The sequence below is a fragment of the Phyllostomus hastatus genome, unplaced genomic scaffold (genome assembly GCF_019186645.2).
Source record: "Phyllostomus hastatus isolate PE091 unplaced genomic scaffold, TTU_PhHast_1.1 phas_scaffold_501, whole genome shotgun sequence".
NCBI classification, from domain to species: domain Eukaryota; kingdom Metazoa; phylum Chordata; class Mammalia; order Chiroptera; family Phyllostomidae; genus Phyllostomus; species Phyllostomus hastatus.
In genome coordinates, this window is record NW_025334033.1 from 33,238,111 (window position 1) to 33,382,289 (window position 144,179).

The window sequence follows — 144,179 nt, forward strand, 5'->3', positions numbered from 1 at the left end:
TTATGAGCAGTTGGAAGCCTGACTCTACTCACTGTGCCCCCTCTACTCACTGTCCCACCCTGAAGGCAGTCACTGTCCTGATTTCCAGTATTGCAAGTTACTTTTGGCCTTTTTAAACCTTGCATATGTGGAATCATGCAGTCCCTCTCTATTTTGCCTGATTTCATTTACTCAACATTATGTTTGTAAGTTGTATTTATGTTCTTGCCAAACAGCACATGCTTTCATCATTGTATCATGTTCCAGTATACGAATGCAGCACAATTTCATTCTGAATAAACCCTGGGCATTTTGGTTGACTTCTCCATCCCCACGTCACTTAGTCTCAAGCGCAAAGGCACTTCTCACGTAAGACTGGCCCTAGTTCATATAAGTTAAGGAAGCTTATTTAAAGACTTGGCAGGGGGTGGGGGGTTGTGGTAATAGAAGTATCCCACATTGTGGTAACAGAAATATCTCACAACACAGGAAATGTCTTGAAATTGGTTAGCAGGCATCCTTGTGCCCAAAGACCATGGGGAAAACACTGTCAGAGGGAATTCTTTTCTGGCTTTTTCTTTCTGTGGGTCCTGTTCTGCTTTCATGTTCCTGGAGGCCACCCTTTTAGAGTGTTTTTTCACTTTTTTGTTCCCTTGAGACCCCCCAGCTGTACTCCCTGGGTTGCCAGAAGGAAAAGAAAGTCCCTTAAAATGAACTAACAATCAAATAAACAAACAACAAAACTCTATGCCCAAACCCTCACTGCTCAAAGATGAAAACGCATTACAGCACAGAACAATTAGCTCCACATTCTCTCCGTCACCCTTACTGGACTAGGCTGGGACTTCCCTTTTATACAACTAGAGGCCCCTTTAAAGCATTTTAAGAAAAGAAGAAAGAGAAGGAGAAGACAAGAATAAAAGCAGTTTCCCCCCAAAGGATACATTGTCTACAGTGTCCTTGGTGCAGCAATGGCTGCGGTTTTAAAAAGTCTTATGCTCTAGCCATCCTGCTCTGAACTCCCACTCTTTTGTTCTCCTTCACTGAGAAAACTGATTTTTGTCTTCAAGAATATTAGCAAAACACCCTTAACATGGCTGGCCTCTGAGGACCTCCCCTCGCAGCCCTCAGATGCCAGCTCCCCCTCCGCCCTCAGCTGTGGTGTGTACTGAGAGGCGTGGTCCTGAATGGTTACAATAGGAGGGGGTGGGTGCAGCAGGGCATGGCTCCCTGGGCATTATTTTGTGCAGACCTGTATTTATGAGCTAGGTTCTGATGGCGGTTGGGTGACCCAAGCTGCTGCTGCTCTCCTTTCAAGGTGATTGTGCTGCTCTGTCTCAGAGGGTGGAGTCTGTTTATTTCAACAAGTTTCCTTTGCACCTTGGCCACAAGTATGTTTCCGAGTTCAGCCTTCTTCATGCTGACATTGGTCTAGATTCCTTTTAGGCACTGTCAAGTAATGGATACAATTTCTAATGCGGTTGAAAGTTATGTATTTTAAGAAGCTTGTATGGATTGCTTAGTGGAAAGTTGTGAGAAACTGTATTAGAGATTTTTTACTCTGTTACACAATAACCTAGAAATTGCAGACTAGAAAATTTGATTAATGAGGGAAATGATAAAGAGTTTGGCTTCTGAGGCATGGGGTACATTTCAGCTGTTGGGAGCTTTCAGTACTTTGGATATTGTATTCTTCATGAGAAGTGGTGGCCACAGATAGGAAAGTGAAAAGGTGCCAAAGAGACACTTTGTTGACTTTGTTCTCCATTCCCCAGTATACCAGATGGGCAATAAAGCTCAGAGGAGAGAGCCTCTTTACCCCAGCCTGGTGATCCTCCAAGAGGGCCAAGGTCAAGGGCCAGGTTGCAAGAATTTCACCAGGCCCTGGACTTAAACCTTAAAAAAAACTCTTTCTTTTTTTTTTTTTTTTTACCTGTGGTGAGAACACTTAACATGAGGTCTATACTCTTAGAAAATGTTTAAGTGCACAATACAGTACTGTTAACTGTAAGTACAAAGTTGTACAGCAGATTGCTGGAACTTACTCATCTTGCTTAGCTGACACTTCGTGCCTGTTGACGAGTGATTCCCCAACCCTGCTTCCCTAGCCTCTGGCAACCACCATTCCACTTCTTGATTCCATGTGTTTTATCGCCACCATGTTCATTGCAGAACTATTCACAAGAGCCAAACAATGGAACCAGCCTAAAAGTCCATCTGTGGATGTATGGATAAAGAAAAATATGGTCTATATATACAATGGAATATTCTTCAGCCTTAAAAGAAGTAGTAAATTCTATACTCTGCAACAACATAGATGAACCGTCAGAACATTGTGCTAAATGAAATAAACCAGTCACATCAGGGCAAACGTTGCATTACCCCACTTACGTAAGTTATTTACAATAGTCAAATACGTGGACATCAACCATTTAAATCTATTTTAGGAAATGGGGAGAAGGCCTGTTTCCCTTTACTTCCAGACCACTACCCGATCCCCATTGACAATGTCTTCTTTATGCCAAACATGCTACTCTGCTGAACAGATGGGGCTGAGAAGTTTGACTAGGACCAGGTGCTATAGGTGTGTGCATAGGTGGGTGTGGTTGGTTGGCACACACTTACACAAAACAGCTTGTAGGGGACAGTGGGCATCTGGAATAATATTGAAGAACACATGGCCCGTCTTCAAAAAATCTCATATTCACATAAAGTACTTTCCTAGCAAAACTTAATACTTGAAAAAAATTTGCAGTATATTTTTGGAGAATCAACATAACACACATAATTTTAAAATTGGAGTTCTAATTTGTTACTCCAAATGGACAACTTTGCACCCAAGGGAGGAAGTTGAACAGCCCACTGGGGCACGTGTGGGTTAGCGAGCACTTCTTTGCTGTTTGGAGAGGGAAGCCGAATAGTTAGGAGTGAAGGCCCCAAACCAACACATGGGGGTTCAAGTCCAAGCTCTCCCACTTACCAGTCATGTGACCTTTGGCAAATTACATACACCTGGTTTTTAAAATGAGGGATGATAGTAATGCTATCTCATAGGGCTGCTTTTAGATTAAACAAGTTAATAAAAATGAAGTATTTACAGTAGCACAGGGCACACTGTGAGCCCTAAAGGAACAGTAGCAATCATTACTTGCCCTAAGAAACACTGGTGTGAATTATACTCAAGGAATATAAATCTTTTAAAGTTATTCAAGCTGAAGCCCTTTTGTAACCCTTTTCCTCCGCACATCCACAACGCAAACATTCTAGCAGTGTGCATTTAATTATACACGGACCACCTGCCATTGCAAAGGTCAACAAGAGCTTAACTGAGAGGAATCTCAGTAAGGTGCTGCCTCAAGCACTTCACACATTATTTTCTAGCATAATTCTCACAATCACCCTATTTGTAGGTACAATTACTTCTGCTTTGTGACAAATTAAGGCTGATTGAGGTTAAATTAATTTGTTTAAGCTTGTATCTAATAAGTGGTTGACCTGGACTGGGAACCTGGTTTTTCTGACTCGGAAGTCCATGTTGAGACAGATATTCAGATCAGCAATACCTAAAGAATGATTTTTTTCCTTATTTGCTGGGTATGCCATGCAAAAAAATTCCCAGTTTAATTCTGAGTAGCTTAGAGTCGGCAATTTCTTGTGTTCATTGCTTGGAAAAGACGTAATAGGTAGTGTTGGCTGTGGTCCTGGTTTCAACTTGGTTATGGAAGCGCTGTTGTTTTTTTGAGCTAAATCAGTTTGAGCATTTGATATTCTGAGACTGAAGAGAATTTCCCCCTTCACTGTTTATTCTCTGCAGAGATTTATATTGAGCTTTCTTGCTTCCTGCCATTTCTAAAACATTTGCTTTTCTAAAACAAAGAACATATCCCAAAATGAAAGGTACAGACTTAAGTGGCACTCATTCATTCAAAGCATGACAGAGACAGAAACTGCCACTTGGTTTATTTTGCGGCCAGTGCCCATCCCACTTTTCCAGAAACAGCAGTTAGATTGGAAGCAGTGGTTGGGGTTCTAAGCCATGATGTCCTCCTTTCCCTTTGCTAAGAGGCGGACACAGGACCCAGCAAAACAAGACCCTGTCTTTCTGGAATCAGAGCTTGAACAGAGACAAAAAGGTGAGAAAGGGCAGGAGCTTTTGTGTGGTGGGGTGGGGTGGGGTGGTGGTTGAGGGGAGCTCAGAGAAGATAGACTTCATCACTTCCTGCTCCTCAATTCCCAGCACTGCCCTGGTTCCCACTGTTTTGAACTGGCCCATACAATTCTAGTACCTTTCTTCTGTGCCTTTAGGTCAGCCAGAGTCAGGTTTGGATTTTTGGTAACCTGGCCTGCAGGGGCCCTCGTGGTCTGGCCCTATCTATCTGCTAGTGTCATCTGGCCACCTCTCCTCTCCCCTCTCTCCTGCTGTGCGCCAGCTGCACTGACTCTCTGTAGTTCCTTGGACAGAGCCAGCTCATTCCTGCTTCCAGGCCTTTCCCCTGGTTCTTCAGCCTGAGTGTTACCTCCTCAAAGAGGCAATTGCTGACCACCCCAAAACTCTCTGTCATATTAGCCTGTTTAATTTCTGCTATCTGTCGCTATTTAAAATTATCTCGAGCTTCCTCTCTTCTGCCTTCCCCTCCCTCTTCCTTTCACTTACATTTCCCTATTAGAATATCAGCTCTCAGAAGGTAGAGAACTTGTCTATTTTGTTCACTGGTACTCCTAGTAGTTAAAACTATTTAACATTTAATAGGTGCTCATCAAATACTTACTGAATGAATGAATGTGGTGTATGAGGTACACCCTAAGTAGCAATCACAACATCCTGTAACCAAGTGGTTAACAGCAGGAGTCCTGGAGTGAGACCATCTGGGTTCAAGTCTCCTCTATACCCCTCACCTGCTGTGTGACCTTGGGCAAGTTATTTTAACCTTTTTGTGTTTCAATTTTCTCATTTCTGAAAATTCATAAGTCAAATGAGGATTAAGTCAAATGATTCACTCAAAGCCCTTCGTACATTGCACGGAAAACAATAAGATTCAACATATGGCTACTGGTATTCTTAGAGAATTTCTCAGTGGTAAGATGCTTTTGTCACTCAGAGCTTGTGAAGTGCACAACTGACTTAATAGTGGTTCTTCTGAAGAAAACCAAATACAACATTAAATGTACACAAAAAACCCTAATTTACAATAGTGTACACTTTCCCCCACGAATCCATGCCACTTTCCTCTTCACAGGGACACCTTACGAATGGGGTCTAAAATGCCTATCAAGTCCGGCCACAGGCAGCTGCAGGTGCTGCAATGGTGACACACCTGCTCACGATTGGACCTTGTTAGCAGACTTGCGATCCTGAAGAGTAATTTAAACGTGTCAGAGAATGCTGTGGTTTGTGTAGGTTTTTTGTTTGCTTGTGTTTCCTTTTTGGCTACTTCGTATTGCTGTAATTAATGGAATTATAAATATAAATAAAGAGCCCTGGCTGGTGTAGCTCAGTGGATTGAGGGTGGGCCTGAGAATCAAAGGGTCGCCCCCAGTCAGGGCACATGTCTGGGTTGTGGGTCAGGTCCCCAGTACAGGGTGCGTGAGAGGCAACCATATATTGATGTTTCTCTCCCTCTCTTTCTCCTTCCCTTCACCCCTCTCTAAAAAATAAAGTCTCTTAAAAACAAATAAATAAATAGATAAATAGATAAATAAAATTCCTGGGAGGTGGCCGGAAGCATTTGACAGATTTGGATATCTGAATGGTAATTCTTCACATGTCACCTGGTACCAACAAATAGAAATCTGTGATCTTCAGAATTTTGGCAATTTTTACTGCCTTCAATTGTATTATCCAGTGTATGAGCATTAATTTTGTGCATACACAGACACATTTTTTCTTTTCCATCTTGGATTATATGGACTCTTTTGAAAGACCTTTTAAGTGACAATCATGATGTGAATTTAAATCAATCAGCTACCAATGAAAATACATCACGGAAGTAACACACTGATGAACTACTTCTTCCCCAGCCCTGCATCCTATGAACTTCCCGAATGTGCAGGCAATAACACTGTCTGACTGCGTGCCCCCCACCCCCTCAGTCCTTACCTCTACATCCTCATCCTTATCATTGGCTGCAGGTTGGAGTCACCGGGGAACTTAAAAATCCCACATTCTCAGGCTGCATCCCAGACCAATTAAATTAGTAGCCTGGTGCCAGCATTTTTAAAGTTCTCCAGGTGATTTCAATATGCAGGGGAGGTTGAGAACCATCACTTTGCTTTTGGCATATGTAAGATGTATCTTTTGACACATGTAAGATGTATCTTCATTGCAGGGATGATAAATAGTGAAAAAAATCAAAACACAAAACAACTTTTGCATCTGTGAAGTGAGAAAATAGGGTATTATTATTATAGTTATTATTAATCTAGCCCCCAGGAAGATTCAGAACATGAAAAATATCATATTGGGTCAGACCCATTTTGTAGAAGAATGATGCTCCTTTAGTTGTCCTCTTTTAGAGTGTCTTTGAAAAAGTTTCTACTAGGAATGTGCCTCAGTGACTATTGTTTCCTTTAGTTACTGCCAAACACCTGCAAGAAGCTTACAGATGAAGCCTGAGACACACTTCTAAAGGAAAAGAAGTGTGTGTGAGATGCATTTCAATATCATTGTTACCGAGCCTGCTCCTGTGTCTTGTTCTCTCTTGTTTCCTTTGAGCCCCTGATTTGACATCCCCATTGCCCTTGGACTGGCCCTCAGTGCTTCCTCTGTTCCACTGAGATTCTCTCTCTGTCTGTTCCCAAGGCATGGAGAGCAGATGTGCAGATTCTCTTAACATCAAGTGTCCCCTCAACTTGGTGGTCGACAGTGAATGAGCTTACACACAATATGTGTATGTAGGTGGTAACTGCACTGCATCGTAATTCTGGGTCTTAGCTGAAATCTTGAAGACAGGGAATTTAATAGTGGCAAATAGTGGCATGAAGTTTTGTGAGATCTTCAGAAGTTTCTAAGATTGATTTTTTTCCTGATAGATATTTATAATTTTTTCTGCAGATATATCAGGTCTGAGTGCACCACTATATCTAGAGAGTTAAGATTTGCATGTTCTGCCAACCCTGAGGTATTGCCAACCATGAAACCAACCTCTGAGAGACTGCAATTAACCCTCAACTGCTCATCGTTTGAAGCCTGCCCAACCAGTGAGACTGGAGACATTTCTTCAGATCTGACAGTCACACAGCCCACCAGTCAATTAGGAAAATATATTGAGTGGAGTGGTCTTTTCACAGGTCACATGTGCAAATTAGCATTACAGAAGGAACCACTAGGGTCCTCATTTACCTCAGAGGACTTGTTCATTATAAACTCATTAACTGGTAGGTTGAAAATACAGTCCAAAAACAGAGTGCAGAGTAGTTTATACTTAATACCTCAATCTTCCCTTAAGAGTAGTTTGTTAAATGGCAGCATAACAATGAATCAATACATTCAATAAATCTACAGTACCATAAGTGGGTTTAGACAGGATAAAGGCAGGTCCAGGGAACTAAAGAAGAAAACAGATAACTTATACAGGCAAGGGTAACAAAGAAGAGTTTATAATGTGAAATATAAGTTGGAGAGAAGACATAAAACAGATACGCTGACTGCATGAAGTAATTTACAGTGATGTGAGCCTCCTTCAGAAGATCAGATGAATATTTACATTCTTTTCTGATTTATTAAAGTGTTAAATATTTTATATTTAACACTTTAACATCTGGAAAATGATATGATTAAGGATATAGTTTTCCTTTCCAAATAGTTAACCAATTCTCAAATAATATTTTTCAGCACTTTTGAATAATTTTCATTTCCTCCCTTATGATTCTTTATTCAACATCTGCTGAAATCTCTATTTCTAAGTTATCTTGTTGTTAATTTTAGTAATATGTACACCATGTTGATTATTGTGGCTTTGAAATAGTTTAATGTGTCCTACAAGTCAAGTTACTACATTTTCTCAGAATCTCCCTGCCAACATTCTTTCATTAATGTTTGCAGAAGAATTTAAAGAACATTTTGTCAAGTTCCCCAATACACCTTGTCTCCCGAGATGATGGTGAGCATCATCATCGATGCTCAGCTGGGATCTTAGTAGTAAAGAAGGGAGGGGATGGAACTGGTACCACCGACAGGTTGCATGCACATAAAATACCATGGTACTCATTAGGGGCCGGGCACTGTTCGGAGTGTTTCACACGTGCTATTTGATTTAACCCTCAAAACAGTTCTATTTTCTCTCCAATTTAGAGATGTGGAAACTGTGCCTGAGTTTTCATTGCTTGCCCCAGGGCACAAGCTGTCACCTCTGGGAGCCAGGACCAGAATTCAGCCACGGCCTGAAACTGTGCTCTCAGTCACTACACTACTCTTCTCAGGGCTGCCGATATGCAGAGTGTAGAGGCTGCAATAATTACACTTGCATTTAACATGTCTTTCACCTTTATTGTGCAAATCACTTTTACCTGCTTCATCTCTTTTGTGTCCCTTTCTCGTGCAGAACATAAACACATGATTGAACACAGTGCCCTTAGTAGAGAATTTTAGCCATGGTTGAGAAACACTGGTTTATATCTTCATGAAGTTCTTCTCTTCAAGGTGGTTTCTTTAGCTTTATGGTTTTCTTTTTCATGCATCAAAAATCATGGTCATACATCAAAAGGTGGATTGTAAGTGGATAAACAGGTAATTAAAATTTAACATTCAGCCATGCTTATTAGTGAAATTATTTTTATCTTCATTAAATATTAGAGAATTTTAGAAAAAAACATTGGGAAAGAAAGTAAAATTATGAACCACAATATGATGATCCCTTTTAGATTTCATGGCATTTATTTCTACCTGGTGGGAGAAGAAAAAAAATATAGGGACAAGATTCATAACCACAGGGAGTATATAAGAGCTATTTTGAATTATCAGGTTTTCTACCTTGCCCAACACAATGGCCCTCAGGAAAGGGGACGGTTCAGGCCCCTGTCAGAAAAGTATAGAATGAAATGAAGAGACAATCATCGCCAGAGGGAAGTGGAAGTGAGGCAAAATCCTTGCACTGACAAGGGAAGGTGGGCAGGGAAAGAAAAGGTAGGGTCAGGAGGTCAGCTGGCAGGTCCTTAGCACCCCTGCCCCTCTGCTTTGGGCTTTACCCCAGAGGACAGGTTTGGTAGAATAGGAACAGGCTAAGAGGTGTGGTGTGAGGGAGGCTGTAAGGAGAGTCCTTGTCATGTTCAACATGGCCCTTCGCCCTGTGAAAGTGTACAGTTCAGTGATTTATTTTTTACTATAGTCACAAGGTTATGCACCCATCCCCACTTTCTAATTCTGTGATATCTAATTCTATACCTGCAGCTTTTCTTAGCACAGCTGTGGCAGAGTGGAGCAGATAACAAATTCAAAGGGCCAGACTGGTGTTATTGTGTATTTAATTAGGTGCTTCCATTGTTCACTCTCATTCAATACCACACATTCTGTGTAATCAAAAAGCTGGTTCTTCAGATAAAAGCAAGATTTAGGTAGACTCAGTTTTGTGTGATGTATGTCAGACCTGAGCTTCCTCAAGGAACTCAGTGGAAGTAACTGGCACATACATTTGAAGAATATATTCAGATGTTTTTAGCATAGTCATATAAATTATAAGGTAGTATGAATTTCTGTAATTACTATAGTTTCCTTGATTCATAATCAGAAATACTGATTTAACAGCAAGCCCTGCTTTCTTATCAGTATGTTGAATAGATGGGCAAAAAAAGATTAATGCACACATTAAAGGCAGAGAAAAATGATCTCATTTCCAGAAAATAGGATGATTTCTCATAAATCACTTAATCACTCCTTTGAGAAAATACCAGGAGTCAGAAGTTCTGTTATCCTTAGGGCCATGAGAATAGTAAAAAACAGCCAAAGTGTTCCATTTGGAAGTGAACAGAAGAGAGAAAAAAGAGGAGAGATGAGACCAACAGAGGAAGAAGAAAAAAGCACTAGGGTGTGCGGGGGGGTGATGGGGAGAGAGGAGTGAGCAGAAACCTGGGTGGAGGTAGGGCAGCAGCTTCTTCCAGCGGTCTAGTGCTCCACTCTGAGGTACGGTAATAACCTAGACCACACACCGCATTTTGCCGTGTATAATGCGCAGCGTTTGCCCACTTTTTTTAGAGAAAAATGAGGATGCACATTATACACTGGTAGTACCTGAAATATCTTGTATCTGTTCTTGCGTTTTATAATTATTCATTACATAAAATTTCTTGTACCATAATATGTTCAAAATTCCTTTACAATACAAAAAGCAAGTATCTCAATATAAATAAATAAATAAATAAATTGAATTAAAAAATTAAAATGAAAGAAATTTTTTCCTGAAAGTTTGGGCCAAAAACATGGGTGTGCATTATACATGGGAGCACATAGGTGATGTTTTTCTTTTAATAATAAACGAAGGCAGCTTATTTTAAGAGGGTATTAACAATGTAAAGAAGATCAATAACGTTGTGATTGTTTAAAAGCAATCATATTGTTCAGTCATCTGAATTTACAAACCATAATCATATTATTTAGCCATACAAACATTCAAAGAAATGTTCAAGGAATGAGGTTTGAAAGTTCTATTTTGTAGTACAAGTTTGTGGCTTCTTTAGGAGCAGGTTTGTTAAAGTTAGTCCCCAGTGGTTGTAGGCAGACCCCACCTGCCTCTCAACTATGTTTCATACTAAGTTAAGACCGAGGAGTTATGTACTTCCAGGGCAAGGGGTGAATAACACGCACTTAATTCACGAGCTCGGCGGGGGGGCCTTCCATTTACACTTCACTGAAGGGATGTCACTTTGACAAAGGCGACCTGTCATTCCCAAATAGGCAGGAAAACAAGATATTTTAAAGAGACGTATGATGTTCTCTCATAAAAATCCTTTATTGGCACACCAGAAAGATCCATTTTTTTTCTAGTACAGCAGCTGTATGCATCTATAATGGCGATTCTGTGTAAACTACATGTTACAAGTCACTGGAAATCTAATTAGCAAGATGAATCTCATAAAGAACAGGAGTAACTATGAGTCTACAGCGGCCCAGCCATCGAGTCTCGTTGGAGTAAATCAAATATCAAACTAGTGTTGCCCTGCAACAGAGTTTTTCTGTAGCCGAGAAAAACCAGGACAGACGTAAACGGGATAGCACCCATTCAATAAATTAGGTACACATAACTGGGAAAATGGGAACGGATAGGAGTAATCTAAATCAAGGAAACACAAAAGTAAATCATTAGCTATTTACATGTTACTTTTTGCCAAACTTTAATTTGTTAGTTTTTGCATCCTACTTCTTCTGTTTGTTATTCTTGTTTCATGCCTCCCTGCCATGGAGAATTACTTGGCTTATTGGCAAATATTTAGACCACAATTTAGAACCTCTTTCCAGGTCCTACATTTTCTAAAATGTCATGTCAAACTAAAGAGTCTGAAGGGTAACTTCCACGTAAGTCTATCACTATATAGAAGTAGTAAGCATTATTGTTTGCTACCATTCATAGCAATGACCTATAATATCATTTTCTCCCAAACATTATTTGAACTACACCAGAAAGCTGGGCTGTAAATGGCAGCAGAGTGGATGGATTTTCCATCTGTAGCAGGCACAGAGAGTATACGTGGAGACAAGTGTGTTTATCCTGAGAATGTGAATGCTGTGGACTGCAACCTAAGATCTCCCATTACTAAGGATGGGTCCGCCTTCCTCTGGCCACCGTTGTTTTTCCACATTCATTTTTAAGGCTTAGTATTGTGTCAGCGGTAACCAATAAGAATGCTGACATCATTTCTACTAATGAAGAGCTCTGTGATGAATGCCAGCAGGTACCATAATTAAAATAGCACAGCTGAAAAGACATGGAGTTGCTATGTTTCTGGTGTTATGGCCAGAATAGGTGGATTTTTTAGCATCATTCTAGGGGATTTAAAAGATCTTGCCAATGAACTTCTCTCTCTCACTCGTTTATTTCCTTTCTAGTTCATAACAATTTGTTACTCTTTTATTTTGGGTTTGTTCTCCTAGGAGAATATAAGCTCCAGGAGGACAGAGACTGCACCAGTGTCCAGAGGAGTGGCTGGTCTACAGCAGGCTCTCAATTAAAAACTTTTCTTAAATACATGAACCAAATTAGTAAGTCCCCTTGTCTGTTTATGTCTAGAGACTTTCCAATTTCACTCAATGACCAGGGTTTCTGGCCTGTCCTAATGACCCAGCTATCCTAATGACCTGCCCACTGTGAACTTTGGGCAGCTACGTTTAGCTGTATTTTTGTGCTTCAATGGATGGTAACACTTTTTAATGCTACGCTCACTGTGTCTGCCTCCCAGAGACCCACTATGCAGAGCTAACCCTGCATGAGAGGTAACATGGTGAGAGCATTCTAGGAGGTAAACTGCAGGCTCCAAATTTACCTCATTCTTCCTTACCTCTCTCCCTACAACCTCTGACACAAAGCTTAAGAAAAAAATTGTCAGGAGAATTTTTTTCTTGGCAGTGCCAGTTCCATTTGTCACTAATAACATGATCAGAAAGGAAACGAAGTATTACTCACTGACATAAAAATCATGTTAAATAAAGGCAAAATCTGAGAGTGGAAACAAGTGACACGGTGGGCTGGCTAGGTCCTTTGTTGGTTGGAGCTGCAGAAGATGGAAGCGTATGCAGGCATTACAGCAATGGAGAGGTTGGAAGGGAAAGGGGCAGAGCTGCAGGGTGTGAAGACCGTAGAGGACCAGCTTTTTTCTTCTTCTCCCCCTCCTTCTAGCTCTCTGGCATCCCACCAAGCTCTGGCCGAGCCTCTTGCTGTTGCTTCTCAGGCGGAGGTAAGAACAGGCAGCTGGTGCCTCCGCAGCACACCCTTAGGCTATGGATGCTCTGCTGGAGTAGAAGTCAGGGACTGGAAGCCCGGTGTGAAGCGTGACCTGGGGGAAGAGACTGTGAGTCCTGGAGGCACCGCAGGCTCACCCCCCACCTTGCATCCTCCTCCCCTGGGCACAGTGGGTGTGTTCCTACTTCAAAAGGGAGTTGCTCACTTTTCTTTAACATCTATTCCAGAACCCGTTAAAGAGAATTCTAGTAGAATTCTGCCCGTGCTCAGAACCTGGCCATCATGGTGGGCTCTCAAACCCTGGAGATACTGATGATATGGTTCTCATTTTAAGATTCTGTGGACCTTGTGTTCCTTATGACTGAAGACCCAGGCATCGATCTGTAAGTAGCAAAGCCTGTTGGCCAGATCGTGGTGATCTCTGCCAGACCCACGGTTAGAGAACAGAGGAGCAGACAACACTTCCTTTATCACTTGTCCACTAGTTATTCCAGTTAAGATAAAGCTTTTATTTGGGGATTGCATACTGATTGCCAGGCATGAAGAAACATGGGCACTTACACTATTTCACTGAATTCTGTCCAACCTCATACCTCAATGGACAAGAACCATTTCACGTAGTACTGTTATCTCTCCTGTTTTTGTCCCCATCTCCCCCAGCCCAAGAGTCTTTGTCTATACACTGGCTGGTGCAGCTCAGTGGATTGAGTGGTTGCCTGTGAACCAAAAGGTCGTGGGTTTGATTCCCAGTCAGGGCACATGCCTGGGTTGTGGGCCAGCTCCCCAGTAGGGGGCTTGTGAGAGGCAACCACACATTGATGTTTCTCTCCCTCTCTTTCGCTTTCCCTTCTCCTCTGTCTAAAAATAAATAAATAAAATCTTAAAAAAAGATACTCGGAGCAGCTAAAAATGTGGAAAACTTGAATGTGGTTTTTCTAAGGTTCACTTCTATGGTATTTTATGGTTTTCTTTCTTCCATTGTAGAGGCTGAACTTGATAGATAAGATTTCAGCCTCCCTGAAAACCCCAAGTAGTTGCCAAAGAGAGGAGGGCAGAGGCATCTGGGTTGCTCTCACTTTTACTATATGTATTGAAAAGAACAATGGATTTTAAAAATAGCTCCCTGGACTGTGGTTCTGAATAGAGCAAAAATCACCTGCAGTGTTTTCATTCTCAAGCCTTAAGTATCTTAAGGTAGCCATTTGCTGAGTGAGATTCACAGCTGACAAGGAGGGCTGCAGCTCAAGAAAGAAACGAAAGCCCAAGTTTCAACAGGGGCTGGCAGGACACAGACCTCCCTGCAGGGCTCTGGTCGTCTCTCCCACTGACCTCCCACCCCCGTTTACTTCTTTCTATGGCATCTTGGCCCTTCCTTGCCTGTGTGAGGCCCCTGATGCCTGAGAAGCTTTGCTCTGGCTGTTCCCTCTGCTTGGAAAGCTGCACATAGCTCGCTCCCTCACCCTTTGAAGTGTAGCTCCTCTGTGACTGCAATAAGGCCTAGCCACACTGACCACCCTGTTTAAGACAGCAACACCCTTCCCCCCCCCCCCCCCCCCCCCCCGCAGCACTCTCAACCCCCTTACCCTACTCTCGGTAAGGGTTGCCTCTCACAAGGAAAGGTTTCCTCCCTTTCACTTATTTATTGCCTTCTAACACACTATATAATTAGCGTGGCATTTGTGCCCGTTTGTTGTCTGATTCCTACAACTACAGAGTCAGGGCTCTAGCGGGGCAAGATTTTTATGTTTTGTTTTTGCTGATAAACAATACTTATAAGAGTGCCTTACATAATAAGGGCGATAAATAGATATTTGTTAAATGAATGAATGAGATGAACCTGCTGTTTTTCGATTCACAATAAATCAGAAGCAGCTAACTATTGGACAGGGACTGTTTTCTGTACCCACAGAATTGAATAAGAGTGCAGAGAAGATGCTTGAAATTTCTGATAATGGCGCTAATTTCCGTCTTACACCTTCCCTTCTTAGGCACTCAAGGAATGGCGCAAGTCCCTTGTTCTTGTGCGGGCTAGTTCAAGAGTTTCGTATCTACTAGAGATGAAACCAGGGCTTAGGGGGACAATCATTAGGAAACCATGAACAGAATTCCAATTTCCCACTGGCTGTTAACTAGGCTGTGTCCAAGTACAACCGAGGGGCTTAGGCTGGTTCGGAAACATGTTGGTTGTCAATGTTGATCCTTTCCCCTCCTCCTCTCCTGCCTGTCTTGGTCTGGACCTTGAACAGTGAGCTTCCCTCTCTCAGTGATGGATTTGCCCATCCACAGGCAGCCTCTGAAGCCACGCCTACACTTGGGGGCGCAGTGCTTACCTGCACGTTCCTGTTCAGGCTGACTGCCGGGAAGAACATGCCCTCCACATTCTCAAATGCTATGGGCCCTTGCTGTTCGTCGTTGATAAAAAATGTCAAGGTTTTTCTATTTAAGTCGAGGAGGACCCCGATTGTGGCCCCTTTTGTGATCCCTCCCTCAGTTCTGTGGGAAAAAAAAAAACAATTTGGTTTCACTCATTTGTCATTATTTTAGAAGCTCCCCATTTGCATGGTTAAACCAGTGTTTCTCAACTTGTTTGAAACTAGCATTTCCTCTATCCCAAGAGCCTTTTAAAACAGTCCCCTCCTCCCTAAACGCTCCTCCTCACCTGACATTTTAACACACAGATATACTGTGTACCTGTTTATGTGCCATATGCATATCTGTACTGTATATGTAAAAAGAATAGAACATTTTTGCTTACTCCCTCCAAACCAATTGTCACTACCTTGGGGGAGGCATGCCCCACGTTGAGAATGTATAGGTTTAACCACGCTGCTCTGCTGTTGCTGAGAGTGAACTCATTCATACAGGGTCACCCCTACTGAGACACAGCTCAGAAAGATCAGGAAAGAAAGTAGCCTTTGGGCTGTCAGAGTTCTGCCCATTGCTATGTTGCAACACTTTGCACAAGGGGTATGCATTAAAAATCACTTAATCGAAAGTGATTTAATTTAAAAACCAAAATAAAGAAAATTTAAGCCAAACTTAAACATATGCATGACAGGTTGGATTCGGGGCCTTAGGCTACCCATTAAAGAGAAACACTCATTCCAGAAAGATGGTGATTTTTGACATGTTGAGTTTGAATTGAGAAGTTGAAGGCTCTGTAAAATGACATCAAAGAAGGGGATTCTCCCGTATAACATAATTATACTGCAGGAGATGCGCTGATTTTAAAGAATCTGTATTCAAAAGTCATTTTGCACTGAATTGTGTTTTATGTTTCAGTTGATGGTTTCACAAAAGCAATTGAGGATCGATGAACAGATTTGTCATTTCCCCCTCTTTGAGATCTAGCAATATTGAATTTCATCCTCATCTCAGCAGAGCACAGACATTTAAGAATGCCGTTCTTTTCCTCAGGCATGCAAAATACAGCCTATACATAGTTGTTCAAAGACAGGTTTATATGTGAAAATTGTGTCTTGTTAATTCACACCGACAACACAAATGACATATAGTTTGCATGCAAGCAGATGTGTTCATCTTTAAGGATGTGTTTCTCTGCATTGTGTGGCATTTGTGTCATTGTTCACTCCACACTCCAAAATAAAGAAGCTAAAGGGGAAAAGTAAGCATGATCCATGGGTGATGGAGTCAGATATCCAGTTACAGAGGGTTCCAAAAATGTAGATCAGTGAAGATAACTGCTCCATCTAGTAAAGTCTGATGTCAGGTTGAGATGGTGTGTGTGCTCACTTAGAGTGACAGTGAGTAACACACACCAGCATGGAGGTGTATGGAAAACATCCACGGGAACAGGAAGCAGAGGCCCTAGGAGGCCTGCAGGCTAGAGAAGGGGCAGCAGTGAGCATATAGAAAAGGTTGAAACAATGGAGCCCATTATCCTACCACGGTCTTCCCCACTTTCCTTTTGATCTGATGGGTTTTTTTTTCAGAGACACTAAGAAGAAGGTATCCTGAGGAAATCATTGAGAATAAGGAGGACCAGGGTCCATGAAAGACCCTTATCTAGCTAGGAAATTTGTGAAAGATACATTTGAGGAAGAAAACACAAACCAAATGAAAAAGGAAGTCTTGAGAAACTATTATAGCATGGGTTAATTTATAACTGGTAACATTTTGGTGGTAGAGGGAAACCTAAGGAGATCACTATGTTCTTTTTCTCCAGCAAACCAGGTGCTCTGAGTCTGCATAATTATGAGAGTTCTTCAAGTACAAAGCTATCCAAATTGGCATCCATAAGATTTAGTTTATTAAATGGCTTCTATTCTGAGCAGTGGTATTGAAAATAATCATAAGAAGAAGAACAATGGCTTCTGTTTCCAGGTGCCTCTGATGTGAGGCATTTTTGCACATTCCATTTAATTGGGAACACTCCTGCATGGAAAAATATTATTATCCTAATTTGGTGGATTTAAAAATCGAGGTTTAGTAAAACTAAATTAGATTGTCCAAAACTGCTTTTCTGTATGTTATAAGGCTACATTTTAGAATCCTGAAATGTTTTCCTGTAATGGATAAGCATGTGGATTATGAGTTTCCAGCCAGGGGTGGACGGTTACAGTGAAGTGCCTAGGAAAGAGCTCATGTCTCTGCTATTATGCAAAGAACAAATAAACAAAAATAAAACCCCCATTAGGATGGACTCAGTTAACACCAGTAGAACTCCTGTGCCACTTAATGAAGACCGCCTGCTCAGCTTCCCTAATGTTGTCTATTTGATGGGCCTTTGAACTTGGTTGGGCTCTCATTCTTTACCAGAAGCCAACGTGAAGAAGGCTTGGTTTGGGGGCTGCAGGGTACCTGTTGGTGTGCGAGTTGTTGTGCATGAACCAGCTCCGGTTATTGTCCACATACATTGCCCAAGCTTTGTCGTCCTTTCCTAACATCACATCCTTCATCACGTCGATGCGAGCCACACCAAAGGCAGGGTCGGGGTGGTTATCGTAGCGATCCACAGTTAACTCCCAGTAGTGGACACCCTTGGAGAAGCCGGTCTTCCCCAGCACCACTCGGTCATCGTAGCTACTGCAGGTCACAGTCAGGTTGTCATTGGAGAAGATGATGTCAGAGTGTGCCGAGCCAGGGTCAAAGGCAAACCAGGCCACTGGGAACAACAGAAGGCAGTGGGGTTACTAAGACGGACCCAAAGAACCCAACACCATAACAGACTCCTGGGCGGCTGAGGAGTGCTGTGTCCCATTTTCATGCTGCCATGCAAGAGGGAGGCGTCCAGGGCCAGAAGGGGCCGTGAGTGAGCAGACAGGGCCACATCCTGGGAGCTGGTACTCTCTGCACCCAGAAGCAGGCGGAGGACACACGACCGATTCAGCAGGGGTTACCTGGCTCAGACTGCACTCCCAACTGGGTGATCCGGGAGTGAAGTGGCATCAAGTTTGGAAGGTGCAAGTCCCTTCACCCGGTGACTGGCAGAACAGTACACCGGAGACATAAAGGGAGAGGGACGCGCTAAGGTGCCTGTGTAACCCTGAGGCGGGGAGGCTAGGATCTAGAGTCCTAGATGAAGGAGGGATAAAACACACTGTGAAACCAGGAAATATTCCTTCCGCAGAAGCGCTAAAATCTAGTTGTTTTGAAAATGTCCTCAGTGCTAGTGAAAGGTCAAAAAAGCTGCGAATCTATCTGCAATATAAATGTATTTTCATGAGTGATTGCGACTTTGGACATAAAGGTAGGTTGCTTCCTTCATAACATAGAAATGCAGTTTGCATGTTACTCCTAACACTAACATGTAAAACATTTTGCTGGAGCAGTAGGTATTTTGGACATTAGGGGCAGACAGAACGATGTCTTTGTATACATTGTTCTGCCCCGAGCTCTAAACGCCGCCTACCAATAACACTCTGGAGAGATGTCACTGCTGATTTACGGAACCTGTGAGTCACCTCACATGCACTTCAGTCTTTCTATTTGTAACAGAATAAGGTTATTTCATACCTGCCAACAGCTTTTTAATGTCAACTGTTGTCATTCCAAGTGAAAGGCATGGGAGAGAGAAATAGGAAGCAAAATTGACATTGATAAGAAAATACGGCTCTTTTAATAGGCTAGTACCAAAAAAGGGCTCCATTTAAAACACTGCAAACGCTGCAGCAGTTGGTCTGACTGTCCCTTTACCCACACTCAGAGCTCATAAGAAAACCAGTTAACAAGTCATCTTCTTTGAGGTATACAATTAAAATACTGGTATCTTTTCCATTTTTCTAAGTATTTGAGAAGATGTTATAATTGGATTTGAATGACAATTAGACAATTTTATTGACATAAAATAAGCTACTGCCATTTATTTTGTGAAGGAAATTGAGCATACCGATCACATAAGTAAAAGATAACAATTACAGTAGGTATACTTGCCTAATTGCGTGTAAGGTGCAGACTGAGGCTCAAAATTGCATCCTATAAAGAGATACTACACATCAAAGCTATGAAACAATGATCAGGTGGATAAACACTGTTTGCATAAACAGAGTCACCAGAGGCCTGATTCATGAAAAACCAAAGCCCTTTTTATGTTAGTTTACTTTGTTGATTAAAATTTTCTTCTCTGCTTATTTGAAATAAAAAGTACATATTTTTTCCATTTAATAAATCCTCTTCTAGTTGATTCTAAATTGTGCAGCTTAAATTTTCATCATCTCCTCAAATCTACCTTTTCCACTAAGGTTTCCACATTAAGAAGGCTTACTGTTTAGAAATGAGAGAAATTCATCCAATTGGAATTGGAAGAAACACTAGATCTTGATAAAACTCCACTCTACGTTGCTGTTCCATGCACTTCTGACTCAGGTTAGGCCTCTGTTGTGACTTGGGCCCAAGGTAAATTTTATATATACATAACTAAATGTGAAATGTAATCTATATGGTAATAAATACATCTAATTATTATTAATAATGACATGAATTAAATATAATAAAAAATTACCCCATCTCCTTCTTAGATTGTTTCACTACATCAATCCTTCTCATCTAAGGGAGAGGAGGGGTGGGGCACAGTGGGGGTGTGAGTAATCTCAGAGAGATATTAGAATCACCTGTGGAACTTTTCCAACCACTCCCTTTCCTTAAATTTTGGGTACTTTACTTGCCCCATGAGCAGGTGCATTGCGGGTGGAGGAAGCAGCCTTGTCTTAAAATGTTCAAAGATGTGAGAACTACGGTTTCAATTGGTGTCAGGGACCGCTCCAGAGAATGTGCTTTTGATGAGCACTAGGGTAGCTCTTAGAAAGGATCATTTAATTTTTTTTCAACTCCCTAAGACCCTAATATGCTAATTTCTAAAACAATTGAAGGATAATACACTGAATTAAAGAAATTTCAGAAGAATTAAGAAAGCAACTTAGAAAGGACTAATGTTTGAGTTAAAAGCACACTTTAAAGATTCTGGCCTTACTTTTGGTTACTTTATTTTACTGTGGAACAAATTCCACACGGAAGAATCATTTTCTCCTGAGAACACATGGAGTTCTAAAACTGAATCTCATATCCAGCTTTGGTAGTAAATTTGTAGAATCTCAATAGGGCTTTTAAAATGTTTAAATGAATCATGCCTTCTGCATGTCTTTTTCAAAACATGTTTTCTGAAATCTTTTTACACTACTTTAAACACACCATCATACATTCAGGATTCAATGATACAGCTAGAACAGTGCTGTCAAACACTGCCATCAAATATCCCCAAACCCACATTTCATTTTATTCTTGAGACAGTATACATTACAAAGACTCTTACAATATTTCAGTACATTAGACACAAGGGAAAAGAATTCCATAACAAAGCATGTCTGAAAGCCAGTAGTGCACAGAAAAACAATAAGAAACATAAAAGCACAAAGAAAAATGTCATTTTAAAGAGAGCTTGAAGTCCCTGCATCCTTTTTGCACTGTCATGCTGTGGTCTTCTTCATTCCAGGATGTGGGATGAGCAAAAGGAATAAAAAATACAAAACAAATGAAACCCTTGGAAATGTGAAACGTGCATCACGTGTACCCATGATTACAATATAGTCCTGAAGAGATCAAGTAGGTCTGCATGGTAGGCACTGCAGGATCTATTCGCTAGACAGCTCACTGCATGGCAACCCAAGTCTAGCTTCCCTGCAATTGGCTTAGAGCCCTGTCACAAGCCGCTTGGCTGTGGAAACTCAGATCTTTGGGCCTTAAGCTAGTTAAGGGTTTTTAATTTAGCTAGCGGTGGTGCCTCCCTTTTGCTTGGGAAAAAAAACCCCAGCCTTGAGCCCAACTGTCCTACCAGTGAGCACAGTCTTTTGCAGAATTTGTTTTTTCACTTTCTGCCCTCTAGTTTGCCTGCTTTGTATGATACATTCTGCTATTGGCATGTTTTGACTTTTATTTTTTCAATAAAGATCTCTTGAGTCTATGTTTAATCAGACCACTCCAGGCTGGATGCACTGATCCAGTCCCCCAGACACAGCTGGTTTCCTGGATACAGCAGGGTTGCAAACCTCCAAATTAAGGCTTCCACTCAGCCAGCGCCTGAGCCGTGCTGTGCCACTGCATGTGATGACAGAGCAGGCTATCCATGGCGGTACCAGCTTGTGCAAAAAGAACAACTTCACTCATCGCTTTCCAATGCCATTGTACATTGACCACAACTCGATGGTCAGTCCTCACAGCACACAAACAAGAACACCACAAAGCTCCATCACCCAAATGCCCCTCATATCGAAGCAGGCCACAAACAGAGAGACTAGCTCATTGGCCATCTCCACGCACATGAATGGCAAAAACAAAACAGGTATTTCAGAGATGCCTTCAAGGCACAGAGACCAAGAGGAAAGATCAGACGAGCTCAGCTCACCCGGTGCATTGAGAGACTGTAAGGAGGAATGCAAGCTCAGCTGGTGGGGTGAGGATCGGAAATCAAAGTAGGATCTCCCGGGGAAGCTGGGCTGTAGATTAAGGGTGGAGGAGAAGGGACTCATTCTACGGAGCGGCAATCTTTCCGAAGGCACTGGAAAAGGGAGTGTCTGTTCTTCTGAATCTGTGTCTAAATGTAAGATCAATGCAAACTAGAGATCAGAAATCTGCCACTTGCTCCTGCACAGTTCCCCAAGACCTGCCTTCCCAATGCATCTGCACAAAGCCCCATCCAGCCCGCAGTTGCCACAGGCATTTACTAATCCGAAATGGCTTGGGCTGGGAGGGAGTTCTGGGCAGGTCAGAACCCAAGATCAGACTGAGGACACCCAAACATCACAGACGTTGTCATTCTCCCTCAATTTTTTGTGGTAGGGAAAGTTTCCTTTTAATGAAATACTTTTAGAGTTGAATTTAGACACTTAAAGGTACATTTTACCTCCTGATGACCAAGAGATTAATCATACTTCACCCCCTTCAGATACTTTCGAAGTTGCTACCCTTGAAGAGGTTTTCTACTTAGAAGGTGATGATTTTTACCAACTCTTTGCTGTTTCATAGTTTCTCCTTTCTTTCTTCACACACACACACACACACACACACACACACACACACACACACACATTTTTTCCATTTTGAAATGGAAGAGATGACTTTTCTATACCAGCACAATTGAGATGTGCTCTTTGGATAGGAGAGGAAAATGGGGCTGAACAAGTAATTGAGGAAGGAGCCTTGCCTTTGTTTCTGAACTAGGATCAGACCCTGGGGACGCTGCATCTCTGCTTCTCTCACAGTGAACAGACTGTGGGCAGCTGTGAGGTACATTGATGGTAAAAAAGTCTTCATTTTCAGATAACCAGGTCTGGTGTGAAGACCACTATTCTACCAGAGAAAGGACTTATCAGTTACTTGATCTGGTTTTAGAAGTTTGTGAGGTGGTTTCTCTAAATTGCTAAAATCACTCCCTTCTCTTTTGTTATTCAATAACTGGTTCTTTGCGGTAGGGCGGTGTGGTCAGAGACAGATGTTTTACCAACTGGGGCCTTCTCAGAACTTGGTGTGGTCATCATAACTCAGGAACTACAGATGACGTGAGGGTAATGGTCCAAAACCAGCAAGGAACTTGCTTCTTGTGGAAAAAAATTTTTATTTTGGTTGGCAGAGGTGTTCCTGAGAATATTTTTCTGTTTTGAGTCTGTTAGCATGTTTCTCCCTGTTAAACACACCCCTTGCCCTGTGAAGACACTATCATGGGCATGTTCAAGCAAAACTAACTGCCATGTATGTGAGTGGAACATGATCCTACTTGAAGGTCTCAGAACAAGGGTGTTGGTGGGTTTTAATTTAATATTGCCAGGAGTCAGTCTTATTTTCATTGCTGAACTTAGAATATTAAAGTTAACTTTTTAGGCTTTAGACTTATCCTTGAGGGGATTTTTTTTTTTAAACAAGAAAAGTATAAACCAGATCTCAGAGAAAGAAATTGCTTTTTATGGAGTTAAAGCATTGTGGTCCCAGTAATAATGTACTTCAATTTTCTTCTACCTAAACTTCATATGGTTTGGATGACTTGACATATGTGATCATTTCTTTGTTCAGTAGTAGTAAATCAGAAATAATTCCTGTTATAATTATCTCAAGAGGAAATTAGTCTCTTAGTTTAATGGACACATTTGAAAAACAACAACACAGCACCACAAACTGATGTGGGCTTCTTTTAGGGAGGGAAAGCATTTACTGTGATATTTATGTCAGTAAAATATTTTTTATTAACAAAAATTCGCTTGCAAATGTATTTTTCACCAGATGGTAACAATCAGTTCATTATATTGAAAATACAGGTTGCTTTAAAAATTAAGAGAAAGGACATATATAGTAAAATTGATTTCAGAGTATATCAAAACGCCCAGTAGTCATCTGAAAACCAGTGAAGAGATATGCACTGAAGCCAGACCTTGGGGAGTGTATGTGAGCCTGTCACGGATTGTACTTACCTTTCCTACTCTCGGCACCAGGAAGAAAAACTTAGAGCTGGTGATGACACCACTCTGTGGGGCGGGGGCCAAGTGTAGTGATGGTCACTCATAGGATTAATAACTTGACTCTAAAATAATACTGTTTTTCTATCTTTTCAATGTGGATTCATTGTTTATTGATGACCCAGTGTTTCTGAACTCCTCTCACTCTTGAAGTATGCCTTCTATTCAGGTAAGATTATTTAATATGCACACCCATATCTGTCTTTGTGTTTTTACCACTTACAGCCTCCCACACCCTATAGCTGGGCTCTTACCCCATTATCTCTAAGCAGCACCTAATAATAGAATTTTCCACCTTGTCATGAAGACTTCCCAAATGAATTACAAGAGAGATCACATTCACCTGCCAGACTACAAAAGCAGTGCCCGTCTGTACGAGCACACAGTGCAAATGTTTGGTCAGTTGCCTGTAAGCCCTCCATGCCATTTGATATCACGTCAGACTGCAGGAGTCTGAGAGGGAAGACACGTCTTGGTAACATCTGAGGAGCAATCATCAAACTTCTTCTTGAAGTCCCCTGGGCTGAGAAACTCATCACCTCAGGACAGCCCCTGTCAGGGTGCAGTTATTGCTTATATCGGTCTTGATATGCCTCATTGGGAGCTCCATTCGTCACTTGTAGCACTACTATATGGGATCACACACTAGGTGTTCAAGTATTTGAGGGTAGTCACCAATCTCCTTCAAATCTTCCCTTTTTGGTGATAAATAAAATTTATTTCCAGTCTTCCTTCTATGGTAAGGATTTCAAATCTTTAATCTCATCATGCCCTTCTAGACATGTTCAAAGACATGAACCAAAGACAATAAGACAATATTGGGAACAGTATTGCCACTCCCTAGTTTAGCCAAATCTCACAGCTCATACTGAGCCTACACATAGCCACGCACATGAGCATTTTGTTTTGTACCATGGAATGTGGGAAGTATGTGTATCGCACCTCCTCCCCTACCCTTCAAAGCACAAATACTGAGACCTGGAGAGTGTGTCTCAGCCATTAATATTCTATCAGTCAAGACAGATAGGAATGGGATTATCTTTTTTTCCCAGAATACATGAAACAAAAACATGTTTTAGTTCATAGCTAACATGCAGGATGATTATCATTAGTTTTTAATAAATAGAGCACTAGAGAAAGTCAAGTGTCTCCTCAAAAGGTTTTACGTTCTTGTCATGCTTCATCTCAAGCAGTGATCCTGTCTGCTGGAGCTTTGCTAAGTAGAGTCAGTTTCACAGGAAAGAACAGTGGAACATGGTGTGCCAGGAGTACTGCTGTGGCTGCCCTGTAACTCTGTAACTCTGGGATGGGACTGTGTTCAAAATGGGAATGGGTCAAGACACACTTTCCATCAACTCTGTCATTGACCATCATTTTCCTCTTGCTCTCATCTGGATTGGTTTCCCTTCTCACCTGGGATTGCTGAATTCTGGATTTGAGGCCTCTGCTTGCAAGAAGCAATCAAGAATTATCAAAGCAAAGCCTGGCTGGTGGACCACATTTATTATTTATTGACTTTTGGGTCTGAGGTGAAAATAAGACCAGGTGTACTATTTGGCTAACTGCATACTTCTTTTATTCATTAGCTAACTTTTATTGAACACCTACCACGTGCCGGACATTGTATTAGAACTGAGCAGCCAGGAAACATGAACTGACAGGTGAGCTGATAATCAGAAAAACAGAAATTTAGAGAAAATCTGTGTTTTATATTATTGACTGATTTTTACTCTTCTGGGAGTTGGATTTCTTGACCGATTCCAAAATATACAAAGTACTAAAGATTTCTATGGGTGTTACAGAATATTTTGGAAATGTAAAGTACGGTATTTGAGGGGCTATTTTTGGAATTGCAAGGGGAAAGGCAAGCTGACAGGGGTTCCTTCTGGCAGCATGTGCCAATCCAACCTCTTTTGTGCCCTGGCAGAACCTTGGTCATCTTCCTGTCTGGTGGTGAACAGCTTCATAATTTCAGCAGCCCTTGGGCACTGGTCTGGCAGGATGGTTGCATTTCAGTGCACAGCAAATCAAGCAAGACATGTTGCTAAGGACTGCATAGGCAGCATTGAAGGTGAGCTTCAGTTCAATGACAAGCCAGCTGGGAAAGAATTGGCTTTTGTTGGGGAGATTTTTAAAAGAGACCAAGAACTGAATGAAGGAGGCCCAGTTTCTTTCAATAATCTAAGTATCCAAAGTCACAATTATGTCCAACTGGTACATAATTTATAGTGGAAAGTGGTATTTTAAGCTTTCTTAAGTGTGGCATTAATTGCAGTTGAGAAATGAGAAACAAATCTGCTTTGATACCTTTTATAAGACAGTTGTGCACTTGGTTGCCAAGTCCTCTGCTCCAATTTAGAATACCATGGCATTCTTTGTAAGGAACTGCCATCAGAAGAACCAAAAATTCCTGGATTTCAAATAGATAAAAAAGATTCCAAAGGACTAACTTGCTCCCCAGAGTATCAACTACAAAGCACATTCCCAGAACCAAAAATAGGGTCTGGATCCAATTCAGTCCAATGGAAAAATTCAGGGAATTCCCTGGGATATCATGTGTGTGGTCAAAATTAAAAGGAACAAAGTATCTGTCTTTTCTGGCCCCTGACACCTATCATCATGCCTCTTACCTTGGATTTTATAAAATCTATCCAAATTTGTCCAGGTATGATTTACTTCCCACGAGGATTTTGTCCTGAAGATGCATGCTCTTCTAATTAAATTAGTTTGGGGGAGGGTTTAATGCTCTGAGTCTGGGAGAGCAAAGCAGAAGCACAGGAAAAATATCTGCAGGGAACCATCCTTTTCTTGATGGGATCCCTTATCCGCTATTTCCCACTAGTGTTGAAATTTCAGGGTCACAGGCGGACCTTGAAGGCCTACGAAGACCCTCCAAGGAGGCAGGCTCAGTCTGCACCTGTTCATGGTATTTTCTGAAGTAGTTAAGAGCTTTCAGTAATGATTTTGAAGAGAGAAGTCACAGGAGAATCAGAGTACCAGTCACAAAAAACTTAGAGGTCACCTGCTATAAGACTATAAATAAAACAAAACGAAAGCCAAAAACACCCACAACAACAATGAACTCAAATCCTGAGAGGTTAAGGGACACATTGGAGCCACATGGCCAGCTCCGGTGGGACAGGAGAGGGACTCAGGCAGGATCGATTCCTGCTGTATGAAGTTTGGAGGGTGACAAGGTAACTATGCCATTGCTGCTCTTTTGTGTTTTGGAAAGGTACAAACGAGGGTAAAATTTATGCTGCAGACCCTGGGCACATGGTGACCAAGGTTCGTGTAGATGGCTTAGTATCCTTCTACAAACTCTGCACCGTATTGAAGATGAATCTTTCTTCTCTAAATAGAGCAACTGCATGGACTGTGGGGGTTAGGGACTCAAAGGCAAACACATCAGCCTCCTCTTAGGGACTTGGGCTGTTGGGGCTGGGCGGGCTGAGGCATTCCCTGTTGTCTCTGAGATCAGATGAGGTTCTCCACTCCTTCCCCACAAGGTTACAACTTCTGGGGGTGTGGGTCTTGGCACATCAGGGTTTAAGACTGTGATACTTACACTGGCCCCAAATAGATCTGCCTATAAGAGATCTGACAAGAGATGTAGGACAGCTGCATTGGAGCCAGTCTGGGGCTAGATTTTGTCTGCACCACTGAGCAGCCTCTGCGTTACTTTCTTTGAAGTATGGGAGAAGCAGCTATCACACTGGAAGGGCAGTGTGATGCTGAGTCTCATGGGGGGAAAGGCATTTCAATCTTTATGAATACTGCTTTCTCTGTCCTCTTTTAGAGAACAGTTTCTGAGATGTAATATCAGAAATCCCAACCCTTTTATTGCCACTAGATAAAACAACCCTGGGAAGTGTTGGGGAGATGGCTCCTGTGGACATTCAACTAAGAAGATGGTTAAAAACACTCTTGTTTTCAGTGCGCTGAGCACTTATTTGCTGAAGTGCTGAAATTTACAGCTTTATCTATAGCCTTGAAGATCTGGCTCCAACATTCCTTTTCCTTTCCAGGCAGCAACCCATCTCTGTGGACCAAGAGAGCCCAAGCGTACCAAACAGGGAGACGGGCCTGTCTAGGTAAGCGCTCCCATGGGGTGGGGGTGGGGGTGGGGACTGGAAGAAGCCAAGACTGAGAAAAGGACAGGACCTGAGGAGGAGCTCGGACATTATACTGGAAAAGACAGCTACTCCCACACATCTGTTTAAAAGCACGGATGTTATTGTTCTCAACAAAACTTGCACATGACTCTTTGAAAGTGTTAATGCCATATATCTGGCTGGGGTTTCTGGATCAACACAGGAGGCAGCTACACAATGCTGCTTCGTTTTGACAAGATGTTTCAAAACCTGGCAGACAGACTTAGAGTTGTTTTCTCTCTTTCCTTCCCTTTAGTTGAGTGCAAACAGCACTGTTCTGCTATCAGCACCAAAGTGCACAGCACTGGGCACTGGAGGCTGAAAGGCTGGTCTGACACGTTACGTAACCTCTCAGAGACTCAAAGCCCCCATGTGTAGAGTGGTGCATTATTAATGGTAACACTTTCCTCATGGAGTGTGTGGTAGCTTGAACAACAGTGTACTCAAAAATGCCCACATCATAATCCTGGGAACCTGTGACTGTGTCACCTTCTATAGTAAAAGGGACTTTATGAATGTGATTAAGTTGGGGGTCTTGATTTGGGGAGATTATCCTGAACTATCCAGGTGGGTCCAAGGTAAACACAAGGGTCCCTATATTAGGGAAACCAGACGGTCAGAATCAGAGATTGGAAGATCTGACATTGAAGATCTGGCAATGCTGCTGGCATTGAAGGTGGAGGAAGGAACCATGGGCCAGGAAGTACAGGTGGCTTCTAGAAGCCGGGAAGGGAAAGAGATTGGATTCTTCCCTAGAACCACCTGAAGGAATGCAGCCTTGCTGATACCTCATTTTAAGCTCAGGGAAACTCATTTAGGATTCTTACCTCCAGAGCTGTAAGGTTGTAAATTTGTGCTATTTTAAACTGCTAGGTTTGAGGCAATTTTTTAAAGTAGTAATGGGAAGATAATACATAGGGTAAATCTGAAGTGTTGCCGTAACAGAACAGGGCTTTAGACATTAGCAATGGATACAGAGATAGAGTCTAACGTCCATATAGCTATCATTTTTCATGGAAGATTTTAATGGACAATGAAGAAAGTTCTTATAAGCGTGACACAAAATGAACTAGGGTTTATCATCATAGTTTTGGGGGGGTGGGGTTGAGGGGCTTATTTCATACTATGATTCTATAAAGCCTTCTGAATTATACCTAATACCTCATTACCAAAGGTTTCAGATAATATACCAACTTTTAAATGTGTTAGATAGAAATCTTTCTAAAATGCATAATATAACTTCTTAATCAGAACATATGCCATAGAATGTTCTCTTTTGATTTTTTTTCTATGCTCAATTTTTCCAGTTACCTTTCCTGCTCATTGCTACAGACAGCCTCAATTCACTTCTATACCAAATCCTTCTTCTCTCTCCCAATGTGATGCTTATAGTGCTCTTTGTGAATGGGTTAATGAGGTCAGTGAAGCTGTGTGTAAACTAAGAGTAAGTGAGAACTGGGTGAGACCCAGGGCTCTGTTCTGAGGGTAACCCAGGAGCTTCTATGCCTAAACTTTCTTTTTTCCCAATCAGAGGTCATTATGGCTTACTTTTTTATTGTAATTGTGGGGCAGATATTTTCCCTTTGGAGAGCTCAGGAGGTACTATATGCTTTAGGTGCTCTGAGTCAGGCACCGTGAAATTCAGGAAGGAGGAGGAGTAAACCCACACTCTCTAGAGCAGGGGCCATGCCCTGTGGTCCTGGGGTCCAGCCCAGTGCCTGACAACATCGAGGTGCTCAATTAATATTTTTGAATGAACACTGTCCTTTCCATAGTCACCTTAATGCAGACTTTGAAGTTTTGCCTTGCATACAGTTATTCCCTTTGTTTGGATTTCCCTCTGTCCCTCTCTCTTCTCTGGGAAGTCTTCTCTCCCCATTAGACCATGTCCATTTTGTCTGCAATATGTTGTAATGTCTTTCATGTAGCTCTTAGGTGTAAAACAGACAGAATATTATTCCCATGAAAATATACATTAAAAACCCTCTTTTAACTCTAAATAAGTCAGGCAGAGAAAGACAAATACCATATGATTACACTTATATGTTGAATGTAAAAAAAACACAGAAACAAACAAAAAACCAGACTCATAGATACAAAGAACACACTGATGGCTGCCAGAGGGGTGGGGGGTTGGGGGACTAGGTGAAAAATGTGAAGACATTAGGAAGTACAGATTGGTAGTTACAAAACAGTCATGGGGATGTAAAGTACAGCATAGCGAGTGTAGTAAAAAATATTGTAATAACTATGTACAGTGCCAGGTCGGAACTTGAAATATCAGGAAGATCATTTTGCAAAGGACATGACTGTCTGACCACTATGCTGTACACCTGAAACTAATACAAAATAATATTAAATGTTCACTGTAATTGAAAAATAATATAAAAATGCAAATGAAAATGTTAATCAGATATAAAAATATCAAAAATAAAAGCTATTTGTAAAACCTTCCGCCCCAAGCCCCTCTTTTAGAAACACTTTTACTTTTATTATTTTTTGAAACATTTTTACTTTTAGAAGAGGTGACTCATAGGTCAAAATTAAACTCTAGTAGAATGAAAGTGATAAAAAAATGGAATGGTTCATACATTTCTGGTAGAAAATCTTTTGGAAGGCGATTTGAAAACACAGATCAAGGACCTTAAAAATGTTCATACTCCTTGGTCCACTAATGCCACTTCTAAGAATTTGTCTGAGGAAAATGACCGTTCCACACAGAGATTTGTGTTACAGAGTGTTTATTGCGTAGAGGGTGCAACCCCGCGTGCTCTGACCCCCTGACCGTTGCAGCCCCCTCTGCTGGGCGGGCTGCAGGGAGCAATTCCCTGGCTCAGCGGGAGACCTCTTTTCAGCCATTAACAGTCTCTGCAAGTCATGAGAGTCTGGGAACATTACCTTTGGTCTATTTCATTTTCTCTTCAGATTAAAGAAAAAGAAAAAGGTACAGTCTATTTAGCTAGATAGAGGGAAAATAGGGAAAAATAAACAGAAAAACTTTCTATTCTCTTCTCAGACTTTTTATTTGGAGTAGTCTCTCAGACACAGAATGGGACTTTTAAGTATTGAGGTCTTGTTACATAATGTTTTTAATGAAGACTCTTTTGCCGATGGTTTCAAAGACTGTAACACAGACGTGGTGGCTATTTAATGAATTACTTTAAAGATATATATGACCAGGGTTGTGGGCTGTATTTTTAAACTTTGTTAACATTCCTTATTGCTTACAGTTATATTTCTTCTTAAGTCAAGGTACTTTGGTTTAGACTACAATAGACCTTATTTGCATGGCTGTTATAGGTACATCCCCAAGAACTTTGCTTTCAAGGAACTAACCAAACATGTATTTTCCTTTCCTCTTTTCTTTTAACAACACATTCTTTATAATTTACATTGAATTAAATTATTTTTCATTGTTTTCCCGACCATTTCTCCTATACAAATTGTCTTCTTGCTGGTCCCCTTTCCCTCTTTTGCACTGTTTGTCATAACCTGCAAATGCAACTGTGTGTGTCTATTTCTTTAAGGCCCGTCTCTCTTCCCAGGCAGCAGGGGCGATGTCTGCTTCACACGCTGCACCCACAGCCCGGTACACAGTGGGCACTTATCAAACACTGCCCGACAAATAGGTAAACAGACAAATTTGTTTTGAAAAAAATGATGAGACTTCATAACAGTGTGGACATTTGATTTTCTCTGCTAATGTTACCTTTAGGTCAGCAGAAGGTTTTATGACAGTTCAAAGAGTGTAAGTGGTAAGTGATTTAAGTCTCAGACTGAATGCATGTAAATACAAGTTCAGCTTGCTGTCACCTATGAATTGTATCCTTCTGAGATGCAGACTTTTTGTTTTGAACTTTGGAAAGAGATTAACTCCTGCTAAGAAGAATGCAAAAGACTTTGTTACAGTAGAAAGTCAAAACCAACCACCACATTACCCCCGATAGCAGCAAAAAAAAAAAAAAAATCTCCAAATTAAACCTTTCCAGGAACTATAGAAAATAATATTAATAAAGCATATGTTTAGTTAGTATATCAACACTCCATCAATGGCATTTTTCTCATTGGCTTCTAAAAAACAAAAACAAGATATAATTCTTTAATTCTATAGGTTTTCTGTATTGTTACAGATTGAATAAATCTTTTTTTTTTTTTTTCAAAAACGAGCTATTCATTATATTTTATCTTGCTTTCTAAATCTTGTCTCACTGTTTAAATGAATTAGGATGAGGGAGAAACAAATAGAACAAACCAAAGTTTATGGAGAAAGTATGTGTGTGAACTTTATTTCATCATGAGAAAATCACTTCTGTGCAGTAACAGAGAATACTGATATCTACACGATGATGAGGTTTTCTTTGTATTTAGATACATACCTTATATTTGTACACAATATATAAAATTCATGGAGGAAATTGTTTTCTACAGTACAGTTTCTTTGTTGGAAGAGGACTTGTTCCATTAGTTTCTTTTAGGAAACGACCCCCAGTTCTGTGACTGTGGTACCAAGGATCGCAGTTCCAATTTTGTAATTTATTAGACACCATAATCTTATGAACGTTAAGTGAAAGCTAGAAACTACATCCTCCTGCAGGATGAAAAGAGAGACGTGAGTGCTCAGGCTGCTATGCTAATAACTGATGTTAGCAGAATAGTATGATTTCCACGTATGAATAGAAATAGTTTTCCATAAGTCTGATGACACGTATTAGTAACATTGCTGCGAATGGTCTCCCTGCTCTGATGGCATGCACCTTACTCTTCAGTCCAACACCCTGTACACACAGGGGAAACCAGGCCATCACCACGAAGGCCTTCTGCACCGTGTCTGAGAACCCCTGGAGGGCTTCAGCAGTTGGCATGGTACTTTGGGACAGGAGGCGACTGCTCTCACCCCAGAGAGAAGTTGCTAAAACGATCATTCTGGGGGAGGCTCTAGCTACCACATCCCTGTAACCCAAATGGAAACAGACCGTGTGGGCATTTTCCTTTCAGGAAATCCTTCTCTTTGAACAGCAGCCCTCATGGACTTACGACTGCTCCCCACGCATGGTTTTCACAGCCAGGGGCCTGTCAACCTTGCTGTGGGATTGGGAGTTGTGCTTGTTTTTAACCATGTGAACCTTTTTAGGGGTGACTGGCACAGGCTGAGGCTCCTGGGAAGTGGGGGAAGAAACACCACCCTAGTTCTGTTAGCTAACGCCTTGAATTTGACCCAAATCAGCATAATTACTTCTGCAGAGGGAAGTTATGGAGAATGCCAGTGGTATTGGGGGTGACTTCTATAATTAAAATCATACCCAGAAGTTCTGAAAATGCTTTGGCACCAACCAAAAATACTTCTTCATAATTTTAATTTCATGTGTCACAATTGCTTTTAAAATGAAAATGTTAAAAGCATCAGAGGTGATACCTGGTCATTACGTTCGAGCCTCTCTTCTGAGATGGATGGCTAGCCTTTGATGATCACAATATTTACAGTATAGCCAAGAAGCAAAAGTTCTCTAGAGATTGACCTTTCATGGTGGCCCGAGGCAGCCTAACCAAGCCTAGAGGGACTGGCAAAGATGCAAAAGGTGAGGTAATGTGGAGTTGCTGGTCTCTTCCCATCTGGTACCCATAGGGAGCCTCAGTCCTGGTGCTGCCAGCCTGGGCTTTGGGTGTGAAATGGAAGCAGTCCGTGCTGGTTAAGCCAGGAGTAGCCGACAGGCCCTTCGGAACACCTCTAGCACCCTACACCCCTTAGAAACATGGTCAGTCAGACAAACCCGCAGCTGGAAAGAACCTCGGCCCCACCCTCAGGAACAAACAAGCACTAGAAGGCAATTTAGAATCATCTGGACAAATAACGTGTATCATGGAGAATGGGAGCCTGCCCTAGAGCCTACGTACATTGGTCTCACACACTGGGGGGCATTCAGGCCTTCGTTTTTCAGCTTCTTCAACTGCAGCTTATTTAGAGTGTTACCAAAGGGAGCCGACGGCCCAAGCCATTTGAACTGCCGCTGTGGACTCTTTGGTTTGACACATCCACATACCAGGGGCTCTCTAGCGGCGGGAGAGGAACAGTGGCCTGTGCCAGCGTGCAGAGCAAGTCATGGAAACACTTCAGAGTGTGGGCAGTGGTGGGGTTACCTCCGGCTCGCCAGCCACGTTAGACGCCTCGCAGCTCTCGCTCTGAGGGGTACTGCTGAAGGGCCTTACCCTCAGACGTTTGGAGGACCAGGGTCTTGCTGTACTGGCTGACTCCTGTTTTGTTGAAGGCCTTGATGCGAGCGTTGTATGTGCTGTTGAAGTGAAGACCATCCACGGTGCACATTGTCTCCTTTCCGACATATACTTCCTGAGGGTCAACAAATAACAGGCCACCATTTAACAGGGACCCTTGTGAGGAGTTAGGGAGGTAGTGTTGCCCAGTGGTTAGGAGCAAGTGCTTTGGTATCAGCCTGATCTGGACTTGAATCCTGTGAGATATTCGGGCCATTTAATTGACCCCTTTTAGCCTCAGTTTCCTCATCTGTAAGGTCGGTATAGTAATACCCACCTTATGAGGTTGGTGTGAAGATTATACAAGGTCATATGAGAAAAATGACTAGAATTTGTATTGTATTTAGTGCCTTGTATTTAGCATGGGCATGGCAGCTTAATGAATGGGAGTTATTAGCAGCTAGGGCTTAAAAGAATTAAAACTGGGTGTTCTAGGCAGCATTATACTTATTAACATGGCATTTATACAGTGTGTTATACCTACAAGCTCTTTATCAGTGTGATTTGTAAAAAAACAGGCTTGAAAACATGAGGGTAGTCTCTATGCTGTGTTATAAGTCCACTAACGACTTCTGGAACTGTTACAAAGACTATACACTCAAAGCCATAGGACTATAGGTTTTCATCACAGTTCAGAGGAAGGGGAAGCAAACAGGGAAGGGAGGAAGAATGACATTTCAAAGGCTTAAAATAAATCCTAGCATAATGCATCTTTAGCATAGGTTAGGCATTTACCTCCCTCTTTAGCTGTTCGTTTTGCAACATTATGCTGATGTAATGAGTAAAAATAATTCATGTTCAAAGCACAGCCTTAAAACAACAACTCTCCAGCAGGACACTAAGAAGATGGGAATCTGGGATGGCAGCATGCTAAGAATTTTGTGTGAATTATCTAAATGACTCTTAACAATCTGTGAGATACATGTCATTATCATCCCCACTTTACAGCTGAGGATGTGAAGGCTCAGTGAGATGAGAAATGGGCACAGTCCCACAGTGAGGTGGTGGAGTTTGGAGCTGAATGCAGGCATTCTGACTCCAGAGCTTGCAGTGCTGCACATACTTTCTCTTAAGAAGGGTCATTTCTATTCAGAGACTCCTTCATCCACCTTTGATATGGTACAAGGGCAGGCAGGCCCTGCCAGGGTGGCCTGCCCCAGGAGAGGTGGTATAGGTGGGCCTGAGACTCCATGGCGGGTCCTCTGAGTTGTCACTGGTTTTGGTCAACAAGGAGTAGGCACTCGGCTTACCCGGAACTGACCACCGTTGCCATCATCCAGCTCCAGAATGTATCCTTCAGCGGGCACCGTGGACAGAGGCGGCTGCTTCCAGGACAGTGTAGCGCTGTTGTTGTGGGTGCAGCACTCCTCCAGCTGTAGGATGGGAGTTGCTGGGACTGGAGAGGAAGCTAAAAGGAAATTAGTGTAACTCTGGCTTCTGTTGAGCTGCAAACATTTCAGTATCCTGGAATGATAAACATCCCTCTGATAAACACGTGACTGAGTAGCTAGCCCCCAAGTGCTAGTCTCTAGGGGTGGAACTGCTTCCTGAGCTGCTGCCTTTTCCCAAGTCCAAGGTGGTACTACCTGCCCACCTTAATTAAAAAGGAGACAAGTGCTCTGTTCTCACTCCATAGAGCATCAAAGACATCATCCCTAAGGAAATGTTTTACATGGGGGATAGATTTCCAGTCCAGGCCAGTAAAGCCTATTTAACCCATACCATGGCTGATAAATTTATCACAGAATTTATTCTGAGCCCTAAACCTCAAGTTTATAAACTTGGAATTGTCCATTCTGAGAAATATCTCTGAAACCAGTATATTTCTAAGGTTCTATCTTTTTTTTTAAACCAGTGATTATACTCAAGGCCTTGTGTGTATAAATAGCTAAGAGGGTGTATTTTTGAAAATTTGGTATCGTTGACACAAACAGTGATTTCTCAGTTCTGAAACTTCTGAGGAACTTGACATCATTCTTTCAAGGCAGCTATATTTTGTCAACAGCACTAGCTCAAGTCCATTCTTTCTGCAGGTATAGAACAGTCAACTGTGAGCCTACAGAGGAGTATGCAAGCAGATAGGGCCTGGCAGGGGAGGGTCAACGTGTCCTCGTGGCCTTGTGAGAATCTGTCAAGTGTCACTAGTCACAATATAACCCTATCTCCATTTTGTGCTGAGTCTTCTGTGTTACTTAAAACTGCAGATTAGTTGAGCCTTCAGACACACAGAGAAATGTTAGGTAATGAAGAATCCAAGTTCCTAACATATAAGCTTAATGTACATATCTGGGAACAATGTTTTTACCAACTGCTTAAATTTCTTTTCAGCACCAAAATGTGCATTTATTTTTGTAGCATGTTAGCAATAGGAGAGAACAGTTTGGATGGCATCCAAGGACATTTAGATGAACAAATGCTAATTGTGGAACACCTGGTATGCTGTACCAAAACTGGACTCCGAATGTCATGCATTGAATTAAAACTCTGCTCCTTGCCAGTCACCCCAACCAAGAAGATGGTTAATTTCACAGCAGTTTAGGAAACAGGGTCTCTGGTAGATAACTGAGAAAACAAAAGCAGTGACTGTACTACGAGAGATGTGAAGGTGAAGCGGGTCAGTTATACTTAAGAAAAGAATGTGATATATTATAAGAAAACCATGCCCAAGTCACTAGATCAAACATCATTAAATTAAAATGATGACCAGTTATTTGAGGTGGTCAGTTTAGGAAGAGACATCATGTTTCAAGTGCCAGTGACATAGAGTTCAGGTGGAATCTTATCAGAGAACAATGGCTGCTGTAGCCTCAGAAGTCCCAGAACATCTGGATGTGGAGGAAAGGAGGTGCAGCCACTGCCTTGTTCAACAGAAAGGCTGCCAGGACTGGATAGAGGAAGGAAGAGTGAGAAGACGTAACTTCCTCTGATGATTCCAATGATCATCTACACACAAACAGGTATCACCTAGGAGTTGTAATTACAGGGTTAACACTGGGTTATTATACATGCTAGGAACTTACTTTGTCATTTAAACATTTTTCCTTATAAAAAGAATACCTTGTAATATATTAACTATGGAGTAAATATGACAAGTTTCAGCAAACCATTCTTCAAAGGGCTTCTAATGACACGGGATGATTCTCCCTTGGGATATTTTTTCTTAACTGGCCTTGTTAGTTAGAGCTACCATAAATCAACAATTCCCAGGACTCTGCTTCATTAGTTCCCCTATTAGTCTTTATTGTCCCTTTGTTCATGTTTCAGGAAGGTCTATATTTCATCAACTTTAAAATCAAAGAATAAGATCACAGTAAGAAACCAGTAAGATTGTTTCAATTTGAATCATACACATGCTTGCAATGTCTGGGATAAGAAACTCAAATTTCCCTGTATAGACATAGGTATAATTAAAAGGTTAATTTAAATACATGGTGTCATTTATAATTAAAACATGTGAACTTCATTTATAAGTCCTCAGTGGATACACTTTAAAAGACTAAAAGGATAAAAAAAGTCTAACCACTCACTAATCTTCAGATCTTAATATTGTCCCAGGTTTAAACAAATAAGCAAATATGAAAAGGAAGAGAGAGAGGGAGAGGGGGGAGAGAGAGAGACACTGAATGAAGGAACCTAGACATATTTGCATGTCTAAATCTCTTTCTCAATGTACTCAGAATTATTGTTTCTTTTTCATTATTTACCCCAAAGTGATATTGCATATAAAAGGCAAATACAATACCATTAAGGCTGACATTTTAGAAAGACACATTTTATAGTGGGTATTATATTACCCCATTTTACTTTATTAGGTATAAAATAAATGGTCTATAAGAATCCAAAGTATTTCCAAATTAATTTACCTTTTGTGTTTTGGAAATGGAGAGCATCACAATTCCTGGGCTGAACTACAAGAAAAAATGTTTTATTTTACTGAAACGCCTGTCACTGACACTGCCATAGCTATGTTAATCGTGACATTGCTATGATCATTCCTAGACATCATTGTCTTTTCCTAAAGAACCAATTTCTCCTAGCTGACTGGAATTCTAGTATGTGGCGTTCTTTTAGCGCATAAAAATCAAGCTTTGGGGTAAAAGAAACTTTGAAGAAGCTGCTCTTAGACAGGAAGGAGCAGCTGTTCTCAACAACTTCCTTGAAGGGGCCTGGGGGAGCTATGGCTCAAAATTAAATTTTGCAACAGTGTCTTTTAATACAAAAGTTTTCAAATGTTTTAACTTTTTAAAGGCTATTCTGGTTCAAATTATATCTCAGATTTTCGGTATTCATTTGATCTTCCCCCTAATCCTTCAGGTAGTGAACAGTCACAGCCACCCAGGCTTCCTGTGTGATAGGTGGCGGGACATGTAAGGAAGGGAAGTTGACCATTCACTCTTGACATGAAAAAGTAATGAGAGCTGATGCCTTTGAGCACTTCCTGAGTGCATGACAGTGTGATGAAGAGTTTTACAGGCATTCACTCACTTAGTTTTCATAACAATCCCACAATAGCTGGAACTGTTATTATCTCAATGTTGTAGATGAGGAGACTGAAACACAGGAAAGTTTCATGGCTAGTCAGTGGCAGAATGGGCTTTAAAGTCAAGCTTACACTGCATTATACTGGCTCTGTAGTCTGCTGTTTAGTAATAGTGCACTCAAGGGGCATCCCCACAGCTAATACCAAGGGGAGTGTTTGTTTTTGGTTTCTATATGGGAACGATAAAGCTTCCCAAGTATTGATGGTATAGATTAATGAAATATTTCACCATAGGAGCTATGGTGGTTGGGAATTCGATTTTCCTGAGTTGCCTTCTCTGAAGATTCCTTTGTGAACTGTCATTCCTGTTTATGATCACTGAACATACAAATGGCATGTGGGGAATGTTTAGACTTTGGAGGGATAATAAATTATTTCTGGTAAGCTGTCATTAGTACACTGTTAAGGATAGCAGGTTTTGAGTGCATTCCTTTTAGACCCCTAGACCATGAACAGATTATATGCATGAACAGATTACATGCAAGTCATTGTGTGTGCTCATCTCCTTCACAGCCAAACCTCTGGGCGCACTTTCTCCATGATTTATAGGACAGTCTGTTCAGATCACCCTGTCCTTGCCCTTGACCTTGGTGCATACTCAGAGCTCTCACATTGAATATGAATTAATAGAGAGAAATGTGTCTTAAGTGAATAGAGGCACTTAAGGGGATTAACAGCCATTGGTCTATGTGCTAAACAGGCTTGGCAGAGTGTCAAGTCGCTGTTTCATCCCGGTGCAGAATGAATACGCTGGTGTTTCCTCTCAGCACCATGACTGGGAATCCTGGGACACACTGTGTATTCAGACAATTCTGAGATATTTTTCTGAGAGGGGGTATGTATCTGAAATTTATTATGAGCCAAGCAGCAGAGCCTTTGATGGGCTAGGAAAAGAATCTTAAAATTTTCTTCCCATAACCTCGGAAAAAAGTTGACAGTACCAACTTAGAATTAAGGAAAACCTATAAATAAAGAAATAACAAACAAACAAATAAACAAACAAACAAGTAAATAAATGAATAATAAAAACAAACAATAAAGTTTAATCTGTTGTTCATTATAATAGTCTGAGAGCTCAAATACCATGCCCAATAGTCTAGAAAGAGGGTAAGATGATTTTCTAACCAAAATGCAACCAGAAAACATATCATTACGATTTAGGGATGTTTGAACAAAGAAGCTGCCAGCATTATTCACTAAGATTTCAATTGCTTGGGGTGATATGAAATCAGAAAGAACAGATTAGTTAAATCCTTAGTTAATAGAATAATTTTAGGCAGTGCATTCTTGTTGAATAGCAGCTGGCCTAATTGGAAACATGTAAAAATCAACAATTGACTATCTTCTTTGATATCAAGAAAAAAAAGTGCAGTTTTCAGTTTGGATCATAACTTTAAATGCATATTTTGAGTAATTTTGAAACTATTTTAACCTTCTACTATAATTCACAATTAGAAGACAATTGGAACAGTTAGAAAACATACTGAATTACACATATTGTTAGTTTCACAATGGTACGTAAATTTTGGTTATTTATAAATGGATTTTGGGGTACAGTTTCTTGAGATATGTTTACTGATAAGTAACATGCAGTAATATGTTTACTGATAATAAACATGCAAAAGTGCAGTTTATTAAACTATGGATACCCTAAAAAAAGTCTAATGCTACACCGGTACAGTTATGTATGTGACTACAGTTATCAGAGAAGCCAGAGGAAGTCTTCACTGTAGCCAGTCAAGTGCCAGGGCCTTTTCCTTGCATTGTGAGGATGTGACAGATAAAAATTATTCAGATTCTACAGAGGACTGGGCTCCCACTGAACTAATTAAACTTAATGAGCACAAAACAAAGCATATAAATTACCTATGTAGAGGGATACTACTCTCAGAAGTAAATTAAATTAAGATGAAGTGTTAAAAAGAAAAGAAAAAGGGAATAATCCTGTCTCATAACAAATGGCCTATTTTATTACCTTCATAAATAACTGTTCTGGATAGTTTTGCATTCCAGGTGAATTTCTGCTGTGCATCCACGTGTTGGCCTTTAGCGTGCTTGACATTCTCTGCTGTGTGTGCTGACTAATGGACTACACACACAGCTGTGTCCATGCTTCTTTCTGTCTGCAGCCTAACTAGTCAAGAGGCAATGCTTTAGGAATATGGTCTGGGATGCACAGCACATGAACCTGCAGTTTCCATGCCAGATAAAGGGCTTGTTCACTCCAACACAATTGTTCCCATCATACCAAGTGGCCTGGATTCCACGGTGGGCAGATGGACATGACGCAGAATGACAGCAGATGGGGGAGGAGTGGGGTCTGCCAGCTGATGGACACATTTCAAAGACTGGAGGCTTTTAGCCTCTATCTGCCCTCCTCTCCTGCCCCATCACCAAGGCTAATTGGGTTTGCTCATTTTTTTCCTCTTCCATCAAAAGCCCTTACATTGCCCTTTTTTCTTTTGTGATGTATTTTCTCTTTTGAGCTGCTGGGGACATAACCTTTCAATGATTTTACCTCATTGAAAGAATTGGGTACAGAGAGATATGGATGGAAGGGAATTTACCTGGGGCTCTATATACTACTCGGATGGGTGCATTTCACAGGCTACTGTGTAGGTCTTAGAGAAAAAAATTTAAACGGCAAGAAAGAAATGCTGCAACAAACAACTAAACTTCTTAAATTTAAGAGAGGAATTCAGTGATTCCTTGAAGAAGCCACTTAGTAAGGCGCTAACTTTACAGCACAAACTGGAAGTTGAAGTGTGGGCTCTGGAGCCACGCTCCCTGGGTTTGAATCCCAGGCCTGGCACTCATTAGCGGTGTGAGCTTGGGCAAGTAACTCAGGCTTCCTGTGCTTCAGTTTCCTCAGCTGATGACCAGGGCCGTGAGAACAAAAAGAGTTAATCCATGTAAAGGGCTTAGGAGAGTGTCTGATTTGGTAAGCAGTCAATACATGCTAAACATTTTGTTACTTTGTTAGCAAAGTACTTTTGTTTACCATCTATACACTACTTACTTCAAACATGAATTAAGGCATCATTCCAAAGCAAAACATACTAAACAAAAACTGAGAAAACTGAAAATAAAAGAGGGCAAAGATCCGTAAGATGGTGAGAAAAGGACATGCGCCAGGTGCAGGGTGAGTTGAAGGGCGTGCCAGGAGCCATCAGGAGACAGCCCTGAAACTTGTGTGTGATGTGGTTCTGTCTGCCTGATAAAGGAAGCATGTAGACTTTTCTTGTGAAACAAACTTTTTGAAGCATTTACTTCTCAGCCATTTATTATGTGGATGCTTAAATTGGGAGAAGTAAAGAGCAAATCAATTTCTCAAAAAACATTAGAAAATGACTAAGTTCTAGAGATCTGTGGCTGCCAGGGACTGGGGAGGCCCAAGGCGCCGGGTGAGGGCGTGACTCTGAGGGGTAGCCTGAGGGGGATCTCTGTGGTGGTGCCATTGTTCCATACCTCGATTGCAGTGGGGGTTACACACCTGACAAATGGCACAGAACCAGACACACACAATGTGCCAATGTCATTTCCTGGTTTTGACATTATATGATAGCTATGCAAGAGGTAACCATCGACAGGTATTGGATACAGGGTACATGGGACCTCTCCTTACTATGGTTGCAACTTCCTGTGAATGTATAATTATTTCAATATGAAAAGTAAAAAAAACCCCATCAGATACATTTTTCAAATAGATATTACTTATAGCACCATTAAAATATCATGGCATGATTGGCTTGAGTTTTTATTTTGATTGGAGAGAGTTAATTACTTTGAGATAAATTTAAGAAATTTCTTTCTTTAAGATAATTTTAACTATTTTTATCTTTCCTCAGCCACCCCAAAATCTCAGAGATCTTGCCATATCCTTTAGTCACATAAATCAAAAAGTTAGTGTTTATTTTTTAACTTGCATTTCTTTCTGCATCCAGGCTTGGATTTTCCTGCCCAGGAATGGCAAGCGGCTGAGCCCCTCAAGTTCTCACGAATCCGTGTTCAACCGTGTGCTCACTGTCTCTATCCACATGGAAGCAGTCATTTTGATTCTGAAGTCTTTGATTTATATCAATATTTCTGGGTTACTTTCTGTAACAGGATTATATTTAGGTACAGTAGTGCTTGCTCTCTTTTCCTATCTTCTTTTTTGGTCAGCTATTCTCTGATGCTGAGCCTCTGAAATCTCAAAGATTCTCAAAGTGACAAGCACTGAGTTTATCTGAATTTATCTGACTTTCTGAGAGGTACATTACACAGCTGCAGGGCACGATAAGACAGGAGCCACCTCTCAGGTGATTTATGAATCTGGCAGCTGCCTTTTGTTTGCCTATATCCTGCTTCAAGCACTAGGCTCCACTGGGCTGGTGCTCTGACTGGCGGTGCGGAGGAACCTGGGCACTCACCTTTCATCTGCACGAAGTCGAGCTGGTGAATGGACTGCAACAGAGGGCTGTTGTCCAGACTCAAGTCGAAGTCCGTGGTCATCCTGGGAGTGAGCGTGCCTTTCCCCCACTGGTCCTCAGTCAGGTGCACTCTCCTTATGAGGGCGTCAGAAATCTAATCACATCAAAGACCACAGCCTAAGAAACATGCCACCACAGTGAACACAGAGCACTGTTCCTCGACTCTGCTGGAGTGTTACTGCCAACCTTCCTTGGGACTTACGCCTTCCTGTCTCCGTGCAGGTGGGAGGAACCTGTTAGGATGAGGGTGACCCAAACTGGACACTTTTGTGTGTCAGAGGAGGTGACATAAACAATTAACAGCTGTTAATTGCTCTAATAGACAAACCTGGACATATGATCATGCTACTTATGACTGATCAGTTAAAACCCAATTGTGTAAGAGGCTGCATATGATGATCTGTAAAATGGAATTTCTTACACTATAAGCCATCATCTTCCTATTTCCCTCTATTGTTTGGCAGGGAACATTTTCATTTCTTACATTTAGTCTCTGCCACTCTTGGCCAGTTTGGTAGAGAGTTGCAAGGGATCTACATATTCCTTAATAAAAGATCCCTTAATCATTGGGATTGAAACAAGTAAAATTCAGCTGACATCACAGCATCTTACTAAAACAATGAACACTGAAGAAATCATGAGTTATCTGAGGAATGAAAAACTTCACTCTTTTTGGGAAAGCACCAATTTACTGGCAGTAGGAGGTGTCCAGAAGGGAGAAACCTGGCATAGTTAGACATTTCTAGCCAGCTAAACTGTCCAGGAGATATTAGTGGGAAAGGACACAATTCTTAGGCAATAACTCTGCTTTGGGGGAACTTACATGGAATCATGTTTTCAAGATTAAACACAAGAACAGAAACAAACAAACAAAAGGAGGCCCATGCACTTCTCAATCTTGTAGCACGAGGTGGCAGAGGCTTCCAGGAAGTCAGTGAGTGGAGGTTCGCAGGCACCCGCAAACACCCAGCAGTGTGAAGGTAGGTTCTCTTATGGAGGGACCCATGTCCAGCCAGGGCCACTGGGAGTCTGGCCTTGGTGGACTCAGTCTCTTGGGACACTGAGAATCTAAAGTGGAACCTAATTGTACTTACCTGCAGAAAGCCGCTAGGATCGTTTTCCTTAATCACCTCCAGGCAGTACTCCATGAGACCCGTGGTCTGGCGCAGTTTCACCGTGCAGTGAGAGATCTGATCTCGAACCACCTGGGAGTGATGGCAGAACAGAATGGTGCAAAATGGCAGAGAGCAGGAAAGAAGCAAACTGGGACTTTGGAAAGCTTCTTCAAACCAGAACCTAAGAGCACCACGGAAGGAGACTAAATTGATGAGGCTACTTTGTGGCAGTGTCTGCTGTGGCAATGGCCCCAGAGGACAGGTTAGATAATAGCTCTGACAGGAACTTGTAACAACAGGATCCATCAGAAAGGCTTGCAGACTGAAATCATCTGCTTACCTTGGCACCTGGCCCCCTTGCTCCCCTCTTCTGGGAAGCTGACGATCCTGAGTGGCTCTACGTGGGAGGTCGTGGAGAGTCTGTATAGCTGCTGAGCCATCTGAGGTTCGGCTGCAAGTTCTGCTCTCTGACACAGTGGCCCCCTGTCTCCCACCCACTGCCTGTCCCTTCTACACAGCAGACATCACTGTCAGAACCCAGTTCCTTTCTCATTCTGATCCTTTTTCTTCAGGTGGGTGGTGGGGTTGGGCTAGAGGTGGAACTTGCTGAAAGACAATGAGCTAATGACAACTAAGCCAGAGAAAGATAGATGCAGAATTGTTTTAACAATAACCCACTCAGAATCAACTCATTCTGGAAACCAGTCTTAAAGGCTGCTCTATTTGCCCAACTGTGAGTCAGCATTAACCCAGAAAGGCATTCTGCCTTTGGGAAGTTGTCTTTGCCCAGAGTCAAACGCATGACAGCCCCCGAAAAGCTTCTTTCTTTAGAGATGCTCGTCTTCTGTGTCCTCTGCTCAGTGACCCAAATCCTAAAGTGGTTTCTGAAGCACAGAACTGAATAAGAGTTTTCTAGGAACCTCAATCACTTACATCCTAGATGTTTTATGCTATTTTGCAAAAGCCTCAGAAACATCTGACATTACAGATTTTATAGCCAATAACTAAAATGAGTTTTAATAATAATTCTTTAACAACTTTTCCTTGTTCCTTCTTTTCATTTTTACTATTAATTTATTTTGCTTTGAAGATTATTATATACTTTCCAAAACAATTGGAAAATAGATGGCGGGGAGAAGCAAATTATCTCACCTCTCTGATACAAATTTTTAAAGCATTTGGTATTTCTTTTTAGTTTTTTTTCCCTGAGTTAGATTTATTTATAGTTGCAATCATAGCATGTGGTAATTTTACCCCCTTCCCACTTATCACTCTATCATAAGGCTTTTTTCATGTTGCAACCATCAGTAAATTCTATTGGCTATATAAATATCTCATTGAGTAGAGTATCGTAATATATTTGACCATTTCTGTTCCCCTATTTTTGGACATTTAAGTTCTTCCTACTTTTTGACAATTCTTTCATTCATCATTACTGATTTTTGCTTATTTATTTTAATAAAATACACATAACATAAAATTTACCATTTTAACTATTTTTACTTGGACAATTCTATGGCAGTAAATACATTCACAGTGTTGTGAAACCATCACCACCATCCATCTCCAGAACTTTTTCATCTTTTCAAATGGAAAATTTGTACCCATTAAACAACTCTCTTCTCCCTTCTCCCCAGACCCAGGCAAACATCATTCCACTTTCTGGCTGGATTTGATTGCTCTAAGACCCTCATATAAGTGGAGTCATATAATATTTGTCCTTCTGTGACTGGCCTATTTCACTTAGCAAATGTCTTCAAGGTTTATCTATGTAACTTGTATCAGAATTTCCTTCTTTTTAAGACTGAAGAATATTACATTGAAAATATGTACCACATTTTGTTTATCCATTCATCCGACAATGGACACTTGGGTTGCTTCCACCTTTTGGGTATCATGAATAGAGCTGTTATGAACAGGGGTGTACAATATCTGTGTGAGCCCCCATTTCACTTCTTTTGGGTATAGACCCTGCAGTGGAACTGCTGGATCATATGTAATTCTTTTTTAATTTTTTGAGAAATTATCACACTGTTTTCCACAGTAGCTGCATCATTCTACATTCCCACTGGCAATGTACAAGGGTTCTAATTTCTCCACATCCTCACCAACACTGATTATTTTGTTTCTTTTTTAAAAAAATTACAGACATCCTAATGGGTGTTGAGAGCTATCTCATTGTGGTTTTAATTTGCATTTCCCTAGACAAGGGATGTTGAGCTTCTTTACATGTGCTATTGGTCATTTGCATATTTCCCTTGAAAAAATGGCTATTCAAGTCCTTTGACTATTTTTTATTGGGTTGTTTATTTTTCTGTTGTCTTTTGAGATACAAAATTTATAGATTTTCATAAAGTCCAATTTGTCTACTTTTTCTTTTGCTGTCTGTTCCTTTGGTGTCATATCCAAGAAATTATTTTCAAATCCAGTGCTGTGGAGTGTTTTCTGTAGTCTTTGATCCATTTTGAGTTAATTTTTATATATGGTGTTAGGTCCAACTTCACTCTTTTGCATGTGGATAGCTAGTTTTCTCAGCATCATTTGTTGAAAAAATGACCTTTCCCCATTGAATGATCTTTGAACCCTTGTCAAAAGTGACTTGACTGAATATGTGAGAGTTTATTTCTGGGCTCTCTATTCAATTCCTGTGGTGTGTGTATCTTTAATACTGGCTTTAAGCCAGTACTATACTGTTTTGATTATTGTAGCTTTATAGTGAGTTTTGTAATGAAGAACTATGAGAACTCCAATTTTGTTCTTCTGTTTTAAGATTATTTTGGCTATTTGGAGTCTCCTGATTTTTTTGACAGATGATTTGCTATTGCTTTTACACTTTCAATATAATTAAAATAAAAATAAAAGTGGGATTTAACATCTTTAGTGGAATTAATGAAAGAAACCAACTTTCATGTGAAGATTTTTGTTTTGTGATTTTGGTGGGGAGGGTGGAGGAATAAAAATAAATCAATTTAAGATTGATTTATTTTCTTCTGGCATCTACTATGTTTCTGTCAAACCAACACCACCGTCTGTCGGTCTGTGATAAAGGAACACAAATTATTTTATTTTTTAATCAGAAAAGAAACAGGAAGGTTAAGTTTCTACTTCTTGGGCAGAAAAAACCCACCCACTAGTAAAACATTTAAAAGTGCCAAGACAAATGACCTATATCTAATATGCCACTATTCTCTGCTATATAAGGCTTACCTACATTGCTCCCATAAGGTGTTTCTGTATTTTGGTAGCCAGCACAACAACACTGCCAGATAGCAGAAACCTCGGCAGTCATTATTCACTACCCTAATGGCATCTGCCAGGAATATGCCTGGCACTAAAAGTCCAAATAACAAGCACATACCTGATCAAAGCACAGTAACACAAAGTGAGTCTGCTCCTGAGGCAAAATAGACTAAATTGTTGTGTTCACTTTCCAGAGCATTCGGCTCAATGATAATTTTACGGCCTAAATGTGCTGAAATAAATACAATACTTATGCCTCATGAAATTTTTTTTTTTTTTTTTTTTTAAAGATTTTATTTATTTATTTTGAGAGAGGGAAGGGAGAGAGAAAGAGATAGAGGGAGAAACATCAATGTGCGGTTGCTGGGGGCCGTGGCCTGCAACCCAGGCATGTGCCCTGACTGGGAATCGAACCTGCGATGCTTTGGTTCGCAGCCCGCGCTCAATCCACTGAGCTACGCCAGCCAGGGCTGCCTCATGAAATTTTAAGTCTGCTTTTATAAATTTCTTTCTCAAGCAAGGTTTATTTGGTGCCCAAGGAGCTATCTGAGTGTTGGGACTCCCTGGCTACTCTTAAGAAGCTTCACTGCTGCTCCGCCAAAGATTTGGTGAGTGTCAGTGGGGTTTGCTGTGGCTCCTGCATGCCACGGGTCAAACTTCTTCTGCGGACTCAGTCTCCCTGAGTTCCTGGCTCTCAATTCTCATTGTTACAATAATAGATTCTGGTCTATCTTTTTACATTTTAAACCAATCATTTCACGATAATCACCATAGCCTGTGATAAAATCACTGCTAAAATTACGCTACGGAGTCCCCAGAAGTAGCATTTTTGGGTGCACTGTAATTGACTTCTAGTTTCTGAATTAACTTAGAAAGATTCCCCATCTTATGAAAATCAACTATATAGTTAGAACTTTTAAAAGTATAAATATTTTTTTCTCTGAGTGTCTCTATCAGCCCTCTTACTTGCTCCCTTCCTCGCTGTTACTTCTACACCTTTTATCATTATTTATTTCTACATTGTAATTTGTATGAAAAACAATTCCCAGGAAGCGCCATGTCTCTTTTTCTTTGAGTTTCATGTTTCTGTGCTGTAGCTCTGATGCTCCAGAGAAACCCCTGGCACCACCTCACAGCTGGTTGGACTCAAGAGCCCCCTTTCTTAGGAAACGTGTGAGTTGCAGGAATGACACAAACAGGGGCGGTAGCACAGCCTTCCTGCTTTCATCTGCATTAAAGTCTAAGCCAGCCCTCCTGGGATAATGAATTAATCTGTGGTCCGTAGTTTCAGAGAAGACTTTCACCATTTTATCAGCAGTCAACATCTGTTCTGGATGGCAAGTGCCTAGTAATCATTTGAACTGTTTTATTTTGTTAAGTGGCGAGTTTATAAAGGAGAACCCGAGAATGGACTGGTATCCCGTTGAATGCTCAGACTTTTGTCAGCAGCATAGAGCAGGCCACAATGGCTTCTACAACACAAATCCAAAATTTTGTGCTGCCTACCCCAAACTACATTTTCTCATTCCATCTCTAACAAATCCATCCCTTTCCTCCACTCATATCATGTGACACATCCAGCAGCAAGCACTAAGGTTAAATAAGGGTAATTTTATTATTCTATCTGATTATTTTACCTTGATACCCTTCCTCTACTTCCATTCATCTCTTCATCTTATAGGTGGCTCTTTAAATTTTTCTTTATTTCTTTTATTCAATAAATATTTTTTTAATAGCATTCTCTCTCATCATGGCATCTGGAGGGATACTTCTAATGACTTTTTACTCTAAGCAAACACTAACATTCCCTTTTTCCTATTTCCAGAAATTCTTCTAAAGGTGCCCAACCTGCGGCCTACAGGCCACACGTAGCCTAGGATGGCTATGAATGCAGACAAATGCAAAATTGTAAATTTACTTAAAACATTGAGTTTATTTTTGTGATTACATGTCATAACCTATTTAATATGTGGCCCAAGACAACTCCTCTTCTTCCAGTGTGGCCCAGAGATGCCAAAAGGTGGGACACCCCTGATACTATCCCATCATAGTTTAAAATAATTTCCCCTAAGTATAAGGTAATCTTTTTTTCCTATTTGAGGAACAAATCCTTTAAAGATGCAAGTTTGAATTTATTCTTCACAGGTCCTTTCAGTGTGTGTGTGTGGGGTGGGGGGCGTGTTTCTATGTCTTCCATCCTGTTTTGAAGCCAGATGACCAATTAATGCTTGAAATAGGTAGTGAAACTGACTTGAAACTGACTCATCTGTGAGTTGTAGGTGAAGTGTGTTGGCTGTTAGATTCATCTAGTAAAATAAAGGATTCTCCTGTTACTTTCCTAGAGTTGAATATTATCTCCCATATTATCATTACACTCACTGAAACTTAGAGGCATTTAAGTTAAAAAAGAACTTCTTTATTTTCTCACATGCCACCATCCTCCCATGTGGTTTTTGGCAAATATTTTCCGTTCTCTTCATATTACTCTCTGTTCCAGTGTTATTCATTCTTCCACATTAGCAACTAATCATTTCAAAGACAAGTCTGAGGCTTTGAGTTTTTAGTCAAGGAAAAAAATCATTGAGGCCTATTAAACAAATAAAATACTGTATAGCCCTGGCTGGTGTGGCTCAGTGTATTGAGCGCTGGCCTGCAAACCAAAGGGTTGCTGGTTCGATTCCCAGTCAGGGCACATGCCTGGGTTGTGGTCCAGGTCCCCAGTATGGGACACATGAGAAGCAACCACACATTGATGTTTCTCTCCCTCTTTCTCCTCCTCTTCCCCTCCTCTCTCAAAAAATAAATAAAATATTTTTTAAAAATTAAAAAAAATAAAATACTGTACCTGTTTTGAGGAAGGCTTGAGATTCTAACAGTAAAGCTCTGAATTGTCTATTATATAAGTGTAAATGCCACCAACAGCTTCACCAATCAACACTGTGTGGAATGTGCAATGCATGCTCCTAGTGTATAGAGGGCTGTGTACCCTTGTACAGAAAAGTTGATGAAGGAAGAAATACAAGCCATTTGGAGAGATAAACATGTTAGTTCAATCCCACCTACACAGGAGAATGTTTACGGTGGACCACAGTAAGAGTGATACTTGGAGTATGGTATTTTGTAGAACGTGAGGCACAGTGGGGTGCTGAGGATTACTCCATCATCGTCAAAGTATGCGTTATGCTTTCTAGAGGTAAGAAGTGTCATTCACATCTGGGTTTAGGCAGGGTTATTAAAGAAGTTCTGTGACTGTCCTTGATTATCACTGCCAAGGTGTGTTGAGAGTGTTCAAAAGTATGTCCCCTAACCTTGGTGAGCTACAGCTGCATGTGATGGTGTCCTGTGATTCCATGGGTACCCTGGGTGCTCTATTTCATACAGACCCTCTGGGACCTTTGCTCCTATGCAGTGGGAAGCAGAGGACCACAAAATCTGCCAAATGAAATAGAAAGGAATTGCCCATTAAAAACAGGCCCATAATTAATAATTGTGGCTAAATTATTAGAGTTGGCCCCCTGAAGAGTTCTGATGAAGACAGTAGAAGGTTTTAGGTTGTTATGGTGTGCCTAATTTGTCCAAATATTTTCATTATAATAGACTAACTGAACTCCTTGTAATTTTATTGAGATTGAGCTGATTATTGACTTAAACTTGTTGTTTTTTCTTTCTAGTATTGGCTATAGCCAGTCAAATACTATATACTTATTTTTTAAATTTATTTTTAAAATTTATTTTTATTTTTGTTTTTTATCTTTAGAGAGATGGTAAGGGAGGGAGAAAGACAGGGAGAGAAAAATCAATGTGTGAGAGATACATCCATCAGTTGCCTCTCTAATGCCCCCATCTGGGGACCTGCCCACAACCCAAGCATGTGCCCTGACTGGGAATCGAATGGGCAACCTTTCATTTTGTAGGACAGTTCTCAATCCACTGAACCACACCAGCCAGGGCTATACAATTATTTTTAAATTTTTTGTAAGCTTGAGCAGGTACTACTTCTTCCCTTCCCTTCCCTTCCCTTCCCTTCCCTTCCCTTCCCTTCCCTTCCCTTCCCTCTCTTCTTTCTCTTTTACCTCCCTCCTTCACTCCCTAAACTAACTCTCTCTCTCTTTCTCTATTTTACTTGTCTATTATGAATCAATGGCAAAATAACTAAAGTAAGTAGTTTGAAAAGCCAATGATATCCCTAGTGTAAATTTATACTCAGTGATATGACCATATAAGTATTAGTTACAAACATAATGGGAACATAACAGGCAATACATAGTAAGTAATGACAAAGATGTCATAATGATGATGATAATAATGATTTTAATGAAATCTAACAGTACAGTAGGATTGAAAATCAAGCATTCTATAGGTAATTACAATTGGGACATGGATATCCTCTATAAATATGAAAAGCTCTATAAAACACTAAGCTTTTATCCCTCAGCATTCTTGCTGAGTAATTTTGTTGGTATGTCAATTTACCAACCACCTATAGAAATTAAAGATTAGAAAGTTTTTGAATAACTGTAACTTTCTTATTTCCAGAGGATCTTGGAGCCAAAAGGTAACTAAGAACATAACTATAATGTACTATTCAATATATGAACTCATTATTTTATTTTATGAGAGGGAAAGGGTGGTGGGGGAGAGGGAAAAAAACATAACATGTGAGAAAAACATGGATTGGTTGCCTCTTGCACACCCCCAACTGGGGACCTGGCCCACGGCCCAGGTATGTGCCCTGGCCTAGAATTGAACTGGCAAACTTTTGGTTTGCAGTGCAATGCCCAACCCACTGAACCATAGCAATCAGGGCTGAATTCATCTTAAAATATTAAGATGATTGCAAAATTATTTCAAATTCTGAAAATTACATAAATAAAAACAATTCTCAGATATTTCTTTGGGTTTAGCAAAATAAAAATAGCATTTGTAAAAAGTTCCTGAAGAAAAGCATAGATCTCATTAATAATACATTTTAATTTAAATGTTGTCACAAATTCCCTGTGAGAGTCACGGACAGAGGACAATCCTCCGGGCCTTTCTCAGCTAAGGAAGAGCTGGGAACGACGTCAACAAAACATGCAGACAGCACACCTGGGGGTCCAGTCTACTCTGTTGATCACCAGGGTGTTGCCCAGAAATTCCAAATGTGACTTGGTAATATTTCTTGAAAGCTCAAAAGCTTTTCCTCTCTCCAGTAGCTTTCTGACATTAGCTTTAGCTCACCACATCCTAAAAACAGATATTTGGTTCCTAGTATTTTTTTCAAACCATAAAATAGTATTCACTGTAATTTACATTTCAAATGGTGTTCCTAAAATGTGGTCACAACTGCATCTATCTCAAAGCCTTTTCTTCAGCTTTTAAAAATAGTTCACCAAACTTTGTGAACTATTTTATAGGGTGATCAGTTATAAACTCAGGCCACTAAAGAATTTCCAATGTTCAGGGACAGTGACACCCACGCATAGTCTAATTCTCACTATAAATGATTATTTATGAAAAATTAGCTGTAGGAGCCCTTCTTCAGTGTGCTGAATGAACCAGATTTCTAGTCATTTTCTCTCAGTAATAACATCAATAATAATAGTGAATATTTATTGAGTACTATGTTCGGTGTTTTTCAGTGCCATATGAGGTAATGGCTACATCTAGCCTTATTTTACACACAGGTAAAAGAAATTGAGACATTCGCTTGCCCACAGTCACAGACCCAGTAAATGATAAAGTGTGTCCTCAAACCCTGTTCTTTATGACACTCTCACCACTCCGCTCCAGCTTGCCTCAGAACCAGAAGTATTCAATCTGCCCAAGCCATCAGTGCTTTCAGAGAGGAGCATGAGTAGACTATAAAGACTGTATTTATACACGCTCCCCTTCCAGCATCCCTAGCCTTTTGGATTGCTCAAGAAGAAAAAGTTGCCAGAAAACCACACACATACAAAACTCTCCTTTTTGTCAGCAAAATGTAGGCCCCTGGAGAACTTGGTCAAAGGAAGCGGAAGACCATAAGATTATCCCTGCTGGCTGTGAGTGATGGGCTAGCTAACAAAGACATAAAGAAGAACTGTGCTTGGCAAGTGATGTCTATAAAAGGCCAGTCCTTTCTCACAAATCTGAGTAGCAACAGAAATGACAAGAAAGGGGAAAGGCAGGAGGAGAAAAGCAGAGAGAGGGAGACATGGAGGCTGGCATCAGTAGTCACAGCATTGGCATTGCTGGCTGTGTTTAGAAGCAGTAACAGATACCATCAGCTGAAACAGCAGAGAAACGAATCATTCGAGACAGAAGACACAACAGCTTTGCTGCCCTGGGGGACAACCAGCCACCTGTGTCTGGTTTCTGTAGCCCATTGGGATCTGGGGCAGGGAACCCCACCCTGGGTGGAATGGGGACAGGCAGCTGCCTCTGCTCAGCAGCCCCCAGAAGCATTAGTGTGTCCTGCAGGTCAGGCCACCGGCACCAATACACCATCACAGCCCTGGAGTCCCAGTGATGTGTCAAAGCCACTCTTGTGTGGTCTCTATCTGCGTCCTTAGAACAGCCCATAACTGATCTTCATATAGTCCCATCCTGCAGAAGCAGCTCTAGCGGGGGACTGGGGAGCTGTGATGCCCCTCTGCAACTTTCTGATATAAATAAATGATGCTTTCTCAATTTCCTCTTCTATTCCTGCCCTTACATCTCTCCCATATAGAAACTTGGAGTGGCCACTATAGTCACCATCCATATGACTTATCACAAATTGTTCATTGTGTTTTGTTTCAATGTGCCAGAAAAGTGTCTACAATATTTTTAAAAAGAGATTTCAATTGAGGAAAAGTTAAAATTTTATGGCTAGATACTGAAATGGTTAGCCCACTATTTAGAGGGAAACCTCAGCTGTCCAGTTCATTTTGTATAGACAGCTGTGTTTGCACTTTAGAGCACTCTGTGTGATTCAAATGGTACTTTGAGTGCTTACTATAGCAACATAAATTCTGGGTTTCTGGAGCATGCTAAAATGAAGGGCTCTAGTGACAGTCTTTTAATACTGTCAGAGCAGCACCAGAAACAAAAACATCCATCGGTCCTCATAACTAACTGGATGGAGCAAAACCAGGGTGCACTGCTAATCACCACCTTCTTCCCTCTCAGCTTTGCCAAATCCTGCAGGCAAGAATGTAAGCCATCATTAGCACACATCTCCCAAAGTTTGGGCTATTCCATTGCCAGCTCTTCCAGGATGCACTCCGTGACCCTTTCAGCTGGAAGTAACTTTACCCCCCTACCAACTTCTACGGCATTGGTGTCTGGGAGCTCACTCTCTCTACCTGTGCTGGGTCATGGTGTGTGGGACTTATCTCACACACTGAAATGTAAGCTCCCTAAGGGTAGGACTCATCCTGAGTCATCTCTCTCTCCTCCCCCGCCCCTAGCCAGCATTCAGCTCCTAGCACAGGTGTGCATTAGGTGCTGGCTGACTGATGAAAGGGTGAGGGTGGGGACAAGCCTCCTCTGTGCATTGTGCTTCTGCCAGCCGGAGGCAGTACAGTGTCATGGTCCAGATTCTGGGCTCTGAAGCCAGGTTACCAGTGTTGGAATTCTGGATCCTTGGTCCAGTTCTTAATATCATGGTGCCACAGTTTCATCACCTCCAGCATGGGGATATTTGTAATAATGATCTTGTAGAGGTGTGAGGAATTGAGGAGTTGATCCCTGTACCACAATTTGTACAGTGCTTCCTCAAAGCAAGTGTCCCCCGGCGTAAGCTATTGCTATTAGGGAAGTCAGGGTTTGGTTGCCAACCATGCTTCTTCTGTGTTGCTCACTGGGCAACTACAGACTCACATCTCAGAGCATTTCTAGATTTTAATTCAGATTTTAAATTGGTGACTTTACAATTTTCATTCAGACCTAACCTGACTATCTTAGATGAAAATGTTTATGGAATAGAAATATTTTCCAGATTGTTGCAGCTAAGTCTGTAAGATTAATATCCACATGGTAAAACTTTCAGGGAACTTTGTGGGTGAAAAACAGTAGCTTTAATACTGTCCCCTCCCCCACATATTAGGGATTACGACATACGTTGCCATGAGACACTGTCCAGTGGTCCTGTAGGGAACTCACTCCAAGTGATTCCCAGACTTTAGGAGATCAGAGCCTGGAAACTGATGAGCTAGAGAAAGCCATGTAAGTAAAACTTGCTGGCTGTTATTCAGCATAAACAGGCCACTGAGGAGCCTCCTTTGAGAGCTCAGTGCATTCCTGATCACCTTCATTTCCATGGCAAAGGCTCCACCAGGTGGGGTTGGTGCAGTGCCCCTCAGGGTTGATTGTAAGATGACCCTGAGAGGGTCATCCAGTTAGACTTACCACCAGGAGACAGTATTGGTCGCTCTGGAAGGAGTGTTACAATCCTCAACCTTGGTTTGTTCTCTAAACCAAGAGGCCAAGCCTCTGTGATCACTGGAGCCCCGGACACTTTTCTTTCCAAACTCCTGGTTCAGATTCGACTTCCAGATGTGCAATATTCTTTATCAAGGAATCTGCTGGGCCTCTCCTTGACCCAGTTCTGCTTTTGCTGTCTCATTAGGAATGCTCAAAGGGACATGGTTCTGATATAGTGCCAGAGGAGGTCTTGCTAGTGACCTTGATGATGGGGCACTGCTCTCACAAGCCCTCTCTCGAGCCCTTTCTGGCTCGGATCCCGTTGTCACAGAGCAGCCTTCTGTCTGCCTCCATTCCACAGGCCCCTTCACAGGGGCAGCTGGGCAAGTCACAAAGGCAGGGGAAGAAGTTTTATATTCCAGCTATATTATTGCCCTGGCTTTGCAGAAGGAAGAAGTAAGAGTATGGCTCTAAGAGTGTTTTGAGGAGCAGCAGGTGGGGAATGGAGGAGGGTGCTTGAGGAGGCATCTGGAGTAGGGGTTCCTTCACCTGTGGGGAGTAGTGGGAAGCTTCCTCAGGGGAATGGCGTTCTTTCTTGTGCTGCCTGGCTCCCTGACCTCCTGGGCTCTGGGTCCTGGTGTGTGAGTGGGGCACAGAGGAAGGGCTGGCAACTCTGCTTCTGCTCAGCACTGGCAGTCTTGCTGCAGGTCTTGCCCAGGTCTCATGCCCCTGTTAGGACCTCGTTTCTTTCCTTGGTTCTGGGACCCACAAACTGGGTACTGGCCTGGCTCAAAGCTTCCCTGCCACCAAGCTTCAGTCTCAAATCTTGTCAGCTGTGTTCTCTTATTTCTTCACTTTCAAACTCTTCCTTGATTCTCCTACTGGACCCTAGTCTTTTAGAAATGGTGGGTTTCTTGTCCTTCAGGGACTAGAGCCTGTTCCAAACATGCAGGGGACATCTTTCACTAACTGGACTGTTCACTAGTGACACGCAACTGGCTCCCCCAAGGCGTGTCCACTCACTGCTGCCCACTATTGAAGCTCCCTGATGATGGCTGCCCAACCCCAACATGGAGCCTAGGTCAGACCTCATTTCTTCACCCACCCAGTCCCAGGCCAACACTACACATGACCCACCCACCCTGGGGGTGGTCACCCTGAGGTTTACTGGGCGTGCATATGGACCTCTGCTGACTTTCTGTTTCTGAGCTTCCCTTGGCTGGGCTCTTCCCATCTACCTAGCCTGCTCTCAGATGTTGCTGCCCTGCTCCAACAGGGCAGTGAATGGGGTGTCAGATGTCCCCAGGAGGACCAGTCCTTCTGCCAGTAGGGAGCCAGACTTGTAATCAGTTGATTCCACTGAGTCATGACAAGTCTGTACAGCTGTCCAAATGCACAACTCACTTCAAAGTTAAGACAAAATCTTGCTTGCTTTCTGAAAAGTACAGGTTCCCTTTCCCAACACATTATGTCTCTGTATGGTCACTCTGACCACTCTGTCGAAAATTTCAACCCCCATCCTCGGTACCCTCCATACCTCTTTCCTTATTTTTTCTTAGCACATTTTACTAATATATTGGATATTTCACTTACTTACCTTGCTTATTATTAATCCTTCCTGGTAGAATATAAGCCCCATGAGGGCAGGTATTTTGACTGATTTTATTATGCCTATACCCAAAGCAATCTCTGGCCCAGAAAAGTCAGTCAACAAATATTGGTGAGTTAAACGAACAAGTGAGTGGTGGATAAGGGCTATGCCCACTCCTTGCCAGCCAGGCCACTGGTTGCGGGCATCCTGCTTCCCCCTCCCATCTAGCCTGTCCATCACGGCCCTGGGAGCCCAGCTCGTTGGCTTTCTGCTCCCCCTGCCGCGCAGCACTCACCTTCAGCTTGTGCTCATGCTCCTTGTTCACGCGTGCGAGCAGCTGGGCTTTCCTTCTGTTGAGGGCATCAATGAGGGCATCACACTGGGCCACCAGGCAGGCCTCAAACTCCACACTGTTCTCCTGTGGGAGAGAGCACACCTCTCAGCCATACAGCGCCTGGGTGCGCCCAGGCTGCCAGAGCACACAGAGCTGGCCTGTCCACTTGTGGGGCACAGGTCCCCAGTGAAGACAGTGAAGAGGAATTCTGTCCACAATGCACATTGGGCATCTCAAAAATAACTGGATAAATTTCATTCTATAGTGGCTGTTTGCTTTAAATATAGATTGAAAAGACAAACATCACTTGATAAACTTATTTTTTATCAAAAGGGGATCATCTCCAAAGTTTGAATTATATTAAATAAAATTAAGCTTTGTTTGTAGAGTTGAACATGAATGCTGTGAAAGCTGGCATATGTCCAGCTGTGTTTGGTGGAAGGTGGCATTCAGAAGGGCTGCTTGCCTGAGGGAATGGGGTATTGTTAAGGCATGAGAGACAAAAGAATCTCTAAATTCAGGGAAGGAAAGGAGAAAGAGGATGGCAATGGTCTTCCATATTAAACAATAATCCAGTGACACTGGATGTTTATAAGAATAATCACGGGTAAAAGTACTTGCTCTCCTCATCAAAGAGAACGAAATGAACACAATTGGGTAGGTTGTTAAAGTTGGACATGAACCAACAGCTTGTGGGAGAAGGGTAACCATGTTCTAAATGAATGACAGCTCCCCCATGATGTTTGTACTGAATCCTGGATCTAAAGTTTTAAATTCATTTAAATCTGTACATACCATAGACATTAATTTTAAGCTTTTCTCTCACTACATTATAAGCATTCATTAAAAGTAATCCTTTCAATAAGACACATATAATTTTGACTCTCAAACCATAACCTGAAAAACTATTATAATTTATAGCAAGTCAAAACTAAATATTCATGTATACACTAATAACACATCTGAGTAAACTGTAAACTTTTGGGGACTGGCAAGGAAGGAATAGCTTAGCTTATCAAATTTTAATTTATACCAAAGCCATAAAGAACTGTATTTCTCTCTTAATATACGTATTGATATTTTATGGCCATTTTCAAATGCAAGGTCTTCTTTGTGTAAGGCATGTATTAATAATAGCTTGAGCAACAACTTCTATAAATGTAAAGTTTCAGCTTTCATGGCAATTGCTTTTGAGTTCTCAGAGAAGTCCCCTGGAAAATATCATTTCAGAGCTCTCTATGTCACATGCAGGGCAGTATTGGGAGGGAAGGGGGGGCCTTCTCTTTATAGGCTCTGATTTAGACCAGAAAGAAAGCTTTGTCTGATGAAGAGGTGAGGTTCAGAGGCAAGCCTGGGGCTGCATATTTCACGCCAGTGAAAGAAAAGAAGGGACTCTATTACTTGGGAGAACAGAAGGAAGGGTACAAGTGTTTGGTTGTTAGGGAATCAAAAATTTTAAAATGGCATATGTGCCAAAAATAGGCAAAGAAATCAGTGTGAGATGCTTTGAAAAGCTGGCTTACATTTAAAAAGCCATTTCTGCCTTGACAAGGGTTAACGATTAGCTCAGAAAGGCAATTTACTGGAGGCCAGAGCCAAGGTTACTTCTGTGAGGTAAATCTCAAAAGAATGGTGAACAGTGCAGAAATTCATTATTTTAGCATTTCATGTGATTTATGGCTTCTCCCCTTTAGCTTCCAAATGCTGGCTGATACGTTGGTCATTGTGTCCAGACAAAGCATTCTGAAATTGTAGTCACCAGGAGATCAAGGCTGAAAAATATTTAAGTATCTAAGTAAAGGAAAAGCATTACTATGGGGCAGGAAGGAAGAAAAGGGGAAGAAAAGGAAGGAGGAAAGGAAAGAAGGAAGGAAAGTAAGAAGAAAGAAAGGAAAAAAAGAAGAGAGGAAGAAAAAAGAGAAAGTGTGACTTGTTTTTACCATCAGATAAAATATAATCATTGCAAAGTGTTTGAGGGATGTATAGAGTAAAAAAAAACACTCAACAATAATGACTCTGAATTCACAAAGAAATAAGCCTCTTTCTAAATACACAGTAGTGGAGAATTAGGACCTCTGTGTGGAAGAGAGGAACCACTTGGAAAACCAGGTTCTTTCTGGCTTGTTGGCAAACATAACCACCTCAAGAAGGGATATCTTTGAAGTTTGCCTGTATGTGTGTTTGTAAGTATTAGAAGACACAGAGTAGAAGAAAATAATGGGATTTTCCCCACAACATATAAAAATAGAAGAGAAGTGGATAAATGTTTCCATCACATAGTTACATCTTAACCCCTGGGGTCTCAGTTGCTGTGGTACCTGGATCTGCTGGACCATGTTGCGGAGCTGCACCAGGAACTCCTTGGCTTCTTTCGCCCTGTCCGACAGCCCATTCAGTGCCTGGGAGAGCTGGCTCTGCAAAGACGAAGAAGGAAACCATGGAGCTATAATCATGTGAAGTAGCAATAAGATCATGTAGGGCTGTGTTGACCCGACATCCAAGTCTTCAGCCTCTTCAGACTCCTTTTGTCTGAACTGGGCCACTTTGCCAGCATCTGTATTTGGATTCTGTTAACAGTGGCCTCCAGTTGCCGTCCACAGGCTCTTGAGTAGTTTCTCCTCTGAAGCAGTGAGAACTTCTGGCCATGCTGTCAAAGACCCTTACCAGCTAATATTTGCCTGGAATTTCCTCATCTCACTACATAACTAATTCAGCAATACTTTATTCAATACCTATTATTTGCAAGAATTGAAAAAATGAAATCTGATGATCTTATCATTATCAACATTATTTAGCCCAAAGGGCTATTGGTTTGGGGTTGGGGCAGAGGGAGTGAAGAGAGTCAAGAACAGGAGAGGGAAGGAAGGAAGCATCACAGGTGTGATGCTCTGAGGTCATCTAAATGTAAAGGTAGATACAAAGGGAACCACAACATTCTTCCTCATTAACACCATCCTCCTTCTCCCAAGTACAGCCCTGTTGCCCTAACTCTTCTCCACACTAGCCTCCTAAACCAAGACATACTGTCTTTGTGATTTCCCATACCACCCCAACCTTATAGGGATGCAGTTCTTCTGGGGGGCACATGTCCAGGGAAGCACTGGCTTTCCCAGCCTTCCTGTCTGCTGGGGTGGCTGTGGGCCTTGCTGATGGATGAGACCTGAGTGGAAATCACCTGGGGGCTGGTGGAGTCTGAGAAAGCCTCTGCTTTTCTGCTAACATGACACCAGTGTTGCGGGTGCCTTCTTCTTCCATTTTGTCCCTGACTTTATGGCAAATGTCTTGTGATTCTTAAGAGAAGAAGGCCAACATGATAAGGGAGCAGGGCTAGAAAGAGAAACAACCTTAGTTCCAATGGCATTTTTGAGCAGCTGAACCAACACTTGAAGTCTCCTACCACTAGGTTTCTTATTAAAACTAACTTCAAGTCCCTTTGCTGGAGCTTTCAATTATTTGTAGCCATCACCATTGTACCTGGTACAAACTTCCAACACCTAGCAGCCTGGGCACATCCTTCCATCTCTCCAGTAAACTACAGCGACACACTCCCTCTCCCACATGCATTCTTTGAAAACTAAAGCCCACTTTCCTCCTTGCTAACACATGCCTCATTCACTCTTTCAGTAAAAAAGAAGAAATCTTAAAATTATATCTCTTGGTCCTATGCATGTTTTTCTTTTTATATTTGTTTTATTTAATACCAAGTTTGACACTAAACCTCTTTGAGAATATGCATGCCAAATGCTTGCTGGAAGCGATGTAGGGCAGTAGAAAGAACAAAGGCTTTGGAAGGGCTTAAGTTCTGGCTCTGTGCCCTTACTAAGTGTGGCCTTGAAAAAGCTAACTTCTGGTTGAGTTATTCCGATGGATAAAATAGGAATAATAATAATATATTGTAGTTGGGTTATTGTGAGGGTTTAGTGCATTCACTAATGTGAAAGTTCCTTCTAGTTAAGGGTAGAGGTTAAGGGAACTATTCTGAATTAATAAATGCTGCCAGATATTGGCTGTTCAAACTTCTACCCATAGTTTTACCTCATCCATAAATAGAGAAGAATACTCTTATTCTTGGGTGTTGTGGGCACTGCATAACATATAATACCTAAAGCCCAGAATCATGCTAGTGCATGTTGTGTGCTTAATACACACTGGCTGTTATTAACTCTTATTTACCTTCTTCCTTCCTGCTCACACATACCTGTTGACTGACTGTGGGCATTTAAAGAGGAGATTCCTTTGATACTTGTGCTTTGATTTATGTACTCAGACTCTAGGAGGCTAGACCAACAGCACAACTAAGTACGAAAAAGCACAAAATGAGCCAACACTTGCTGAAAGGGCTACTCAGTTCTTTATTACTAGGTCCCAGCTGCACTATAATCTGGGGTCAAAGTTTTCTCCTCAAGAGCTTTTTCCAGGGGCCCAGGGGATTAAAGGAGAAAAAAGGATCTTATTTGTAAGAGCAAGCAATAAAATGAGAGAAATTCTAAAGGAGAAATTTTTTCACTGTTACTTTGGAACTCATAGCACTTTTTTTTTGAATGAGCAAAAGCTGGCTGGGCTACCACAGTTTCCTCCCCCTTTTTATAATTATACTAAGGCATATAACCTATGCCTCAGTGACATTTGGAGGTTGGAGCACAGAGGCCAAATCCATTCAGCTATACAGAACTGGAGCTACCTGATTTCTTGTATTCTAGCTTTGCATTTAATTTTCTATATAATCAATCCTCACCTCCTAAAGAATTGTTAACCAGGTGCTGCTATACACTTAGACAAAGTTATTCTGTAGTTGACAAAGAAGGCTGGCCTCATCCACTTGCAGGATTTTATATGGCAAAGCAGTAAGTGAACTGAAAAAATCTATTTATCTGCAGAGTTCCTCTCTTTGCATCTATGTTCAGTCCCAAGGACATAGTCTACCTGGCAAATGACTGGTCTGGTATTTGATAAACAAGTGCATTATAAGATAAAGATCTAGAAACCTTTCTCTGAAGCTTTGCTACCTTGTAGAAATTGAGCAGAGGACAATGAAAAATCCTGGAAACTGTTTTTCACTAGAAAATGCTCTTATTGTATGGATTTACATATTTTTTTAATAGTATAGTCTTTTGATTACATTTATAAACTACATCTGATATAGAAGGACTTTATTATCAGTTGATTTTGTTTCTTAGAAGCATTTAAATTCCTGCTCTGTGCTAAGAGAGATGCTCTGTATTCAGGACCACAGAGCAACCCTGTGAATTTATAGCAGCACACTGAGGATGCAAATATTTAGTGTGTTTTCGTTATGGCATCTCTAGCTGTACATGTCATTAGAAGCTATAAAGCTTTGTCATGACATTCTGATTTCTTGGATATTTGTTTTCCAATTTCCTGAAAAGGTGTCATGATTAGAAAGTGAATGAGAATGAAAAAATGATATTGCTGAAGAAGCACTGAAAAATTTCCAGTCAAGTGCTCAGAGCATGCTCTGAATAACCAAGATCTCCTAGGAAGATGGCAAGTTGTCCGTAGCTTGGGGAGAGAAACAAAGAACTCTGCCTTCTCCCCTCCTCTCCTGAATTTCCCCTCCAGTTTCCACCCAGTCAGGCTCCCCTTGCCTCCTAAAAGACAAAATGTTACAGCAGATTGGGAGCTCAACCTGGGAGCAAATATAGAGGATATTTCAAACCCTATTATTATTCAGGCTCAGCAAATGGGTAGCGCATTCTACGCACCCTGACCAACTCCGTACTTGCCTGTGTGTCCGCCCAGCCCAGCTGCTGAGCATGCTCAGACAGAAGACAGGGTCTCCTTTCCTTTCCTGCTGTGAACATTATTCATGCGTCATCCATTCCCTTCCCCATGCCGCATCCCCCCCACCTCCCCCTGCTTCCCAGGCCCAGTTACTACAACTATTGGATGGAGGCAAATTGGGGCAAATGCAGGAAGCTTCCTGGCTGTCTGGGATCTGAAATTACAGGCACAACCTTGCTGCCTCCCCAGGGAAACTCTGTCACAACGCATGCTGCTCAGGGTGGCAACCCATTCCACCTCCTTCTCAGGTGCCAAAGTCAGCACAAAACATGGGAGCAAAGTGACAATTCACTCAGTGTGATTCTGTAGGAAGCCCTTTTCTCCCTCCCCTAAGAGAATAACAATTCTTCTTGAAGAAATACTGATTTTTGAGTCTCACTACATACTGCCATTACATAATTAAAAAGTAAAAGCAAGAAATTCTAATAGCTACAATATATTGGCCATTTATTACAAGCCAGAAACTCTGACAGGAACTTTATGTGCCCAATTTAATCCCAGTCACTACCCTGCCATTATGCAGAGGCTCAGGGAGGATACACATGCGTTCAGGTTCAACCACTCACACGTGGAAGGGCTGAACACAAACCGTTGTCTGATTCCACAGTTGTGAGTTTTGCTTCATCCTCCCAAAGAAGAGAACTCCTCCTTCACTCATGAAGGAAGGAACAAAACCAACCCATGGTAAGAGCACGTAAAACCGAAGAAGACGGGTTGGTAAGGGTATTACAATTGATTATGAGGGAATTTAGTTGTGCTTAACAATCAAACAATATGTAAACCATAGCATGGCTAGTTAACCTATGAAATGTTCAACTTCTTTTACTCGCATAAAGGTTTTTGGTGAATTTGAAAAGGACCCCTGTCAAAGAGAGGGGCCCATGGAATGTGCAAGAAGCTTTGGATCAGGGTCCAACCCTGGCTTTATTGCCTGATGACCTAAGACATTGGCAGAAACTGAGCTGAATGTGGAATGAACGACATAAACAAATGAGAATTTACCAAGGGAAGCTTCAAGCTGAGGAACCTCCAAGCTGAGCTGCCTAGGACCTGACTCTCCTTCTAGATAAAACTTCTATTCTTCCTGCCTGCACCCGTCCTGTCTCCCTGAAGAGATCTCTCCTCTGGTTTCTCTGGTGGTGGGAGTTCCTGGATCAACCCCAGCCCCAGCTCACTGTAGTTACATGAGAAGGAAGCCTCAGAGGCTGGCCTGCCTGGAAGTGCCACCCTGTCTTTAAGCCCAGCAGCAGGGCTAGGGCAGTGAACAGGTTGTGATTTGAAAACTGAGTAGCTGAGCCCGGGGACTAAAACACACAGTCTAGGGGTGAGAGAGAGTGTGTGTGTGTGAGTGTGAGAATATCTGAGTGTGTGTGAGAGGCTGTGAAACTGTATGTGATTGCATGTGCATATGTGTGTGAGTGTGAATGGGAGTACAGAGTGGGGAAGGCTGTAAGAGAGTATGTGAACGTGTGTGTATGAGATTTCTGATCAGTAGAGTAGGCTCCTGGCTTTGGATAAGACTGGAATCAGAGGGGTCTGATGGGTAGAATTTGGCTAGAATTTGTCCCCTAAACTGCTGCCTATTTCTTGATGGCTGTAACAAAGGGTCTCTCTGTGGCCAAACTCTAGCCAGGCTCCTCTGAGCTGTGTTCTCGACAAGGCCTCAACTGTGGCCTATAAAGACTTGAACAAAACACTAACACAGTTTCAAACACCTCAAGGCCACATCCCTAGGATGACATTAACCCCCCTTCAAGTGTTTGTCTGAGGAAACTCAAGGCTGCCAAAAGAATTTACTGTTTGTTCCAGGCATTCCCTATAGATAGGGCCCCTGTCTTCCAGTTTCTGTGGGAGGCTAGGAGCCTAACCTCAGTAAGAGCCTGTTAGCACAACCAAATGGGTATTACATGAGCCAACTCCGCCTTCCCACTTTTTGTAATTTTTCACTTATCTGACTTCACTGAGCTCCTGCCCACCTCCTCCCTCCTCCTTCATTCTCCCTTTAAAATGCTCCGTCATCTCTGTAAAAATTGAAGTTGAGGTCAGTTAATGATAGACTCGTTTTCCTACTGCGAAAGTATACCACTGATTAAAATCTGTCCCTACCACGTCACCTAGTGCCCGACTTTGTTTATCTTTGACAGTGGCAGACCCAGGCTCTGACCCAGGGAGAGCTGGGGCAATCTCCGGGCCAAGAGCCAACCCTTCAACAGGCCCAGGTTAACTTAAGGATAAGAAAGAAAGCCTATCACTAACAGACCCAAGTTTCCCTGCCTACACTGGCACAGCTCTCTTATATGAAGCAAACCTCACCATTTTTGTTGTGACCCTGACCCTATAAGTTGTGTGGAGGACAGAAAGAAGGAAGACATCATGGACTTTTAATCAAACACACTGTCACGTGTAACCCACGCTCCACCTCCTCAGTGCCGGCCCTGCAAGCACAAGCACACATCCTCACCCGAAGCGTATGCAGAATGCCATTTATCTCCTTTAAAAAACAATTTAAATCCAAGCATTCTGTTTCAGTCACTCGTTAAACCATAAACATGTACCAGAAATGCCATTATCTCATCAGATTGTAGCAACTGAATGAGATAGATAGGGTAATCAAATCAACATAGGCCAATGGGGTTAAGAAGATAGACTTTAAGGTCAGATGGACTTAAGTTTAAATTCTAGCCTTTTATTGTGTGATCATGGACATATTACCTAACTGTATTGGATACTGTGGTGCTCTGCTGAGACCCCCTTTCAAAGGCCAATACATCCTTTTTCCAGCTGCTGCATATATCACTATTGATAGATTACACTAGAAATTGTTCTTGCCAATAAGCAACTGCATTGCTCAAGGCTATGTCCCTTCTGGGGAGTCCCATGAGTAGCTGCTGGGAGCCCCTTGCCTTGATTTGAGAACAACCCTTCAGGGCCATCTCAGTTCCAGAAGCCCCTGTAGGGTGGGCAGAGGCCACGGTAGACCACTGTTCTCCCTTTGCCTTCTCACTTCTTACTTCTTTACAGGTGCATCTACTGAGAGCACTCAGCAACTCAGCATTCCTATGCAATTCTCCGATTCTGTGTCCAGGGAATCCCATCTAAAGTACTAAACTTCCTAGGCTTAGTTTTCTCATCTGCAACATGGGAACAACAACAGTACCTGCATCATAGGACTGTTGTGAGGATTATATGAAATATGGATAGAAAGTTCTTGTATATAACACCTTGCATATTATAAGCATTTGTTTAATAAGTAGTATTATTTATATTAAATTAATGTTAAAATATACATAGGCATCATTAAAACACTCTGCCATACCACATGTCTCTCTTTGGGGTTTGGTCAATTATAATTACTCAGACAGTGGGGCAGATTGTAGTATTGCTCACAACCTTTTGCTCCCAACCTTTTGCTCCCTCCCCATTTTTGCCACATGACTTGCAGGGCCTTCTGTAAATGGAGGGTGTGTCCCTGCCAAATTGTCATCCTTGGCCATGTGAGTGGCTTTGGCCTAAAGAGACATTGTGATTTTTCTGCCAGCTCCTTTGTTCTTCTTATTTGTCACATGAATCTGGTAGAGTGTTGATAAACTGGCTCTCAAAAAACAAAAACAAATTGTGATTTAAAGTGTTTGCCAATTTCCATGGTGTAAACACAGTTGATTTTAGGCTACCCAAACAATATCACTGAACATGGAGTTGGAAGAGATGTGCACCATCAACCCTTTGGAGCTGTGAGCTGGTCTGAGCCAGGTCAGCGTACCAGTGGGTGCAGGCTTCAGAAAGAAGACACGTACAACACAACTTCAGACTACTGCCTATGGAATTCATATGAACAAGAAATAAGCCTTTGTTTTATAAGCCATTAAGGTTTTGGGGGGTGTCTTGCCACCAGTACAGATAACAACTATATTTTTCCCTTCATTATTTACTAATTTAGTCACTACTCATGGAGTCTAACCATGGGCCAAGAGGTGCTTCATGGTAGGAAAACTGATAACAAAAGTAAACACTATCCCTTCCCTCAAGGAACCATCATCGCCCTGAAACTACCACTATTTTGAGCTTAGCAATGTCCATTTAAAAGTTCTCTCCTCTAGGCTCTCTAATGAAGCAGAAGAAGACTAGAATATTCCAATAACCAACAACAGAAATGGAGTTCTCTCTCTCTCAGGGAAAAAGGCAAAGTATCTGTTTTCCTAGCAAGACATGGCCAGTTCGGGCACAGCTGGAATTCCACAGATACCCTGAAGAGCTTTGAAAGTCCATCAAACTGAAGGTGTTTCTCTGCTTTAGACAGGAAGCTCTTGACCTGGAAATACAAATCAACATGGCAGGTTTCTTCAGTAATGAGATGAGAGGAGCCACTTTTCATCTCATGGCACCAAAGCCTTCCTCCAAACAAATAAAAAAACTGTTGCTTCACCCAACGTTCACAGTTTCTTCAGAGAAAAATTAATTTGCCATGTCTCTATGGCTTTTGCTTAGAGTGCTGGAGGCTGTAAAAGAATTCATGCAGTGATTGTGATTGAAGGCATGAAACTTTAATAAAGCAGAGGCACATGGGCTGCAAGGTCAACACCACTCTGCCCAAGGCTCTGTCAGAGAGTGTGCCTTTCTACGGATATTCTAGGCCATGGTATGTGTGTTGTTAGGCAGTTACTAAGTATTTACAGCCAAGGATAAAAAATATGCCTTCCTTGGGCTAAGCCTTTGTGTAAATATTGGATTTCACATCTTGGAGATGGACCCCAGGATAGACCTCCTTTGTGCAAATGCTGCCTTTCCTCTGGAGAATTCTAGGGCCCCAGCCAACAGGCTCTAAGTCCCTTTCCAGAAAGCTGTTTCCTCTACGACCCCCCTCTGGCTGCCTTCAGGTCCACACTCCCTGGTACACCGTGCTCTTCCAGGTGCTGTAGCATTCTGCTTTGTCTGCTCCTACACCAGGGAACAGTTTGAAGACGGAAAACAGATTTGAGATCTATAAATTTTCAGTTCTCTGTAGTATCTAAGTGCCCCAGAGAGAAACTCTCAGTGCTACAATTAAGGGCTTTTCACTAAATAACTAAAAACATACTCTCAGAAATATATGTGATAAAGTGAAAAATCACCAAACTACTTTTCATATACAGGGTCTGGCACAAATAACATTCCCTTTTTATTACAAAATCTTTTACTAAAAATTCATAAGCATGTAATTCTGAAACATAACAATATCACACTCAAGCACACCATATGACATTGTAGGTGAAATATTCAAATTAAAACTATAAGTTATTATACCCATATTATTACCCTACCTACCATACTCAAGCAGGCCTTACTTTTGCCGTACCCTGCAGAAACACTTTTATTGTGCTCTTTTGGAGACTCAAGTGTTACATCAAAGCAAAATGACTTCTTACTTATCCTCTCAAATTTCCAGTGATGAGAACTAAATATCTGGTGGGAACATGACTTTTCATTTGTTTAAAGAAGTAACTTTATACCCTTTGTTTCAAAAGCAGAACATGCTAATTTCAGAAAAATCAGAAAATGAAAGGACTTAAAAGAAAACCCCCCACAAAACTACCAATAGCTTCAGAGACAGCCTGAAAATGAACCTTTAAAACTTGTATACATTTATAGGCAGATATGAATATCTCTATATAATGCAAATCAATAAAACTGAGATCATGTAATATGCCCGTTGTTCTCTCAAACCACTTTTCTCACTTAATATACTATAAATAATATACGACTACTACCTTTTTAATAGCTATATAACATTAGTAAAATTTGCTAAGTGGTAGACCCTGCTTGCAATATTTTGCACATATTAACTCACTTTTTCCTATGAAACAATCCAGCAAAAGATACTATCATTATGCAATTTTTAAAATAGTGATAGAATTAAGGCAAGGGAGGTTAAGTGGTCCAAAGTTATGTGCTGTTAAAAAGCAGAGTGGCAATTCAAATCCGGAAGTCTGTGGCCAGAACCTATTCTATTAACTGCAAACTGTAGAGTAACCACTGTGTAGGAGCATCATAATCTGCTTAACCAATCTCCTATTTTAGGATATTTAGTTTGTTTCCATCTTGTTGCAAAGAGCTGAAATGAAATTCATTTATTAAATATCTGAACATACTCTTGATTATTCTAATTTCCAGGAATGCAACTATTTGATCAACAAACTTTTAAAATTTAGAAGGTTTTAAAAATTGTGTTATCAAACTGTCCCTCTGAGTGGTTGTTCAATTCACACTCCTGAGGAAGGCAATGAGAGTAATACAATACTTGCTTACATATCTTACTCCAGATACAATTTATATTTGTTTTTGTAATCTGATAGGTAAAAAATGGAATCTCGTTTTTCAAAATTTGCATTTTAAAATTACTGGGGCAGTGTTTTTTCAAGCTTCTTACTAATCTTTTCTTTGTAGTTAAGGTATAAGTTCTCATTGGTATTGTTTGTGAAGCCCTTGGAAGAGGTACTAGCCCACAGTGTTTGTTAAAGAGATTAGTTTCCTCCCACTGCTGACGACTGACTGTGGACAAGGCTGTTTCATTTACCAAGAAAGCCTTAGGGAGCCCAGACTGGAAACTTATGGAGTCCAGGTCTGTTGAAGAGGAAATGAAAAGTCATGGATTATTATTTAAAATTTATACTATAATCATTATTTTGTGGACAGATGCATGTCTATGATAACTTATGGTAAATATTCAATGGATGTAAGAGAAGATTATATTCTCTTCTTATAGGAGAAGAAATAGTATATGATAATATTCATAATATAAACCTTTGTAATACATTTGTAAACACAATTGAAACTGTTAATTGGGTTATTCAGAAACCTGTGTTCTTGTTTATTATTTTTCTACTTGACTTACAGCATTCTAAAATAAACAGGTGGTCAAATGGATTGTGTTCTGATCATGGTCTTGTTTCTCGGAATTTTTGCTTTATGTCATCTGTGGCTCTGTTGTTTGTTATACCTTCTTTGTGCATTCATTATACCTTTAGCATCAGATCATATCCTTCCTTCTACGTTTCACTTAGTTCTTCTGGTTTTGTGCTCCACTTCACTCGAAACTATTATATATACCCTCCTCGCTCTTCATCTCTCTAGCATAACTTTGCTTACTTTCTGTATTAAAACTGCTTTTTTTCCCCTTTATCATGGGTAAATTTGGGCTATTTACATTTATTGTATTAATTGACATAGTTGGCTTTATTCTATCAACTTTGTTTATATACATGGGGCAAAAGTAGGATTATAGTTTTTCATATGGAAAATAATGAATAAATACAAGGAAGAGCTCAGTTTCATGTATTCACAATTGTAAACCTACTATGCCTGTCCCTGTATATCTGTTATAATCCATTTTTATTTTTTAACATTTCTGTGGCTTCATCACATTTCTTTACATATCTTAATCCCACTCAATAATTAATTTGGATGTTTTGCTATGCTTTTTCATTTTGCAAGCTGTTACTTTCTCATATTTCATTACATACAAACCTATGTTTGTCCATTGCTAAATCAAAATTAACTAATAACTTTGATCCTTCTGCTCTAGTACATTCCCCCAAATACTTCACTTAATATTTAGTATCTCTTATAAATTGAGAAATAACATTCTAAATACCCCTGGATCACACTAGAAATTAAAACTAAGTTTACATATTATCTAGCTATTAATGAAGACAAATAGTGTATGAAAATATATTGCTTTTTAATATATTATATTTAGGCTAGCTAGGAAACCCAAATGCTCTTTATAACATTGTGCCCACTAGAAATACTGTTCTTAGATGAAACATGAAAAACCAGAAACATTTTTTCCTCTTCTCCCTATCCTGCACCTTGTAGATCCAGAATAGAATTCTTCCCACCTCTTATATATTTTCAAAGCTAAATCACAATGGTGGCCAGATCAAAAGAAAGAGGTGTGCTTTTTTGCACATAAGTGCTTACATCTAGGAGGGCTTTTGCAGACTGTTCTTATGTCTGAACATTCAATAATTTCAGTCTTTTTTCCCAACACCAAGTTATGAGTTTCAGGGCAAAAATATAGTGACTACTCTCTCATTACAAAATATTTTTCATAACATCAAAGAATAGATCCTAGCTAAGCAACCCTGTATCTGAGATTCATGTCACAAGTTGCCTAACTTTACCAGCAGACAATTCCAACTGGTGGCATTACCATCCATTCCTCAGCCTTTGAGATACCTCGAGAGGGATAGCAGCCACACTTGTGGCACCTACACCAGAGCAGCACTAATGAATTTTCACTTCGTGGGAGCACCTGTGCCTCAGCATCATCCCTGCAGCAGGGCTCAGCCACGGGAATGAAGTGACCAGATTCGATCCCTGGGTATTGATTCTGTTTCTTCATATAGTAGGCAAAATAATGGCCCCCAAAGATGTCCACACCCTAATCCTTGGACCCTGTGAATATGTTATCTTATATAGCAAGATAAATTTTGCAAATGTAATTAAGGTTATGGATCTTAAAATGAGAAGAATATTCCTGGATTATTTGGATGACACCATTCTAATTACATGAGTTCTTAAAAGTAGAGGACCTTCTGGGCTATGTTAATGAGAGAGAGATGTGACTACAGAAGATCAGAGAGAAGTCACATTGTTGGCTCTGAAGATGGCCATGAGCCAATGAATGGAGACAGCCCCTAGAAGATGGAAAAGGCAAGGAAATGAATTCTCCCCTAGAACATCCAGAAGGGACTCTTCTGTGTGTGTTGGACTGCTGATACACAGCACTCAAAGATAAAAAAAATTAGTGTTTTTTTAAGTCACAAAATTTTTGGTTAGAGAAACCTAATACACCTGAGAAGGCAGTCAGTTAAGAGCTGATATTTACTCCCTTTGGCAATGGCCAGATTTACCTTACATTTTGTAAATCTGTTTAGAATATGCGTCTTCTGCTTTCTAAGTTCAGAAGCTTTAGATGGAAAGCAATGACCACAACGAATAAAACTAATCTGACCCATGGCAATCTGTGGACACATTTTGAGGTTGAGCAAAGGACCAGGAATTGGCTATTCAGCTCTTTGCATACACATGTGAGGTACCTGAGGAACCCGACCTCCTGGTAAAGCAGAAATTTTGTGAGACTGAGCTGGCTCAACAGTCCCGTAGCTCATCACCAAGAGTGAAGCTTCCCCATTAGGCTGGAGTCAGCTATAGAATTTCAATGATTTCTTAAAAATAGGAACAGAAATAGATTTTCGGTCTCTTCAGCGCAAGTGGCTATTGTTCATTTTAGAAGCCTACACTGATGTGTGCTTTGAATACAAAAGTATTCCTTTCCAACTTAAATCTGTTTTAATCATCAGCTTACGGCTACCCTGAAATTTCACCTTACTTGAACCTGTATTTATCCTAGAAAAGCTACATTTTTCAAAGGTGTGGGGCTATTAAAAAGCTGGCACATGTTAATCACAATATCTGAGTTCTAATTCTGACTTCTGGACCCCACTACAACACCAATGCAGGTGTTAGCACAGCTTCTTTAAAAACAAGGGTCACACAAGGAGAGACCGCTACGCACCCTCTAGACTGACAACACTGAGAGCTGGTGAGGAAGAGGCAACAGCCCCTTGTGAAAACTGGAGCTTTCTAGTAAAATTAAATACACGAAGGTCTGTCCAGAAAGTACCCAGCCACATGCTATGAAAAACAGACATTTATTGGAGAAGATGCAAGATACTAGAAACATTGTACACAGGACAATAACGCTTCAGTCCCCTTCAAGGTAGGCACCTTGGGATCTCACACAGGTCTCCCAGCATCTCTTCTACTGTTCAAAACACTCTGCAAATCCTTGTTGGAAATGCCATCAGCTGCCCTGCCATTATTTTCCTGGATCTCATCAATGGTCTGAAATCTCTTCCTTTCCAAAGGTGATTTTAGTTTTGGGAAAAGCCAGAAGTCACAGGGAGCCAAATCTGGTTCATTGGTAGCAGACTGAATTGTTATTAACAACTGCAGTGTGATGTTCTTTCTGCTCTGGTAGCAGAAGCTGCAGAACAAATTCTGCCACAACAAGTTTCACGCCAGGATCCTGCATCAAAATCTTGGACATAGTAGTTTTTGGAATCCTCAGATCAGCTTCTAGTTCTCACACTGTTGCTGATCTTTGTTGATTGCAGCCTGTACGTGTTCAGCACTCTCAGGTGTTCTGCTTTTTGCAGGCCTCCCAGAACGTGGATCACTTTCAACAGGTTCTCGACCATCTTTGAAGTGTGTGTGCCACACTTTTATTTGTGCTGCACTCATTGTGTCCTCCCTGAAAGCCTTCTGAATCATCCAAATAGTTTCCGTGGAGAAATGTTCAGGCTTCACGCAAAGTTTGATGCAGATTCATTGCTCTACTCACTCAGTCATTTTGAGTGTGATGGCCACAAAGTACACCTACCCTACATGATAGCATATGTCCATAAAAGATTTGATTAAAATGTTCATAGCAGCCTTATTTATAATAGCCCCAAGCTGGAAACAGCTCAAATATCTATCAATAATAACATGGATAAATAAATAGTGTTTATTATACAATGGAATACTGCTTTGTAATAAGTACAAGCTAATGACATATGCAAAACATAAATGATTTAAAAAGTATTATGTTAAGCAAAAGAAGTCATATATAAAAAAGTCTATGTTTTACTAATGTAAAGTTCAAGAACAGGCAGAAGTAACCTATGATGATAGAAGTCAGAAAAATGGTGACTTTTGGAGGTGGAGAAAGTGACTGGAAGGTGTGAGGAAATTCTCTGAGGTACAGATAGATCTATATCTTGATTTGAGTTGTAATTATGTATCTACATACATATATATGTATGTAAAAGTTTATTGAGTTGTAAATATAAGGTTTGTAGAATTTACTGTTGATAACTTATGTTTTTAAAAAATGGATGTTTTTCACCAAGGATAAATACTTCTTAAATATTTTAATTTCCATTTACTAAGAATTCTATGCTATGTGAAAAATAAAAGTATTTTTTTCAGGTGGTCTTGTTTTTTTCTAGTGGATTTTAAATAAATACCCACAAAACCCTCAAGCATCTTATGCTTGATATTGAGAGCTCTCCACTCAGAGGCTGTTTCTTTCACGCCCTTCCCCTGGCCACGTGGTCATTTTTCTTCTGTTGCAGACACCCAGCAACAGCCGAAATCTTGTCACACGGCACATGCAAACTCTGCTTTGGGCGCCCTCTCACAATAACACAATTTTAAATTTAAAGACACGTCTGGCTGATGGTCCTTCCAGAAGAAAGGGATACCTAATTTGAAAAGTGCAATTCTTCAGAGGGAGGAAGAATTATTGGGGCCACAGAGTAACAAATGGGATGACATACACCCTCCTCTGCTGGTACCTTTGCTCACCCTAAAAAATATCCCATCCTTTGTGAAGGCACTAATACCCTATGGCTTCCCTATTGGTGAACTCATGATGCCATAACCTTTTAGGAAGGACTTGGGTGCAGATGTGCTGGGTTCCTTTACTTCGACTATGAGTTTGAGAAGCATGTGATCCTTTCATATTGATAATAAATCCACATACCCTCCTCTGACAGTTCCAACATTTAATTAAAAAAATGTGAATGTAAGGAAATTAAATTATCCTTAACATAACTTTCCCTCCCACTGTCATGGCTTTAATTACTCTGAGAGCAAACTAAAACACAGTTTTATTCTAATAAATGATCCTCTTCATTGGCAAAATAGAAACCCTTTGGGATATCTTAAATAACTTTTAAAACACATTTAGGAGTCCCCTCACCCCAGAATGGGAAGGTTTTATTAGGATCCAGTATTTATAGGTCAATTTCCATCCAAAGTGGAATTAACAGTGATCATCAATATTGTTCAGGAAAATGGATTTAAGCCATGCCTGATTCCTTTTCACCCTTTCCCTCTGCATCTTTGTCAATCCATCTCCATGCAAGTGAATTGCAGCTCCAGCCTAGTGAAATTGGAATGGTTTCCATGACAACAGATTTTTGCTCTGCTAGTTAGAATGTAAGATTTAACTCACAGAAATAAACCTCACCATGGCAGTGGGTTGATTTTGTAAACGACTTAATAACTGTGCAATCATATCCTAAGAAAAACCTGTTACAAGTTTGCATGAGCAAGGGTAGGTTATGTGAGGTGACCGGAGAATCTGCTGCTAACCTCACACAGATAGAACGTGCAGCAAATGCCTGTTCGAGCTGCTGCGCTTGCTCTGCTCTGCACCTGCTAAGTGTGGACTGCACGGCCTGGCTCTCCTGTGAATTTCAATGATGTTTTAATCTGAGGTGGAGGGAATAGATTTTAGAGCACCTCATAGCAAATGACAAGTGTTCACCTCCAAATGTCTTTCCTTTTATTTCCAGAAACTATTGATTCCTTGAAAGGAAGAGATTCTCAGACCTGTTGTTAAGATATTCAGTATGGTATGAATTTAATTGCTTATTATTTATTTCTCTGTTAAAATTAGGTGCTGCTATTGTACTTCTTTACCATCTTTTTCCCTTAGTAATCCTATTTTATTAATTAAAAATTGTATAGAACCATTTTCAGGTTTTTTCATTTTCATTTAAAAACATAATATGATGTTGTTTCAAACAATACTTTATAAACATATTTTCCCAATAACATTTATATGGATCATAATGGTTAATCCCAATTTGTAAGAAAAAAATTGCTATTGATCTAGCGTAGATAATTAAGGTAAAGTCCCTTAACGCCAGCCCTGAATTCATTGAGCCATGTACCCTTCTGAACAGTGGGACTCACTGCTGAAGCAGGAAGTTCTGCGAAGGGAGATTTTGTCTCAGCAGAGATACAAGGAGGGAATGAGTGTGCAGCTTTGAATAAAGGTGCAATTATTCAAGATGTGATGAGGGCCCTCTGCAAAGTGCAAACTTGACAGCTAAATCAGCTCCCTCCCACCCCAGATTGTGATGCATTATGCTAAGTGAGCTGGTTTTTAAAAAACACTGCAAGTGTTTGACAGCAATCTCTTAGTATATATACCACCTGTCATTGTTCCCACCCAGAAGAAGATGATCATGACCGAAGGTGGCCAAGTGTCCCTCTCCATGTTGTGCATCTTCCGTGTTGCCTCAGCCTGTCCCCTGATGCCAACTCTCCTTCCTTCTCTCAAAGATTAGGAATGACCCAACACCAGTCACTTACAAAGGATCTGCCAAATACCCCATTCATTTTCCTTTCATCGAAATTCATTCACATTAATTTTTTTATCTAAACCAAAGATTTCCCTTTTAAATATTTTATTTCTTAGCATTTGTACTTATCACATTGCTTAGCTTTATTTGATTTGGTAATTAATTCAAGACAGAATTACCTTTGCTAAAGTGAAAGGGAATGTCCCTGGGGAGGGACACAGAGGAAACATCATTTATCTGCATAGTGTGTTATTTTTCAAGTCCTGTAGCTCAAACACTACCCCTTCTGAGATGCTGTCTTTGACTGCCCTACCCCAGGTGGGACTGTCTGTCCCCACCCAGACAGCACCTTCATTTACTTCTGCAATACTCATCCTTCTATGGTTGTGTCTCCTATTGGAGCTCTCTGAGGGCAAGGACAGTTGCACTGTGCAATTGTTGACTATTGAGGAATGAAGATAATGCTCAAGAAAAGCATTCTGTAGGATGATGGAATCATGAGACTGATTTATTACCAGGGGTGTTGCAAAGTTAGGAAGCAAGAGAGGACCATTAACTCTGCATCAAGTTATTTGATTTGGTAATTAATTAAAATATTTATGACATACCTAACATGTGCAAAGCACCAGTCCAGGCCATGCTATACAAAAACAAACAGGATAAGGGACATACGGTCTAGTAAAGACTTACACATATGACCTGTGTCTGGTAGGAAAAATGGTCAAAGAAGGGTATTAACTAATATTACAGATGAATCTGAGAGATTTCTTTTTTCCCAAGTTAGAATAATGCAACACATCTTAAGAGAACAATAACAAAACTTTCAATTAAAATGATAGCTTTTAACAATATTTATACAAAAATATTTTCAATGGAAAATACAGCTTTTCAAAACAGAGACAGATTCCTAGATGGAGAACAGATGACAGCTGGGGGTGGGCAGTTAGGGGATGGAGGGATTGAATAACAAGGAAAATGGACTCATGGACATGGACAACAGTGAGGTGATTGCTGGGGGGATGGGGGTATAAAGGGACAAATGGTAATGGAAAATATAAAAAAGATTATATATTAAAAAGAAAATATGACTTTTAACAAACATTTGTATTTAATTCTAACTTAAAAAGCACCTAATAGAACAATCTGTTTTAAGTATATACATTCTTATATAATTTATTCTGTAAAAATACCCTTAGCAAATCTTATAAATTGCATAGCACATGCCCTCATTTAGGCACTGAAGAGTAACATTTTTCTCCCTGATAAAAGCTTGCTCTAAGATGCCATTTTCTAAAATTTACTCACCTAAGACTCTGTTGTTAACGTTAGAATGATGAATATCCAACTAAACCAAGTTAAATTGCCCAATTGTTTTGTAGTGCAGAGGTTTTCAGGGTTCAACTGGCTGAGTAGCAGCTTAGGGAAGAGTCATTGCATGGGCCATCTCTGCCTTGTGAATGTTTAATTGTATGTGCTCTGCTGGCTGGACTGAATGTCATGCAGCCCTGTCCCTGAAGGGCAGTTTTGAGGATTCTCATTACACAGAACTTACGGACAGAAGCCATATTCAATACGACAGTCTAGGAAGAGAGACACCAATCCTTTTCCCCAGTGAGTATGATATCAGGGTGCTGATTACTCAGCAGCTTCCTTTACACTTTCAAGAGCCCTTGTTAGTTGAGCACTGTTATGAAAGTTCATGCATTTTTCTGTCTGCTTGCCCATCTATCAAATCTTTCTATTGAGTATGTCCTGTGTAAAAATTATTGGTTTGTTAGTAGGGATACAAAGACCAACATGACCCAGAATCTGCTCTGGAGAAGCTAATGATTCAGGAGAAGACACCCAGGCAAACTGTTGAATAAACACAAGAAAGTGCTATAGTTCTATGAGAGGTGTGTGTACAGGGAAGCATGGAGTTAACAGAAGAAGCACCCCATTCTACTCCGGGGTGGGTGTGGGTTGAGAGAGGCTTCAGAGAGGAGGTGAAGCTCAGGAGTTGTAGGAAGAGCTGTTCCCAGGAGAAGGAACATAGCAAATGTAGGCACGGAGGTGTGAGATGGCCTGGCTTGGTCGGGAACTGTGAGCAGTTCAGCATGGCTGCAGTAGGACAGTGAGAAGGCATGGCCCAGAGATTTCTTGATGTATTCTCTGTTTTCTGTAGTAGATATAGCCATCACTGATCAAGCTGTTGCTAAATTTCTTAAATTAGCCAGCACTGGCATTGTACTTGGCTTTATTCTGCTGGCTTTCAGGAAAGGTCTGAACTACCATCTCATTAGTAGTATAATTTACCTTGTACCCAGTGATATGCCTTTAAAAATCCATTATAGAGCCCTGTTTACCCTGAAGTTTTTAATCTTTTTATATATCATCATTAAAACAGTGCTAGACTGTTTCAAAAAGCCTCAAAGATTATTGATTTTGGCAAGTACAATTAACAAATTCAAAAGCAAATAGCTGGGTTAGAATTTGAATGCTTGAATTTGAATGCTTAAATTTGAAGTCATTACACCCCAGTCTTATCATCCACATTAACATAGTTTAGTGTAGGCACCATTCTGGGCTTTTATTCTTTCTTTAAGACTGGCTCTCATTGTGACTTGCAGTAATGTGTGTGCTTCTTAGCACTCAGAATCCTATATACACACACAGATACACACACATACTGAGTATCCACTCTGGGGTAGACACTGTTCCATGCATTGGAGATAGGATGGTGAACAGTATGAATTCCTGCCCTCACAGAGCTTACATTCTGATGGGAGGCAAAGAGCAAAGATAGATATAGATATTTAATGTAAGATGATACAGCCTTACATTATATAGATATATGGCACTATATAGATGGAGAAATTGCTTCAATTCTGTCTCTTGTCTCTCTCCCTCCCTCCCTCTTTTTCTTTTCCCCCATGGATGAGCACATTGAAACTCAGCTGCCAGGCTGTGAGGAAGCCCAGACACCTGGAGAGGCAGACATACAGAGGAACTGAGGCTTTCTGTAGGATAGCCAGCACCAAGCTGCCAGCTGTTTGGATGAGGCTCTTTAGAAACGGATTCTACAGCCAAGCCTTCTTCACCAAGCCATTAGATGACTTTAGTACAAACTAACATTGGACTGCAACCTCATGAACCACCAAGCCAAGCCATTCCTGATTCCTGATCCATAAAACTGTGAGATAATGAACTGTTTTTAGTCTCTAAGTGGTGTCTAAGAGCTACATCGTGTATAGCTTTGTAGGTCATAGCAAGGATCTTGGCTTTAATTGTGAGTATGATGGAAAGTCACTGGAGAGTTTTAATAAGCAAATGATATGTGCTGATTTACCAATTGCAAAAAAATATCATAATCAGGTAACCACATGAAACCCTCTTCATCCCTAAACATTTTATCTATCTTTTTCCTTCCTCCTGTTATCTCACCTCTTCCATCCTTGCTCTCTCTTTAATGTCTCTACCTAGCTCTTTCTATCCCCCACCAACTCCTTGTTGCTTCTTTTATTCCTCACATTATTCTCATTTCTTCCTTCCATGGCCTGCCCAAGGCCACTCAGGGGAGCTGTGGTTCTAGCTAGCCAAACCAGCACTGTGGAGAAAGGACTGAAGAGAAATTTGGGGTGTTGGGCTGAAGGCAGGCAGGTCCTACCTGGCAGGCTTCTGCTGCATACTGAGGTTGAGAGATGGGAGATTTTTTTTACAAAGCACCTAGGAAGAGATGCATTCATGTAACTTGCTTATATGGGTGTAATTAGCACAGGAGTATAATGCAAATAGCTAAATGATCCTAAACTTGGATTGCTAGTGAGGTACAAATATGGGCCCCCAAAGAAAAAGATGGAACAGTCTAGCAAACTATTCTTAAAGTCCTTTTTATGACAGGCATAAGGATCCAGCAACTAAATTTTATTAATGTCCTTATCTGACTTTTCATTAAATTAATTCTCTCAACATACATTTTCCAATGGTGTGAAAAAGACCTATAAGTGTTTTAAAGCAAACTACTAATTCCCTAACACTTAGGAAGCTAAGGAGTCCCTTAAAAATAACAAAAGACAAGGTCTGCAAACAAAATTAGGGGTTAGTTTTTAGTTAATGACTCTTCAAAATCTTTTTACCCCCAATTGTGTTCTGAGAATTAAATTTGATTATCAATAGCCTGACGCCTTAGCACTAATTATTTCTGGCTATCTATTGTTGCTATTAAGAACATTTAAGTACATTTGATCCCTATGGATTTCATTTTGAATGGGAAGGAGATAGTGATTAGGATCGCCTGATGCAGCAGATCTAACATACCATCACTCTTCAATGATTGGAGTCCCTGATTTCAGAGGAGGAGTTTTGGTGTAGGCACAGTGATTACCAAGATTCTATAACATTCAGTTTAGCTGCTGCCACTAGGTACTCAGATGTTATTACTTAAGCAGATTTTTCTCTAGCCCTCATTTTAAACTCAAGGCACGGACATCATTGCCTATAAATCTGTAATTGTTGCAAGTTAGGTTTCAGAGGGTCACATCACTTTATTGGTGGGGTATAGTGTGTGTAAATAAGCTCCATATCTCACTCCTGACATCAAGGGACAGAACTTGCCATTTTACTATCTTTGAAGTCAAAACAAAACAGCACTCAAAATAAAAAAGAATCTTGAAAAATGACTTGCACAAAGCATTTTTATTTCTTATTTATGAAATGCTTTATTAATGATAATAAGATGACCTTTATTTTAGGTACTCTTGGTATTTACCAGAACACCCCAAGAGAAGTTAAGTTTCAGTTGTCCATTTCCTCTCAAGGTCCTGAGGGAAATTCTGTACTTCTAGTACTTTCTTTTCAAGAGCTGAGTGTAGAGCTGAGTGTTTACGGAGGGGGTGTCTCTGACCGACAGGGAAATGCTGCTCAGTGCATACTGACACTAGGGGATGCTCAATTCAAATGCAGACGAGTTCATTTGACACTCAGTTTGTAGCATACATCTCACATTCTTTGGGAGTGTCTCTGACACACAAGCTCAACTGTAAAGTTAATCAGAACAGACATTCTTATGGATGGGAAGGGTTACAAACCGTCACCCAAAGATAAAGTCCATAAAGGAAAAATTTATGGGCAAGGATGAATCTACAATGGTCTGCTGTCTTAAAGTCTTTAATAAAGTTGTCAATTTAATCAGCCACCATCTCTAAAGATAGATGAATAGTCAACCTGAATTTTAAAAATTCATTATCTTAAAATTTAGTTACTGAAGTCCAGAGACTATCATAGAATTGACTAATCTTTCTCTAGAAATCATGTTGACGTCATTTTGAAAGTATGATTTATGACTCACATAGAAGAGAAAGGATTGGATCATATACTCATTTGGTGTATTACTTTGAAGTTATGATGTTATTTCATTAAGTCTCAATGTTATCAATTGTAAGAAGCAACATTATTTTATGTTCTAATAAGAAGGAAAAGCATTGCCAATTAAACTATAAAACCGTGTTTTCTTATCACATTGATTATAATATATATCCTGATTGCAAAGATCATAAAATGTGAAAAATGTGTGCTGTAGGCAGGATAACGGTCCACAAACATGACCACACCCTGATCCCTGGAACCTATATATCTGTTAGGTTATATGGCAAAAGAGAAGTAAGGTTTCAATGGAATTAAGGTTGTTAATCAGAAGATGAGGAGATTATCCTGGATTAAAATCACAATATAATTATAGGGTCCTTAAAGTGGAAGACAGAGGCAGAAGTCAGAGGGAGATATGATTACAGAAGAACGGCCAGAGAAAAGCAAGGTTGCTGACTTTGAAGATGGAGAAAGGGGCTGTAAGTCAAGAAATGTGTGCAGCCTCCAGAAGTCAGAGAAGACAAGGAAATGAATTCTCACCCAGGCCCTCCAGAAAGGAACACTGCTCTGCTGACACCTTGATTTTAGTCTAAAGAGACCTGTATCAGACTTCTAACTTACAGAACTGTAAAAGACTATAATTTGTTTTGGCTCAAGCCACCAAGTTTGCAGAACTTGTTACGGCAGGGCTAGGAAGCTAATATAACATATGTCATAGAATCCATGAATACAATACAACTTGTACAAATTTGAAATTGTAACATTTATATTTTACTAGATTAAAAAATTCATGAGAATTATTCAACTGTTATTCATAAATAAACATTTTTAGACAATCCTGAAAAGATAAATTATGTACACTTCTGCCATAGGAAATAACCTTCATTAGGATGTATATATTTAGAAAAGTACATCCCAAAACTCACTATTGAACACTCTATCCATGTCTCTGATGTTTCATCTGCTTCTATTTATCATAGTTGGGGAAAAGCAAACTTTTACAATGGGATGAAAAATTATGCCTACACATTTCTCATCCTTGATCCAGCTAAAAAATGAGAATATTTCAGAAGTATTAAAACCTCCTTAACCAGAACAGAAATTAGTTTATAATCAGTGGATCTTTATCATGGAATGAAATGGAAAACATTAACACTTATTTTAAAAAATTTAAAATATCAAATTGTTTGTGTTAGCTCTCAATCCAGCACATAACTACATCCATTCTGCACAAATGTACAGTTTGCATCTACATTACCTAAATCCAATGCTGAATTTCTAACAACAAAGCAAAATAAACAAACTCACAAAATAATCTCTAATGACAAATGTGCTATACTCTAGATCCCAGATCTCATAACCTCACATGCAAAAACTTGACATTAAACAAATGAGTCCAATATTTTTCAGGAAGTTTGAAAATGTCACCTCACACATGCACAGCAAGCTCTCCATCAGAGGGCACAGTATTCTGAATACAAAATAGGTGACCCAGGCAGGTGGTTTGGATGAACAGCTCAGCAAACCATCAAAGAAAATTATTATTTTGTTATTTTTATGCCATCATCTTTTCTTCCAGGGTCACAATTCCAGGATCTTAATTATAGCTGGTCTAAGGTCTTGATTTTTCTGGCAAACCATTTTTTTTTAATTCCTTTGTTTCCTCTATCATTGCTGTCTTGCCACACATAATGCAATTTGCCCAAGCCTTTCCCTTATCTCCTTCCTATCAAACGTCAGTGTTTTCAGCTTCTAGGATTAAGAAGCAAATATTTATTAAAGTGAAATAGAGATTTAAAGCAATATCTTGTACCTGTTAATATTCATCTGGTTTGGTTTAGCTTCTACCCATCAGATAAAAGAATGAATAAACAAACCCATCTCTCATTCATTAACAGAATCATTCTAGAGCGTTTTGCTTTCTGAAGTACTCATGATGTCTCTTCTGTTAGCCAGCACAGGACCTCAGACATATATCTTCATGGCCACAGATGCTGTGCTCTAAGTCTTCCAATTCTTACTTCATTACCCTAAAACCCCCACCACCCTTGGGTAGGAATTGCTGCTCACACTTTGAAGGAAAGCAAATTACTTGGGTGGCCTTGATAGCAAATGACTGAGCTAATGAATTGTTCTATTACTGCTATTAGCCTGATTATTAGGAATGCTATTCTTTTTACAGAATTAACATGTTTCTGTCTTGTAAATTTACAGATATTTCTTCAGTTATATTCAAGAAGGTTATAATGGAAGTCATGTTATTTCCTCTTATAGATGAAGGGTTTTGTTTTCTGGAAGTCACCATAATTAATATTATTAATGCTTGAGTTCCTTAGCTTTTATACTAGTATTCTACCTGCTAAAATAAAATACATTAATTTTGAAATACTGCTTTGTCATATTTAAAATTTTTTCTTAGACATTTTTCATCTTTAAAATTTGCTTGTCAGCTGTTCATTTGTGACCCAATAAAAATATGACATATAGGTAAAACAGCATTGTACATCAGCAATTTTCAGAAGGCATAAAAATCATGTTTTAATTTTTATTATAAAATTAAAATTGTTGTCGTTTCATCTGAGTTTATTTTTGTTTTAGTAGTGTAGCCTGTTGATGAAAAATAGGCCAAGCTTATATAATCCACAAATCAAACAAATTCTTTTGTGACCAAATCATTTGTATAAGGCTAAACCATTTCTCTGGAATTCAAGTAAGAAAGAAGTTGATACATGAGTTTAAAGACCAATTAAAGATAATTTATTCAAAAGAGAGGACTTTGGGGCCTGATTCTGAACCAATTTATTCTGCTTTTTAAATTAAATTTTAATGACCTTGATTATTGATTTCATTTCTAAGTCTACAACTCATTGAAAGTAACGCATTTATCAATAGATTACAAGAGGAAGCAGCTGATAGCCTACCAGCATAGAGGCTGAAAAACCAGGGAAAATGAAGAAAAGTCCATGGTAATCTAGGGGTCTAGGCTAACACATTTCAACCTTCCACAGTGGGGCTGAGGGTGTTCTTGCATTAAAGCACAACACAGTCCTGCACTGGAACGCAGAGCTGAGGCTGGAGTCTGGTTCAGACATAACCACTTCTTATTTGAGCGCCCTTGAGCTACTACTACTCAGGTGCTATGAGCCTCTCCTCCACAGAATGGGGAGAGTTATTCCTGCCTTGCCTACTCTGTCAACATTGCTGGTTGGGAAGGTCAAATGAGATCATGTATGTATTAGATAGGTTATTGATTCAACTGCATATGAATTTGAATTCTCTCCACCAGAATAAAGACTGCATTCCTTAGCCTCTCTTGCAGCTAGGTGTGGACCCAGAACTAATTTTCAGCCATTGGGATATGAGAAATCATATGTGCATCCTCCAGGACATGCCCTCCCTGTGCTTTTTCCCATCGTGGTGGTAAGAATACAGGCATGGTGGTGAGCCATCCTGGGCCATGAGGATGATGGAAGCAAGACAAAGATACTTAGACTCCTGATCACTGCTTCAGCAAAACAAATATACTCAGCTCAGACTTTTATGTGAAAGAAATAATTTCTATCTTGTTTTAGCCCCTTCAATTCAGCTGCATGTAGTGTGTTTCTATCACACTAATTCAGAATGACAAATGCCATGAAAATTCTGGACAGAATTTGTTATGAGATGTTTGAAGAGTAAGAAAAATATTGCTGATTCTTAATCTAATTATATTCTTAGCTCTCCACACACAAGTAAGAATTCTCATGTGATGATTTGCATTTTTCTTCAGACACTGTAGTAGGAAACAAGGATTTTGGAACCCTTGGGCTGAGTGCCCAGTTCTCCAAGTTCTCTAGGACAGGTCAGAATGTTTGTAAAGGAAGAACTGATAAAATGGAGGTTTAGTCAGCCAAGCCTAAGACCAGCCCAATATAAGCAACCCAACCCACCCCAACCCCTCATCCCCACACCCTTACCAATCATTTTCATAATAGTTCTTGGGAAATCAACTCTTTCTGCAAGGAGGGAAACAGTAGTGCACAGACGACTACAGAGCAGAGGAAGGGCAGAGACTTTTCATTTCCTCTAAACACCATTTCCACAACCTTGCCTCATGTTACCATGGTTACTACATGACTTATAAATTAATTGCTACAGAAATAGCAATCATGGAAGCTGATAAACAAAGCATTCAACCAGGTGCCTTAATTAATGATAGGAAATACAGGTAATTTGCTAAAAATACAATGATGGGTAGTCTTTTCTTTCAACATTTACTTTTAATTGTTCATCAGTATTCAAACTGGTGGAATAGAACTGTGGGCACAGTGAAAAGAATGGGAAAGAAATACAGCCCTACTAAGGAATTCAATATTCCTCTACTATAGCCTTGGACATCTAACCATCAGTGTAGCTTCTTTAGAATATCGGTTACTGCTGTGTTGACTGCTTCTGATCTTGACCATAGGTCATATTTTCTGGACTCTTCATGTATCTCACAATTTTTTAATATATGTCAGATATTGTCAGAATGTATGTCAGATATTGCCAAGAAAAATTAGAATGCCAGTTTTGCTAATGGTGGAGTAGATTTTATTGAAATAACCCTCATACAATTATCAATTATCGACCTTGGTCAAAATATATGTTTAAAAAGTAAAAGCATTAAAGAGCAAAGGAAAGCAGACATAAACTGGAAGGAATTACATGTAGGTCTGAGTGGATGGAAATTGAAAGGGTAATATTATGAAGGAGACTACTACAGAGAACAGTTCCCTAAAATCTGCATTTGAATCCCCACTGAAACACTTGGCTGACCCTGAACTGTATATAGATGGGAGAGGCTTTGGAGGACCTAGAGGAACTCAGTAACAGCTACAAGGGTGAAATCAATGAGCAGAGATTATTTGAGCAATGAAGAGGATCTAAGTGGAATCTAAGTTTGAGTCCTGCACTACAGAGTAGTGGTAAACACCTTAGCACATTAAGCTTTTACAAGATCAGAGTGATCACCTAGTATTTTATGTGTGTACCAGGAAAAAACACTCTTTAGAGAAATAACAGAAAGCAGAATTTAAAAATATATCATCTGTGGTATATAATAACACATTATGAAACTTGTGGAGAAGTAAGAAATGAGATCCACTGTGAAAAGAAAAAAGGAATAAAAATCTGTCAGTAGAAACAGAATCTGAGACAACCCAGATCTTGGAATTAGCAGAAAGAGACTTCAAAAACAGCTATTATAAATATGTTCAATGCCTTAAAGAAAAATATAGTCATTATGTATAAACAGATGAGGAATTTAAACAAAGAAATGGAAGCTATAAAAAAAATGAGCCAAATGGAGATAATAGAACAGACAAGTAAAATAACTGTAATAAACATCAATTTAACAGGCTTAATAGTATACTGAAGTATGCAGAATAAAGGGTTCTGAAAAGAGATCAATAGCAATTATTCACTCTGAAGGAAAAAGAGAAAAAAGTTTAAAAAAGAACAGAGCTTCAGTGGCCTACAAGAAAATACCAAGTGACTTAAAATACATTTAATTAAAGTAGAATAAGGAAAGGAGACCAAGAATAATGCAGAAAAAAGTATTTGATGAGATAGTGATAAAAAAATCTCCAAATTTGGTTTAAAAAAACTAAAAAATTATAACCCAAGAAGTTTAGTGAAATGAACAGAAGATGAATTTAAAAATAAACAAACAAATCAATCATATGCACCTAAATATAGGAGTTTAGGATAGTCAAACTCCTAAAAAACAAAGATAAAGGGAAAAATCATGAAATTAGAGAGAAAAAAGACACTCCATAAAGGAGTAACAGCCAACTTCTCATCAGAAACAAAGAAGGAAAGATGATAATGAAACAAAATTTTTAAAGTGCTAAAGGTAAAAAACCTAGAACTTTATATCCATTGAAAATAACCTTCAAAATTTAAGGCAAAATACAGACATTTTCAGATAAACAGAAGCTAAAAGAATTTGTCTCCAGTATACTTAAATTACAGGAAACGTTACAAAAAACCCTTTTTAGAATCAGGTGCAATTATATCAGATTGCAATCTGAATCGGCAGAAAGGAAATAAAGAGCATCTGAAATGGGGTAAATATATATGTATAACAGACTTTCCCCCTTTAATTTATTTAAAAATCATATGACTATAAAAGGCAAAAATGGTAGTTGCATTGTGGAGTCTACAACACATGTATAATATAAGATAATATATATGCTAACAGCAAAAATAAGAGGTGGGAGAATTAAACTACACTGTTGCAAAGTTCTGATATTTATGTGAATGTTAGCTCTAAGTACTGTAATCAATTAAAGATGTACACTAGATACTCTAGAACAATCACTAAAAATAACACTAAGAACTTTAGCTAAAAACCCAATAAAGGAATTATAATTGTTGTAAATACTAAAACATAGTCCATAACCCCAAATAAATGCAGGGAAGAAGACCAGAGAAACCCCCCAACCAGCAAACAATAAGAAGATGGGACAGACAAGAAAATGGTAGACCTAAATTCAACCTTATCAATAATTACATTAAATTCAAGCCTAACAACCCCAATTAAAAGGCTGAAGTTGACAGACTAAATAAATAGATCCCAACTATAACATATCTCCAAGAGATGGACTTTAAATTTTTATATTTTAAAGATACAAAAGTTAAAGGAAAAGGGAAAAGAAATGAAAAAGTGAAATGGAAAAAGAAAAGGAATAATAAAGAAATCAATGAAACTGAGAACGAAATAGTAGAGAACCATTTTAGAGTCAGTAGTTGTTTCTTGGAAAAATATTGATCAAGAAACAAAGACAAAAATACTGATAACAGGAATGAAAGAAGAATATCTCTTCCATTACAAATTCTACAAACATTTAAAGGATAATAAATAAATATTTGAATAACTTTATAACAATGAATTCATTATATGAGATGAACTTCATCCAGGTATGAGTTACAGTGCTGCCAGCCACGAGTTCACTGAAAATGAACCAACAATACATATAAATTGAGGTACGTATAAAACAGAAGCACACATAAAACAAGATTATATATTGATGGGTTGATAAAAACGTTGTGACCAGAGGACTGCAGGAACCTAACTCTGTACTTCTCCCAGGAGAATGGTTCAGTACTTGCTAATTCAGTGTTTGTGGTTTATACAACATAACTACTTTGAATAATGAGAATCAACTATGTGCCTTTCAAAATTGAACAAACCAAAGACAGACTGAGGGCCATATGTTATCTGTAAAATGGACAGTATATTTCTGTCTAAAGGTGAAAACTTTTGCTGTTATTCCTATTCCTACAGACTAAAATATTAAAGTTCAAATCTTGCTAGCTTGCTTGTATCATCTGATCCCTGTAGGCATTTGACTCACAGTTCCAGGCTGGAAAGCATCCAGAACCATGATAGAAAACAGTAAGTGAGAGATTGAGATGACAGAGGCTGCCATATAAGATAATGTTAATAATCTTGGGAGCCATATACTTTACACTTTGGGGCTGATGGGAAAGGTGGAATAAGAATCATATCACTTAAGAAAATGATGGCAAGTAAATACTATCTTAAATGCCAAATCTGAGAGATCTCTTGATGTGACATGTTAAGAACTCTGAGCTGCATTTGGATTACACCTGAAAAAAAAGTGCCATGATTGACAGTGATGGCTCCCCCGGGGCCAGAATAGAGGAGTGGCAGGTGCTATATAACCACCAATCCTGGCCTCGGAATGTAAGGGAGTACCGTGAAGGGATAGCATAGCAACAAGAAAAGCAGAATGCATGGAAGGGGAACCTTCTCCCCAGTTTTGCTCTGGCTTACCCGTGCCCCATGCTATGAAAAGGCACACGTGGCAGGGTTGGCCAACCTGGGCTTTGGGGAGATACGTGTGGACCTTCAGGAGGTTCTGGGAGCATCCCCGATTCCTCCTACAATATTTCAGGAAATTTCTTTCTTCTTGGGGAGACTTAACTGTTGTTCCTGAAATCGTAGTCCTCATACTTGATCTTATTTTATTAGATGAGAAAAAATACTGAAGAAGGGTAAAGCAATTAGGCTTCCATGATAAGCCTGTTTGTATATTTGACCCACATGCATCATTCCAAGCAAAAGTTCCTTAACTCTGAAATAGTGAACTATTCTTTTTGTATTTTTTTTTGCCAGGAACCAGTTATGGATTAACAGATTGAACTCCCATATCTAAATAAGGATTGAAACATTTAAGACAGCTCACACAATACATAGGAGAAATTAAATTTTTACTGGACAGGCTTAAAAAAAAAGACTTGTAGATAAGGAAGGAGGTTTTTCTACTGAAATAATAGAAAGGGAAAAGAAGCCTTACTTCTGGAAAGTTTTTGAAATCAGAATTACTTTTTTGAGATTGGGGTTTTAATTTATTTTTTTTCTTACAGGCTATTGAATAGCTCTTACTTTCATTTAAGAAAGAATTGTTCTCCTTTGAAAACGTATTTGCATTTGCACTGTTTGTTCTTATAAAAATGTCTCTCTCTAAATTGCTTTATAATGTTTCTAAGTGAAGCTCTGAAATATGCACAAAATCTGATCAAGACCTGACAGAGAGCGATGCACACTATAGCAGAAGCTCTGCATTGAGAGTAAATTATAAGAGAAAGCAGAGGTGGCAAATCTTTTCTAATTAGTACTTCTGGCCCACAAGAAAAAGCAGCTTATTTCAGAATTAGGGTTTTTTTTTTGTATTCGTAGATAAAAAAGAAATTTAAAAGACAAATGAGTAACAAAAAGCCAAACAACCCAATGGGAAAGTGGGCAAATGACTTAGCAGACTCTACACAAAAGAGGATATTCAAATGACCAACTTATGAAAACATGCTTAATACCACTGGTTATCACAACGCTATGGTACCACTATCTACCCACTAGAATAGCCAAAATGAAAAACAAAAACATGTATTAGCAAGTGTTGGTGAGAAGGAGGAGCACTGCTGGTGGGAATGTGCTATGGCACCACGACTCTGACACTGCTTGGCAGCAGGTACTAATGCTGAGCGTATGCATACCCAGTCACCCAGGAATTCCCCCCAACCCAGAACTGCTTACATTTGTGCCCCAAAGGATAAGTATCACGTTTATAATGGCATCACTCCTAATAGCTAAAACCTGGAAACTGCCCAAATGCCCATCCATGGTAAAATGGATAAATTGTGGAATATTCCTAAAGTGAAACACTATCAAACAATGGGAATGATCTAAAACTACTTGCAATAATATGAATGGATCCAACAAATGTAAAAGTGAGCATAAGGAGCCATGCCTAAGAGTGCATGCTATCTAGGATTACATTCATGTGAAGTGCAAAACCAGGCAAGATCCATTTGCTGGTGGAAGGCAGGATACGGGTTACCCTTACTTACCAGGGGTGTATGGAGACTGGTGACTGGGAGGGAGCATGAGGAGGGCTTGCTGGGACTGATAATAATCTGCATCTGATGTAGTACTAATTAAACAGATGTGATTAATTTGTGAAAATTCATTGAGCTGTAAATTCATAATTTCTATACTAAAAATTTCTGTAATGTGATTTTTTTTCAGCTGCAGGCTTAAATAATTTTAGAAACTCTTTTAGAAAACTTACAATCTGGCAGTTCCTCCTGTCTGACATAGAGCAACAGAGCTCAAAGAAGCTGTAGGGTGCTGGAACTGGCTTGTATCCACTCTCCTTCCAACTCCAAGGTCAGTGCCTTCATGTCAGGTAGCCTGAAGTCAGCCATAGCAAATGCTAAAAATCAGGACTTTAGATATTTACCAGCACACCACTGAATAACAGCAATAACAACAACAAAAACTACACACATCTATTTCTTCTGCATAAATAATAACCACCTGAAATGGAAGGAATTTGGCATCTAAAATGAAAAATACATTACACCTCTTAGAAATTTAGCATTGAACTTGGCTCCCACTCCTGGTAAGGAACTCCAGGACAACTCAAGCTTCAAAATCCCCAGGATGAGGGAATGAGAAGGCATGAAAACACTTACCCTTTGTTTTTACTTTTATCTTGCTCAGGAAAATGCTACTTCTCATTTTAGGAAGTAAATCTCAGAAACAGATTTTTTTATTCCTTTTTGACCAACCCCTCTGCCCTGCCCTTTTCTTTCTCTGCAAGTAAAAGACAATGAGTGTCATCTCTAGACAAGGTCATTACAGATCCACCAGTGGGCTGTTCCACTTGAGATTTGGAAGCAGAACTCAAAACTGGGCACCATGTGCCCTTCTCTCCCCACTTAGCTGCCTCCTGCGCTCACAGCCTCTCTCTTACACGGCTCTGGGGCCCCCAGGGCACTTCCAAGCCCAGGGTCAAATGAGAGAAATGAAAGATGCTGCCACCACCTAGTATCTTCTTTTGATCCCCAAAGGGTGAAGCCCCAACTGAGAAACTTGAAACAGGAGGAAAATTAAAGTCTCTGACAAAGGCACACACAGCAGGTAGCAGACTGTTTTATTCAAGAAACTCTTGTCAGGAACTGATCCAGAGGAACATCAATAGATCTAGGTCCCAATGAAATCTGCCACTGACTTGGACCTTAGCTCTCATCTAACACCATATCCTTATTCTACACATGAGAAGGTGGAGGTCCTGAGGAGACGGGTAGGTTGCCCAAGAGGTAGACACAGGATCAGAAAAGGGGCCTCTAACTCCACATCTCATGCTTTTTCTATTACACTTGACCACTGCTATTCCAAATTCCTTGATGGGCCACCTCCCCAACTCTCACTCCATGTCAGGGTTTCTGAACTTGGGATGTACCTTACAAAACTTTTTAAAAATTCTGGATTTTTTCTAGAATAAAATTTAAAAACATGTTATTAACCTGTTGGCATCTTGGAATCTAGGCAATGTGGATTTACAAAAGATATTTACATTTGAAAATATATAACAGAGGGTTTTAAAAATATATATTGAGAATATCTCTAGACATTTAAAGTATGATTTGGTTTACACAAAGTTCCCAGGAACACATGCCCTTATGGGACTGCATTTTGGAATGTTCCTTAGCAGCTTATTGCCCGTCAACTCCCCCCGCCCCATTTTTGCTGCCCTCCTTTAAGTCATGGCCTGAATTCCTTGCAAACACGAAGAGGAGAGTGTGAATCAGAGAGCCTTGGAGCAAGCAGGCTCAGAGGAAAAACAAATGGCAGCACAGATGGCTGAGCTGTCCTAACTCTCAAGACTTTGGGGGTAGGGGGGAGAGACGTGTCTAATCTATTTGAATTTTTCATTGCTTTTGGCCAGCTTCTAACTGACCCAACGTGATGGTTAATTTTATGTGTCAACATGACTGGGTGCCCAGATGTTTAAATATTATTTCTGGATGTGTCTGTGAGGATGTTTCTGGATGAGATTAGCATTTCAATTGGCTGACTGAGTAAAGCAGATTGCCCTCTCCAGTGAGGGCAGGTATCATCCAATCCACTGAGGGCTCAAACAGAACAAAAAGGTAGACGAAGATAGAATTTGCCCTTTCTGCCTGCCTGCATGAGCTGGGACATTGGTCTTCTCCTGCTCTTGTACTGGGAATTACACCACTGGCTCCCTGGTGCTTGGGTCTCCAGTTTGCAGATGGCAGATCGCGGGACTTCTCAGACCCCAGTGCATGAGAAATTCCTTACAATAAAGCGCACACACACACACACACACACACACACACACAGGGTGGGGCAAAAGTAGGTTCACAGTTGTGAGCACATGAAATGTGGTTTATTCTTGTATTATTATTTATTGATTATTGTATTATTTTCCACACGAAAAACTGAAAATCCACTTTTGTCCCACCCTGTGTATTTGTGTATGTGTATAATCTCCTATTGGTTCTATTTCTCTGAAGACCCTTGACTAATACATCCAACTTCTGCCTCACTTGGTGCAAGATGCACTGAATACAAAGAATCTTTGTGTGCCCTCTTGTTAGATCCTAAAAAAGGATCACAGCAAGAGTTCAACAAATGTTTCATTAAATAAACTTTAATTTAGCAAGCTGGGATTTTTAAGTGTATTTTTTATTGTTATATTGTCAGCAGCTACAAGAGTACCCAAAGACCAAAAAAAATATTTAAATGACCTTTGAATAATAAAAGTTATTAATTACTGAAGACCTGCTAATGGTAGGCACCTTTCAAAGACAATCTCACTGAGCTTGTCCTACTACCCAAGGAGGTGGGTGGTATGTTCACATAGGAGGAAACTGAGTCACGGATAGGCTAAATAATTTATCAAAGATAAACTCAAGTAAGTGAAGAAAGTGAGTTTTTCTGGCTCTAAAGCCTGGGCTCTTTTTCAGAATGTCTGTCCCTCTTTTCTTATGGAATGATATGTTCTCAAAGTCAGGAGTGACCCTAAGAGACTGTCACAACCTCCTGCTAAAATTTTCTGTCTCCTGGACCTCCTTTCCTGTTTCTATATCCTCTGCCTCTATGTGAAAGGTGCTTAAAAACAACCTTTGGATTTATTACTAGGGTACAAAAGGCTTTTCAATGCATTCATTCTCTTGTCCAGCCCTTATCAGCACCCCAGGTCTAGACAGAAATGACCAGCCCCATTTCGCAGGTAACACTAGCACACACGAACCATGCACTTAATCCGGCCAGGCTCTATTCCAAGGGCTTGGTGTCTACCATTCCTTTCATCCTCACAACAATTCCTAGAGGTTGGTCCAATTGTTATCTCCATTTTACGGATGAGAAAACCAAGGCACAGAGAGGTCAAGGGATTTACCTAAATTGAAACAACTAAGTGGTGAAAAAGCCAGGGATTACAGCCAGGCAGTCTGCTTCAAGGCCCATGTTCCAAGTCCCTCCACTGTATTTCCTGAATAATAGTGACCCAGGAAGAGAACCCAGCTTTCCTGACCTTGTACCAGTAAGCCTCACAATACCATGTAGGCAAACCCCACTATAGCTTTATCAAGAAAAGGCATCTTCCGCTGGGCTCTCCTACTTTGTTTGACCCTCACTCTTATTTCAGAGCTTGCTATACAAGGGTTTTACCAGAGACTAGTCTTTGCATTTATGTCATGTTTATTCTGTTTCCTCTTTCTCTGACTATTGTATTGTCTGTTACCTGAATTCCTGCTGTGTATCACAGATTCTCCTAGCTTATATAGGTGTCTAAACACTGTCATCATTTGCTCTCAGCCAACAAGGCACTGATGTGTCAACTTCACAACAGCATACATGATCAACTGTTTTGAGGCACAGGGAGGAGAGGGTCTCATGTTTCCTGTAGGTGTCATAGTTACCTTGATAAGGTGTTTTAAAGTTTGAGGTAAGGTGATCAGGAGCTGTCAGACTTAAGTCCTGGCCCTCAGTCTCAGCTTCAACATGCACAGTGTCCTCCTAACTCAATTCTAATGATTCTCACAAAGAAATAGTTCATGGTGGATAAGACACTGATATGAAATCACAACTCATAGCACAGTTTACACAGCACATCTTGTTATAGCAACAACTCCTCCATGACCTTGGTTTTAATATGTTACAAGAACCAGTGCTTCTCAGAGGCACTTGGGAATTAAAATAGTCACACACCATCATCTGTGTAACCATTATGTAGTCCTCTTTCTAGGCATATGAAAGTGCTTTGTTTATATGATCAAACTGGAAATCTCCCTTACTATGTGAATTTCACCGCTTGAGCAGCTTAATAAAACTGGAGCTCAATGCCTGCTGAACAACCACTGGGCTCGTGCTATCCCATCAGTATCCTGAGTCTGGATCCACAAGAGTAAGGGCCCCACCCATCCCACAATGGGCCTTGAAGGAGTTCCAGTGAGGACAGAGCTCTGAATATAGATCATTTAAATTCTTTAACATAGCTGGAAAGATTATAGAACTATATGGTAGGAAGGAATGTAGTAGGTTTAATATGCCACTGATAAAAATGATTTAATCCCTGAGGAAAATCAGAAGATGTAAAGAAATACTAAATGAACTTAATTGTCAAGTCTAATACTTATGCAAATTTTATACCAATCCCTTCAGAAATACTAATTTAAAATGTCTCTAAAACACTAAGTTAATTTTTGATGGCTATGTCTCAGAATAAAAACTACCATACATATAGTTTTAGAAAAATGAATAATTGTTCATAACCCCAAAGCTGTAACAACATGCAAAATAATATAAAGTGATGAACTGATGCTTTTGTTCTCATAAAAGTTAATAGAAGACTTGAGGGACTAAAATTATAGTATAATTGAACTATTTGGTTTGACTCAGAAGACAGCAATTGACCAGTCTTTGGCTAGCCTCCAAATTGGGAAATAATCTCCTACCAAGTAAATCATTCCTTCCTTGTTTTGCAGATGAAATTTATAAATTATTCTATACTTCCTGCTCTTAATGTAAGCAGAGCTTCCAAGTTCTACTCAATAGCGATCATATTTAATTTTAGTGGTGGCTATATATCAATGAATTCTATGCTTGTAGTTAGTGAAATCATTTTATGGCATGTTTCAAAAGGAAAGAGTTATGTGAGTACATTTTATACCACCCAGATATACATGTTATAATCTTATTTTAACATTACAGGTGATCAGCCAAGTACATTACAATAATCTATTGTTGGGATCAGTGCCAGCCCCGAAGCTGTTGCCCACGAGGTATGATCTGAGGTGCTGTTAGCATTGAGACTTTCACTGGGAAGGAAGCCAGGGCTGGGAAAGCCAGTGTTAGGCTGGAGGCAGAAGGTGCACAAGCCAGATGGACTGGGCAGAGAGTCTCCCCTGAAGTTGCTGGTCAAGGTTCTGGAGCTGGATGAGCAGACAGGACACACACTGCTCAGAACAAGGCATGGAGATGACCAGGAAAGAAGGCTCATATATTGAAACCAAATCTGGGCTTACAGACAAGATTCACAGGAGACCATAGGCAGAGGGGAGAAGTAGAAAGTACTGGTGGTCAGTAAGGAGCCAACAAAGCCGGCAAGTAGTGCACCAGAAGGGGAGAGGAGCAACAGGAGACTCTCTTTTGCTTCATCCCATAAACTTCTTTTGTATTGTTGCCTGGAGCAGAAGGCAGTCAGGCAGTCAATGAAAGGAGTCGGCCATGCAATGCAGCAGTCCCCCTGTGTGAGGGACAAAGCAAACTCTGACCTCTACACATTTCTCCTTTTCCATCCTCATGCTGAAATTCCTACCATTTGATGCATCCTTTGAGCAAAGGCACTATCTCTTGAAGACCATGTTTAAAAAACCTTATTTAAAGTGAAGGAACATTAATTCAGTTTTATAGGCATATACAATATCCCCTTAAAGAGGGAACAGCAAGGATAAAAAAACTTTGATAGTTGTGGTCAGGGCTATGGAAAAAACCCTGTGATTGTAGTAGTCTGGGGGCATAGGAGAGCCTCCAAAACAGAGATTTAGTTTTTCAATTGTGTTTCATTGAATACACACACGCACACACACACACACACACAGCTGGAAATGGGTCCTTGCATGTTCATAAATAGTAATACAAGTTCTAAGAAATTAGCAGGGTTTTTTGTGGGGGGAGGGGCTAATATGTACTGTGTGACTTTGGTAATTTCCTGAAGTGTTCTGGCATTTATTTTTCTGCCTCTGGAGGTTGGGCAAATGATCTCAAAGATCCAATGTCTCTTTTATCAATTCATCCAATGTAGTGAAGAAGCTACCATCTTGACACCCCAAAGTGACTTTTTAAAAACAAAGTTTATGTATTTATTTTTTAAAGAGAGGGAAAGGGAGGGAGAAGGAGAGGGAGAGAAATATCAATGTGAGAGAGAAACATCAATCGGTTGCCTCTCATTACGCACCCTGAGCTGGAACCCAGGCATGTGCCCTGACCAGGAATGAAACTGATAACCCTTTGCTTTGTGGGATGATGCCCAACCACCTGAGCCACACCAGTCAGGGCCCTAAAGTGACTTTTTTGAATATTACATTGGTATCCCATAAGTAACAGACATCCATTATTAAAGTCAGGAAAAGTGGAACTAGAGGTAAGGAGGAAACACAGCCATCATATCCAGGGAGCTTGATAATTACATTATTTTCCCATCCTGCTTTTGGACTTTTCCATGGTTTCTAGTTTTCAGGAGCCAATCCTGGTAGAGCTTATTCAAGTCTTGCCTCAGAACTGGCCAATAATGGTTTTTGGGCAAGAAATTAGCAGCAGGTTCTGGTGGACCAGTCCTTTTTTTATATATATAGATTTTATTTATTTATTTTTAGACAGAGGGGAAGGAAAGGAGAAAGAGAGGGAGAGAAACAGCAATGTGTGGTTACCTCTAGGATGCCCACTACTGACAACCTGTCCCACAACCCAGGCATGTGCCCTGACTGGGATCAACTGGCGACCCTTTGGTCCCCAGGTCGACACTCAGTCCACTGAGCCACACCAGTCAGGGCTTGGTGAACCAGTCTTGACAAGTTTTTCCTCATGCTCAGCTCTATGTCTGCTTTTTATTGCCTATTAAGTCTGTCTGATAAATAAGAGGCTCACATCTCTGTCCCTTCAATTTTAAAAGTAAGTGCCCAGAATATAAAAAGAACTCGTACAACTCAACAATAAAAGAGAAGTAACCCAGTTTAAAAAATGGGCAAAGGATTTGAACAGATATTTCTCTAAAAAGAATATGAAAATAGCCAACAAGCTCATGAAAAGATACTCAGTATCTCTAGTCATTGCAAACCAAAACCACAATGGGACACCACTTCACATCCACTGGAAAGGCTCTAGTCAGAAAGACAGACAATAACAAGCCTTGGAGAGGATATGAAGAAATTGGAACCCTCCTACATTGTTGGGAGAAATGTAAAATTGTGCAGCCTTTTCAGAAAACAAGAATCAAAGATATCCTCAATGTCAGAAGCATTACAGTTTTAAAAATTCATGTAAAATATTTATGCGCTGATTTGCCAGTTGATACCAATAGTTTTCCTTCTATGTTTTATATTTGCACAGCAGGATGTTACTATCAATTCCAGCTTTGCCACAAAATTTTCATATGCAGTGACCAGAGGAATCAGAAATCCATGTCCTAGTTGTCCAGGTGTAAAGGTGCTGTTTTTGAACTATAAGGAAATGGTAGTTACATTCTGTATCCTTATTGTGCTAACAGAAGCCAGCTTGAAATCAGTGCTTATACTAGTCTCTATATAATCTATTTCTTGATCCTCCAAGTGGAAAGTAGAGAAAAATTTATTTAATACTAAATAATGTTTTAATTCCGCCAGTGTCAGATTTGCCTGCATAATAGTAGAAGATTGCCAGATAACATAAGTTCAATGTAAACATCAAGCTTCCTTATACTATATTGATTGTGTGCTGAAAGGTGTTTATCATATTTCTTTGCTAAGTCTTGGCCAGATGATTGATGGGCAATACAATCAATACACCTGCTTGTTAAAAGCACTGCAGATTTATCTGTGCCATGAAAGATTTATTAGTTTGGATGGAAGACTAATTTTACACTTGATTTTATCTTACTCTCACTCTTGGGATAATATTTCATACATGCAGGGAGGATGGCATAGCATAAATGACACCATTTTATCAATTTCACATATTGGTGTGTCATTTGGGTGATGGTATGAATATCAGGATCACCACTATGTAATGGACTACACACATTTACAGTAAAATCAGCTCCTGATTATTTGCATGGATGAAAAGAAACTAAGGTGCAGACGATCAGAAATGGTAGATTATGTTCTAGAGTTATTTTCCTTTGGCTTTTGGTGAATTGCAATTACAGTTGAACCTGTGTATATTTAACCTTTCAAGCATTTGCTCCATACAAAGTCAAAAAGCCTTATTAGGTAGAAACTGTTTAACCTCTGACTTTCACATTTATTTCTCTTTGCAACCTGCCTTATTCATTGAGTAGGTAATGGTTTAGACTGATGCACACACCACAGGTCAGAGCAGCGTGGCCCTCTCCCAGGCCTGTCCTGGAGCTGGGAGGGAGTGATAAGTATTTGGTGTCAAACGGTTACTTTTAAAAATGCCAGCTGCAAGCAAAGTAAGAGTAAAAATAGGATAAACAAAAATCTCAATAAAGCTGAATTGATTCCGTCTGGCTGGAAAACTGGCTTCACATGAATGAATCAGCAGCAGATGAGAATCAGCCATCTATGCGCACTGGCTAATGACAAAGGTGGCTATTCCCACACCAAGCAACAGTGTTTAGCATTCTACTTCCAATGTTAATTCTTTAAAAGACAGTTTTTTCTTTGACCAGAACTAGTGTTATAAAACACACATGGCTTATAAGAAACAATTTTATTTGGCAGTACTTAAATCCATTCTTAAACAATAGGCTTTGCCAGTTCATAGGTATTCCTTTCTATATTATGGTAAAAGGCAGAGTCAGGTATATATTTTTGAACAGGCATACACATATTTTCTTCAACCACATTGGTAAAGAGTATAAGAAAAAACTGAAAGTAAACATAAAGCAGACGCCTGCTTTACAGGTTTAAACACATTTGTATGTTTTCGAAGATAGACTTATAAATGTTTTAGATCTACAGAGATAAAGATATTTAAAATGCTCCCCCCACCAAAAAAAACAAACCCTCTACTTACTCTCTCATGCCATTTCTGTCTTAAAAAAAAAAGCAAACCTATAAATAGTCTTTGGTGCCCTCTTAAGTCTTGCTCCTGAGGTGAATGCCTCACTTGTCTCTTCCTAGTCTTCTGCACCCATTGAACCAAAGCGGTGTGGCCATGACCCAGGCAGTCATCAGTAAACACCTGACTCAAGTTCAGCCAGTCAGAGTCTATCTCTAAACTTGAAAATGTGAACTCAGAGACACAGAGACATTAGTTAGATGATTGTGAACCCTTGAACTGAAATGTCCTGCTGAGTTGCGGCTGGAGGAGTCATATAAGGCCTTGGGCAGGCCAACAACCCCGTGCCGAGAAAGAGCAGTAGAGATAACAGAGTTAAGCATGTGGCAAATTGCATTATTTGTTCAAAATGTTCTCTGCCCACCTCTACAGGACTCATTTCTGGTGCCTCTCTCTGTTGGAAGACTGTGTTTCCTACAACTTGAACATCAGGCTTGACCACATGACTTGTTTTAGCCAATGGAATGTAAGCAGGAGAGACGATGTTACTTCTGAGTAGGCTCTTTAAGTGCCATGGAGTGGTTCTGCTTTGCTCTCCTTCCTCTGCCGTAAGTTTGGCATACCTCAAATATGTCCTTTCAGCCTAAGTTCAAGAATAATAAGGATGTGGAGGAGGGCCATAGCTGACTCTCAGTGAACATTGACATGAGTAAGAAATCAGATGCTGTGTTGTAATTCATTGAGATTTGGAAATTGTTACTACAACATAACTTAGTCCAAGCTGACGAATACAGAGAGTGAACTTAGTTTCTAGCTTTCCATTTCCATTTTCCTTGGGAGTTGATTTTGTTTCATTTCCCATGAAATTCCTCTGAGATCACCTAAGCAGGCTTACAACCAACAATCCCTGATAAGACTGATAAAAATGACATTATTTAAAACTATTTTGTTCTTAAACATTTATCTTATAAGGAATTCTATCCTCTATACCAAGGTTAAGTTAAGCATACACATAGTTGGCATACACACAGGTTATGCATACACACAGTTTGAAAAGTGTTTAGGTGAGAGAAGTGTAGTTTCTTGTACTGACAGTAAAGGTAATTTTTGTGCATTACCTTATTAATAAGAGATGGATATAATAATTTTCTCTTATGTAAACTGTGATTTGACCCTGAATTCCAATTAATAGCATATTTTTTGGCATATACAGAAATAACAACTTCTAATAGTTCAAAGTAATAATAATGTCTGAAAAAATGTGTCATATCAGTTACCATTTTAGCTCTGTTATGAAAAACAAAATACTTTCATTTATGTAAATAAACCTTTGTATAATGTTCTTATACCCTGAGCTTGATTCAACTGAGTATTCTCCCTGGACCTATCACGATGTGGCTCACTCTTCAGGCCAACGTCCAGAGTGGCCTTTGTGTTGCACTCTGTGCTCTGAAAGAAGCAAGCAAAGCACTCCAAGCTGGGGGGTAAGATTTTTATGTAGTATTTCTTGACTAGTTGAGACAATAACTTCTGCTTTGTGCAAAAATTTTCTCTTGGGTCAAACTGAAATTAGTAAGTTATATACATTTAAATTTTTTTCAAAATGTCTCCAAAATATAATTTTGGCTCCTATACATCCTTGTGGGTAGGAAGCACAGAGGGATAATGAAACTTGTTTAAAGTTACTACCAAGTAAGTGGCAACATCTGGTCTGGAACCCAGATCTCCTCTCATCTAGTTCTTTCTGTTATGTCTCCGCACAAAGAGGAACAACTTATTTCTCTATAATATTCTCCCTAATGCCTCTAAGAAAGTTTACATTGTACACAGAATGTCCTGATTGTATTAGAAGTAAACTTTTTAGAAATAAATCAATCATGAACACATGCTACCCGTTACATTCATCACAGGAACACCTTAGATTATATTGTGTTTACTGCTGATATAGAGTTAACTGAATGTCATTTAGTTACATTAAATAACACATTTTGCTACGTAGATATATGATGAGATGTCACCATAATACAAAGCAGACATTTTTTCCAAAATACTTTGAAAATCAAGGCATAACAGCTGTTTATTTTAAATGTTGCTTAAATTGCAAATCTTCATCAACAAAAAGAAGGTAAGAAATAACATTGAGACAAAATTCAGAATGAATAGTCAGTATTTAAGATACAAAGCAAAAAAAATCCTTGCTTAACAGCACAAACACAAAAGAATCGCCATAAATATATTACTGATTCAATAATCGATAAAACATGTCAGTAATTCAAGAATGTTAGATTTAGCCCTGGCTGGCATAGCTCAGTGGATTGAGTGTGGGCTGTGAACTGAAGTGTTGCAGGTTCGATTCCCAGCCAGGGCACATGCCTGCGTTGCAGGCCACGGCCCCCAGCAACCGCACATTGATGTTTCTCTCTCTTTCTCCCTCCCTTCCCTCTCTAAAAATAAATACATAATAAAATAAAATAAAAAGAATGTTAGATTTAGGAATGTGAATTGCTAAAATTACAAAGTAATAAATAATGATTCCAATTTCTACAAAATCATTTTTTTGTAAAGCAATTCTTTGTATCAACCTAAGATGGCTAAAAAAAAAACAACAACCACAACCATATATAGCAAGTGATGATACTAAATGAAACCTATTACCAGATATTTATCTTGTAAAGCCACTTCATGCATTATTTTTCATGGATTTTGAAGGTCATGTATACTGAAAAGTACTTTAATTTGATCACTTGACAACTAATGAAGTTTAACTACTTGTTTTTAAAACCACTTAAAAAGAACTAGTCATTTTGTCTTGAGCGTGTAAGATAATGACTTAGTGCCCAAGGAAAATATTTATTCACAAGATTTTCTTTATCGCTGGAAATGGCTGGTTAATATGGCAGACTATTAATGAAAACTTTCAGATCCAGTAATTATCTGCGTAGATAACTAACTGTCCAACTTTGAAAGAGTTACTCAGTGTGATTCTTTGCTCTGCTATGTTTTAAAGAGCATAGAAATTCTGGTCCATGAGCTTTTGTGATAATAAATGTATCATTAACTAGAACATAAATAGACTGGATGAGAAAAATAAAGTGTTAACATTTTAACTACCTTATTAAAGAGATAAGGCGGGGGAGTAATGTTTGTTGTTCATCAACAGATGGTAAGTGAAAGTTAAAATCTGTCATCCTTCTGCCTTATTTTTTCTTGGCAGTTTAATAACACTGATATTGACTGAACAAAATTACATTTGCTTACTATTTTGGAAAAAAATCTGTGTAAGATTAGAGAAGAAATTATCTTTTTTTTAAAAGTAACCAACATTCCCTTCCTAGCATACTTATGTCAAATCTCAAGGGCTTTAACATTCTTCTTTTTTTAAAAAATATTTTATTTATTTATTTTTAGAGAGGGAAGGGAGAGAGATAGAGAGAGAGAGAGAGAGAGAGAGAGAGAGAGAGAGAGAGAGAGAGAAATATCAATGTGCGGTTGCTGGGGGCTATGGCCTGCAACCCAGGCATGTACCCTGGCTGGGAATCGAACCTGCAACACTTTGGTTCGCAGCCCGCGCTCAATCCACTGAGCTATGCCAGCCAGGGCTTACATTATTCTTTTTTAGCAGACATCCAAACACCAGCCCGGGCCCCATCACAGTTTCTACTCACAGCTTTCATTACTGATGAAACAGATGGTTTAACATTTGAAATCTACACAGGATAGACATATTTACAGGTTGCTTTTAGTCTTATTGGATGAAGTATAGGCTCTCGTTCATAGAAAAAAATAATGCTATGGTTTGACCATCCCAATTAGTGTATGGCTCTAAGTCCTTTCTTCCAGATGGTGATTACTTTCTTAGTTCCAAGTTTTGTAAGGTAATACAACATAGATGGCAGTTTAAGAAAGAAATCTCAAAAGGAAATAAAAACTCGCTGTGAACTAAATTTTTGAAAACTTTCAAAATTGTCATTTAAAAACATTTAAATCGGCGCACTTTCAAAATAATGGCATGTGCCTTGTGGGTTCAAATTTGTTCTGAATTAGATCTTCATCAGGACTAATATGGTTTAATAGGTTATATGTAAGAACATATATGGAATGTGATCCATATTTACAAATGACTGTAAATATGGATTGCATTAGATTAATATTGAGTTGAGAAACCCTCCGTTGCTGCTGAAAGTGGTGATTTTTTTTTATTCTTTCTGTAAATAAAATATCAATGGCCTTCAAAGGCCAGTCTCCAAGGAATTCTGGGAAATCCTGAATGGAGGCATAGCTGAGGACTAAACACCATCTTTAGGCCCTGCCTTATCTTTGGGCTTGCAGTTAAATGATGTGAAGAAACCTTTCCTGTAATGACCTACCCTGCTCTTCACACTCCCAACTAAGAGGATTACTTAAAAGGTAGAAGTCAAATTTATGTACATCTCAAAAATGTTTCCCTTCCTTCTAAGCCCTGTGGACGGCATTATAATGATCTATTTACTGTTGAAGCTTATTTTCTAGTTTGTGTAGGGGGAGGGAAGCAATAGATATACAAAAGTAACATAATTAAAATACATAGCATGCCAGATAGTGATAACTATTACTGAGAATAATAAAGTAGGGAGGAAAATAAGGGGCATCTGAGATGAGTGGCAGCAAATTGTGGTCAGGAAGATCTCCCTGCAAAGGTGACATCTGAGCAAAGATCTGAAGGAGGCAAGACAGAGAGCCTCTCCACTATGGGTATAGAATTTTTGGGAAGGGCATTCTAGGTTGGGGGATCATCAAATGCAAGGGCACTGAGGCAGAAGGTGCCTGGTGTTGGCTGGGGAACAGCAAGAGGGACATTGTGGCTGGAGCTGAGGGAATGTGTGGCAGGAAATGAAGTCGATGAGGCCAAAGGGGAACAGGTCATGAAGGTCCTGGTGGACCATTCTAAGGACTGTATGAGAAATGTGGGGGACAATTGGAGGATTCTGAGCAGCGAAGTGGCATGACTTAACACCGAAGCTAGCTTTGGTGGAAGCTCCATCAAAAGAGACCAGGAACGTAAATCTGGTAACAGGTGCTTCAAAGTTTGCACCCACAACTACTGAAAAAGGAAAAGGATTGAATCCTGGACAAATGGGTGTGTGGGTGGTTGGGAGGAAGGGGCTACCCTGGGAGACACGCTTGCCTAGCCTTCAGGCCTTGACTGCACTGAAACCTCAGGTCCTGCTCCTCCAGCCACAGGTCCTCTGGCAAGGGTCGGGATCTAAGCCTGCGAGCCAAGTTGCCAAGGCGACCACAGAATTTCCCCACCCCACTCCTCTGTCTCCTGAGTTCAAAGCAGCAGGATCCGCAGCCCCTCCAGAGGGTTCGCGGGGTCTGGGCCAGCGTGGACTCATCAGTATTCCGCCCGCGGCGTTTCTTCCGCCCACACCGTGACTCGCAGCGCCTGCCTATCCAACAGCTCCAGCCCCTGGCGGTCCGCGCAACTCAACAGCCTCCTCCTCCTCCCCAGAGTCCCAGGCCAGAGCCCCAGAGCCGGCGCTGCCCCGGAGGGGCCCTGGCGGTCCTCGGCACTAGTGCTGCTCTGCCCAGTTATGCAGCGCTTTCCTGCATGCTGGCCACATTCGCAAGCTGCACATCCGCAGCGAAGCGGGGGTGCCCTGCTCTCGGCTCACAGCGCGCCCAAGGAGACCCGCTCTAAAGCATCCCCACAACAGCTCTCTGGGGATAGTCAGCTCCCCTGTGCACTGTGTAAGATCTCCCTGCGCTTCCTGCAATGCACCAGACAGGGGAAGCAAATATTTTAGGCACCTGCATTGCGCCCCCGCTGGGATGCACTGTGCGCAAAAGAAGAGGGCTGTCTGCTGCATACCCGGAAGATCGGAGGCGCGGGGAGTCAGGGGCGGGTTTTCTTAGGACTCACCTTGTGTAGTTTCCACATGGCCCCCAGAGCCTTGACTTCATGGCTGGAGTGTTTGCCCTCCTCCAGGCACTGGTAGCACACCGGCATCTTGCACTGCACGCAGTACATGCTGTGGTTCTCCAGCTCGTGATCTGTACAAGTGGAGACCTTGCGCGGGCTCAGCCTCCGGCTCACACGGCCCTGGGCCGGGGGCACCAGGCGGTGCTTGGCTAGGGGACCCCGGGGCGGGTGGCAGCGAAGACGGCACGGATCGCAGTAGAAGACATCGCACTGTTCGCACATAACGGTAGCCTCCTTGGGAGCCTTCTCGCAGAGCTGGCACTTGAGGGCCGCGGCTTTGCTCTGCTGGTAACGGTCAATTACCCCTTCCAGGACGCGGTTCTTGGGGAAGCCGCGGAGACCCCGGTCATCCAGGATGAGGCTGCGGTGGCACTGGGGACAAGTGATACAGGAGTTACGGGGCACCGGGGCCAAGGCCGGTGACAGGTGGGTGGCCGGTGGCGGCATTGCTGGGGGAAACACTCGGACGCCGTTGGGGGACTTCTGGCACGGGGTAGTGGGGGCGCTTGCAAAACCTCCGTAGGAGCCGTATCCACTGTCCGCTTCGCTGTACAGGCTCATCTTGTCCAGGTCCAGGTAGTCATAGTCAGAGACCCCGGAGCCCGAGGCCCGACGGCTCTGGGGGGACTCAGACTCCGGGGTTTGCACCAGGATGTTGCGGGCGCACGCCTGACATAAATTGTGGGAGCAGGGCAGGATGATGGGCTCCCGATAGAAGGACCCGCACACGGGGCATTTTAGCTCTTCTTCCATCTCTTCCATGGAGACCCGGATGGAAGCGAGACGGCTGCTGCTGCAACGGGTGGCTGAACTGGCGAAGTGGCCGACCGGTCTGTCTTGTCCAGCACCTTGGCCAGCGTCGGCGGCTGCTGTCGCGGCAGTGCCTTCCCGCGTCGCCCAGAACCACACTCCCCGTGAGTGAGGCGCTCTTTCTGCGAGCTTGGCGTCGCGGCCGCAGCCAGTCCGGGACCGCCCCTTTCTGCCCTCCTAGTCCCGCCTCTGCCTGTAAACAGTGGCCTATTGGGCAGCAGCCGAGAAAGCGAATCTCTTATTGGCAAAACGCCCTGTCCTTCTCCTCTCACCGCAGGCGACTGGGGGTTTGGTGGAGGACTCTGAGGACGAGGGAAGTCTTAGCTCCCGGCTGCTTGAAGTCGGGAGGGGGCTGGCGTGCGCGTTGGCGAGGGGACTCGGAAGGAGGAATTAGGCGATATGACTCATCCTCGCCCCGCTTTCTTCCGACCAGGATCCGGTGCAGTCATCCAGGAGTAGGGGGCGTGAGAAACCCTTCCACGCAGCGAGTGGGCTGGCGGAGGAGGCTGGTCCTTCTCGCTAACAATCTGCGTTTGCCTTCCATCTACAATCTTCCCGCCGACCACAACAGATACCCCCCTTCGCCTCCTCCCCCCTCCACCACCACCCTCTTCCGCTGCTGGCAGCCTTGGCAGGCCCTCACTCAGGCCTAGGTTTCTGTATGGCAGCCAGGCTTTTGTCCCCATCATGAACCCGCTGAAGCCTGCCCTAGGCGCTTCCCCATCCCAGGAGTCTGACCGCGCTGGGAGGGAACCCGGGGAAGAGCCTCTTCCAGTCTTTCACCCTCAGTCCCTGGTAGTCTAATAATATCGACTTCCTAGAGATTTAAACTAGGTGACCGATGTAAATATTCATGATATTAGTTTAAATCTATGCCCCTTCATTTCCCGCTTTAAATTCAGGCTGAGCACAGAGGCTTCTTAAGGTTTGGGTTGAACGTGCCTCTGTACCCTTTTCACTGTCCCTGCCTCCCAAAGCCCAGTTCTCACGCCGCTCTCAGCACCTGGTCAAGCTTTCACAAGGCCAGCAGGACCTTTGGTTCAGTCGAGATAGGAATGGGTTGCCCATTTCTGAGCGCCCATACTTCGGTAACGAGCTCCAGATAAATCACTGTGTCGCTGTGGAGTCTCAGTATTTGACGCCAATCGGCGTTATTCAGTGTCACGTGGCCTGAGCATTTACCCCAGTTTCCAGGTTCAGAATGGTGGGTGGGTTCTTTCTGTTTCCTTAAGTGATGGTGATGGGAAGGGGGTGAAGGGGGTTCTAGTGTTGGTCCTCACATATTAGGCACCCACCCTTCTTCCTCTCCCCAAACATTTCTGGAGATAGCTGGTCCTGCCTCTTGCCTGCAGAACTGTTGAGTTGATAATAAAGGGGGAAAAAAACCACAAAAAAACAAAAAACTTTGAGTCAAGTGACATTTTGAATTGCTAGTAATTTATTTGAAATAGTACATGGCTGTCTTTTGCTGAATGATTTATGAAATAAATGACAAAAACTTTTTCTAAATTCTAAGAAATACTCCCATTTTCCATCTTCCAAAAAAGAGATTATTTGATTATATGCAGCTACATTTATAATTTAAAACCACTTCACTTCCCAGAAAAAAAATAGACTTTTTATAACCCTGCTCTAGGAGAAATAGTCCAATAAACTAAGTTATTTTTCCAACACTTTCTTCAATGAAAACAGCATTTGATCACTGTTTGGGGGAAAATAGTCTCATTGTTATTTAAAGTTACACTAATAACAAGTGCTATACAATTTATTTTTAACTTGGCTTTTAAATAGTCAGGTCCAGAGAGTTCAAAGGCATATGTACTCTGTTTACATAGAATTTCTTCATGTGGGTTTGGAACATCTGTATCTGCAGGATACATCTAATTCAGGGGTCCCAAGAGAATTGCTAACAACAAGTAGGTAATTGTTAAGAAATTGTTAGAAATATTAGTACCATTCATAATTTACAATCCTTTCCATGATGATTGTATGCATTTGGTCAAAAGTCACATAGCCTTGGGCCAGGGCTTTGGACATTTCAACGTGAGCAGCTGTTATTCTTTTTATGAGTTTGAACTTTGCTTATCACAGTAAAATATCTGCTATAGGTTGAGTATTTATGTCTCTCCAAAATTTATTACTCGAAGTCCTAACCCCCAAGATGATGGTATCAGGAGGTGGGTGGGGCCTTTGGGAGGTGATTAGGTCTCAAGGACTGAGCTTTCATGAATGGGATTAGTGGTCTCATAAGAGTGGTACAGAAAGCTTCCTTGCTCCCTTCTACCATACGAGGAAGCAGTCCCTCACCAGATACCAAATCTGCTGGCACCTTGATCTTGTATTTCCCAGCTTCCAGAACTGTTAGAAATAAACTTCTGTTGTTTATGAGCTACTAAATCTATGGTATTTTGTTATTGCAGCCCAAACAAATTGTCTGAGAGGTCTATCTAAGACACCATCTAAGAGGTCTGCTTATCAGCAGAAAAGGTATGCTTAGTTCAAAATAAAGAATAGCCTTAAGGAATGTCTGTAGTGTAATATACTATTGGTTTCACAGAGATTCAGTAGAATACAGATTTATAATATAGGCAACATACAAATATTTGCTCTATTATGAAATATATTGAGATGATTTAGTTGTTAGATCCATTTGATCAAAAATTAGCTAAATCAATTCCAAGAAAGCTCTTAAAATGACTGTTATTTGTTGAGTGTTCACTCTGTTCCGGGCACTGAATTTATTCATTTACACACATTACTTAGTTCAATCCTGTAATAACAAGAAATGGGTACACTTACCTCATTTTAAAGATGAGTAAACTGAGGATAAGCAAAGTACTCAAGGTCAATATTGGTGAGGCTGGGATTTGAACCCAAGTACATGTAAGTTTGTTTCTTTGTTCATTCATTATTTGTTCATTCATTCTTTAAAAAAATTCTGAGTTCTACTCTGTCAGGCTCTGTGTGTGAAAAAAATACAGCCAAGTGAAGGAATGCTATTCTTACCTTCCCTGAAAGTTTATTGCTTTTCTTGAATTAATTCCTCTAAAATATTTTTGTAAACGTTTGAAGATTTTACCTTCCTATTGCACTATTTGGCCATATGTACTTTAAAGCCCCCCAGTGAGTTGTATTTAAAGGGAAATAAACATCTGAGCGTAGCCGGTGATATTATAGAAATACTATAGGAAATATGCCCTGAAGCACAAGGGTTGACAGCCCTGTAATTTCATCACTCCTGGGGTGACTGCAGATGTTCTCATTGTGTAAAGTGCCTGATTATTTTCTGAAATTTACTATTCACTTAAATGATGTTGTTTAGCAATGAAATGAACAAATTAAAAATGTTCTAGCAGCTTTCCTAATAAAAAAAGGTTTACTAATGAAAAATTTAGGTGTTTTCCTACTTGCTTTTGATTACTATGCTTAACTATTAACACGAGCTTCTTTTATTCTAAAGAATGAACACTCAGAGGAGAAAGTATTCTTTCTCATTTCCCCTCATTCTCTCCTAGAACCACCAATCTGTAGTTGCAGGGGAAAATCAATGAAAGGAGCTGATTTTAGGCTCTGGCACTTAAAGATTTTCTGACACATAGCTAAAAATATTTTGCATGTACTTTGTGATTAATGATATTGATTAATGTGTTTTGTACAACTTGCATTATTTGAAAAGTGATGGGGGTGATGCTCTGTTCCAAAAGAAATTCAGAGGAAACTTCTTTTTTATGGGTAATTTAGCACATTAATATTTAATTTTATACTTGCTATATTTGTTCCATCCTTTACTAATTTCCATATATACTTATTGTTGGTATTCCTTTATCTTTTTATTATGCAATTATCATAGTAAATTAAGAGTGTTTTGCTATTAAGTACTACTGGAAGATGACTTTATTCAAGTTCTGTAGTATTTCCGGCTATAAGTAACATATTACTAATAGTTTGGAAAGGGTAGATGGGAGAACCTGGGAAGATGGAGGTTTAATGAATCTTGTATTAGAGTAAGAGAGTTGGAGGACAAATCCAGAAGGCCCAACTTGTGAATAACAGGAATCCCAGAAGGAGGAAAAGGAACAAATGGAAGAAAAAAATCACAATTGAAAAAATAATTTTCCTGAACCAAAGAAAGATATGAAATTACAGATGGAAAGGATTTTAGAATTACAGATGACCATGATGAAAAAATACCCAGACATCTACAGATACAATTCTTGGCCCATGAAAGGGACCAAGTAGTTGCGTTACTTCTTAAGGGCTTGTTACAGTTTCTTTTAGACCTGACATTACTTTGGTTTCTCTACTTGTAAACCCAAAAACCTATTGGTATCTTTACAATAAATTTAACTTTTCTTGGCTAGCTCAAGTGTGCCTTCTTTCCTTGAAATCAAAAGACCAAAATCAAATTATTCAGTCACATTTTAGTCACATATTCAAATCTCCATTGTGGCAGATGCTGTTGGTGCTCTGTCCATTTTTCCTCTGCATGAACCTCTTCATGCTGAAGGCCACCTTGTGCAAAAAGCTGTGAGTTTTTTAGGGATTTTTCCAATTTAGGGACCATAATCAGCCAAGACATGGGGCAAACTGGAAATTTATACCATTTATGCCATTTATAATCACCACAAATCAGTCTTTTCTGCCGGAAGAGGTGTCAGGCTAAGGAGCTAAGTGAGGATATTGTGGTAATTTGTGTCCTAATGAGATTTTTGGGAAGCAAGGCTTGTGTACATAACCATTCACAATGAAGAATCTTATTTCAATTCAAAGCAAGTTATCTTACTTACATTCTTCTTAAAGAAAAGCCAACTATAAAAGAAGCCTAGAAAATCAAACTTTTTCCTATTTTTGGTTAGGGTCATTCTCCAAAGACTTTAATATTTATTGATTGTGGGTCAATTCTGGATTTGGGGAGGCATTGAATTATCAGGCTAATGATACATTTTTAACAGCATGCTCCAGAAACTCTCAGAGGCCTGATATGAGAATAGGTCTTGATTCTCTCCTCCTCTCCTCCTCTGCTCAGGATTTCTTGAGTCTGTTGCATAATGAGATCAGCTGTGTTGCATAGGGAGTTAGATAAGAGATAAATAATTGAGAAGGGGAGGTGTAGTGGGCTTTGGAAGAGAAGGCCTGGCAAGGGGAACATTGGGGAAAGACTCGAAGATACAGCTGCAGGATGGGTAACATTACAGACACAAGATTAATGAATGGAGACATCTTGTGCCAGATTGTGATGGAGAGACAAAGAGGGAACAGCTCTCTGCTGCTGGGAAGGAATGCATGGGGGTTGACTGTGCACATTGAGGACAAGACTCAGAAGGAAGGCTACATCTGGTTTTGTATTTTGGTGCTATGTGCTTGGCTTGTTCAACCTCAGCTTTACTTCCATTTATTGATAAACACATGGAAAAATCCTTAAAGTATGCATTGAATGCTAATGTACTCACTTCTAAAATCCCAGAACCCAGAGGTTCAAAGTAACTCTGTTCCTGCTTCCTATTATGATGCAAAGCAACATAGTGTGTTTATGTTGACTGTAGAATGCTTGTAGGTAAACAGATTTGTTACCTGTTTCATACCCTTTGTGTAAAACTGGAGATAGAAGAAGTAGTTAAGTTTTAGTGATGTTTTCCCTCTCCATGTTGGAAGTTTTGATTGCTAGAGAAACCAGTTATTCTAAAAATAATTTAAATGTCAAAATTCAGAATGTCAACTTAAATTTTAATGTGCCTGACCAAAAACTATAATTATTAGATAGCTGTTCTCCAAGTGAAGACATTTACTGGAGAACATACATTTAAGAGGCTAAGAAACTTAACTAGAAACAAGCTTCTTCCTTCTTAGTATAAATGGATTAATAAACTAACATAATCACTCCTAGTTCTATAAGTCTAAAATTTATTTTATTTATTGGTGCAGACTCTTCTCTGCCTATTTTATTGCAGGATGGACTTTGCTTATATTTTTCTACAATTCCTGTCTACATTTTGGAGGCTAAGATCACACCTGTAGCTTCTGATGAAAAATGTATGAAAGGTGAGGGCTTTATATCATTTCTATTTACTGTTAAGAAAAAACTGATGTTCAGATGGTAAACTGCCTGAGATTTCACAGTTACTGCATGGAAGAGTCGAGATTCCAACACACATTTGAATGATTCCAACGCTACTTGTATTAGTCTGCTCGTGCTGCCATAACAAAATACTACAGACTTGGTGGCTTAAGAGAAATTTATTTTCTCATAGTTCTGGAGGCAAGAAGTCCAAGATCAGTGTCAGTAAGGTTGGTTCCTTCTGAGGCCCCTCTGTCACAGGTGTGCACAGGTGTGCACAGGTAACCAGGTTCTTAGTGATCGAGAACAAAGAATTGAACCGAACACACAAAGTTTATAGCATAAAGAAAGAGGGGAGGTTTATTAAGTGATAGTACATACCACAGGACACGGGAGTGAGCCAGCTCTGAGCAGAGGGAAAAAAAAGGGGCACATGGGCTGGGGGGATTCTATTCTTATAGGGGCAGAAGCCCCCCTGCTAGTCTTTGGCGGGCTTTTCCTGCACAGGTACAAGGAGTTGGATTTCAAAGCTACTGCGCATGTGTGGTTTCCCATGACTTTCTTGATTGGCTACTGGAGAAGGGAGTCCCACAATGTTATTTCATTATAATGATATTATAATGAATCAGGGGTAGTGTGCAGGCACATTCTATGATTCAGAGTTATCCCAGAAAACAGGAACAACCCGTCTTAGGGGGTCTTTGTCATATATAGGTGTTTTCTACCTCAGCCCTGCGGGGCCTCTGGAGCTTCCTTCCTGACTACCTCCTGCCTCACCTCTGCTTGGTTTGGAGATGACCATCTTCTCCCTTTACCTTTACAAGGTCTTCCCTCTGTGCCTCTCTGTCCCAGTCTCCTCTTCTTACAAGGACATTGGTTAAGGCCCACCTCAATGACTTCATTTAACTTTCTTTACATTTTTATTCTGGAAGAATCATTGTTATCTCTCCAATCCGGCAGGCTCCTGAGTGCTGGGAAAAGCTCCTTAACTAATTCCATGCTCCCTTCTAAAACAGCTCCCCACCCCACACAAATAGTAATGACCTGCTTGATTCTCTATCAATTAAAAATAAGTTATTGAAAATTATAGACCTCTGGTGATATTGATTGGAATCCAGAAATTGTTCACAGGAGTTTGGAATGTTTAATAAGAATTCAAAGGAGTCGTGAAGGATGATTTTGCCTGGTGAACTCCCAGTTTTCATCAGAGCCATTCCATCTAAAGGAATACATCAGAGAGTAAATCAGCACATTGCTCACAACATGCCTTCCAATAGTCCTGATTTTTAAAACCGCTTGGGAGCCAAATATAATGGGAAGAAGCAGAGCCTTCCTCTCTATTCTCATTTATCAAGAGCAGGCACTCCCATTGCTTTCTCTTCTCTCCTGCTAGTGAGTTTGTCCATGGATATCTACTGCCGAATTCACCACTTGTCCAGAGGCAAAATTAACTACCAATTTACTCTTGGACACTAAACCCAATGTTAATAATCCTGCTTGACAGTCTGTTGAGAGCTTCCAGAATTAAGAAGAACTAATAGATTTCAGTTTGCAGAACAGTTCCAAATGATTTATTGGTAGTAACTGTCTAAGCAAGGGTGGTATTACAAAGGTTGTAAGGCCATTTTATAGAGAGAAAGAATAATAAAATCAACTAGTGAGGTATACCACGAAGAAGGAATAGTGACACATATGTATGTAAATTTTCTTGCATCATTAATAAATTCAGAATTACAAATTATTGACATTTTACTTTGTGCCAGGCATTGGGCTCAATCCAGTACATTCATTGTGTCATTGAATTTTCACAACTCTGCAGGACAGGTGCTGTATGTCCCCATTTTAAGACTAAAGAAACAGGAATAGTGGAATTATGTAACTAGCCAAGATCACCCAGCTAGTAAGAGCCAGAGCAGGACTTTGAACCCTGGCAATCATGATATAGTCTCCTTGCAACAATATGCCAAGTGTGCAGGTTAGGATTTGAGCTGAGACTGTCACAGACAGAGCTGAGATGTTCCACTCACCATGGGACTGCAGGGTACCACCAAGCACCAGGGGCACCGCCTCCTTACATGTGCCCTTAATACAGTCTTTCTGGCTTGGAGATGGGGGGGAGTTGGAGGTAGTGCAATTTGGGAGGGGAGGACTTGTTTTCCCAAGGTTAAGTCTACACATATTTATTGAGCACCTGCTCTGTGCCAAGCATTTGAGGATGTAGCAGAGTGCCCAGCCCTTGTGGAGCTCAAATGAGGGGAGATAGGCAATAAACACATAAATTCAGGCCCAGATAAATGTTGTGGAGATGCTTAAAGAGGGTTACTGGAGGGAACTGAGTTGGGTGGGGGGCTAATAGCCAGGGATGAAGGCCTCTTGAAAAAGAATCTGAAAGATGAAAAGGAAGCATCTATGGGGAAATCTGGGGACAGGCACCCTGCACAGAAGGAGCAGCAAATGCAAGGGCCCTGCCCTATAAGGAACTTGTCATGGTGGAATGAAAAAGCCTCATTTGCCATTATCTTGTTCAAGACTAAGGACATGGCCATGCTACAGGGATTGTCTGGGGTTCCCCAGCACAAACCCACTTGGTGGGGAAAGATACAGGCAAATGATTTGCTTTCTCTCTTCTCTTTTTTCCCCTCCACACTCTAAATGTGTTATGTCAGTAAATCAGTAAGGGGGTCACACACACATCAACCTTCAGCTTTGGAAAGGACTAAATTAATTTGCTTTGAGAAGAATATGAATTACAGCATGCCTTGTAGAAAGTGTGTATTGAGAACATAATGGTCATACACTGATCAAATTAGTGGTAGAGAATACCTTTATTAACACAGTTTAGACAGTTTATCTTTGTAAAGGAGAGAATACGTTAGAAAACTCAAGAGAAGGGAGAGCCGTTTTCACTACCCCCGCTACCCTAACCACAGATTTCACATTGTTCTGGACACACCGTCTTGTGGAAGAGCTGAGGAGGATGGACACCTGTGGCTTAGGGCTTCGGGAAATGATGGGGCTTTTTTTTCTTTGAGTCTTTTCTGGCATTGGCTTGAGGTTGATTTACATTTGCTGATGTGTTGCTTTAAAGTAAAAGAATATAAATGTTTTTCATGATCATTATATATAGAACTATTGGCTAAAAGCCTGAATTAGCCTTTGCAAAATGGCTTAACCAAGCTTCCCCTTCAGACAAAACCTCTGGTATTGTTGTCCCATATGTCTGTGCTTATTTAAAATAGAAGCATTTGTTAGACCCTATGTACCAGACTTCAGAGTCCAGCAGAAGTAATGCCTGCTTGAGTGTACTTTGTAGGCTAATAATATGAGTGTAAAAACTTACAGTTTTAATTTGAACATTTCACCTAAAATGTCATATGGTGTACTTGAGTGTGATATTGTTATGTTACAGAATTACATGCTTATGATTTTGTAATAAAAAAGGTTGTTATTTGTGTCAGACCCTGTATATTCCCAAATTCTGTAAGAGATAAAATTGCAAGCAGAGAAGTCATTGTACCCTTGAGAAACTTGTTTTTAGTTGGGGAATTGTTTTATAAGTATTTGAAAGAGCTAAAGAGCAAGTCTAGAACAATTCAGAATAAAATGGTAACTAAGAGTGTCTAGTGCATTATAGTTTGTGAATCATCTTCACATGCCTTTGTTTCACCCTCCTGCAGGTATTTTGATAGTTATTAATATTAAGCTAATTTCACAGATGAGGAAACTGAGACTTAGTTTAGGCCACAGGACAGGTCAAAGACTCAGAATAACTAGTAAGATCAGATGCAGGACACTGGTAGTTAAGACCATGGGCTCCAGGGTCAGACAAATTAAGTTTCTAGTTTTGGATCCAATTCTTACTAGTTTTGTAAACTTGGGAAGTTCCTGTCTACTCTAAGCCTGACTCAACTAATTTGTAAGGATAGCAATAGTATTCACTTCCTAAAAGTGTTGTATTAAATGAGAAATGTATTGACGATGCTTAGCCCAAGGCTGGGACCACTGTATGCACTCCATGAATGTAGCTTTTGCTTGCTATGAGCTGATGGTGGGCTAGAATTGAATCCTGGCATCGCTATTCTTTCAAATACAAGGAAGGCTTCTCATGCAGTGTTCTCATTCCAGCATCTTCCTCCTTAGGTTCAAAACACGGCCCGGCAAAGGACTTGAACAGACGCTTCTCCAAGGAGGACATACAGAGGATCCAGAGACGCATGAAAAGATGCTCAATATCACTAGCTATCAGAGAGATGCAGATTAAAACCACAATGAGATACCACTTCACACTGGTCAGAATGGCCATCATAAACAAAGCAACAAACAACAAGTGTTGGAGAGGTTGTGGAGAAAAGGGAACCCTAGCGCACTGTTGGTGGGATTGCAGACTGGTACAACCACTATGGAAAACAGTATGGAATTTTCTCAGAAAACTAAAAATGGATCTGCCTTTTGACCCAGCAATTCCTGTACTGCTAGGATTATATCCTAAGAACCATGAAACACCAATTCAAAAGAACTTATGCACCCCAATGCTCATAGCAGCACAATTTACAATAGCCAAGTGTTGGAAACAACCTAGGTGTCCATAGTAAATGAATGGATCAAAAAACTATGGTACATTTACACAATGAAATTCTATGCAGCAGAAAGAAAGAAGGAGCTCCTACCCTTTGCAACAGCATGGATGGAACTGGAAAGCATTATGCTAAGCGAAACAAGCCAGGCAGTGAAAGACAAATACCATATAATCTCACCTTTAACAGGAACCTAAACAACAAAACAAAGAAACAAGCAAAATATAACCAAAGACACTGAAATAGAGAACAGGCCAACAGTGACCAGAGGGGAGAGGGGAAGGAATTTCAGGGGAAAATAGGAAGGGTTTTCAGGAACAAATATAAAGGACACATGGACAAAAACAAGGGAGGGGAGAAATGGGAGGGAGGTGGGGAGGGCTGGGGGTGGGCTGGGATCGGAGTAAAAGGCAGAAAACTGTACTTGAACAATAATTAAAATTGAAAAAAAATGAAAAACAAAAAAACATGGCCCAGCCACTTACAAGTATTACCATGGCCAAGTTACTTAACTGCTCTGTGTCTCTGTTTCCTCACTTGTAAAATGGGGATAATATAGTGCCTGCCTCAGAGGCTAATGTGGAGATGAAATGATTTGTTACAGATACAGTACTCGGAACAGTGCTGAGTACACAGTAAGCTCCCTAAAGGGTGAAATAGGGAGGTGGGGTGGATTTAGCTAGGAAGCCTTTTCCCAAGAAGCACGTGTAACTTATATCCCGATGGCACAAATACCAACAGAAACTGAAATGGCACATCCTGCTGATTACCCGCCTCGCACAGTTGGGGGAGGCATCGTGGCTAGCTTTGCAAACCTCTCTCTGCCGCCTCTCTTGCACCTGTCAAAACTGCAGGGGCTGCCAAGCAACACATAAAAAAACCTAATTTACAATAAAGTCATTTTTCCCCACATGCATCTATCCACACTTGAAGGTGGGAAACACATCTGAGAATTCACCATCCCCACATGAAGGGCATGAACTTGTCTGTTTGTTCTGTCAATAAGCTTGATGTCTGAGCATTGTTGTCATCACAGAGCTGCTTGTTATCTGCCAGGCTTGATTGTTTCCCTCTGAGGTGGAAATTGAAGGTTCTTTAACAGGAGAAGAAAGCTTTACCAAGTCCCAGATCTAATTAAAAGCCACAGCCCTTGACTTTGTAAAGTGAAGGTTTGGTCCCTGTGTGCGCTCAGCTGCATTTGGCCCCATGGCCCTAAGGCCCTTGCCCATTTCTTTCGTCCCCTGCGTTCACTTTTCATTACCTTCCTCTGCCAAGGCCTGTCTAACGGGGGATGGGAATAAGTTCAGCTTTGCTGGCCACTCTGTATTTGTTGAATATAGTTACCATTCATTGTACACCTACCTATCAGATGCTTAAATATATGACCTTGTTTATTCCTCAAATGACCCCCTGAAGACTTGAACTTCAACGTGCTTGATGACAGAGTCATAGATGCTTTGGAATTGAAACCATGGTGCTTGCAAAGAGCTTGCCTCTCTTGTCTGTAAGTCATAGATGTTTTGGTTTTTGTAATAGGATACTATAGTTTAATTGTATTGCTTACATCTTGGGCAACTAAGAAGGGTCAAATACAAGGAAGTAGTAGATTTAATTTAAACAAGTGGGGGAAATTATCCTAGGTCCAGAAATTAAATTAGATAGATCCTGGTGGCTTCTTATCAATGTCATTCAAATGGGTTTTATTAAAATCTGATGGGGTAATGAGATGAAATGGGTAGATCTCTGGCTTTGGAGTCAATGTTTGGAATCAAAGTTTGGGATCAAAGTTTGACTCCATGGTGGTCTTGAGTATGTTACGTCACCTATTAAAGGGTTTTATCTTCCTCAACTACAAAGCAAAAGTAAAATACTTAAGTTATAGTGTGGTTATGAGGACTAACTGAAATAACATGTAAAGCACTTGGCTCATGGATATTTCTAAATTAGTTTATATTTTCCTCTCTTTGAATCACACCTTTCTTTAGTGGACATAGAAGGGGACATTTTTCCAAAAAACTACAACATGAATGTGATTTTATCATAAAAGAAACAATAGTCTTTGCCGTGACCTGTTTAGACAGGTAAGAATAAACTAACAGCAGAAGAGTTTGAATGAAATTAAAGAATTTTCAGCTTCTTAGAGGAATCCCCACTGATATACAGTAATTGCCAGGAGAAGTAAGGGTACACTTTGAATATGGGCAATGACCTTCGGAGAGCCAGACTGCACTTGGAGAAAGCAATATGAACTTAGGTCATTTTGCTCTGGGGGGTGCCAGTTTCCTGTCTAACTGGTGATGCTCAGTGCCAGTGTCAACTCTCTTAGAAAATAAATGATGTGGATGTGGGCATCCTATTGTTGCTCTGTTGGATATGAAAAGGGCACACTCACAGTCATTCATTGGTAACCTAAAAACCATAAACTCTAATTTGGGAATGTTGCTTTTTCCATAAACTGACTTTGGGGATAGTTATTTTGAAAACAGCTCTCTTAAAGCTGTTTAATTATAGGCAAAAATCTAAGTGAAAATGTCAGTTTCTTAGTGGAAACAGAATCACATTTTAAAACAAGGATATGTTTAATGAGGATTCAAGAACTATGTTTCTTTCTTTAGAGGTACTGTTAATTGCTTCCTCTTGGCAACTCCTGCCATATCAGTTTTGGGAATAACATGGAGAAATGATCAAATTCCATCCATTAGGTACATGTGATCTATTCTTTAGTTTTTTTAAACCAAATGACTTGGTGGTTTTCACAAAGAAAGACATTTTGTTGTGTTAAATGACTAATGGTACAATTTGTTTTACATTACCAAAAAAGGAGAATAATTGACTTGAGAGTGTTTGGAAAGGATTTTTGAAGAAGCACTTCATCTTCTGAGAATGGGGTACCTGAAGCATTAATGACAGCCCTAATCAATCCTCCTTTGTTTCAGAAAATTAAAGGCGCTTTTTTTTTAAAGAATAGAATGCAAGGAAAAGACAGATTCCAGAAAAGGCACTGAACAGAAAGTAAAGCTGATGGATTTAAGAGTTAGGGATTTAAAATCTTAATATTTGCATCTTCTTTTATAGTATCTGTTTTTGTAGGCCTTTAAAAGCATAAAAGTGAGGATATTGTGTTAAATCAATTTGTGTTATATTATATATCACTGTAAAAGATGCTTCATGTTTTTTCAAGATCAAAATAAAGACATATTCATCTTAATCTGAAAGGCTCCTGCTTTTTCTTTTTAGCTTTTCTTGCCATGAGTAATTGTGCATACACATCGTTCTCCTGTATTTGAAATCAGTTCTGTGTCAGCTGAGGTCCTGAGCCACTGAGGAATCTGGGATAGGATGGGAGAAAAAGGAAACCTCCAAACTGGTGACTGATGGAAATCCTCTCCAAAGATTTTTCTCTTTCCTTTGCTTACAATCACTTTCCTTTCAATTGCCACATTGTTGAAGATAATGTAGCTTGATTTCAAAAAAATTAATGATGGTTGATTTAATGAGATTAAAAAAAAACAGATTTAAAAAAACATGTTCATAGAAGATATAATGATTAAACTACCATAAAAATAATGGAATATCCTGAACTTAATGATAGATTGTATTTTAAAATATGTTTAAAGATAGTGAATACTAATTAATAAGCAAAAGTAGCTTGGGAATATATACATATTTTTGGAAAAGAGAAATTGGTGGATATATAGGTTAGCTATTCCTGTATATCAAACAACTGCAAAATATATTAGTTTAAGACAACAACCATTTATTATTTCTCATGAATGTACATGTCAATTGGGTGGTTCCACTGATCTTCACTAGGTTTGTCTGATGCTTTCATTTTAGCTGGGACTTAATCACTAGCTTGACAATTGGCTGGCAGTTTTGTTGATCTATGATGGCTTCAGCTGGGATGACTGGGCTTCACTCCATGTATCTAATTCTCAACAGGCTACCTAAACTTTTTTTTTTTTTGCCACAAGACACATTCAGCAGAAACTCTTTTTTCAGCCCTCTGTGTTTGTATGTCAAGTTTGTTAATTTCCTATTGATCTAAACAGGTCATATGGCCAAGCCCAGATTCAAATTGGGCCAGACTACAGAGTTACAAGGCAGAGGACGTTTATAGAGAGAATGTTGATTGGTCATTAATGCAATGACCAAGAAAGCTACCGATTGGAACTTCAACTCTATTAAAGCTAAAGTGAGTGAAAATTGATATGGTGGGTAGTACCTTAGCACCTACTAAAGAAATCATCAAGATATGGAATAACCTGAGAAGGCTTCCTGTAGGAGGAGAATGAAGGGTAGCCCATATCAGGTGGTAGAAAACAATATTGTGGGAATAAGCCATACTTAGTGGAAATATAATAATTTATGTTACCAGTTCATAAGTGATGAACATGTAGGTTGTTGTATCATTTCTCTATCCCTACCAATGGTGACCTATCTATGAATCTCTGTACCTATCTATCTTGTTTATAAAAGTAAATGGTATATTTATACATGCAAACCAAGCAAATATAAGATACCATACATTATTAATTGCTAATAATAATGTATTAGCAATTAGGAATTGCTAATTCTAGTAGCCTTATAAATTATTATAGATATTGTCAAATTGCCATCTAAACAGGCCACAGGAATTTATATTCCTACTAACAGTGTATGAAACTGTTTTTCTCATGTTATGAAACTTTTAAATTTTTCCTAATGCAACATGAAACAGTATCTAATGATTTTTATTATTATTATTTTTTGGTTAATAGGAAGATTAAGCAATAATGTTTTCATATATAAAGACCATCTGAGTTTCTTGTAAACTGTCACTTGGTCTCTCACCAATATTATTTAAAAAAATAAGCCTAACTTTTATAATTCTTTGTTTCAACTTTTAATTTAATTTTCAGTGTTGTTTCTTTTAACTTTTGATCTTTATTTACTTTAATACTTTACCCTCTTCTCATGTTAATATTTTTCTTTATTCCAAATAATCTCTTGGAGTTTTTCCTGTGTAAATTTCTTTATTTCACTCCTTTTAATTTTTTTTAAGATTTATTTATTTATTTTTAGAGAGGGAAGGGAGGGGGAGAGAGAGAGAGAGAGAGAGAGAGAAATATCAATGTGTGGTTGCTGGGGGTTCTGCCCTGCAACCCAGGAATGTACCCTGGCTGGGAATCAAACCTGGGACACTTTGGTTCCCAGCCCGCGCTCATTCCACTGAGCTACGCCAGCCAGGGTTTTTTGTTTTTCACTCCTTTTAATTTTTAATTCTCTTATTTTATAATTAACCTTTTGGTTTTAACCTCTCCTTAACCTACAACTGAACTTTTTATTCAGAAGCCACAGCCCACAGAGTGGAAGGAGTCTGCCTCTGCAGCTGCCCTTTCACCCTTCTTGCCTCCTTAACGAATCTCTTGCCCTACAGGAAGCCTTGGATACTCAGAAAGCTAAATAGCTGCTCTTGCCCAGGACAACTCCTATTTTCTCTTTGACAGATGGTGCTTTTGTTCTCCTGAAAGTGACACAGAGGTTATATCTTTTCAAAGGTATGAAAAGTCTTGATAACTTACACTACCCACAGACTATTTCCAAAGATTACTTCAGAGGAGCAGTACTGGGGTTTGTGAATGGGAAAGGACATGGAGACTCTGTCCTTTGTACTTATCCATACTGCCAGGTATGTTTTCATAACCATGTAGAACGTTCACAAAATACACAATTTAGGAACTAACGAGTCTTTAATTTTTAACAGTTATAGACAATACCTATGGGAAATGCCATGTCACTTAATTGTAAAAGGTGACATGGGAAGTCAGTACTCTGCTTTGATGTTGGTGGAAAACCTCTTGATGGGTATTTCTGGGGTATGGCACTAGAGTACATCTGTATCCAGGTGGTGGACAGCCCCCAAAGTGATCTCTGTTTTCTGGTATTCATCCCCTGTATGACCCTCTCCTTCTGAGTGTGAGTGACACCTGTGAGCAGCACAGTATGGCAAAGGTGATGAAATGACACTCCCACGATTGTTACCATATATTAGGTAAGACTACATCTTGTTAACTTTCTATCTTGCTCTCCTGCTGGCTTTATAGAAGCAAATAAACTTTGCCTTGTTCTTCTCTTGGACCTTCTTTGAACTTATTTCCTACTTAGGCTATTCTCCTTCCTTCCCTCTTGCAAACTAATTTATTATTCCAAACTAATTCATTATCCATTATTGAATTCTCCCTTCTGCAAAGCTTTTTCTGCCACATTATTGTCTTGAGCATCCTTCTATTACTGGATTCATCACACTACCCTTTCCCACTTACATGTCTATCTTCCTAAATTATAAGCTCTTTGTATCTCTGGGTATCCCTAGCTCACAGTAGGCATTCAATACATCTTTACTGATTTTCAGTTATCAGGATTTCAGTGTGACATCAGGAAAATGTATCAACACTGACTCACAGGGTTGGCTCTACTGGCAGTCTTCCACCAGCACCTTGAAATCTGGGAAAGTGACACAAAAGTTGTATCTTTTCAAGGTACTGGAATGGGAACTTAATGGGAATGTAAAATGGTACGGCTGCTGCAGGGAACAGTGTGGTGGTTCTTCAAAAATTTAAACATAGAGTATGTTTATGAATATGCTCTAATAATTCCACTTCTGGGTCTATACCCCAAAGAATCAAAAGTAGGGACTTAAATAGACACTTGGCATCAATGTTCATAGTAGCACTGTTCACAATAGCCAAAAGGAAGAAACAACCCAAATGTCCATTAACAGAGGAATGGATGAGGAAAAATACATACAATGTGTTTATATTGCCTACTGTTATAATTATAATAATTATATATTATTCAGCCTTAAAAAGGAAAGAAATTCTGATACATGCAAAGACATGGATGAACCTTGAACACATTATACTAAGTAAAAGAAGCCAGAAAAAGGACATGTATTTTATGATGTTACTTACACGAGGTACCAAGAACAGGCCTTTTGATTGGGACAGAGTAGAATAGTGGTTTCCAGGGGTTGTGAGGGGGTGGGTGTTGGGTAGAGTAACAGAGACTAATGGTTTAGTGGTTACACAGTTTCTGTTTCAGATGATGAAAAAGTTTTGGAAATAGATAGTGGTGATGGTTACACAACATTGTGAATGTACCTAATGCAATTGAATTGTACACTTAAAATGGTTAAAATGGTAAAATTTAAATTATGTATATTTTGCTACAATGAAAAAAAGTAACTTGGCCCCTCTAGAGTAGAGGAAGGGTAAAATTTATCTAGAGAATGAACTCACATCTTTTCCCAGGAAAGAGTTGATATCTACAGTCAGAGCCTGGTTTTCCTTTGCAAATTACTCAGAGAGAAGTGAAGAAAAAAGAAAAAGAAACATCCCCTTGTTGCTTTTTCTGAAATGAATTCAGATTCAAAGAATGTTCCCCTGTTTCATGCATTAACCCTTAATATTTCCAATTAATACTATAGTGACTAAATCAGCTTCGTTATTAGATCAATCACTCAGCAGTTAGAGACTGGTAACTGTTACAGTGTAACTAGAAATTTCAGCTAGCCAGGCTAAGCCTACCTCAGCAACTCCTAGAGCTGCACTTTCTGTCCAGGCTGGGAAAGAAGGCCTGAGCCTTCTTGGCTGCAGACTAATTTGAAGACCCAGATCAGAGAATACATCACACTTGCCTTTCCAGAATTTCACCAAATAATTTTTTAAAAAATTGATTGATTTGAAGAGAGAGAGAAGAGGAGGCAAAGGAGGAGAAGGTTGTGGAGAAGGAGGAGGAGGGTGAGGAAGAGGAGAAAGAGGGAGGGAAGGAAGGAGGGAGAAAGGGGGCGGAGAGAGAGTGAGAAAGAAACATTGACTTGTTGTTTTGCTTATTTATGTGTTCATTGGTTGATTCCTGTGTGTGTCCTGACTGGAGATGGAACCTGCAACCTTGGTGTGTCGGGAGGATGCTCTAACCAACTGAACTACCTGGCCAGCGCTCACCAAATAATCTTAATGCAAAGTGACAGAGGGAGTCAGAAAACAGACCGTGTCTGTCTTCAATGGCCATGTGTTAAACACAGACAGCATGTGATTATATTATAAGCTCTTGAGACAGACCTCTTCTGGAAACCTTTCCTAGTCCTGTTGCTGCTGCCATGGCAACTGCTGGGGCTTTTGGTTCTGTCTGGGCCTTTCCTCCAGCACTTGACTGCTGAAGCGTGACTTCTGTTTGGTGCTCTAGGAAAACACAATTCCATAGACTGTGTGGCAGTCTCTGACTATCATAAGTGGAATTGTGTCTTTTTTGCTTCTCAGAACAAAGTTGCTATTGTATTTGGGTTTTGAAGCCCTCTACCTTTAGGTGCTGCTCAGAGGATCTGGGTCACTCCCTGCAGGTTGGGTGCTTATATAATCTGGAGGCATTAATGGGGTTTGCTTCTTTTTAATTGTGTGGTTCCCACAAAGGAAAATTAACTACAACCACGGTGCTGGGTAAGTAGGGGAGAAATAAAGGATTGAACGATGTGCAAGTACTTGCTGCTCTTGTAGCATATGACAGTCTTGTTTTGGACAAGGTCTCAAGGGATGGTGTCATTATTATGTTTTGGGATAGAGGCAACTGCCAACACTGAAAAATACCCAGCAATAATTTAGAAAATGTTGCTTTCCATTTCCATTGTAATGCAATACACAATCTAACAAGTCAATTTAAAAATTCTTCTTATACTTTGTTTTAATGTAAGATATTTATAGGTCATTGTAGTATGTGACTGACAAATTTTGTTGCTGGACTACTGTTCCCTGATGTTTTTTTCATAAGGAGAAGTGATTTTGTGGGAAATTAGGAATAAATCCATACACTTAAAATAATTCCTTTCATAGGAGTACATAGAGGCTCTGGGTCTAGAGATGGTCAGTTCTTAATGGAGTAACAAGAAATTGGTTTTCTGCATAATAAAGGTTTAGGAATTTTTAATTTATGGACTTTATCACTTTTCTGTGCTTCATATTTTCACACTGCTTATCAGAGTGTATTAATGAATATTCATTAAATCCTTATGAGCAAAATCCATTGAGTTAAGACTGATATTATCACTGTCTTACCTACTTTGCAAGAGGAGAGAAATAAAGATAGAGTTTATTCTTTTTTTCCTAGGGGAATGTGGCTAGAATAATAATCCACTTGCCTAAAACTGGCTGGCAAATGTGGGAGGGAGGTGAAAAAGAAGCCGGAAGGGAAGAATAAAGTATCTATGTTTTTAAATTTGACTTATGTTCCAACACCCTGGAGATTGGAAGGCAAGGCTCTTGGCTTCGTCTTGATTTCCGATCATGTTGCTTCTGCTGGTGACTGTGTACATGAATTCATAATGTTTAACACATCTAACTCACGGTTCCTTCTGTTTTCTTCACACCACATCACAGATCTGCTTGTGTTCTCTCAGTCTCTCTGAGGCCTTCGCCTCAGATACCTTAACACCAGTGAGTTCTTTGATCAGAATGGTGGAGGGACAGCCCAGAAGCAGATATCCTGGCCTCAGGGAAACACTCAGCAGGGAGAATCCCAGAGCACCCGTGCCCAGCCCAGGGGCCACGTCTCCTGCTACACGATGGACCTGCCATCATGTGACACCTGGAACAAAGGCCAATGTGGCGCAGTCGCCATCATGCACCATCAGTTTATCAAACCCTCTAAAGTCACCAGCGCTCTCCCCAGCTGGCCTTCCTCTTTGGAGTCAACGTTTTGTTGCTGCTTTTGTTCAGTTACTGAAGAGCCTTCACTCTTGTTTACATTCTGTATTCACGTAAAACATTTCTGTTTTGAAATTGAAATTCAATTTAACATTTTTTACAACATCCACTTATGCAAACGAGATGTGTACAGATGCATACGTATATGTAGCAAGAAGAAAATTTGCTATTTTGAGGCTTGACAGGGAAATTAGTGGGGTGTAGGTAAAAGACAAAGGAGAGAGGTCTCTTTAGGGAAAGTGAAGAGGAAGAAGTCAGAGGTGGCAAGTTTGTTTAGAAGCAATGATGTCTGGTGTGTATAAAACCATTCACATGTTTTTATACAAAAAATAAAAAACTGAAATATCCCTTTCACCCCTGTTCCTAATTCACAGAGATCACCTCTCCCACTTTCCTTGGCCCAGTGAAACTGTTATTATTTTCTCAAGAAGCTTTCCAGAGTCTCTCTGCATATACAAATAAATATGAATACATCTACTTATTTCTTTGTTCATTCAACACGGTATAAAGTTCTCCCAGCACAAAACAAAGACATCTCTTCCTCAAAAGGTTACATTCCAGCTGGAAAAAACGGACAATAAGCAATAAATGTAATAAATTTGAAAACATTATTTTCCATTAGATTAGGGGAACAAAGGAAGAAAAATCACTAAGGAAGGAGAATCAATGAAGGAAGGTGGGTTGTAACTTCAACATGGTGGTCAGAGGACACTGCATTGAGGTGGTGATAATTTAAGATATTTAAGCAATTACTTGAATTGGAAAATGTACATTAGAGGAAAAAGTTCAATTTCATTCATAATGAGAAAAATACTTTCCATCTGTGTTTCCTATATGGACAAGTGGCATTCTAAATTGTACTGGGCAGCAGGTACACACTGCCACACACATGGATACATATACTACCCCTCAGTCAACCCTCAGGAAAACCATCTTTCCATCTTGGCATCTCACCAACATCAATAAGAGGGACTTACACACATTATATTGCTAACATATAATTTTCTTCCTCTAGACAGAACCCAAAAGCTACTGTAGTTCAGCTGGTGGTGACCACATTTATGAAGTAAAACAAAGCAGAGCAGGAGCAGCTCTGTTTTTGGCTTCACAGACGGAGCGTAGGGAGAATAATATCAAATCCTCTCATTTATTGAGCACTTACTAGCCACCAGGCACACTGCTCAGCATGTCATCTCATTGGACCCTTACCATGGCCTTATATCCTTGTGGATTGGTATTTCCATTCTATTTTTATAGATGACATGTATTGATTTTATGGGAAAAATTTAGAGTCATGTTATGGAAACTGGCTAAGGTCACAAGGATTCTAAGTGCCTGGTTTTGAAGTCTGAGGTTCTGGAGTGGGATAGTCTCACTGGAGTCCTTGCTTTGTAAAGTAAATATCAGGCAGAGGACTCAGCTGCCTTCTGTCCTTCAAGTTTGGAGCAGCTTGGTAGTGGCTTTGAGTAGTACAGGTAAATATGTATTCTACTTCCCGGCAGGTCATTCTGTGGTTACTTATTGATTGCATGCTACTTGGCATTCAGCTTGATGTTTTTCCCCTTCTATTACAAAATACCATATAAACCCATCCTAAGGAGGCCATTAAATGCCCTCATTGGCTGTCAGATCTCTAAACTTACCTGTAGATTGCTAAGGAAGTTTTGAAATAAATTGCAGCATTCCCACATGGAAATGACAGAGTCATTATTCTGTCACTATAAAATAGTACAGTTGTTATTTAAAAGTTAACAGTTTTAACAACACATAATCTCACATAGCTTCCAAAACACTGTTTGTCAGTTTTAAATTCCTTGGCTTGTTGCTGACAGAGTTTATAGGAGAAATAACAAGTTTTTAGTCAAGCACATCTATTTTAGGGAAAAAGAAAAGATCCTACTTACAATAATGTTTACATTAAAACTGTATGTCAATGTTCCTATCTTTATCTGAATTCTAAGCATACTCATTCAAGGTGAGAAACAACATCTTTATGGGATGGAACCCATTCCTAGGCCAATGCCAGGTGCCTTATCTAAGCTGCTGAAGCTGGACTATAAATGCTATAGTCAAAACATCAATATTTAGTACTTCCAAAATGTGGTCACTTTTCTGTTCTTCTATCATTCTCTTGGAAAGCAAGATCTAAAATAAACTTAAAGTTGACCCAAAAACTTCTTTCTGTCGTTGAAGATGTATTTTAGTTACGGAAAAGTCAGCCTTTGAAGTATTCCGTTTTGTAGAAATGAAAGCTCTGAGAAGGTGCTCAGTTAAGATCTGTTTATGTGTGCCTGATTTGTTACCCAAATGCTGCATATGTGGTTTCAAAAACATCATATTAACAGGCCTATTTATTTATTATTTATCTACGTGCCACATATTCACTTTTCATTTTAAGATGTCTCAGCTATAAATGATGCTGATATAGAAACGATATAGGTGGGGACATAGAAAATTAGTTTCTAATAGTCTAGTGTGTTTTTAAAATTATTTGGAAACAATATTGAGAAATATCCCCTAAGGAGTTCCTCTTTACAGGAGAAAAACACAAATCATAAATATAGACCTATGTGGCACTTCCTGGAAATTCCTATAAGCTGCATAATAGTTCTATCCTGTGGTACAGAAAACAAAACAATTGAAATCAGATATGTGGTTATAAAGGCAAAATTTTTCTTTTCTGTTTTATTGTTTTCACAATTATTATTATGATCAGTAATACTGAGTTTAGAAAAACTGATTTCTATTGGCTTTAGGTGTACCTTTGATCAGAACCATTTTAAGTATATTTTATTGGTTATACTATTATAGCTGTCCCATTTTTTCTCCCCTTTATTCCCCTTCACCCTGCACTACCCCTTCTACCACCATCCCCTCCTCCTTAGTTCATATCCATGGGTCATACATATAAGTTCCTGGGCTTCTCCATTTCCTATACTATTCTTAACTCCCCTATCTATCATGTACCTACCATTTATGCTTCCTGATCCCTATACCTTCCCCTCTTCCTCTCCTCTGCCCCTCTCTGCTGATAACCCTCCACGTGATCTTCATTTCTGTGGTTCTGTTCCTGTTCTAGTTGTTTGCTAAGTTTGTTTTTGTTTTTTAGGTTTAGTCATTGATAGTTGTGAGTTTGTTGTCATTTACTGTTCATAGCAAAACCATTTTTTAATGAGTGAGTGAATGAATGAATGAATGAATGAGTGAGATGCCTATGTTTATGACTGAAATGGAGAAAGAGTTGGAGGATCTTAAATATTTCAGAGTTTCTATGTGAGTCAGCATTACAACATCCATGATAAAGAAAATCTTTGAGAGTTCATCTTTCCCCAAGTTGTTTCCTGTATGAATGGTTCTAAAGTTCTCCCAGACACAGAGGGACTCTCAAATGCCTGTGACGTAAAGCCTCTGCAATGTGTGAAAGTGTGGGAAGTGTTTTTCATTTTTTCTTTCCCAATCATCTTGCTTTTTGGCAGATGACACAATTGAGGTGCAATATGTAGGTGGACAATTTCTAAATTATAAAATATAGGAGGCTAGTGGGTAACTGCGGAGGCAATGACATTAACAAAATAGATGAAGCAATAATTCTTTCACAATTAATAAAGAGCCACGGGATGTGATACTAATGGAAAGAAGAAGGAAACCAAAAGCATACAGTCAGCACTCTCCAGGAAGAAGTGCTTAAAAGGCAAAGTTTTAGAACCAAAACTTTCATTTGTGAACCAAAACTTTTATTTTGTATGTTCTATCATTAACCTAATCCTCTATCTTTGGATTTTTATATACATACACCAGACACACACACGCACACACACACACCAAACTACACACAAAAGTATAATGTAAAAAATATGATTTATCAAATCATGAAGTACTTTCCAAATATAAAATAAAAATTTGAGCCCTGGTTGGTGTGGATTGGTTAGTTGGAGTGTCCTTCTGTAAACCAAAAGGTGGTGGGTTTGATTCCCAAACAGGGCACATGCCCAGGTTGCAGGTCTTGTCTGTGATCAGGGGCATAGGAAATGGCAACCCACCCATGTTTCTCTCTCTCATCGATGTTTCCCTCCCTCTAGCTCTCCCTTCCTCCTCACTCTCTAAAAATCAATAAGCATGTCACTTGGCATGTCAATAAGCATAAAGGGCTCTTGGGTGAAGATAAAAAAATTGGAAAATGTTCTGTGAAAGGTTCCATATGGTGACATTGGGTAGTTCAGTCCCAAGTCACCACACCAGGGAGCATGCCACTGTGAGTTTGGCAACAATGGGGTTTTGATCCTCAGCCTTGAAGATGGACCCTCAGTTTTGTTGTTATTCCAAGGGTGGATCCATCTCTCAAGGGATGACTTCCTGGAGACTGGTGTGTAAAATCAAAATGCTGGCTTCTTTTCTTTTTGTACTATGAAACACAAAACTGTCACATAGGTAGGTGTCCTCACATTGGCATGACCAGCTCACTTTTTCTCTGTGGAAGACCAACAACACAAGTCTAGTTGCATCTAGTCCAGAAGAGTCTATGAGCATGGACTCAGAACACAGCAAGTGAGACCAATTGATCAGCTGAAGGTATTAATCTGGGGTGGCCGATGCAGATGCCTCCAGGGACCAGGCAAGTAGGAGAGCTGAGTGAAGGTGCCAGGAGGGTGCCACCAGCTGGGGAGCTCTTTATAGTTTTACCTGATCATTGTCGTGTGAGAATGTGAGCTTTTTCAAGAAAACTAATAAATGGAGAACCTAACATAAAAATGTTTAAGAAAATGTTTCCAGTTAATTTGAATATTAAAATGAAAACCAATACAAGCCAGAAATATCAATCTGTGAGCCAGGTTAGATGTTCAGCACTCCAGTTTACCACCTCTTTGTGAGTTTCCATAGCCTGAGGATACATCTGACTCAAGGAGGGGTGGTCTTGCTATGACACTTGAGTAACTCAGAGCTATCCCTGTTCTCTGAATAATATTTACACATGCACAGCCAACACTTGCCTTAATGATACTCGTTTTCCTGTATTTCTATGATGGGCCAACATCACCCCCTCCCACACATCTCTGATGAACACATTCTTTAGGCATCATAGTATATTCATTCTCTCACAGCTCAGTCTTACTGACCTGACAGCTCCTTGGTGTCTAAGCAAATTCACATTCTCTGCTCTGGTCGCTATATATTCACTGCATGGTTTAATGCTCAGGTCGGTCTTTATTTCCCTTATGTATTTCCCTTACTTCAAGTTCCAGGGAGACAAATCACTGTATCTCCATGAACTGACAACACTGTCTTATCAGATGTATGTCATTTTTTTAAAATAATGATTTATTTTAGTTCTTCCCATTTGACCTGGGGTAAATTATTTTTCCTACCTTTTGATAAAGACAGTGATCTCCTAGGTGGCTTATTTAAGATAGAACCTGTCAAATGGGCCATCTCTATGATATCTGTATTACAGCTCTGAAAAGATAGAGAAATGTTCAGGATAAAATAAACTTCGGAAATGATTATTAATCTCTTTTTTGTCTATTCACAGCTGGCTCATTAGATGTTATTTTTAAAATCAGCAGCACAGTCATAGAAGCATTTTCTTCTCAATTTGCCACACCATTAGGCATATGGTGCTGATGCCAGCATGACAAAGTTGGGGCAGCAAGCTTTAAAAAACAACCCACATTATGATGTTTTACTTGGGTGCTAACTGGAGATTGAGCAGCTGTTCAACAAGTGTAGGAGGCATTTCAGAGACAGATTTGAGGTCTGGACCTGACACTCTGCAGAAAGGAATGGAAGGCTCTGTCCTGTAAGGTTCGCCAATCTGGGTGTCAGCTCCTGCACTCCCTGTAGTTCAGCCTGTGCGTCACGGTCTCCAGCCCTTGAGAGAAGTTAAAGCATGTTTTATTTTCCCAGTCTGATCTGAAAGAAGCCTTGGAATAATTGGTATTCATGAACATCTTACCTGGACGTCTGGCCCTAAAGTTCTGGTTTACTTAAACAATTGTCCCACACAGGCAGAAATTTCAGAGAGTTAACTGAAGATAAAGAAAGCTGCTTGAGCAATAGACGTACAGAGCTTAGGGTTCATCTTTCTTTTGCGTATGGACTACTCATCTAAATCATGCTAATAAAAGAAATTTTCCACTATGGAAATTTTCAAACATGCACAAAAGTAGAGGGAATAATATAATGAACCGCCATGTACTCTGCAACAAGTCTCACCAATTATCAATAATCAATAACTTCACACATTATCAGTTTATTTAATTTATACCCCTAGCTGCCATTTCTACCCTACATGGATTTTTTAATCTCAAACAATATCTAAAATTATTTAGATGTGTATTTTTAAATAATAAGGACTCTTTTTCTAAAATACACAGTAACATTATCACATCTAAAACTAATCAATAATTCCTAAATATCATCAGAGACCTAGTCAATGTTCTAATTTTTATGATTACTTCACAAATATTTATAATTGGTTTATTCAAATCAGAATTCAAAGTCTACATATTATATGATGTCTGTCCAGAAGGTATCCAGCCCTATAATACCAAAAATAGAGACATTTATTGAAGAAGATACAAGACACAAGAAACACTGTACATAGGACAATAATGTCTCTGTCCCCTTCAAAGTAGGCACCTTGGGATCTCACACAGTTCTCTCAATTGCCACCAGCTTCCCTGTCGTATTTTCCTGAATCTCATGGAAAGACTGAAATCTCTTCTCTTTCAAATACGATTTTAGTTTTGCCAGAAGTTGCAGGGTGCCAAATCTGGATTGTAGAGGGGCTGAGTCACCTGGGTGATTTGATGTTTCTTCAAAGAACTCTGCATGAGATGTGATGCATGAGCAGGCACATTGTCATGATGCCAATCACCAGTTGCCCATAGCTGTGGTCTTCTGAATCATCCAAATAGTTTCCACACAGGAATGTTTAAACTTGGTGCAAAATTTGATGCAGATTTGTTGCTCTACTCAGTCATTTTGAATGTGATGGCCACAGAGTAAACATGCTCACTCAACGGCCTCTACAGCACCCACTGACTAGTACAGTGAAGTCATCATTGTTCACACATGTGCATTCCAGTCCACTTCCTTGGCTGCCAGGTTACACTGATGTCATGCAAACAATTCTCCTTTTATTAACAGTGGTTGGACTTTACCTGGACAGACTTTGGTATTAGTTATTATGTCTCCTTGGTTGTCATTCTTTTAAAACAATTTTTTAATTTAAAATATTTTATTTATTTCAAGAGAGAAGGGAAGGGAGGAAGAAAGAGAGGAAGAGAAACATCAATGTGTGCTTGTCTCTCATGTGTCCACTACTGGGGACCTGGCTTGCAATCCAAGCATGTGCCCTGACTGGGAATCGAACCAGCAACCCTTTTGTTTGTAGACCGACTCTTTCACTGAACCATACTAGCCAGGTGTCTTTTAAAACTATTTTATTGGAATATACCATAATGATTTAGAAAATTACACAAAACATACAGCACGAATTTTTATAAATGTGAATGCCTTAGTAACTACTATCTAAATAAATAAATTTGGCAAAAAATAAACTTGGTCTTTCATAATATCGGCATTTTTGAAAAGACTAAGATAGTTGTGAATTATCCTGCCATCTGGATTTGCCTGTTTCTCTATGATTAGGTTCAAGGTAAACATTTTTGGGAAGAATATTACATAGGTGATGTATCCTTTTTACCTTATCTTTTCAAGTGGCCCTTAACGTAGGGCTGAATTGCTGCTTTGTAAATAGCTTTATTACCCAATTGTGATAAAATGTTCCTGGTTATTATATATTAGTCTTGCCTATTTAAAAAATGCATTTTAAGTTTTAAGCTAATCCTCCCTTTCTTTTCCTTACATTCTGTCTGATAAGTTCTTTCCACTGGCAAATAGGATGTGTGAGATTGGGAGGGATGCAGGAAATATTCAATCCTGTGGGGCAGAAGGTATTCCTTGGGTGTCTAAAGTCGGGGCATGGGTTTGGACGAAGGAGAAGGAGAGGAACGGCCTCCATCCTTTAGTCCTGATGCAGGTGAAGCGATGCAAGTTCATTAAAAACATTTTCTTTCAACCAGACTCCTTTCTCAGTAGTCCAGGTCCCATTTTCTACTGTGGTATCTGTCATGCTTTTGGTTCCTTTCTTGGAAATAATTGTCATGTTGATCTTCACTATGAAGCGGGCCCCAGTGCATCCTGCTGTTCTCCTGGCTACAGAACCTAGGTGACCTCTCCTGGGATAGATGTCTTTTTTTAGAAGAGCTCATGCTGTCACCAAACTGTAAGACTTGGCTTCAATGCCATGAAGACAGCTTTTAAAAGGGGAGATGAGGACACAGCAACACACATCATTGATAGCCTGAGACTGCTTGATAACAGAAATGGCTGTGAGCAGCATCTCCCTCAAGTCACTGTCATCTGCTGCACTGGCTTCAGATGTTGCTTTGGAAATGGAATTGCTGGACATTGCTTTGTCTCACTTCATGATCTCTTCAAATTCAGTTTCACTCTCGTAGAGGGTGGGGTGCCCAAATCTTGGCTGCCACGGTGGCAGCTGGTGGTTAAAGGGTTCAAAGGCCTTCATGTAAATATCTGGTGGGGGTCCCACTGTAGCATTTGGTGGGAAAAGATAGCTGGGCTGAGATGAAAAGCAGGTGAAATGGTCTGGGGGAGGTACAGCTAAACGAGGAGGTAATGGAAGAGTCATGAGCTGCTGATAGTGGATGTCAGAAGGTGGAGGGGCTCCAAAGCTTGTGGAGAGGTGTGGTCGGATGGGACTGGGGTGGGGGACAGACCCATCAGGTGAAGGGCTGAGGGAGAATGACTGACATAGGTACCAGGTTCTCAGAGGGTGTGGCTCATCCATAAGCAGAATCATTAGAATCTCAAGTGTGGTTCTGTGGAGCTGCTCCCACTCTTGTTGAGACTCAAACATACTCATGTTTCTAAGCCTGCGCCTCAAACTGTGACAGATTCTTCTAGGTGGCTGGCTCCATATCCACTGTTTCTTCTTCAAGAACTTTTCCTGGCAGGAATTTCAACAGTTTGTGGACAGAGTTTTCAGAGGCTACGGCCTCCTCAGCATCACTGGTTATTTGCTCCATTCTCTGCAAATTTCACTTCCAGCACATCACAGACTCCTACCAAGTGAATAACTGGGATCGAGCTGCTGGTCTCCATACAGACTTGGTTACTTATTGCACTGCCATTTGCTAAGACTTGCCTTTCCTAATTAAGCATCATTCCTGTTTATTCTGTATCTGACTTATTTTTAATCTGTAAAACATTAAAGTGTTCTGTTTTCTCACTTTAAATCCAGATCTTGAAATGTTCTCTCTCCGGCAGATCCTAAGCCTTGAAACTTTATCTGAAAATCTTCTGGAATCCCATTTCCTTCACATAGCTCCTCTCGGAGGAGCACAATGTTGTACTGGTTCCAGCCTCTCCTGCCGCGGTCCGGCCGCAGCTAGGTCCAGGGGTTCCTGAAAGGTGGGTAAGGCGTCGGCGATGGGAGATAGATGACAGCACGCCTTAGAGGGCAGTGATGCTCTGTTCTGTTTATTGCAAGTACAAGCAGGTTTTTATACTTTCATTTTTAGCAGTGATTAACATTTGCGGTTAGGTGAAGCAGAAAAAAAATCAATACAAAGGTAACCAGGAAAAATACAAAAATTCCCATAGATTCAGTTATATTAAACAAAGATTATTTTGACCAGGAGATCCATAAATCAGACAATTAGAAATAGCTGTACATACAGAGTTTGAATGTCTTATTATTTATTAAAGTTCTCAGACTTTGTCATCTGACTCCCTGGTAACTGTTTCTACGTCGTTTGTAATAGTTAACCAGCTTTTCTTATTTCTTTGCCTGTCTAATTCTACTTGATATATATTCCTATTCAAGGTAAAGGCAGGACTGTTACTCCAACAACTTTTAGACATTCAGGGGCTATTTTATTAGAGGGGATTTTCTTCTCTGGTTAAGAAATTATTTTATACAACTTCATTGAAATTATGCAAATCAATAAACCTGAGATACAGGTGTCTAACAATCCCACCACCTTTTAATCACCAAAACAAACATGTAAGGAGAGATAAAAAGGAAATCCAGCTACAGTAAACCTTTTTTGTTCCTTAGTTAATAAACACCAGGGAGGTCTGCTTCGAGCTAGCCTTTCCATGAAATTTAGACTATTATAAGGCACTTGGACTCCATCCTTATTGACCATTCTAATGCCATTCTCATTATATGCTCCTGTATAAGGCAATGGGGGATCTGGAACCCTCTGGAGACTATTAGCTCCTCTTGGGGGTTACCATAATTTGCCAATAATCCAATATGCTACCCAGGGGTATCCCTGGGCTGTGGGTAGGGGTCTATATAATTTTTTTCTTGTTTTCTTGAAAGACTCTTTGTATCTATGGGTATGGAACAGGCGTGGGAAAGTCCGCCAATAATTCAGCCTGTTGTAACTGATTCATGAATTCTTTTATGGGACCAATCAGGGATAATTTCTTACTCAGGTTTATAAACACCTTGTTTAAAACAATTTGGGCATGATTCAATAGTCTAGGGAGAACTAGTTGTCCCTTCAGAATTTCCCTCAAAGTTAATCGTTGACTCATTTCGAGACTTTTTCTCCTCATGACCTGTTCTTATGGGAATCATGGTACAAAGTAAGGCTATGATCAATATTAGCAAGGAAATTATTAAGAGCAATCCCCAGGAAAATTACCGCCCCCCTTTGTATGCCATGCTCTCTTCCAGGGAGATGGATTCCTTGAATTCCCTCTTTCCACGTTCGGACCTTATAAAAAAACATGGTTGGAAGAGGGCGTGGCACTCTCCAAACTCAGAATTCCTCATATCCCTTCTTCCCTGATCTCCATTGAGAGACACTCAGCCTCTGGCAGACACTGAGATTCAGAAGGGTTGTTTAAATTTCCCAACATCAAAAATAATGTCTTTGTAATCCAGTTCCTAGCACAAGGTCATGCTCAAAAAAGCACATATAAAATAGTCTTTATATGAAGATTTAGCCAGATATAAATTTAGGAAACACAAATAAAAATTTTAAATGTGGTATTTTCATAGCTAACAAGTGAATGATATCTTGTTTTGTGTTAATATTAGAAGGCTCAGTGAGCAGGTTCACATAACTATTATATACTTCTTAATACTTAATAGAAGCCAAAACTAATTTAAGAGCACACAGACAATAATCAGTTATGTGTTACAAAGAGGAGAGTCACAGGACCAACCATATTCCTGTAAAATGTGGAGTGTTCTTTGTGGTATAAAGATAGAAATGTAGTAATATCCTAGGATCCACTAACAGTGGTATTCCTTTGTGTCTGTATAGCCCTAAAGGTATAAGAAAAATTATGTCACTGGATAGGAGCCAGGTTCACTAAACACATGTTTAAGGAATATTGAACAAGAGTGCAATGATAAGTATAATCTAACTCAGATCCCTGATCTTATACTCATGGATGCTGAGGTAAAGAGACTTGTGTAGGACACCCAGCTAGTTAGTAGGATAGTGAGTCTGCTGACGACTAGGTCTATACCGTTCTAACTGCTGTGTGCATGTGAGGAGTGAGCTTGTTGATTCTTCTCAAGCTGTGGCCTTATCAGGAAGCCAGGAAGGACTCCTAGGGGTCTATGTCAAAGGAAAAAGATCCCAAAATGCAGACTAAAGTTTTATGAGCAAGGATATTCATTATAGGCTGTTTTATTTTATTTTATTATTACTTTTTATTATTGTTCAAGTACAGTTGTCTCCATTTTCCCGCCACCATTTCCCCCTACCCTACCGACCCCCACCTTCCACCCTCAATCATATCCCTGTTTGGCTTTGTCCATGTGTCTTTTATACATGTTCCTTGACAACCCTTCCTCTGTTTTCTCCCATTATCTCTCTCCCCAGCTCTGGTTACTGTTAGTTTGTTCTTTATTTCAATGTCTCTGATTATATTTTGCTTGCTTTGTTTTGTTGATTAGGTTCCACTCATCAGTGAGATCATATGGTATTTGTCCTTTGTCATGTGGCTTATTTCACTTAGGATAATGCTCTCCAGTTCCATCTGTTTTTAATAGCCAGGAAATTAGAAATTATCAGAATTCCAAGAATAAGGGAATAGTTAAGTAAATAATAGAATAATAGAATGATAGGATAATGCACAATGGAATATTGTGCAGCCATTAAAAGTACTCTATAAAAAATTAATACCATGGGGAAAAGCAGGATACTAAATTTATGTATTATTGTCTCACCTGTGTATATACATAAGAAAAATATAGACAAAAGCAAACTAAAATAGTAACTGTGGTTATCATAGTATTTTTGGGTGCTAGAACTAGGTGGTGGTTTTTATTTTGTTAAAAATAATTCTATACTTTCCATAATGATTTACCAATAGGAAAAACTTTTACGCAGAAACAAGATGACCTAAAATGTATTAGTTAACCAAAAACTATAAATTTTACATAAAAGATAGTTTTCAATATCTCTGCATCAGTCTTTGAATAACACAGGGTGCATATTAGGAAAAACTAGATATTTTAAATCATTGCAGTGTGCTAGTGTGGGTATTTCTGTCATGCAAAATACAAAGGCAGTAACATCAGAAAATATCAGGGGTAGGGGTGGGTTGTACAGAGGGGCTTAATATATAGTGACAGAAGATGGTTTGACTTTAGGCAGTGGGCACACAGTGCAATACACATAGCTGGTATACTAGAAATCTACACTTGAAACCTGTATGATCTTGTTAACTAATGTCACCCCAATAAATTTAATTGAAAATAAATTTAAATAAGAGAAAATATCAACTGGTTTTATAGCTAATTTGTGACCCTGACAAGAAATCTTTCAGGTTTTTTTGTTTACTCTAGGTCCAGCATGATTTTTTCATCATTTAAAATTTATTCATAAACCACAGATTGCCTTGATTTTGCTTTATGACATAGTATAAAAATAATGGTCCTTATGAGTTTGGATCCTCAAAGAAACAGATGCCAAGATGAAGTGAGATGTGCAAGAGAGGGTAACAGATGTAAAACATAAAGGGGAAGAGGGCAGGAACAGACAATAAGAGCCTTTGGAGGGAAACAAAGATCTGACCTCTTGGAAGCAGAGAGGGAAGGAAGGTTGGCAGTTCCAAGAGAAGTTTAGCCAAGGCAGAGGGGAGTCCTCCAGCCAAGTTACCCAATGAAGGAATATCATGTTGCACAGGAATAGGATCACATTTGTACCTGCATCATGCTCAGTCATTGACAGAGAGCAACCTGTGGGAACTGTGACCTCTGTGTAAATGGGGTGGTACCTTCAGAGGGGCAGCTACCAGGCCCTTAGTCAGTTATGCTCATCACAGTGCATATCTGAGCAGCACAATTCAGGGTTGCCACAGTCATTAAGATGCACATTATAAGAAGATGGGTAGATGAATTGTTCCTTAAGTCTTTGAAACACAGAATGAGTGACCTTGACATTTTCTTGAAGTTCATCACAAGAAGCAGATGTGCCAAGAAGAAATGCCTAAAGCAACTAGGAGTGAAGCACATCTGATTTTGTGGGCCGATAGGCCCAATTAGAAAGTGAACCTATCACTTTCTAATTGCCCCACAGATATTGAAATAGTTGCTGTGTGCATATTTAACTTCTCTGGATGAACTCTGGGTGGGGACAGGCAGCTCATCTATGCTGCTGTACTTCGGTTTTATTTTTGCTAATTCTCTATTTCAGGTAAATATAGTGAAGATAATAATATATTGTAAATGAGACACCAATTCAGAATTTTCCGTTTTTCCTGGCTCAACAGAGACTATAATTACTGGAAAGCAGAAATGTAAAGCTGTCATACTGAAGTGTTTCTTCTCTTTCTCTCAGGCATTTAATCAATTCAGCCAAAGCAATCAACAAAACCAGTTGTGTTTTGTTCTACATTCCAAATTGCCTAATGACTGACTGGGTTTCTTTAGACTTAATTGACTAGATGTTGAACTGCTGTGATAACACAAACTGGCATGCCCAAACAGCTCTTGAAGTGGCAAGACAGCAGAGGATTTACTATAGCTAATATTAATGAGTAAAACTCCTTTCAACTATTTTATACTTGAAACAAAAAATTCTGTTGAGTTGTAAAATGGTCAAAAATAGCCAGCAAGCATGGATAATGTAGTAAATGCTTATTAAATTTAAAAATTACCTTACAGTAACTGAGGGGTGACTATTTTAAATCTTTGTCTCTGAGATCTTCTTCATCAGTGTACCTTGGGGTTTCCAGGGTAGAACAAACCCTCATGGTATTACTTCAATGACTATATATTTTATTTTAGTTTTATGTTATTGTGGTAAGAACATTAAAATAATATCTATCCTCTTAATAAAATTTTAAGTGTACAACACATTATTCCTGACAACAGGTGCTATGTTGTTCAGCAGATCTCTAAAGCTTATCTTGCTTAACTGAAACTTTATGGCTGTTCATTAGCATTTCCCCATTTCTCCTTCTCCCCAGTCTCTGGCAACCACCATTCTACTCTTTGATTCCATGAATTGGACTATTTTAGATACTTAATGAAAGTAGAGGCTTGCAGTATTTGTTGTCTGTGACTGGCTTATGTCACTTAGCATAATGTCCTCTGGTTCCTCCATATTGTCACCTATTGCAGAATTTTCTTCTTTTTTAAGGTTGCATAACATTCCATTGTGTGTATATATCACATATTTTTTATCCTTTCATCTGCTGATGGACAGTTAGGTTGTTTCCATATCTCCACTCTTGCAAACAGTGCTGCAATGAACATGGAAGTGCTAATATCTCTTCAGTATCCTGATTTCAATTCTTTTGGATAAATTCCCAGAAGTAGGATTGATGGACAATAATGATAATTTTATTTTTAATTTTTTGAGTGTCTCCATACTGTTTTCCATAGTGGCTGCATCATTTTGTATCCTCATCAACAGTGTATAAGGGTTCAAAATCCACATCCTTGCCAACACTTGTTGTCTTTTGTTATTGCAGTAATAACTGCCCCAACAGATATGAGGTGATATCTCACTGTGGTTTTGGTTTGTATTTCCTTGATGATAAATTACATTAAGTATTTTTTATATAGCTAGTCATTTACATGTCTTTCTTTGGAGAAATGTCTATTCAAGCCCTTAGTCCATTTTTAAAAATTGGGGTATTTGGGATTTTTTGGTATGTGTTTTTGTTTTTGTTTTGTTTTGTTTTGTTTTACCATTGAGTTCCTTATATATTTTAGAGATTAACCCCTTATCAGATATGTGGTTTGTAAATATTTTCTCCCATTCCATACATTGCCTGTCACTTTGTTCTTGTTTCCTTTGCTACACAGAAGCTTTTTCCATTTGATGTAGTCCCATTTGTTTATTTTTGGTTTTGTTTTCATGAAATGATTGCATAGACCAAAGTCATGAATTTTCCCCATGTTTTCTTTGATAAGTTTTACAGTTTCGGATCTTACACTGAAATCTTGATTCCATTTGAGTTGATTTTTGTGTGGTGTGAGATAAGAGTCTAATTTCATTGTTTTGAATGTGGATATCTGGTTTTTCCAAAACCATTTGTTGAAGAGACTATCCTTTCCTCATTGCATATTCTTAGCACTCTTGTTGAAGTTCAATTGACCATATATGCATATATTTATTTCTGGGCTCTCTATTATGTTTCATTGGTCTATAAGTCTGTTTTTATGCTACTATATTGTTTTGATTATTAGGTTTGAATTTATATTTTGAAATCAGAAAGTGTGATGGCTCTGATTTTGTTCTCTCTGAAGATTAATTTGGCTATTTATAGCTTTTGGTGGTTCCATAGGAGTAGTAGAATTATTTTCTCTTTTTCTGTAAAAAAATGCCAATGGGATTTTGATAGGGACTACAATGAATCTGCAGATTGCTTTAAATTGTATGGACATTTTAACAATATTAAGTCTTCCAACCCATGAATACAGGATGTCTCAGCATTTGTGTCCTTCATTTCTTTCATTATTGTTCTGTAGTTTCACTATACAAGTCTTCCACCTCATTGATTAAATTTATTCGTAAATATTTTATTCTTTCTGGTGCATTTTAAATGAGATTTCTTTTCCTTAATTTCCTTTTTAGATTTTTTGTTGTTAGTGTGTAAAAGCACAAATGTATTTTGTATATTGATTTTGTATCCTGCAATTTTACTGAATTAGTTTATTAGTTTA

General features: G+C 40.0%; 1 protein-coding gene and 1 pseudogene across 8 annotated transcripts; both read right to left on the reverse strand.

Annotated features, from left to right (window-relative positions):
* Nucleotides 1-10,908: 10,908 nt before the first annotated feature.
* TRIM9 (tripartite motif containing 9) lies at nt 10,909-107,703 on the reverse strand. Of its 8 annotated transcripts, none has more exons than XM_045823585.1 (13): nt 106,710-107,703; nt 60,220-60,315; nt 57,863-57,985; nt 44,349-44,459; nt 43,195-43,348; nt 35,493-35,638; nt 34,180-34,318; nt 21,721-21,909; nt 19,257-19,298; nt 18,840-18,863; nt 17,685-17,988; nt 15,194-15,356; nt 10,909-12,957 (listed from the first exon to the last, which is right to left on the reverse strand). In XM_045823585.1, exons 1-13 carry the CDS (start codon nt 107,529-107,531, stop codon nt 12,895-12,897), a joined length of 2,376 nt encoding a protein of 791 aa, XP_045679541.1. In that variant the 5' UTR covers nt 107,532-107,703; the 3' UTR covers nt 10,909-12,894. The 8 variants fall into 8 exon arrangements, with proteins under 8 accessions (XP_045679541.1, XP_045679542.1, XP_045679540.1 ...); XM_045823586.1 differs by having other exon boundaries at nt 17,739-17,988; nt 35,493-35,650; XM_045823584.1 differs by having other exon boundaries at nt 35,493-35,650.
* A 28,335-nt stretch (nt 107,704-136,038) lies between these two features.
* LOC123807875 lies at nt 136,039-137,131 on the reverse strand (annotated as a pseudogene).
* Nucleotides 137,132-144,179: the final 7,048 nt, after the last annotated feature.

Excerpts from the sequence above, each read along its gene's own strand:
- TRIM9 (XM_045823584.1), bottom strand. The coding sequence starts at position 107,531 with ATGGAAGAGATGGAAGAAGAGCTAAAATGCCCCGTGTGCGGGTCCTTC. Across the intron at positions 21,910-34,179 it reads GGTCCTCCAAACGTCTGAGG|ACACAGATTCAGAAGAACAG; the intron begins GTAAGGCCCTTC and ends TCTTACATTTAG. Across the intron at positions 18,864-19,256 it reads TGCACCTTACACGCAATTAG|TTGACATTAAAAAGCTGTTG; the intron begins GCAAGTATACCT and ends GAATGACAACAG.